Source organism: Lepidochelys olivacea (genome assembly GCF_965140295.1).
Source record: "Lepidochelys olivacea isolate rLepOli2 genome assembly, chromosome: 1".
Lineage (NCBI taxonomy): Eukaryota > Metazoa > Chordata > Testudines > Cheloniidae > Lepidochelys > Lepidochelys olivacea.
This window is the reverse complement of record NC_140411.1, coordinates 182,221,243-182,365,421: the sequence shown is the minus strand read 5'-3', so window position 1 is coordinate 182,365,421 and position 144,179 is coordinate 182,221,243.

Sequence of the window (144,179 nt, the reverse complement as noted above, 5' to 3'; positions counted from 1 at the left end):
ACTGACAGAAAGAAAAGGCATTTTCTTTTTCAAGAAAACTCAATAAAAACAAATTGTTTTCTTTAGAAAATGCCACTGTGTTTTTACAATCTCACCTCCAACGAGAATTATTTTTTGAAAAGTTTTGTTAAATTTATTTCAAAATGTATTTTTAATATCAACATAAAATATCTGTAGCAATGTGCACCCATGTAACCAAACAGATTATGTGATACTCCTTTCTCTCTTCTAGATCAATTCTTCTTCTTTATTCCTTCTTATTAGATGCTTTAAGCCATACTTACTCTATTGAAAAAGATAATTTTCAAAAGGTCATCTTATTTGGCCCCATTTCTGTTACGGGATTTCAATCAATATGTACAATTCCTTGGGTACCAATAGCATCTAGAGTTATAAATGGGATCTGATGCTCTATAAGACCCAGAGGGACATAAAGTGTCTTCTTTTTCTACATTGGACTCTGACTAGGGAGAAAGTAGTCCATGTTGAAAAAGTCTTTGTAGATATTATCTACAATACTACTAACTTCATGCCATGTCGCTACTGAGTAGTCCCGCAAAAGCAACAAGGGTGATGCTGTGTGGGTGTGTGCTATAGACCACCGGATCAGAAGGATGAGGTAGATGAGGCTTTCTTCAGACAACTAACTGAAGTTTCCAGATCACAGGCCCTGATTCTAATGAGGGACTAAAATCACCCCTGACATTTGCTGGGAGAGCAATACAGCAATGCACAGACAATCCAGGAAGTTTTTGGAGAGTGTTGGGGACAACTTCCTGGTACAAGTACTGGAGGAACCGACTAGAGGCCATGCTCCTCTTGACCTGCTGCTTACAAACAGGGAAGAATTGGTAGAGGAAGTAGAAGTGGTGGCAACCTGGGCAGCAGTGATCATGAGATGGTTGAGTTTAGGATCCTGACAAAAGGAAGAAAGGAGAGTAGCAAAATACATACTCTGGACTTCAGAAAGCAGACTTAGACTCCCTTAGGTAACTCATGGGCAGGATCCCCTGGGAGGCTAATATGAGGGGGCAAGCAGTCCAGGAGAGCTGGCTGTATTTTAAAGAAGCCTTATGAGAGTGCAGGAACAAACCATCCCAATGTGCAGAAAGAATAGCAAATATGGCAGGTGACCAGCTTGGCTTAACAGTGAAATCTTCGGTGAGCTTAAACTCAAAGGAAGCTCACAAGAAGTGGAAATTTGGACAGATGACTAGGGAGAAGTATAAAAATATTGCTAGAGCATGCAGGGGTGTAATCAGGAAGGCCAAGGCACAATTGGAGTTGCAGCTAGCAAGGGATGTGAAGGGTAACAAGAAGGGTTTCTACAAGTATGTTAGCAACAAGAAGAAGGTCAGGGAAAGTGTGGGATCCTTACTGAATGGTGGAGGCAACATAGTGACAGATGATGTGGAAAAAGCTGAAGTACTCAATGGTTTTTTTGCCTCTGTCTTCACAGACAAGGTCAGCTTCCAGACTGCTACACTGGGCAACACAGTCTGGGGAGGAGGTGAGCAGCCCTCAGTGGTGAAAGAACAGGTTAAGAAATATTTAGAAAAGCTGGACAAGCAGAAGTCCATGGGTCGAGATCTAATGCATCCAAGGGTGCAGAGGGAGTTGGCAGATGTGGTTGCAGAGCCATTGGCCACGATCTTTGAAAATTCGTGGCGAGCGGGGGAGGTCCCAGACGATTGGAAAAAGGCAAATATAGGGCCCATATTTTAAAAAAGAGAAGAAAGAGAACCTGGAGACCTACAGACTCACTTCAGTCCCTGGCATAATCATGGAGCAGGTCCTCAAGGAGTCCATTTTGAAGCACTTGGAGGAGAGGAAGGTGATCAGGAACAGTCAACCTGATTGCCTTCTATACTGAGATAACTGGCTCTGTGGATATGGGGAAAGCGATGGATGTGATATACTGTGACTTTAGTAAAGCTTTTGATATGGTCTCTCACAGTATTCTTGCCAGCAAGTTAAAAAAGTATGGATTGGATGAATGGACTATAAGGTGGATCAAATTCTGACTAGATTGTCTAGTTCAATGGGTAGTGATCTACGGATCGATGTCTGGTTGGCAGCCAGTGTCAAGTGGAGTGCCCCAGGGGTTGGTCCTGGGGCCAGTTTTGTTCAACATCTTTATTAATGATCTGGATGAGGGGATTAATTGCACTCTCAGCAAGTTCACAGATGACACTAAGCTGGGGAAAGAGGTAGATACGCTGGAGGGTAGGGATAGGGTCCAGACTGCCCTAGACAAATTGGAGGATTGGGCCAAAAGGAATCTGATGTGGTTCAACAAGGAGAAGTGCAGAGTCCTGAGCTTAAGAAGGAAGAATCCCACGCACCTTTACTGGCTGGGGACTTACTGGCTAAGCAGCAGTTCTTCAGAAAAGGACCTGGAGATTACAGTGGACGAGAAGCTGGATATGTGTTGACAGTGTGCCCTTGTGGCCAAGAAGACCAACAGCATACGGGGCTGTATTAGTAGGAGCATTGCCAACAGATCGAGGGAAGTGATTATTCCCCTCTATTCAGCACTGGTGAAGCCACACCTGGAATATTGTGTCTGGTTTTGGTCCCCCCACTACAGAAGGGATATGGACAAATTGGAGAGAGTCCAGCGGAGGGCAATGAAAATGACTAGGGGGCTGGGGCACATGACTTACGAGGAGAGGTTGAGGGAACTGAGCTTATTTAGTCTGTAGAAGAGAAGAGTTAGGGGGGATTTGATAGCACCCTTCAACTACCTGAAGGGGGGTTCCAAAGAGGATGGAGCTAGGCTGTTCTCAGTGGTGGCAGATGACAGAACAAGAAGCAATGGTCTCAATTTGCAGTGGGGGAGGTCTAGGTGGACTATCAGGAAACACTATTTCATTAGGAGGGAGGTGAAGCACTGGAATGGGTTACATAGGGAGATGGTGGAATCTCCATCCTTAGAGGTTTTTAAGTCCCAACTTGACAAAGCCCTAGCTGGGATGATTTAGTTGGTGTTGGTCCTGCTTTGAGCAGGGGATTGGACTAGATGACCTCCTGAGGTCTCTTCCAACTTTAATATTCTATGATTAGGTCCTGGGATGTGGCTAAACATCATGAGGAACAGGTTGGAGGAAGGGTTCACAAAGATGTCTTAAACCTCCTCTGTGCATTCTTTGATCCTGGGGGCCACTGTGTGCAGAGCTGTTCTTTAAGTGTAACACTAATACACATCAACCCAAAGAACCAAAAACCACCACCAGAATCAGAGCAGCTTAGGGGCACCCCATCCACAACCTCTAAATGTTGGCAGCAGCAAAGCATATGGCGGAGGAGGCTAACAACTAAGTCTACATCACCAGAGCACAATGGTGATCTTACTGGGCCTGGACATGCCAATATTAGGGCCAAATTCTGCCAACATTGGGGAGCAAAGTGGTCACACCACATCGGAGAATCTTGCAAACTGATTTCACTTGAACAAGGCAGAACACTTGATCCATTAGTAACACAGCACTTGAGGGCTTGATCAAAAGCCTACATTTATTTCATGGACTTTAGTGAGTTTTGGATTAAACCCTAGCTCCTGTCATTAGCAAACATTAATGCTGCACTTGTGCAAAACTCAATTTATAGACGTTTTAAAACTCAGTGAGGGTTTGCTCAGTAGTTTCTTCTTCTTCTTTTGTGGGATCTCCATTACTAGAGATTTGCAAACGCGGTAGATAATTCTGTACAATCCTCTGCTAAGTATTTTGTTATTTGAAAATAAAAATCTAATGCCCACTGAGATCAAGCCCACATGGACATTTCAAATTGGACAGCTCACCATATCCACAAAAAATTACTTTAAATTTTTCTTTAAATGGGGGGGAGGAGAGTATATATTTTTACCTTTCAGTAGTTCAAAAATGGCTTGGACAACCTGTTCAAACTTTACATAAAGGTTAACCTCTGGGAGGGATAATGGAAAATTTGTCAAAGTTAGGAAAATCTGAAAACAAGTTTCATGGGGAAAGTCCTGGGGTAACAGTAACGGTAATTTTCATTTTCACAAAAACGATAATGTCAGTTATTTTTGTACAATATGAGAGCCTTGTTTGGGGGTACAGCTTCTTGGTGATTTTTTCCCTTGCTAAATAGATTTAGATCAGTTGTCTCTGACCAAGATCACCTGGCAGTATTTCAGTTATAGTGCATCACAAGGAAATTAGTTTCCAGATAGCTGAATCCTCCCTATAATGTATAACTCTAAAAAAATTTGCTCAGTTTTAAATCCTGTATCTTTGATGTAATCCCCATTTACACATTTTGAATCACGCAATATGAAAAAAAAACATTTTGGGCTATTTTAAAAAGGAGATGGGGGATTATGTGATACTAGTTTCCGAAGCATTTGAAGCAGCACAATATGTCACATTTATTTTTATCAAAGGCAAGATTTATGAGCCCATGGACAACACTGGGCAGGAAACACCTTTGACCATTGCCACAGGATCTAATGTTTAGAGATCTTGAAGTTTATTTGGTAATTTGGAAACATTTTGATCTTGTCTGTTTTCTGTGCTGTCTTATTTGTATGTTACACTCCAAGACATAACTGAAATGCTCTTAGAAGTTTCACCATATCCGTCACTGATATAAACCCCAGGATCCACTTTTTTTGCATTTTTGTTTTCTCATATGTGAAAAATGAAATCCATGAATGATAATATACAGTGAGTTAATTCAGTATAATACTACAAAGCGGTATGCCAGTAACAACTATGAATGAGTATAAAGCATCTTTTTGTATCTGCTTATAGAAATACATATAAAACTCACTAGGGTCTGCCTTCTCATTAAGTATAAAGGTCTGTTTTGGGAAAAGCTACTCTGTTAAGATAATAGCAATATATAGGTTTCTAAAAGGCTTGTCAGCAATACTTCAAGTCTGTTTAGCTAAAGTAATTATTTAATGACATATTTAAATGTTTAAGTAAGGCTAAAACCTAAATCAATTTCAATAGATGCGTAGTAATTATCATTACGTCCACATCAGCAGTGCTAAAATGAACACTTATTATTCTGTGCAGCTACACAACTTCTCCCTTTGTCCAACACATTTTATTAAATCCTTGATTCAACCTTCTGATCTTTAGTGCTATAAATCTTGGAGCAAGCTATGAAAGAAACTGAGCTAGAAACTTAATTAGTTCAGACATTTAAAGCATTGAATATACTAGTGCAGTTTGGAATTTGTAATAGTCTTGAACTTCAAAGGTGGAGTTCAGCAAAAATTGGCCCTTTGTTTTCAGTTGCTTTTTACAAAAACCTAGCGAGGCTTTTATTCATTTAGAACATGGCACAATTGCAATGTTAACATAACAACAACATCGCAAGATTAAATAAAATAGTCAGCTGTAACAAGGAAGAATGAAACACAGATTCAGGTGAAAAGGAATCCAGGCCAATTTATAAATAAAGTTAAAGAAATGTTACAGTAACACCACAAAAGAAAAAAAAAGGCAGCAAATGAGCCCAAGGAACTATTTTTTACAGTGTCTCTTCAGAGAATCTTGTCTACTCTTATTCATGCTATCAGTACCATTTGTTTCTCAATACTCAACGGGTTTGTGAAAAACTGGGGCCAAATCCCAGCCACCTAAAACACAGGCCTCTTACTCTTACATATGAAGGCTCTGTGCCAGCCAAACTGATCATAAGGAAGGATCAGGCTGATGTAATAAAAGCTATAGATCTGGCTCCTGAGCCATTCAGCAGCCCAGAACTGTGGTGCCTCACAAGATGGTAGAGGTGTACAAGCTCTCTATGACCCTTGTGTCCATTGTGTATGGGCTGCAGTATCCCTCAGTGCTTTGTGACACTGAGGGATACTGCAAAGGCAGACAGAGCTCAGACCACTAACATAACAGTATTTGCAGTTGAGGGATTTGGAGGATAGTGAGGGAGGCATTGCTTCCTGCTCTGTCAACTTCAAGTGCCATGGGATAGGAGGCTCCTGACCCACTGGGCACTGACTCTGGTTGAAAGCTCCATCTTGGAGCCAATGTAATATGAAATATAATCTTCTTGGGTGGGCAGGGGGTCATCATCTGCACACTACTATATCATGAAGAGACCAGATCTTGTTTTATTTTGGCCCACTGAATAGCTCCTTGAGAAATTAAAAGACCTCTTAAAATGTAAATGCAAGCCTAAATAAAAACAAAACACTTTACACACAAATACCAGACTGTATTCAGATCTCCAATAGGAGTTGTCTCTATTACTGGATGTTATTCTTTCCCTTGCTACTCTACCTAAAAGTCCACTGTGCCAGAGTAATATATATGGTGTGAAAGACAATGTCCATGATTGAAATAGCAGCTTCTTAGCAACAGCGATGCTCTAAAAACATGTTTCTTCCTCCCACCCCCTTCCCACTGAAATATGTAATAACTATCACAACAATTATAACACATTCTCTGATGATTCACACAGTTTTTATAAAATTATTTACAAGACTGCTCAATAAAATGAAAGTGCTAATTGACCACAGCAGCCAAGAGCCACACTTGGTTTACAGACAACCACTGGAAGTCATCAAAGTTAAATACAATTACATTAGTCCTAGGGTCACAAATTTCTGTTTCAACAAACACATATACTTATTGTTATTTATTATTGGTATCACTGTAGTGCCCAGAGGCCCCAACCAAGATTTGCTTCCTGAATAGGCAGTATATATGCACATATTAATAAACTGTGTGTGACCTATAAAGCTCAAGATTCAAACAGACAAGACTGGCAAAGGTTTGGAGAAAAGAAGTATTACCATCCCCGGTTTATAGGTCGGGAACCAAAGAACAAAGAGATTAAGTGATCTGCTCAAAGTCAGGCAGGAAATTTGTGGCAGAGCTGGGAACTGAATACAGATCTCCCAAGTCCTAGTGCAGTGCTCAAACCGCAAAGCCAACCTCCCCCATATTGTTGTTTCAGTATGTAACAGAGTGCCTGATATTGGACAAGCTTCTGTTTCTTTTTTTGCTAAAATATTCCCACAAGTGGAGAGGGTCAAAGTGCAATGGACCTGGGCAAGGGAGATAAGAGGAGAACAAGTGCAGAAGGGGGAAGTGTTGAGTCCACAGTGTGCTTGCTTTCACACTTTCCACTGAGAAGCACATCTGTGGGTGTTTTGTGAGCAGGGAACGTTGGATTAAGGTGACAATTTTTCTCCATGTGACTGTCTTCCTCCACTACCACCAGACATACACACACTCTCTACCCCACAAGGATTTCCCCAGCAAGTTAATGCTGCAAAGTGAACAAATTCCATATAGACTAACAGTATCTACATCTCTCATGAAGTTCTAATGGAGTTTTGGATGCTCTGCACTTTCAAAAAACAGCCCCCGTTCCCCCAATGTTGCTAGCACTGATGGAGCTGCGCTGATGTTAGAGAACCATTTAGGAAATGTCCCTAGTATTGATAGAGACATTCTGGATCACGCATTCTTACCTCTAGTGCTCAGTGTTTTTCATTGCAGTTCCAACTATTAGGTAAATCCTCAGTTTGAATGCTTAAATTTGAAATCCTTTATGCTGCCTGACTGGAGATGGGCCTACATAGATTAAACGTTCTGTTATTTCAAAACAGTTATCTGAGTCACAACTAAAAATCATATTTCCACACTAACAGTGCCTCCCATTGAGATCCTGGCCACACTGAAGTCAATAACAAAACTCTCTCAGACTTCAATGAGACCTGTATTTCACCCTCTGCATTTAAGTTGCTCAGTAGGCTGAGTTGGTGGTTTACCTACTTTACCACAGGTGAAGAGGCATACATAAATAACAGGTTGCTCTAATTCTGACTCATATTGTGTGTATACTTCCCTTTGACATGAGTGGGAGAGCCAACATTTGCAATAGCTGTTGAATACCCTTTTTTTAAATAAAGAGACCCAAAATGATTTACAGTATGATGGGATATTTAGGCACTTCTCTACTCCTGCTAACTCTCACTGTTGCTTTTTAACTGCTAGGGCAATATTAAAACTTCTGGGGCAAATAAAGCATGCTTTCCAATAGTCCCAAAGATATATGGGTTGTGGGAAGGGGAGGAATTATACTGATAATCTCATAAAGGAAGTTTCAGGGTAACTGCACCTTTATCTTCCCCCTCTTTGGTCCACTCCAGGAGTTCCCAGTCATGTCTCCAGCCATCACTTGTGTCTGGGCAGGAATCCTTGTCCCACTCCCTTTTGGCCAAGGGTTTTAAGCCTGCACAGCTTCCTGCCTTACACTACAGTATCTCCAGCAAGTCAATCTGCCTAATGGCCAACACCTTTGCATTGCTGTCTCTCCAAGAGCTATGACTAGTGTATTGCCAGCACAATCCCTGGCCCATAGTGATCCATAAACTTAATACAGTATGTTTCCCCAAAGATACTGCATATGGTTGCAGTATCTGTCACAGAAGTCACAATAACTTTCATAAGGGTCTAGTAGAGTATTTCGGTGGTGTGGTCACCAACACAGAAAAATAAAATCCTCTACTAAGTAATAACTATAAAGCGGTGTATTACTACCACAGGACTGTGAAATGTCCAGTAAAATCCAGAAGATTAATCTGTACACAGATCAGCTACTGGTAGGATGTCTTGTTATCACATCAATAGGGTAGGACCTTCTTACTGTGAAAAGGAATTGTTCCTGTTGCAATGTTTGTATTTGTAGTCATAGTGAATCTCCAGGATGAAACTGACATAAGGACTTCTTACTCTCTGCCTGCAGGTTATTTGCTTTTATTGGAACATAAAACAATCTCCACTCTCTGTGATAAGACAAAAACTTCGAACTGTGTCCCTGCCTAAACTTTATTTACCTAAGAAAAAATCTTAGTTGATTCCTCAAATTCCAACAATTTTTTTTTTTTTTGCCATTGCCTGCCTTCCAAACATTTCTTCTATGATTGGATCCTGAAGCAGTTTATTATTGCATTATAGTTGCTCTCTACTCTTTTGCCTGCCAAAATGGCCCTGGGCCCTGATCTCCCAGGTAGCTGTAATATCCTTTTGTAAAACCTTCCTTGAATGATTATGGTAAATTTTGCTTGCAGCAGTTTTTGTTCCCTCTAGCATTTTTTTCACCAACCTGTCTGTGCTTTTCTTTGTTTTTCTGATTTTCAATCCGTTATTTTATTCTATACCCTACAGCCTAACAGGCTGTGGTAATATACTTTGTTCCCCTGCTGTCTATTCCTCTATGTATTGTCAGAGGGAGAGTATAATTTTCAAACCTGCCAGCACAAGTAATTTTGTGCTAAAATGTCAGTGCTAAGCAGCCACAAAAATCAAAACAAATAAATAAATGTAACCATTTCAGAGACAGCTTGGATGACGATATTCACAAGATTTATATTTTTAAATGTAAGCAATAATCCTCCTCTCATAAAATTCACATAACAAGGCAAGCTTTTCAGATCCTGAAGTAAAATCAAATTACAAGTTAATGTGAAAAATTCAAGCTTAAAAACGCATATTAAATAAGCACCTAAAGAACCTACTGAGGTAGTTATTTTTATTTTATTTTAATTTATTTAATTAAATGTACAGGGACAGATTCTCAGCTGGTGTAAATTAGCACAGCTACATTGAGTCCAGTGGAGCTATGCTGATTTATACCTGTGGAGGATCTGGTTCACAATGTTTGCTTTCTTAAGAACAAATGTAGAGATTCAAAAAAATTGTTTGTTTGGGGAACTATATGGCCCAGGTAATTTCTAAAGGTACAGGATTTACAGGGTATACATTGTTAACAACTATGTATACGCTGGAGCCTTCAGTCCACTTATGGACAGTGTGAAAGGATCATCTTTCTTCCTCCAAAGCCATGGTGGGCAAGAGAGCTGGCCCCAAAGCCCACCTCTACTTTCTGCTGTCAGAAGTCTTCAGACTGAAGGAAGAAGTACCATTTGAGAAGGAACTGCAGAGGCTGCACTTGTTGCTGTTATTGCAAAGACACAGCAGGGCATAAGCTTGAGCTCAGGGCTGGGGAGCAGTCTGCCTGCATGGCGACTCTGAGCTTGCACAACAGGCCAGAATCAGCCAGAGCCCAAAAGGAGCACCTGATTGGTGACTGGGGGACGATGCCTAAGGGACACTTGGACTGTTTGTTATTGATAAAGGTGCTGGGTGATATCTGGGTGAATTTCTGCCTCCCCAAAGTCTACCGGGGTAGAAGTTTGGAAATAGCTACCAGAGATGGGAGCTCCCAATCCACTACTATCTGACAGTACTTTGGCAGTCTTTGTGGAGCACATTAGTGGGCTGAACAAAGTTATGAGCGCACCACAAAACCACCATCACAAGTAAGAAAACTATTATTTGTATTGGAGTAGTATCTAAAAGCCCTGAACTATGTTTACACTACCACTTATGTCAGTATAATTTATGTCACCCGGGGGGTTGAATAAGTCATCCCCCTGAGCGACATAAGTTATACCGACCTAAGCACCAGTTTGGACAGCAGTGTGTCAGCAGCAGTTTCTCTAGTTGACATAGCTGCTGCCACTCATTGGGGGTGGATTAATGAAGTCAATGGGAGAGCTCTCTCCCATCGGATTAGAGCGGCTACACTAGAGAGATTACAGTGGCACAGCTGTAAAATCTCTAGCATAGTCATAGCCCTTGTCAGAATAAAAGGCTCTTTGTGCTAATCATTGTACAGATACTCATGTCAATGGACCCTCTTCCAAATTGCTTACAATCTAATTTGAAACAAGCCCCAAGCATGACCAAAAAAAAGTAAGGAAAGGAGGGAAAAGAATTGGGTAAATGAAAGAAATGCCATGCAATTACCTATGTAATCATTGCAGAACTTGAGAGTTAGGAATGGTTGTTTTGTTCTTTAAATACACACACCAAGAAAATCTGTTCTCTCAAACTGCTGCATAACTTAACTATCATTGCCTGGCTGATTTCTTGTAGACATCATAACGGAAGTGTCTTCACAAAACGCACAGTCAACATGTGGAACCCTTTACCAGAGTATGTTGTGAAGGCCAAGACTATAACAGGGATCAAAAAAGAATTAGATAAATACATGAAGGATAGGTCCATCAATGGCTATTAGCCAGAATATGCAGGGATGGTGTCCCTAGCCTCTGTTTTCCCAAAGCTGGGAATGAGTGACAGGGAATGGATCACTTGATGATTACCTGTTCTGTTCATTCCCTCTGGGGCAAATGGCACTGGGCATTGTCGGAAGACAGGATACTGGGCTAGATGGACCTTTGGTCTGACCCAGTATGGCTGTTCTTATGTTCTTAAGTGGATCTTGAAGACAGACTTGAAGGAGGAGAGAGTAGTGGCCATTTGGATCAGACAGCATTCCACATGCAGCAAAAAGGACAGAAGAAAATATCCACAGGGATTTGTGAAAAGCTTACAAACGGGCATTCAACACTGATACCGCTGATAGAGTGAATGGAATTGAGGGTGATTCCTACGTAGGAAAGGGAAGAGTTGTGAACAGCCACGAAGACCTTCCTGTTTACCATCTGATCAGTGGACCAATGGATTGAATGAACATGAAGAAGCCCCTCTATTTTGAGTCCTGGAAAATCACCGGTGGAATCATTTCAGGAAATTTGAAGTGCAATTACTCATATTCTGTGGATAAATAGAGGACTTTGGTCCAGTGCTGTCACTTCAGTCATTAACTGGTGATTGATTGATTTAGTGACATCCCACAAGCCTCAAAATACTTTAATTACAAACTGTAGGAATCACTTCACTTGGTCACAAGTGAAAGGCAACCATCTCTGCAGTGGAACGTGGCAGCTGTTTAACAACACAGCAAAGCTCCAGAAATGTTTTAGAAGAGGAGGTGAAAATTACCTTAACCAATAAAAACTGCAAGGGGAATTTAAATAGGGAGTAACTACAAGTTAGCCAGGATTTAACCCCACATTTTATGAAAAGTGTAATTGCAAAACAGACACACTAGCACCATTTTCAAGCACTAGAAGAGACATTTTAAAAGGCGTTGGTTACTAACTGCATATTTCTAAGCTCCACAACAGTAGCCATCATATCTCTTTGGGTGCCTACAGACCAGACATCAGGATTTCTGCAAAATAAAAGCAATGACATCTCGAACCTGAATGATCAATAGGTGGCTATATACTTCGGTCTTTTCTCCCCACAAAACCTCATTATGCCTAATGCACTTTCATAGGCCAAGATTTGTCAGGCCTGATCTTGAACTTCTTCCTCCGGTATAATTCCACTCATTTCACAAGGACCTGTCTCTGTAATAGGCAGTGCTGTGGCATCTCCACTCACACAGTAAAGCTGAGCAGTTAGAGAAATCCACTAGATTACCACATCATTTGGTTCAATCTCACACAGTTTGGGGATGGTATAAGGCCACCGCTTCATCCCCTTCATTCTAAACACCCACCTTCGCTTTCTCCAGCAAAAAGAAAATGTTGAGAGGGAGTCTCCATTCTAGTGTATTGCCTACACCAGACTAGGAATAGAAAAGGTCTGGTGAGAGGTCATAAGGTCACAACATCTCACCAAAGTTCCCCATCCCTGTGGTTTGATCCTACAAGTCAAAAACGGCTTTGGCTTTCAAGCCTTGTGCAGGCAAGGGGATACAAAAAGAAAATACATTTTTTTTAAATGCAAAGAGGTTTTGAAATGGGGAATTTCACAGATCTCTGCTGTGGATTTTCCCTAGCTGCCCCTTTGCTTTTCCTGCATTTTATTTTTGTCAGACTTACAATCACAATCTGCTGCTGTTCCTATCCTCCCCCAGGGTGATGTGCATGGTTTTGTTATTCATTTATTTATTTGCAAAGTGGCAAGCATTTCTCCTGGCTAAAAGACTCTTTTCACTCACACATTGACAAAACAGCATTAGGAAAAGGCTTTGTTGCTTGTTTTTGGCTTTATTGCAAGACCACTGAAAAGTTTTATAATGGTTTATTATCAAACCATTAGACACCACTGTAGCATGCCACTCTCTGTGACTAACTCTTGAGCATTAGCTGTAGTGTCCAAAGACCACACACTGTCCTCAGATAATCAGGCATGACTTCTATTGAATTCAATGTGAGATTCATGTTCATATCCAATGGAAGGATTTGACCCTAAATGTTTAGGGTGAAATTCAAGCCTGTCACGGGAAACTCTGCAACAGGTGAAGAGAATGAAGTCCAGACTCCGGGCTATACACAGGGCACAAACTAGTAAACCTCAACTCCTTTGTAGAAATTATGCATAAGTGGGAATTCACCAGTCCTAACCATGCCATCCTATTGGAGGCCATCATGAACAATCCTTCCACAACACACAGAAGATTCAGTGGCTTTCTTGAGTACCCAACTTTGCTCTCTCTCTCTCTCACACACCCACCCCCACCCCCACCCCCACCCCCACCCCACCCCAAAATAAAAAATGTAACATGTTTTGTACAACGGACAATGTGTATAAACAGTATTTTGGAAAGATGCAAGTATCAGCCAACCCCCAGCAAATAAATGAAAATGTAATGCCAGTGTATTATATACTAGCAATCACATGTACTATTTACCAGAAATAGAAAAAGCACAGAGCACTACAACCACTACCCCGGTTAATTTCTCTGTTACCCTTGGCCAGGATTCGCATGATCTCACTGATCACTTATTGTCAAAAACCAACGTGACTCAGTTTTTATAACAAACACACACAAAAAATAGGAAAGTGTGTCATTCAAATAGTACATGCAAATAAAGACATGCTAAAAAATTGCTAGGTCTAAAAAAAACCTAACTGCCTATCACTGGTACAATGTTTTTACAGGCTGGTCCCAGACTTCTAAAGGCATATTGTCTATTATATTTTACCCATTACTAGCTGTGTTAATATTGTCCTGTGTTTGCTTGCTAGAAATGTGTTGTATGTGCTGTTGGACAAAAAAATTTTTGTTAAATTACAACCACAATCTCAAATTGCCTCTTAGTATATTGCTATTAAACGGTTGTATAAAATATGACCCACTCAAGAATTGTTCCACTCAAGGGGAACATGAGGTAGTAGGATTTGATGTTTGTGTTTTATGTAATTTAGAATGAAGGATAAAGAATAATAGTGTAACATGTATAAAATGTTTTGGTGTATGATTTTATCATATCCTGCCAGTCACTCTTTTTTGAAGAGAGGAAAGGAATTGCCTAATTGGCCATTGGTAAAGATGCATCAGTCAGAATCTCTGTCTGAGCTAATTTCAAGGCAGTAACAGACCTTTTAGGGTCACCACTTTGTTGTAGGTTTAGCATTTTAAAATAAGTAAAAGAATTCAATGATTGTTTTTCTCTTGCATTTCAATTTGATGTTCTTGTTCAAATGTTCTGTGTAAAACAATTCTGTTTTGTGTGTGAATGAGGAATATGTGTGTTAGAAGATGAGTGTGAAGGCCATCACTGAACCAGATGTTCTAGGAAGGAACCAAGGACAGACGAAAGGGCGCCAGAAGATTACAATACGCCCCTATTAAAATGTCAGAAGAGGGCAGATTGATGACTCTAAAGATGAGACAGGCACCTATGAATGGGAACAAGATAGCTGTTATCAAAACCAGCTGGGGTAACTCCTGGAGAGACTTAATGAAAAAACAAGATAAAGAATGAGAAGAACAATTGAAAAAAACAAGCACTCGTCAAAGAACAATTAATTACAGCATGACGGTGCAAAACTCATTGGTCCCAATGAAGGAAAATCACTATATAAACAGGGTGCCTTGCCATAAAACTTTGGGTTTGTCCTGCCAAGACTTCCCTGGAGCATCGTGTCGCAACTGACAGAACCCGGCTCCTCCCTGCCCATGATCAACTCAGCTGGCCACTAGATTGATCCGGACTCTGGACTGGTAACTATAACATCGACTGTAGAACAGTGTGTGTGTGTGTGTGTGTGTATGATTGAATGTGTATGTTAATTGTTGTATTTCCAATAAATGCAGCATATTGCCTTTTCCCCTGAAAAAGAGCCTGTATGCTTCTTGTAAGCATAACACACACATACCCCTCTCTCACCATGGAGGGGTAATGCAGGGTTTATTGTCCTGCTGTTGCACCTTGTGGGCAGAATCCTCTGCTCATGCATGGCCCCACAATGAGAGTGGAACAATGCAGCTCTGTGCAAGTGCAGGGGTCTGTCTTCTTCATGGCCTAAACTAAGTACCCAAACCCAGTAAAGAAACAACTGATGGGAGATGAGTTTTAAAAATAGAAGACAGCACTACACTCTTATCAGACTAAGGATAATTTGTTCTTTTTCAGCTGAATTCAGTAAATACAGATTTTATTCTCCTAGGGACAGTCTACCATTGTCTTCAATATGGTTTATATTATCACTTCTATTTGGACATCACTAATAAGAACTGATTTTAGTTACATTACTCTTTTCTTAGATGGGGGAAACTATTTGTACAGTCTGATTGTATATTTCACTAGATTAAGACACAGCAAGGTGGCAATGTGCCAACTGGAGCTTTATAAGTCTCATTTTTATTTTTAATTTCCATTGTCTGGGAGACTGTATACTTTATTAAATCTAGCTTATTAGTTAGTGATTCTGTCAAATTTCTCTCATTCATTCAGATATCAGTCGCTGGATGTCTTTTATAAAATAGCAATTTTAGTTTGCTAAACGTTAGTTGTTTAGTTGCATATTGGATTCAGAATTTTCATTTGTAAAGGCAGAAGGGAAAGCACAAATTTCTGGGACAAAGACTACAGTACACTACAGAGTTGTCAACTTAAGTTTTGTTGACAATCATAAGCTGCTTTAGTTACATTGGTTGTGCACATCCACACAACACTCATTGTGTCGGTGGAGCACATCCATAGTTGGTGCTCTTGTATCGACAGAGAGTGTTGCATCATGGGTAGCTAACCTACTGTGCAACTCACCACCCTCTGCCACCCTCTGTCACTGGGAGCACTGGGAACGGATCACAGTGGCTCATGGGGGTGTGCTCACCGTCCCATCATTCCATGGCTTCCAAGTTAATTTCACATCATTTTTGAACAGCCCTTGTAAACAATGTGCCTGCCATCTCTGCCTGAAAGCATGGATCCTGAACTGCTGACCAGTCTGGTCATAGCATTATGAACACAATGCAAATGGTCTTGCAGTATTTCATGAATTGCAAAACAGAAAGTTAATCAGTGGTGCCGGTCCTGCTATGTGCCATGGAAAGAAATAATTCAAGACAGCTGCTGGCATTCATGGAGCAGTTGCACACAGTGGACCCATCAGTATTGGGGCTCAGGAAACAAGCACTGAGTGGTGGGATTGCATCGTGATGAATGGATGGGATGACAAGGAGTGGCAGCAGAATTTTCAGATCTGCAATCCACCTTCCTGGAACAGTGTGCAGAGCTTGTCCCAGCACTGAGGTACATAGACACCAGAATGAGAGTTGCCCTTACTGTGGAAAAGTGAGTGGTGATCACTGTGTGGAAGCTGGCAACTCCAGACTACTACCAATCATTCGAGAATCATTTTGGAGTTGGAAAGTCCACCATGGGGGTTTCAATGGTGCAAGGTGTGCGGGGCCATTAACTGCCTCCTGCTACAAAGGACTGTGACTCCTGGTAATGTTCAGGAAATAGTTGATGTTTCTGAGGCAATAGGATTCCCTAATTGTGGTGGGATGATAGATGGATCGCATATCCCAATTTTGGTCGCAGACCATCTTGTGATGGAGAACATCAACCAAAAGAGCTACTTTTCCATGGTCATGCAGGCACTGGTGCATCACCAGGGCATTTCACTGACATCATTCGGGATGGTCAAGGAAGGAGCATGATGCTCGCTGGGAACACTGGTCTGTATAGAAAGCTGCACGTGGGGACTTTCTTTCCAGACCAGAAGATTCTAATGGGGGATGTGGAAATGCCCATAGTGATCCTGGGAGACTCTGCCTACCCCTTGCTTCCTGGCTCATGAAGCCTTACACCAGGAACATAGACAGCAGCAAGGAGCGCTTCAACAACAGGCTCAGCAGGTGCCGAATGATCACTGAATGTGTCTTTGGCTGATTAAAAGATTGCTGGTATTACCTTTTTGGTAAATTAGACATCAATGAGGAAAATGTTCTGATGGTCATTGCGGCCTGCTGTGCTATGCATAACATTTGCGAAGCGAAGGGAGTAGTTTGCCCAGTGGTGAAGCTCTGAGGTTGATCGGCTGGCTGCTGATTTTGAGCAGCCAGATTCTAGGGCAATTTGAGCAGCACAGCAGGGTGCTATTCAAATCAGGGAGGCTTTGAAGGAGCACTTTGACAATGTTTCCTACTTGTGTCTTTATGTAATACATTCTGGAAGGCAATGTTTACTTGCTGCCTTGAATTACCCCTGTAGCGCTTGCTTTCTAACCGTTAATTGTGCTGAGCAAATATTCCTACCTATAGCCACCATGTTTGAATGTTAGCACCAACTACTGTGTGTTATGACACAAATAAAGACTCTTTTTATTTCAGAGTAAAGTTTAATAACAGGACAAAACACAAATTTTAGGTCAAACGGGACATGGCAATGAGGAACAGTCTTTTGGTTATGGCTCTCACAGGTGTGTGTAACTGCAGCTTTCATTGTGAAACCAGTCCCTATGGATGGAGTTCAAGGGGTACTGCAAGGGACTGGGAACATACATGGAATGTGGTGGGGAGTTTGGGGAGGGCATAGAATGGAGTTCTGTATGCATGTGCTCAGACTGCAGTGTAATGAGGGACTTAAGCATCTCTATCTAGCCCTCCACCAGGTTTATCATCCACTCCTGCTCCTGTCTCCTTTCCAGGCTATCCATGCTGAGTTTTGTGTTAATTTTCTCTCTCCACACGCTTGCTTCGCTATCTACTGTATCTGCTCACTGCAGCACTTCGCAAACCTATCCTCCTTACTCCTCCTGATTTGCCGCCTTATCTGATAGAGATGCTCTGCTGGTGTGGAGGAGTGGGTCCTTAAGGGCACATTTGCAGATGCCAGAGAAACAATGAACAGAAATAATATTGTGAGTGCACTCACAATTGTGAATCACAAAAGTTACACACACCTCTTTCTCACTAGACCACTTGGCATGGTGAGTTTGCATGGAGTGGGGGCAGTGGACAAAAAGGGACAACGGGTATGGGTGGTTTGTGAAGGGGATTCCTACAAGAGCCTAATGACACTATTCTGAATATTGGTACCCTTTTCCACTGGCTGGGGTACTCAAACCCAATATCTCACTCCTGAAGGTAACCCAGGATACAAGGGTAAATCTTATGCATGTGCGTGGCTTCAGACTGGCTCCATATGCATCTTGCTTGTTTGTCTCTTTGGTCCCTGCAGAAATAATTGCCGATTGGCACAGCCAAGTTTCCTACAGTTGGCAGAGAAACAAGGCAGCTCTGCCAAGGAACCTTCAGCAGAGGATTGCAGAATATCTACAGGAAAGTTTCCTAGAGATCTCTATGGAGGATTCCCAGGACTTCCTGGTGTACACTAGCAAACTTTTTCACTGGGTCCCCACTGTGTAGCTGCATAGGCTCTGTTGTTAATTTCTGTCCCTTATCCCTCCTCTACCACATAACAAAGTACATGAGAGCACAATCTTCTCTGACCATGCAGTAGCAAAGCAAAATGTGTGCTTACCAGAGCTCCCATCCCGGCTTAATGCACACCATAGCCGGAATGCTGGGACTGGCTAGATCCCTCTGGAGTCAAAAAGAGATCCTGACTCACCGCACCGCCGGAGAGTCATGTGTTCCACATCCTCCTCCAATTCCACTTCCTCATCTACCACATCATCCTTGGGATTGACTCCGCTGGCTGCTGCCATGAAGTATCTGCGGGACTCTTAGTGCTGGAGGTGCGGTCACTGCTGAGGATGGCGTGCAGCTCCTTGTTGAAGTAGCAGGTCTTTGGTGCCACACTAGAGCAACAGTTGGCCTCCCTTGCCTTCTGGTACACCTGCCTCTGCTCCTTGATCTTAGCAGGGCACTGCTGCATGTTCCTTTCTTACTCCTTCTTCTGGATGCCACTAGCAATCAGCAGATAAATATCAAAGTTCCTATGGCTAAAGCGAAGCTGTGACTGCACAGCCTCCTCTCCCTAGAGACCCATCAGATCCAACTGCTCCATTGTACTCCACATGGGAGTGTGTCTGCTGTGAAAAGCTGGCATAGTCAGTTGGGAAGATGCTGTGTGAACTGTTCATGCCGAGCAAACAAGAATAGGAATTTCAAAAATTCTTGAGATTTTAAATGGGGCAGGGGCGCATGCCTATATACCTTCCGGGCAGTGGAGCTCAAATTTCTGACCAGAGCAGTCATGATGGACATTGTGGGACACCTCCTGGAGGCCAGTTAGGATGACATAAACAAGTGCAGTGTCTACACTGATGCTGTGTCACTCTATGTCACAGAAAGCTCTATGCCTCTCATCCAGGTGGCTTTATTATGTCTTAAGTAGGAAGGAGGAACATTTCAGTGTGTACAGCTCCACTGTTTTGTCAATGAAAGCTGACTTTTGTCAACAAAATAGTGTAGGGTAGTCAAGGCCTTAATTTAGCACTTTTTCTGTGAAACTCCTGTTAACTACTTAAGTCATAGGTGTTGGAATTCTGTTGAAATGCCATATTGAAAATTATATCAGTATCCTGAACAGAGCTACATCCTGCACTCCAATCTCTTTTAATACCAAATTGGATAGGATATAGTCCCCCCCCCCCGCACACTTGGAGTGAAGCCTGGCAATTTCAACTGTGCATTCCATGGGACAGGCCATTCACCACAGGGTACATTGATGCAGTAATTAAGGAAGTGCCCCATATGGCTAGGTTGCCATAGCCAGAAAAGCAGGTGAAAGGTCAAAAGGGTTGTTGCACTGTCAAAACAGAACAGTGCCCATTCCTGACAAGTGCTAGGAAACTTCAATTGCAAATGAAGAAAGTGGGAATGGAGGGGGCTAAGCACCTGGCAGGAAGCACTCAGCTCTTTATATAGTCAAGCTTTTGGGGCCCAATCCTGTTTCTTTTAATCTTTTAGGATGAGATTTTCAAATGGGCCTGAGGAGTTAAGCAAAGTTGGGTGGCTAACTCCCTTAGGCCCCTTTGAAAATCACAGCCTTAAAAGCCAATGGGAATCTAGTTATTTACTTCAATAGGATCTTGAGACTCTTATGAGCAATTTGCAAAGATGAAGGGATGGGATGGGAAATAAAGCCGGCCTATGATTTTCTGGGGATGTATGTGGACAAATGGAATTAGTAGAAAAAGTGAGTGGGATGGGCTTTGATCTCCTCCCTCTGGCATCCTTTTAGTTTTTAAAATATTTACAATATGGTGCAGTTTGGTGAACTTGTACAGCAAGAGTCCTTACTCCTTCAAGTATGTTTATGAAAAAAGTTATTTCCTCACTAAAAATCCCATTCTCACTCCCTCCTGAACAATCTACCACTACTCCCACAATTCCATCTCAGAGAAAATGTACTCCTTCTCCCCCTTCAAAAATGCATTTTTCTATCCTAGCTGCTCAAAATTCCATCTTTACCAACCCAATTCCATCCCTTATCTTTACATCTTCTTACCTGTCAACTCTCCATACCCTCCCTATATACATCGGCTCCTCAGCTCCCAGTTCCACCTTTCCCCCTTCCATCAGCTGATCCACTAACTCCATATTTGCCACGCCATGTTATCATTCCTCTTTTCTTAATCACCACCCTCAATCCCTAATCTGATATGTGAATTAACTAACTCCACTGCTCAACCCCAATTCCCAACTTCCTCCAATTCTGCATTAGCCTTTGTGCTTTGCATCTCTCACCTTCTGACTGCTCACCATGGAATGACCTACCTGACCTGGGACAGCTGCCACCCTTGGTTGCTGGTTAGTCCTGAGGAACGAAGTGGAGAGGCCCCACACTGTCTTGGATCTTTCATTTGGTTCTTTCCAGATGGAAAGCTGGGCTGGGACAGGAGCAAATTTGAGGCACCATGAGGTCTGCAGCAGCTGCTCCTGCCGCCTGAGGGCTCTGGGCTGAAATGCATAGTAGCTAGCAGCAGATTGCTCTATTGTGCTCTATGTCTCAGAGTAGCTGCCCACTAGCTTCCTCTCAGGCATCCTTCCAGGCAATACTGTACAGATCATCTGTGCACATAGGCCAAGGTTGTTTGGGGAGCCTGATTGGCCAGCAACCTATCGTGTAGTGGTGGGTTGCAGATCATGTCATGGGCCTGTGGGTTTCCTGTCAGCTGTTTTTCCTCACTTTCTTTTATCTTTTCCTTAAGTCTGTTATGTTTTGCAATAAACCACCCAACATATTCATCCAGAAATAAGTTAGTACCAGCAATACACAATTTATGTTAACCAGAATGGAAAGGGTGAGATCCTGCAACCCTTAATAATTGAACTCTGTGAGAGTATTCAGGTTATTAAGGACTATTTGCATCAGCAAGGGTTGAAAATCTGGGTGTAGACAACTGTAAAGGCATCATTTGAAAATACATAGCCAAATAATCTACATCTTCTCTACTCAAACTATCCATAAATATTGGCATCTTGTAGATATATGATACAATGCCTAAATGAATTGGCATACATGCATTTCTCCCTGCCAGTGATAAGCCATCTTCTGCACCTTCATGCCTCTGTGAGTTTCCCCTTTAACCATTTTCCTAGATATTCTCCAGTTTCTGCAAAATATTTTAGCAATTGCCAATAGAAGATGCAATCATTTCGAAAGAGCCTTGGTAATTTGTAGCTTTTCTCAACAATTCCCAGTAACACACTTTTCAAATTGGCCTCCCTCAGGGTGTCCAACACTTGTGAAATTATTTCCAGCATACCAGATCAGTATGTATAATGAAGTTCCTTGTTCTAGTTGGCTGTTCTTACATAGAGGATTTATTATGAATAAAGTTTAACATTCTTGTATGTTAAATTATTGTTGTATATAATCCATGCTGCTATTCCGGCCAGGAAAGCTGTCTTATTCATATTTTATTGCCAACCAGTTACAGATTTTTAAATAAGGGGGGCCAATTTCAGCCCTGGTATAAGAATTGACCACTCCTTCTGCTGGAAAACCTCCTTAATTAGTTGGCTGAGAGTCCTTTTTCTCTGTCCCCATCACCATTTTCCCTTCATGAATGCCTTCAGAGTATTCCTTCTCCCTATTGGCCATGTTATTCTACCTCCCACCCCCACCCCCACCCTCAGATACCAACATATTAGTCTCTGAAAAGCACCTTCTCCTTTTCTGCAGGCCCTCAGTTACCAATTTAGGCATGCATCACTGGTTTAGACTATGTTTTCTGGCCCCCTCCCTACTATACCCCTACGATATCCCACTCCACCCAACCATGACTCCCCCGCACACACTTCATACAGCTCCTTTTATCTTACTGCCTCCACTCTGGTTATACTAGTCCTCATGTAATGAACCATGGATGATTGGCTATCTTTCGCTCACTGTGATATGTGAGAGTATCCACCAGTGATCCATTATAGATTGCTATCTGGAGCCAAAGCAGGAGGAGTGAAGCTGGTCACTACACTCCTCATAGCCCATTAGTTCCCAGTTCTCCCTACATATCCCCAGTCTGACCACTCCACGCATCCTGTTAGGTTTCTATATAAAACAGGACAGGATATTGGTTCAGTAGATGTTCTCTGAAACATTTCACCTTTATGTTTCAGCAAATAACAGTAGTATCACTTCAAAAACACTTAAACTTAATTCATGGTATTAATGGACAATGAAGTACTATTCTATACTATACTCTGAAAAGATCATCTTTTTTCCTGTACGCATTCCAGGGCTTCATGATTTGTTTATAGGTGGCTGATTATTAGAGTGGAAAAGAACACCTATTGTAAGTAGAGATAGTAAACAAAATGGAGGGGGATCATAAAAGTTAAATCAAAATTGTTTTTGTTGTTTATTGAATTTTAAAATGTTAACAAAAATTTTAATCAATTAGAAAATTTCCACATGCTGTAATTCCATAATATTTTCAATTATGATTTGATTCTCTCAGATTACATTGTATTTAAAAGGACCCACAGAATGAGATGGACATTTATTGTAGTTTTACAAGTTAAAATAAATACATATTTACTAAAAAAGAACAAGTAACATGCTTTAATTATTTTTGTAAAATTTGCACCGTAAGCAAAATGAAATAGAGCAAACTTGCCTTCACAGAGAATATATTTTTACTCCCATGAAAATATTGAAACTGATTGAACAATCTGCTTCTGAGAATTCAGATTATATTTTGTTGTTTGTGTGATTTGCGATTTTCTTTGGTTTAGTATATTTTGTTGTTGTTCAGATTGTGCATCAATTTCAGTTTAGTCTAATGTTTTCAGCCTGTTTTGCCACTGTGAAGAGTTAAGCTCTTTTTGATTTTGAATTCAGTGATTATGTTTATAAATCCACATAGCACTTGTGCAATTAGAAGAATTATTTGCAATGCAGCTATTTTTGTGGCTTTGTGAAGAGCAGTATAAAACATCACTTATTTTGTTGAGTTATAAGTACAGTTGAGTATAATTATCTCTATAATCCTCCCATAATACTTATCAATCAATACTGCATATTCTGCAGTTATGCCAATAAGTGACTAACAACTGTAACCTTTGCATTCATATCAGAACAGGATATATTAATTGACTCATAGCACACCCTGGAAGCAATTTAAAATTGATGCTCATCAAATTTCTACTGTCATTGATGAAAAAAAAATTGTGTGATAAATGTGCATTGAAAAGTTTACATTAAACAAAGATAAAATGGCATATGCTGCAGCTTACAATGAAATGCTATTTCATTCTTATAACACAGTCTTATTCAATGGAGCTGATTTTTTTTCAAATACTGGTTCCAATTCTCTCTCTCTCTTACATCAGTTTTTCAACAGTGTAACTACAGTGACTTCAATGGAGATGTTCCTAATTTGCACTTGGAGAGGTCAGCGGTGAACCATGGTTAGTTTTTAGTTTCAATTGGGGGTTAATGTCTTTACACTACTTAATCTTTATAAAAGCAAAGACGTGTAGGAATCACTGCAGTTTGGACAATGGTTGTGGTGTGTACATTGTGAGTCTCAGAAATTGCAGCGTTCAACTTTATATGAAGAGGAGATCCAGGAGAATGAGGCCCATGTGACTTTTATTTTTACTTCATTCCCTTGGCCAACATAGATCCCCATTCTACACAAGCTTGCTACATCCTATTGTGCTAGAGATGAAAGGGAGCAGGGGCAAGGCAGTCTGGGTGGGGATGACTGGGCTGGAAGATCTGCTCATTACACATCCTCCCATTATCCCCTTCCTCGAAGTGGTTGTGTGTGGGTTACTGCTACTATTATCTTGGAACAAGACGTTCTATTATACGTAGCAATGGCTGAAAAATGGGAATGGAAAGTCAGGAATGTTTAATTTAATTAAAAATGCAATTTGTAAAATATTTAGGCACTTGTAATCATCTGTTACACCCGTGAGTGGATTTTTAATTAAACCAGTGTTATTGTACCTTTAATAGCTGTAGCTACTCCAACCCTTGGACTAAGGGCCTCCACAGAGGGTCTCTGTAGCAGCTCTAGAGCCTGAAAGAGGAGAATTCCTCCCTTGCCTTTTGAACATATCCTCAGTGCCTGTTCCATTAACTCAGACAGGATGCTGTGCCAAACCTTTGTTCCTTAGTACTGTTTCAAGCCGGGAATTCAAGCCACCATAAAAATTGTTGAAACATAATAGCTAGGTTGCTCTGACATCAACATCTCACAGCGTCTATTTATTCATTTTTCATTGTTGGTTTTTTTATTTCTCGAATCACTGCCATTATTCCTTCTCACTTTTTGAAGCTGCTTATGGATCCCCTGGGCACAATGTGGCATATAGTATGTTGTAATGTAATTATTAAGAAGCTGCTACAGTTATACAGCTAGAACATGTTGCCCTTTATATTCCAAATGTGGTGCAGTATAGCAGCTTCTGACTAGACCCAAAACCTTAACAAGATTTGACAATTCTTTATAAGGAATTTTTTTGCTCAGCAACTCTTTTCACATTGGAAAAAATGGGGACAACTTAAATAAATTAGATAACGATATTCCTTTCTCCCCTTGTTATTCCTATAACCGAAGTTTCAACTATACTCATTAAATTAAATCCACTAAAAATAGAATTAAAATAGATGGAAGCTGCTCAACACATTTCTAGAATTGGCTGTATGAAATTTAGATTCAGCCTGCCTTGGAGTTGAAAACTCCCCTACACTCAGTGATTTTGAGGTTCAAGAATATCAAATGTTCCAGTAGTAGTATTTTTCTGGTAATTGCTTGTAGGGAAATGGGGCATTTTGAAGTTGACCTTTATCAGCACTGTGAAGGACAACATTCCTCCTTAATAAATCCCAAAGGTGGGCATCATCATTTTATGAAGTCCATCTAGGGTAAGATAAAGGCCTGAGGTTATAACAAAGGCACCTTAATAGATGTAGATGTGAAGCACACAGCCCACTTGATGTGGTCATAAAGGCATAGTTGAAAGACATATTGCTATCATAATCCTTTTTCAAATGATCATAAAAATGGTTATAAATGTATAGTTAGTTTTCTTAATCAGATAAAAAAGGATAAACATTTTAGCTGAAATACTTTTCTACCCTGCTCAGTCATGTACCTAGCTATGATTCAGTATCAATCATAGTCATCAATAATAAACTGAGAATCTGAATATTATGTTGCATGTTAAATTAAGTACAATAGCAACAAATCCACTAGGACGTTTATGAATCAAAGGTTAAGATACTGATTACATCAACGCATAAGAAGCAAGCTTAATATTTCTGTTTATTTTTATAAAGAAGCCATTCAATAGCCTGTTGAAATCTGACAGATCTTCATATTGTTTATTTCTTAAACTGTGGATGTGTTACTGTGTATGATTTATATGGGTAATCATGTGAAGGCTCACAGTGACCTAAGAAAGATGGTATGCACTTCTTCCTCCTGATGATATGACAACTGTCCTAACCTTTTGTGCCATAGGGTATTTCAAAGTATATCTATTGATACTCAAAGAATTAGTCAGTCATGCATGATTAATTCAGGTTTTATTGATGGGATTTTTATTATACAGTTGTCCACAGTTTGGGAGTATCAACATCAAATAAAGGAGACAATTTGCTGCTTTAACATGGTGTGATGCTTCCCAAGAACATTCCACAGTGTATGCTTTTGTCATCTGAGTACCCTTTTCATTTTTATGAAAGAAAAGATATCCTAAACCTGTTAATGTTTTTTCCCCCTTTAATGTAATTATTTTGTTTCTCACTTGTTTTTCTTGGAACACATCAGGTATACTGTGTTAGTGAATGCGCCAAAAGAGCATAGCACAAATGATAAATCTAATCTTTTGTGTCGTAGGCTATCAGTACATCGTGTTACATCCTCACAATATGTTCATGGAAAGAAGAATGAGTAGTAAGCATTTTGAAAGTTAAATTACATCTAAAGAAGCCTACTGGAGGGGGGGAAAAAGCCTACACGTGGGGGAGGGGAGGAAGTCTCTTACATAAGGAAGGACTGTCAAGGTAAGATAGAATAAAGAGTCAAAAAACGAGCCTCGCTTATATGCTATGCCCCATATAAAAATTCTCAGTCAGATGCCAGGCTGGTGTAAATTGCTGTAGCTCTATTGAAGTCAGGGGAGCTATGTCAATTTACATCAGCTGAAGATCTCATACGTCTTATAACTACAAATTAGAGACCAGAAAACAAATCTCTTTTCAAACGTGAGCAATAGTGATTTTCATACTTATAAGGCTGGCACCTATCAGGTTGTTTGCCTCTTCCTGTTCCCATACAGATCCATAGGAGGTTCCCCTCAGGACAAGATAGTATCACAAGCCCTTTACCCATCTGAATGAGTCCCCACGCATATACTCATTTGTGATCGACCAACTCTGAGATCAGTGTCCATTGACAGTGCTGTGGGGGTTGTAAAAGTGATCACCTTCCATAATGTATTCACATGTTTCTGAATGGTTTGTTTTGTAAAGTGGGACCTTAAGACTTGGAATGTCCAGTCTAACTTTTTTTTTTAAAGACAACTACATTCTCTTAAAATAGATTATTTCATCCTTAACTGTAGTTTAAATATTTTTTTCCCAAGAATACTTCTGTATCACATTGGGTCAACACATTCACCTGTAAATCCACACAGCACCTTTGACTTAGGTGGAGTGATGATGATTTACACAAGCTGAAGATCTGGCTCAATGAGTAGCATCTTACTCCAAGAGTAGTCCTACTAAGTTCAAAGGGGCTGCTCAAGGAATATAGAATTATACAATGTGAGCAAGGATGGCAGAATCAAGCCTTATGTAAACAAATGTGCTGTTTACATTGTTCAACGAAGTAAACTAATCTTATAGGCTAGGAACATCATTTGTATTAACAATTGTTTTCACAAAGAACACATTAGAAAGTTAAAATTTAGACTTGCAGATATATAAGATTTTTCCTGGGGTTAATAACCATTGTACATTGAGAGCAGGCTGAGTTCTAAATTAAGATCTTTAAATTTCCTTCTAATTACATAGCTGACTTTTTTGACCTGTGTTGTAGGTCTGTAGAGAGAATAATAATTAAAACAACAAAAAGAGCTACTGATGGCAGTCTGAGCTTATCCACTAAATAATGAATGACAATTTTTAATTTATCGTTAATGAACTAATCTCTCCCCATCTACCTATTAAAATTTAATGTACATTTTAAAAGAATTTAGGAATACACTGAGCAGAACATAAAATTATATGGTTAACTAGTTATATCGAAACTGAGTATTTTGTGTATTCCCAAATCAAGACAACAAATGTGCATTATATATAAATAAAATGTTGACATTTTAAGCATGAATTTATTTGCTGTTTTGGAACTAATTTAATTTCAAATATAAAAAGGCTTTTCTCCAACATCACACAAACGGTGGAGAAACCAACTTCCCCAAGCTTCTAGTAATACTATTGCATAGCATTTTCTCTAAAAGGAGGCAATGTAGGAGAAGGAGGCAGCATGCTATAGTGTTGAAACATGGTTCTGAGACTCAAAAGGCCTAGGTTCCATTCCCCTCTATTCGACAGACTTGCTGCGTGAGTAGGGGCCACTAACATCCGCATTTGCATAAATGTGTACATGCAAAACTGATGCATACCCCAGCTGGGTCTCCATGCACGCAGCCGTGTAGGTCTGTCTGCACATAAAAGGCAGGGCACATCCAAGGCACATTTAATGGACTAAGGTACACCTCACACATTTTCAAAAGTGCTCAGATGCCCCCCACTCACTCAGCCAAATGCTACTTAATCATGTTGGGGTGGGACTAGTCAAGGAGACACAGGTGAAGCTACTCAAGCATTAACCACCCATTATCTGCTCTGCACATCACACATACCGGGGCACACCAACCAGATGAATAGTACCCAAACCACAGAGATTACTGAGAATAAGACATATATACATAGTACTAAAGGGCAAGAGACTAGGATACATGCAGTAGACAGGATGGGGTGGAGGGTGAGGGGAACGTGAAGGATGGTGAGTTTTTTCCATTTCTGAATGGGGACTGAACCATGCAACAAAAAGAGCTATCACTGGCAGCAGCACAACAGCTGACTGTGCCAAGGAGGTATACCTTAAGGCAAGTCAGGAGAAGGAGGATGGTGGGGGCAAAGTTGATCCTAACTCAGAGGGTTGACATGCTCTATTCATTTCAAATGGGATGTTATGAACCAATGGAAACCTTCCAACTGACTTCATAGTGGCACAAGAAATCTAGAGGGGTATGACTAGTCCAAGAAGCCACCTGATGTGGGTTCCTTTTCTGTAGCATTTCTCCTGCATCTTGGCTTTTAGGCATAACATAAGAGATGTGATGATGAATTCTGCACACTCATCTAAGCAGTCCTTGTCTTTCTGACACCTGGTATATTACCCAAGACCATGTTGGGTTCTTCTGACAGACCTTGTGTTGCTTCCTGTCTGGGCTGCGGAGCAACATGTGGGCACAGCAGTAACTGCATACCATTGTCTATTGCAACAGCACTCCTGGTTGTCTGAGCATGCAGTTAGATTCAGAATATCCAGGTGGTGCAAATATCCAAAGCAGGTGCTGAATTTTCAGAACTCCTTCACTGCCTACCCTCTACTTTGAATATTAACCTAAAATTTGGGCACCTAAAAACAACATACTTCCTGCATGCTGATTTCCCCACCTAATAATAACTCAATACTAAGCCAAAGGGGGGGGGGGGGAAGAACAGCTTTGTTTATCCATCTGTCTCTTTAATAACTCCTACAGTTAATGAGTTGGATTTTCACTTTTGTTTGTGCTAATGAACTCAGTCTTTCCAAATTGTTTGCTATTTTCCCTGTAAACATGGACAACCTTTTCTCCACCCAACTGAACTAATATGCTTTCAGAGCTGAGCAATCCTATTACATTGCCAAGTTAAGTTTGTGTCTGATTTTCTCTAATCACCTTTGATGTTGGTCTGTGACCTGTATATTTTCCTCAACCACACTGGTTGTTATAAAGGTGGCAAACTAGTCTGAAATTAAACAAAACCTATTCATTTGAGTTAATAGAAACAATGTTTAGATATCAATATTACCCACTGTGCCAAACCAACTACACAAAGAAGGGACAAAGCAGTTAAATAATAATGGCACTAGTTCTCCAGTTCCATTGACAGTTTTACCAAAAGAAAATTTGGTCCTGTATTTAAAATACCTTATTTGGGAAAACGTCAATATGATGAAATTAAGCAGAAGAGAGTCATTTTGTCCACCTGATGATGGGTATTAAAACAGGAAGATCAGAGCTGCAATCAGAGACAGAGCAAAGAGTTGGACATATCTACCTCTTTTTAGGTAAGATCTTTACTTTTTTGGAGAGCATTTGTAAGTACAACATGGATGTTAAAGAACACCAGGGTAGAAAATCCTGCTATTCCTTGCTTCTGGCTTCAGTTGTGATCTTTCTGTCTTTGTACACATCTATCAAGCTGCATCTCTTCTTGGAATCACTATTAAAATAGAAGCCGCGATGGATTACATAGAAGCACAATTCATACTACTGAGGAATTTGTAATAGTTACAGGTATTTTAAAATACTGCTTTGAGATTTCACTGTTTACATTGTATGTTCATATTCAGTGATCTTGTCCAGAGATATCCAAGGGTCCCAGACTGACCACACTACTGAGTGTAGCACTTATTGCGATGATTAGGCCCAGCCTTGTTCCGGACTGCCATATAAGTGTGCCAAGGGATATTCCTGTGTACTGTGCAGTAGTGGGACATAGTTTTAGTTTCTGTGTCAGAGATCATTCCCACATTCACAGAATTCAGAGATCATTCCCACCATGTAGCTCCAGGATCACAACAAACTTCAAATTCATAGTGGGCTCCAGATCCCTTACACACTAGCCAATGGAGCTGACTAAGGAGTAGGATGCCCTGTTTCTTCAAAGGCGAAGCTATGGGAATTTCTGCCTGCTTGAATTCCTGGAGCAATTCCTGGGGCAACTCAGCTCTGCACTACCCTCCCTGCCCCCACCCTGGGGAGCTTAAAGACACAAATGAATCCAAAGAGACAAGTGTATGCAGCATTGAGGCCCCAGGGAATACTAAAATTCACAGCAATTTTCTTCTAATGTAACTGAACTCCTTCAAGTGCTCCCATATATCATTTCATTACAATATACAGAAACATGACCTAAGATGTGCTCAGTCTAAAACATCAGCCTGTTGCTTCTATCATGGTCAGGAAGAAAAATACTATTCACCTCCAGACATTTGTCAAAATTAGCTATCTTTTAGGAGAATATTTAAAAAAAAAACCCTAATCAAAGCAGTGAAAAATACCAGCTTGGTTTGTCTCCTGTAAATCTGGCAGAACATTGCATGACCTGAACTACAAGCAGAATGCTAGGACTTTAGGCAACCTTGTGTAGGTGAAAGGTTCCAGCTGTATTGCCGGGGCTGAAGAATTGGTTTGCTACACCTAGACTCCCCAGAAAAAACTGTTCCTGCGGCTCCTGTGCAGCCCTCTGCACCACTCTTGATGATGGTGTAGCATGTTCCGCAGTTCATGCCCGACTAGCTCCGATTTGATTTGGGGGTAGAACAGAACCTCTTCCCTGCTTGAAGACCCATAAGAGGCTACTCAGAATCCTGCCTGATGTGTGTATGTAACTTTTCTTGGCATTAACAGGATTTATGTGAAAGCATATGAAGAGAACTGTTTTTAGTGTCCTCCACAGGATAGAGACCACTTTCTATTATGCTGTCCATGGCTTCCTCATACTGATACTTCCCTTTCATTTCACACAACTGGCCATGTACTATTCCTCTTTATTACTATATATCTGGCCTTGGTTCTCCCCTCATTGATAATACTCCTACCTGTAAGCACTCTTTCTTTGTCTTCCACATTGACTGCCTGTTAGGCTACTTTATCATGTTTGTGTCTTTGGCCCATAAAGTCATAATTCTAAACTCCTGGGCTTTCTTCTTGGAAATTCAAATGTCCCATACTTTTTAATTTTGATTGTGGTGACTGCTCTATTCTGTGCTCCAGGCGTTTAATTTTGCTACTTTCATTTTCTTTTCTCTGTCAGCTTCTTGCTGCCTGGCCAGATCATTTCACCAAACATACACAAACACCATTGAACATATACTACCACATTTCTGTGGCTATATACCTCTGTTTTGAATATTTCAATGGACTCTCTCTAGAGCAGTGGTGGGCAAACTGTGACCCACGGGCCGCAGGCAGCTGGTCAGGATAATCCACTGGCAGGCCGTGAGACAGTTTGTTTACATTTGCATGGCCCCCTGCAGCTGCCAGTGGCCATGGTTTGCCGTTCCCAGCCAATGGGAGCCGCGGGAAGCAGCAGCCAGCACATCCCTGAGGCCCACACCACTTCCCACAGCTCCCATTGGCTGGGAATGGTGAACCGTGGGCACTGGGATCTGCAGGAAGCCATGCAAATGTAAACAAACTGTCTGGCGGTCCACCAGCGGATCATCCTGATGGGGCGCAGGTTGCCCACCAGTGCTCTACAGTATTTCTATTACCATGTCAAATGTCTATTACCCATCTTAAACATAGCAGCACCTGGCACTTCTTACCTTGTTCACCTCTATGAGTGTCTTCTTTTAGGCAAGAAAATTATTTTAAAGTACACCCTTACCTCATACATCTTGCTTCTTTGCTCTAGTTTCCATTTCACACCTTAAGGCCATTCATTGCGGTAATTTTCTACCTCAAGTTTTCCTTTGCATCTCCCATTGCTAAACTCATCAAGTCTGCATATTTTCACTACTTAAACAAGGTTTACATCCACTACTATCCTGAGCACTCCTTTAGTTGAGTCACTCTGTAATGTAATTGACAATTCATGCTCAGTTTTTGCAATTCCCTCCACAATTGCTTACCAGAAGTACTCAAATCCAAGATGAAGCCTATTGTAATGCAACAGTGTGCTTTCACAGCCAGAAGAAAATCACCCCATTTCTGAAGACCTTCAATGAAACTTCATTTGTTGGGGAAATCATCATGTTTTTTGTAAAGGGAGATGATGCCTCACCAATCTACTAGAAATCTTTGAGGAGGGGCAACAAGCAAGTGGACAAGGATTATTCAGTCAATATCGTGTACTTAGATTTTCAGAAAGTCTTTAACAAGGTCCCTCAACAAAGGCTCTTAAGCAAAGTAAGCTGTCATGGGATAAGAGGGAAGGTCCTCTCATGGATTAGTAACTGGTTAAAGTATAGGAAACAAAGGGTAGGAGTAAATGGTCAGTTTTCAGAATGGAGAGAGGTACATAGTGGTGTCCGCCAGGTATCTGTAATAGGACCAGTACTGTTCAACATATTCATAAATGATCTGGAAAAGGGGATAAACAGTGAGGTGGCAAAACTACTCAAGAAGTTAAGACCAAAGCAGATGGTGAAGAATTACAAAGGGATCTCACAAAACTGGGTGACTGGGCAACAAATTGGCAGATTAAATTCAATGTTGATAAATGCAAAGTAATACACATTGGAAAACATAATCACAACTATACTATACATGTAAAATGATGAGGTCTAAATTAGTTGTTACCACTAAAGAAAGAGATCTTGGAGTCATTGTGGTTAGTTCTCTGAAAACATCTACTCAAAATGCAGCAGCAGTCAAAAAAGCTAACAGAATGTTGGGAACCATTAGGAAAGGGATAGATAACAAGACAGAAAATAGCATGCTGCCTCTGTATAAATTAATGGTACACCCACATCTTGAATATGGTGTGCAGATCTGGTTGCCTTATCTCAAAAAAAATATATTGGAATGGAAAAGTTACGGAAAAGGGCAACACAAATTATTAGGGGTATGGAATAGCTTCCATATGAGAAGAGATTAATAAAACTGGGACTTTTCAGCTTGGAAAAGAGACGACTAAGGGGGGATATGATAGAAGTCTATAAAATCATGAGTGGTATGGAGAAAGTAAATAAGGAAGTGTTATTTACTTCTTCATAACACAAGAAATAGGGGATCACCAAATGAAATTAGTAGAAGCAGGTTCAAAACAAACAAAAGGAAGCACTTCTTCACACAACACATAGTCAATCTGTGGAACTCTTTGACAGAGGATGTTATGAAGGCCAAGACTATTACAGGGTTCAAAAAATAACTAGATAAGTTCATAGAAGATAAGTCCATCGATGGCTATTAGCTAGGATGGGTAGGGATGCAACACCATGCTCTGAAGTATTCCTAGCCTCTGTTTGTCAGAAGCTGGGAATGGGCAACATGGGATGGATCACTTGATGATTACTTGTTCTGTTCAGTCCCTCTGAAGCACCTGGGATTAGCCACTGTCGGGCTAGATGGACCATTGGTCTGACCCCATATGACTGTTCTTATGTTCATCCCCTTCTAAATCTAATACAAGAATTATATACTTTTCTGTCTCTTTGACCTCATCTTTTTCTACACCCCCCATTCATCATTGTCCTCATCTTGGCCCCAACACCTTCATCTCTATTAATGACTATCTGGTTATCTGGAAGGGTCCACTTGGCTCACTATGCCTCCCTGACCATCCATTCTGTTTTTAAACTCAGATCAAAACCCACTGGCATTCTATTACGCACAACAGTTAAAGAATTGACTTGTTCCATTCACTGGTACAAACTATTGCTCCCAATTTCACATCTCTCCTAGAGCCAGAGTCTCCCACCTTTCCTCTTGTAAAACTTTACTCCACTTATTTCAAGGCAGAGTAAGGTGCTATTGAATATGAGTACAAATGGTGGAATCTAGCCCTTAGACAACGTTCCCCATTGACTCTAAATTCTAAGCATAACATTTTAAAATATTATTAATTCCTGTAACTGCTGTGAGCTGTGAGATATTTGTGTTAATGACCCATTATGAAGTTAAATTATCCTGAGCACATTTGCATGCATGCTCAGAATGACAGCTTTCATACGTTGCTTCCAGTTATGTGAAAAATCTCAGTTTGGTGTGGCATAAGTAAGAAAGGACACAAAAACATGGACGTCAACTTTTTCTGTAGTATTGCACAAAACTCTATAAATAAAAGGAAGCCCATAAGAAATACATTGTTATGTTATGTGCAAACTTTTCATTTGTATTTGTTCACAAAGAAACTAAGACCATGATTGATGGATGCAGGAAAACAATATTCCCTTTACCTATCTTGCCCTTCAGCAATCTTGCTGTAGTTTCAGCCTATTTCAAATAGTTACAAACTCTATGTCTAATGAAAGCGTTTATGGCTGTCATGAACTAAATGACATATATCAATTTCCACCCAATGCAAATTTGCATCATAATAGAGGCAACCTCAGTAATTTATAGACATGCAGCTTTCCAGAGAGTCATAGCTATTCCTCACCCAGAGTTATGTGGTGATTGTCTCTGATAATTTTTGCCTCAGTTCTGAGCAGTGAAAAGAAAATGAATCTGAAAAAGCCCTAATTAAGAAGAAAGGTTTTTTACTATTCCAGAGAAAACTGAGTTTGATGGGAGTTATGACCCTTTGAAAACTGTGACTTTTGTGCATTTTGTACACATTTATGTATAATGGCCTGATTCTGAACACACATGATGAGATTGACTCATATTGTTCAAGCCAATGGGACTGCTTATGAGTAAAATTACTCACATTCATAAGAGTTTACAGCATCCAAAAACTAAACTAGTCAGAAATGTCAGAAAATGAGATTTTGTCAAAATCTTCTGTGGGAAAATGTCAGTTTCCACAAAACATTTCAATTTTCTTAAACATTTAAAAACCAAAATCTTTTCATTCAAAATTTCAATTCAAATAGAAACATCTCTTTTTGATTGAAAAAGTCATAATATTTTGTTTTGACTTTTCCAAGATGAAATTTTTCAGATTACTTCATTCCAGACATTTTTTGATATTTTGATTTTTCAGCCTGATTTGGGCAAAAAAATCAATGTACATAATATTTTCCTTGGGATGGACATACCATTTTTATACCAGCTCTAGTGATAAGGTGGGCAGCTAAGGAAGGCTATCCAAGGCCCTCATCCTCCAAGCACTTATGCATGTACCTATCTTTACTCATGTTCACAGTCTCATTGGTTTCAATATAATTAGTCACAAGGTCAAAAAACACACATGCTCAGGTCTTTGCAGGATCAGAGTCTAAATTAGCTGTCCAGAGAGAAGTGTACTGAAGGTGTGCTGCTGTTTGGGCAAGGACTTGTATGCAGAAGCTCTGGGCTCAGCTCTGAAATGGAATCCCATTCTGCTTCACCTTACGCTAATGAGAGCTCATAAGTTTTGCAAGTGAGGAGGCCTTTGATGTGGAGTTCTTCACACACTTGGGACAATTTATTCTGCGGGTTATCCAGCCAAATAGTTTCAGATCATGCAGTGGGTTATTGCAAGCCAGCAGAGCTTCAACCTTCTAGAAAGTGAAGTTGTTTTTATTAATTATTAATCAATAATCATCATAATAAATGGGTTTGATTCACCAATGACCTTCATAGTCATTTGCCCCCATGGAAAGTACTGCACAAAGTGCCAATTTTACAACCTCTCTGGACTCAGTTTGCACAAGATGTGAATACAACACATCACAGGGGGAAATTGGGCCGTATGTTGCCCCTCCCTCTTTTCTCATGTGCAATAGTGTACCATCTTTATTTACATAATCATGGATTGTTCAGTAATGTATTGTAATATCATACTTTTTCTATAACCTTATATGCAACTCTGTGGCATGTTGTATCATATTACATATGGAGTATGCCAGCCAAACTCCATGGAAGTCATTTGCAGTATATGAAAAAATGTACTGTAAATAGAACTTATACAACATGCTACATAAAACATTATACAACACAGTACAGTAGAACCTCTATTTTACAAACTAACTGGGGATTGAGGAGTTAATAAAATCAAAAAGTTTATAAAATTGAACATTTCAAAATTACTGTAGGTACAGTGCAGATATTGCAGTATGGTGCACTGGATCACTTTCTTCTTGTCCTTCAAATCACTACAAAGCAATTTCCCTTGCACTGAAGGCATCAGAATGTGAAGGCATATCTACTTATTCTTCAATGGTATCCCTGTTGGTATGTTATTATTTTTTTCCCCAGTCAGGAAAAGTAATTCACATAACTGGTCATTTGTTAGACTAGTGTTTGTAAAATTGAGGTTCTACTGTAATAGTGAAAAGTCTTGGCGATAAATTAGCTTTGTAATTGACAGCCTAATCCCCTGAATTGCACCCAAGATATGAGTAGTTGTGCATACATATGGTGCTAGACAAGGCATCCAGACAGGGGGAGCATGACCATTCCTTCTATTTGCAACTGTTTTCTGTTGAATTCTCTGGATAAAGAAATAGAACGATTGTTAAGGTTTTATGCATTTCTGTGACAGCAGCAGTTAATGCCTTCTATGTGCCACAGAGCATTCTGGATTATGGGATCTTCACTCTGACAAGAAGATAAACTAGACTAGGAAAAAAGTAATGAAGCTCCATTTTTAGCAGGTTGCCATTAGCTTACATTTTGTCTTAGTATTGGATAAAGTCAAGCAAGAAGCAACCAGGGTGTATCTGTTTATAAATGTTGGACAAGTATCTGAAGGAAAAAAATTGCAGGGTCTAATTTGGACATGAAGAAGCTAATTTGAGTTGCCTTTGGTGCCTAAAATGTTCTATTCCACTGTCATGTGTAGAACTTTAAAACTGTTTGTTTTAACTCACTTATTAGGAAGCATATTGTTTATAGAGAAAGGACACGTTTAAAAAAATGTGTACAAAGAACTAAACAAAAATAGCCTGAAGGGCAAAAATGCACAAACAGATGGAGAGAGGCCAAACAGATCTGCAATACTGACTACTTTGTATTTCACCTTGGTTGAGGTAATGGTTTCCCAGTAAATTGATCCAAAGTTGTCTTCCCTAATAGAATTAGGAAGAAAAACCTAAAATACAAAGTCAATAAGTAAATAAAATTCCTATAAATTCCTATAAATTAAATAATGGAGTACTTTATCCTCCTAACATTATTTGTTAAAATACCAACTGCCTCAGATGGATTGTATGTATTATACTCTAGCTCTATTAGATTCTGTTTCTGACCATAATAACAGACTCTCAAGGACGCTGCTGTGGAGAATTTAAAGGGACTACATTCTTTCACTCATTCTATTGCCACACAGTTTGTGGGGCGGGGGAAGGGGAAGGAGGAGAGAATGTATTTCTTCTTGCAATATGGCAAGGTTCACCTACTTAGGAGGCAATTTTGCAATAATGAATTATTAACTGATTATATGACCTTGAAGTGCTTTAAGTTTAAAATCAGTTTTTATCCATTAGTTGACAAAAGCATCATATTTATCTCCTGAGAGCAGTGAAAAGGCAAGGTGTAAATATTCCACTGCAGTAATCAGTGAAGGGTCCTAAATGGATTTTATTCTCACTAGGATCAAGATGACAAAATGACTTCAGGGGATCTGGTCACAGTATTAGGCATTTCTTGGACCCATGGACAGGCTGGGAACACAACTCTCACAATACACATGTGAAATAGGTAAAAATTTTTTATCCCTCATTGACTTCAATGAGAATATGCAGTTCTTACTGCCATAAGTAGTCTCAGTAACTTCAGGGTCTACTCATGGCAGTAAATACTGAGCTCAGTAGTGTTTTCAGAATAAGGCCTTATGTTTGCAAATAGATTTTAAGAGTGAACTACAATAAATGTTAAGTGTTTTATTGCAAATGAAGGGCCTGATTCACCATTACTCCAAGCTGATACTGGTATAACTCCATGGAGTTACCCTAGTGGAAAAACTAGAAATATTCCAGGGAGTTATACCAGCATAAGCCCTGGACTGAGGAAGTGGTGAATAAAACCCAATGTGTATCGCATGAGTCGTGTTTGTTACAACATAACATTTGCAGATGTGATGTTCAGTTTTTTTCTTCTTTTTCACTCTTTTGATGAGCAGCATTTGAATGGATTTAATTTGATCATGAAACATCTGAACCAAATATTTTTGAGCAAGTCTTTGGGTTAAGTTGCCTACTGGAGTGAGTCATATTTCATAATGAAAGTGAGTAGAAACAGATGGAGAATGTTTTTATATCCAAACATCATTACCTCAGATAAGATTGACATTCATTGACATTTTAGACTCATGACTCAAATGTTTTAATGAGAAAATATTTATGGAAGGTAATTAATAGGGGTTACAGTGAGAACTAAAGAATGGCTTGCAAATCAGTCATTAATATTTTGTCTGGTCAGGGCAGGAACAAAACCTGTTTAGGTAGAATTCCTTTACCTATTGTAGTGGAACATTTTTGCTCTTCAGCTACTGTGTGGAGATGAATATTATACATTTAGCAACTAATCAGTATATACTAATAAATCAGTGGGATTTCTAATGGTAGTGTAACCCTTCTGACCGTCAGAGTTGGCAGCAACAAGGGCCGGGTTCAATACCTAGGGGTTCCATTCCAATAACACAATGCAAACCGGCTCGAGCCCCCACCCAGTGACCTGGGACAAATATATACCACCCCCGCTGGGCGCCTCCAAGAGGTAATACTTCCCCTCTCGCAAGCACATAGTCTGAGTGTAGCAAAAGCCTTTTAATAACACAGAGAAACAATGTGGCATTATGTTGGGGAAACACCACCAACAGGATTCATAACACAACCCATGAGCAAAAAAAAAACCCACCCCAGGCAAATTGGGGCATGCCCTTTTCCCTTTGGTTCTTGAGTCCAGCAACACCAAATCACCCAAAGTCCCAAAAGTCCAATGCCCCAAAAGTCTCTGTCCCTGGTCAGGGCAGCCCCAGAGTTCGAAAGTTTATCTGCGGAGCTTTACCTCCCAACCTGGGTGGAAATGGGACGGGGGAAGAGGCACCTTACGTGATCTGAAGCTGACTGCCCCATAGCTCCGTAGCGGCGCTCTGCTCCGCCAGCCGCCCCACAAACTCCTTCACTCAGCTGCACTCTGCTCCGCCAGCCGCCCCACGAACTCCTTCGCTCCGCTCCGCCAGCCGCCCCACGAACTCCTTCGCTCAGCTGCGCTCCGCTCCACCAGCCGCCCCACGAACTCCTTCGCTCAGCTCCACGGCCCACAAGCAGCTCCTGCCATCCACACACTGCTCCGCGTCGAACTGTTTCACCAGCCGTCCCGCAAACTGCTCCACAATATATCTTCAGGCTCCCCCACTACTTAACACAACACTCAGTGATTTCAGCTCTTAGGTGAATTCAGCTTATAGTAGGGGAGCCCCAGTGCTGGTGCACTGTCAGCCCAAAGTGAGCTCAGCAGCCTATAACTAGACTTCTAATGAAATCAAAATTAGCTCTGATATTCCACAGTGGAGAGAGGGGGAAGTGCAATTAGCATGTAAGGCCCTCACCAAGGGGCCCATGCCACCAAGTATTAATACTTGTCCCCAGCCTCTCTCTATTCACACAGTTTTGGAACCCATGACCCTTGCCTAGCGAGTGCTACTTAGTTGATGGTGAATCCCTCCATCATAACAAAAGGCCACGTACAGTTCCAAGCACAGTTCCCATAATCAGGGTAATAATTTATTCTTCCTGCCCCAATAACAGAGACACTGGGGATCTCACAGCAGCCAAAGTGACCATTTGGGCAGCTATGGTCTCATTCTAGGTGTGGTGGGTGTGCCTATGCAAATGAGATTGGCCCCTGAAGTTCTTTTCCACAACTTGCCACACCTCACCACCAGATGTCAGGGTGGAGCTCATCCTGACACTGCTTACAGTAGTAAGCACTACACTTGGTAATTAGTGTTGGCAAGATTGGACCCATAATCCTCATCTCCCGTGTGAAGTAGGTAAATAGTACAATCCTAATATTACGGGATGGGGGGGACACAAAAGTCAGAAGTGAAATCAGTGTTTGGGATTTCCTGGCTGCCAAACACCACTAGACCATGTTGCTTTGTCTTTCATTATAGTATCTTTTGTACAAAGTATCACAAACACCTCATGAGAGTCAGTCAGACAAGATGATGAAAAGAAAGGCTTTAGTTAGACATAAAAGAAGCAGTGTTTCAGATGTAAAGCTGAAGGGAAGAGATAGCTATTAAACAGTGTCACAAAAGTGAAAGCATGACTCCAAATATGGAGAATGATAAGAACTGAAGTCAACGGGCATTTGTCAGGTCCATAATAGTACAGATGAAACAAGGCTGGGGATGGGGGAGGGGAAGACACTCAGAGAGGAAGAAAGGCCTGATTCTAGTCTTATTTTGACCAGGGCAAATCAAGAGTACACTGGGTGAACTTTATGTCCTCTCTCACACACTCTGTGTAGTGAGTGTGAGTGTACTGGGTGTGGAGAGAGGAAAAATAATAGTGTGGGCAGGACTTTACCAACTGGTGCTCCACTTTGGCCTCCATTAGCCTCAGGGCTCGGAAAACAGAAGAATGCCTTAGAACCATTTCCTTTCTGAAGCATGCCAAGCTTGAACACCTAATCCTTGATGTTCACAGTAGGTGAGTAAAGGATCAAGAAAATAAACATCAGGGGCCTGAGTCTTATCTCAAAATAGTTTTGCACCACTGGTACTTCTTTGACTTCAGTAAAATTAATTCTAATTTACAGTGGTATAAATAAGAACAGAATCAGGCAGAAATAACTAATTTAAACTATCATCATCATCATCATCTAGGTCATCTATTGCAGCTGCCTACTGCAACATGTGATAAGGATTGTTTATGCAACAGCTGTAATCAAAAGCATAAAGTGGTCAATTTTGAAATCCTTGTGTGATGATTTTTTAAAATACAAAGTTAGCAAGACACCACTGAAAATTTTCTAATATGGCGAACTTGTCCTCAGAAAGTATTTCTGGCATTGCTCTACACCCAGAGTTACTGGTATTGTGTAATGGTTGGTAATCATGGAATAACTAGAAATTGCTTCCAGACAAAAAACAAACTAAGTACAGATACAATAATAAAAGAAGGAAGTAACCCTAATCAGAAATTCATGGTCGAAGAAAAGTAAGACTTTTTCTGGATTTGAATCCTAATCCTGCAAACTGCTGAACACTCATGAGCCTCTGGGTGCTCTCAGCTTCTGAGACTACTGATGAGAGGGTGATCAGCACCTTTAAGAATCAAATGACAGAGCAGAATGCATCCCGATTATATAAATCAAGATATAGTTACTTGAAAAGCAGATTGAAACATGACAAAGATAGTTCAATTGATACAGTTGATGAAAACTGACTGGAGAAGAAAAAGATTTCAGACGCTTTTGTTTTTTTGGAGCTGTGTATATTATTAAAAATAAGGAATTCATTAAAGCACAAAAGATTCAGGAGCATGACATCAAGTCTGATTCATGAGGATTAGAAACAAAAGTGCTTATGTTTTACATTGATGTAGAAATGCCAGAGGCCAATTTGTCTTTGTATGGGAAGAAAATTGTTACAGCCTATTACCGATTTTTCTTTTTTTAACTGAAACTTTTTTCATATTTTTATTAAAGGAAAAATCTATACAATATTAATTAATTCTGAATATCCTAGATGATACGAGTGGCAAAAAGTAATAGTTTTCAGAAATACAGTAGGTCAAATACAGTAAAGACTTCAATGGAGCTGTGTCTATTAAGGATCTGTCCCTAGGTCTACATATAGAAATACATAGCTAATGCAAATGAATATTTTCAAAGAAGTGCATAAAAAAGCTGCATAAATGACATTAACAAATAATGGTATTTGGAAGTATTTTTTCTATACAAAACTTTGAAAATATACCTCTCAAGGACGAATGGATGACAAAGGCAATTTAATGCAGATAAATGAAGAATTATGACAACTTTAATTAGACTTTATTACAAGACTTCACACACCATGCTGCATGAGACATGAGAAGAAAAATGAACAAACTGAAACTAGTGTGAGTGTGTGGGAGGTGAGGGGGATGAATCCATAGATGTCATCAGTGTATGATTACTAAAAGAACGACAAAAGGCAAATGTCTCTACTTAACAAGACAATTTTGACAGGCCATTCATAGACAAGTCTAGGCCTGAAATAATATATAGTGAATAAAAAGGAGCAAAACAATAGTAAAAACATCATAAATTGAGAAAATTAGTCCTTCCAGAATGAAATGTAGGAATCAAAGTCAGCTAGGTGAAACATGAGGAATGTACACCGTATAAATATATTGATGGGAAGAGACTTCTATCAATTACGCTAGAAGACACCTGCAAAGAGAAAATTATTGGACTAGCCATATCAATTCTATTAGAAGTCTGTAAACAAAATTTTGGCTAAAGCTGATAGCCTAGTTTCTCAGTTGGTGTAATTCAACATAACTTCGTTGACTTTGATGGGAGGACTACTGATTTGCATCAGCTGCAAATAGGCCTGATAGCTTTAAACTACTATTTAAACTTTTCCCTTTAGAGGAAGAGGCCTAAAAAAAAAAAGAACAAGGCTCAACATCTGTGTACTGTACTTTGACATAAGAAAGTTCACTCACAATATAAAAACCTTAGGACTTATAAACAGATCCCGCACAGCACCAAGGGCTGAGCACCCCAGCTCCCTTGTCAGTATCTCCCAGGAGGCAGTCAGCACCTCACATTCTTGCTCAGGTTCAAAATGCTGCTGCTCCTCTGTGTGCTTTAGAAACCATTCAAATGAACAAGGGCCCAATTCAACTTGAAGTCTGTGGGAATCTTTCTATTTGTATTCAATGAGAGTTGGATCTAGCCATAAATGCCTACTGTCTTTGTGCAACATAAATGGTCTAATGCAGTGGTTCCCAAACTAGGGGCACCGCTTATTCAGGGAAAGCTGCTGGCGGGCCGGGCTGGTTTGTTTACCTGCCAAATCTGCAGGTTTGGCCAATCGCAGCTCCGTGGTTCACCATTCTCGGCCAATGGGGGCTGTGGGAAGCGGCACAGGCCGAGAGACGTGCTGGCCGCCCTTCCCCGAGACCCCATTGGCCTGGAGTGGTGAACCACAGCCAGTGGGAGCCACGATCTACCAAACCTGCAGACACGGCAGGTAAGCAAACCGGCCTGGCCTGCCAGGGCCTTTCCCTGAACAAGCAGCGCCCCTAATTTGGGAACCATTGTTGTAGGGCAACAATTAACATTGTCATTTTGCTTATTTTTATGTATGATAACTATGTGACAACTTTTTTCTTCATGAATATTAATTTGAGATGGATTTTATACATATGAGCATGTCACATTACCTCAGTAGACCAAAAACTGATAACAATAGCTTTTAAGTTCTTTTACTGTATTCTGTACAGTATTGTATTCCACTAGGCCCAAAACAATTTCATTTTTCTGAACACAATTTCACAGTCACAATCTTAATATGGGTTTCAGAGTAACAGCCGTGTTAGTCTGTATTCGCAAAAAGAAAAGGAGTACTTGTGGCACCTTAGAGACTAACCAATTTCTTTGAGCATGAGCTTTCGTGAGCTACAGCTCACTTGCATCCGATGAAGTGAGCTGTAGCTCACGAAAGCTCATGCTCAAATAAATTGATTAGTCTCTAAGGTGCCACAAGTACTCCTTTTCTTTTTAATCTTAATATGGGATAAACAGCTTTAGATATTCACCATTAAAAAAAAGTTAAATGTACAGTGTACATTTATTCACAGTCTAAACAGGATTTTTTTAAAAAACAGCATACAGGTGGAATTCATATCATCATGACTAAATTAAACGGGAATTTGAGCATGGGGAAGAAACAGACTCCTTTCATCAAATCAGCTGGGTCCATATCTTATACCGCACTGAAGTCAATGGGACGATCTCCATTGATTCCAGTAGACTTTAGATCAGACTCCTCGTCCACCACACCAACTATACGACCTTGATATGAACTGTGAATCTTCTCTGTACACTAATGCAGATAGAGCCAGCCACCTTGGAACCCTTCTTCTGTGAATGGCAATCCACAGTCCTATTCTTCACATAACCCTATTGTATTCATTGGGATGACTCGTATAAAGTTACTGATGTTTGTGTTTGCAGGCATGGGGCAAAGTTACAGAACTGCAGGAACTAAATGCCCTGGTTTCACAATCTCATTATTTCTTTATACTGTACATCTTTATAACTATGAGACATCCACACCTCGCTATATAATTACACATATTTATACTAATTACATACCATGATTTGAACAGGTGCTTATAATGTAAGGATTTTAATTACATAGTATAAATATAATATAGAACCCAGACATTCTTCACATGTTACAAATTTTGCATATATTTTTTCATAAATTTGTTGATACCTAGGTTCACCTCTTTCACTTTCAGTGGAGGAATCCTAATCAACCACAGGTGTAAATTGGTACCCAATATGGTCATTGTTGTAGTACTTAGATGCAAAATGAGCAGAGCTGAAATATAGCTGTGTATCAAAGAACTTTTTATTTAGTGATAACTTGACCTAATTCATCTATAGTAGTAACGTCTCCTGATTCTTTAATAGTGCTCACACAAAGGAAGAAGAACTAAGAACTGATTACATGAGGAAGGCTTGAGGCATTTAATGCCTTTTTTGCTTCAGTCTTTACTAAAAGTGTTAATGGTGACCAGATACTCAACATAATTAATATTATCAACAAGAGGGAAGGAACCAAAAATAAGAAAGAGCAGGCTAAAGAATATTCTGGTAAGTTAGATGTATTCAAGTTGGCAGGGCCTGACGAAATTCATCCTAGGGTACTTAAAGAACTAGCTGAAGCAATTTTGGAAGAGTTAGCAGTTGTCTTTGAGACCCTATGAGGGATGGGTGAGGTTCCAGAGGACTGGAGAGTGGTAAACAATAACTATCTTCAATAAGGGGAACAAAGAGGACCCAGGGAATTGTAGACTAGTTAGCCTAACTTTGATACCTGGAAAGATACTGGAACAAATTATTAAACAATTGATTTGTAAGCACCTAAAGGATAACAGGGTTATAAGGAATAGCCTGCATGGATTTGTCAAGCACAAATCATGCCAAACCAACCTTAGTTCCTCCTTTAACAGGGTTACCAGCCTAGTGAATAGTGGGGAAGCACTAGACATGATATATATTTATTTTAGTCAGGCTTTTGACAAAGTCTCACATGACGTTCTCATAAGCAAACTAGGGAAATGAAGTTAAGATAAAATTACTATAACTTGTTGAATGACCATAACTTGTACATAACTTGTACATAACTTGTTGAATGACCATACTCAAAGTAGAGATTGGAACCAATTTTTGTATTACTGGCACTATGAACTCAGCGATGGGCTATGGGCTCAGAGATCAGGTTTTATTCTCTCTCTTACAAACTTCTATGGAGAAATCGGGGGGGGGGGGGAAGGAAAGGAAAAGGTCAATATAAAAACCAATTAGGTAGGTATATAACCTGATCTAACTCCCACTGAAGGTGATCAAAATCTCTCCATTGACTTCAATGTGAGTTAGACTACGCCCTAGATAATTTTCTTAATGATTGTGAATTTTCACTCCCTGAACTACAATATTTTTACATGAACCCTATTATGAAATAAAAACAGCAGGGAAGCTCAATTGTCTTAAATAACTCAAGTCAGGACTGTTTTGAAGTGCTACTTTGAAATAAGATCAATCTCAATATCAACCTCAATGAAGTTAAAAGTGAGCCTAACAAATTGAGACTTTTTTTTAAATTAAACTCTGCAAATATCAGTGTTTAGAGACTCAAAATACTATTTTGAATTAAAATAAATAGCACACCTCCTTTTAAAAATGTGCTTGAGGAGATCTACTTGTTCTGTAAATCAGATCTCAACAGAAATTTTTTAAAGAATAAACTGCCTGCATGGGTCATTATGCCTCAAGCTCAAAGTAAACTGAACACAGTGATCATTTTACTAAAGCTGCCTTGTGTCACTACAGTCTAGCACTTGCTTTTGATAACTCTTAAGTACTGAGGTGTGGTTTTGATTATGTACAGGATTTAAAGATCTTGCCTGACAGGAAGTGGGGTAGAGGGAAGAATGTTTTACCATAGCAAAAAAAGGAGATTTTCACTTATTCCTTAGTCCTGGGAAAAGACACTTAAAAACATGAGAAAAAAATCTGCTTCTCTTTGTTAGGCAAAATATCCCAGCCCTATTAAATATTTTACAGCTACTTTATTAGTACACATTTTGTAAATATGGGCAATGTAAGTTCTTAATATTTAATATCCTGGAGCGAAATGTTTCCCTTAGACAATTGCCTTGATCTCATTTACTGTGTAACTGTAGTGTTTTGAGTGACAATATGTAACTTAGGCTCGGTAGGATTCCTTAAAACTAAAGTTAGGGCCTGTTCCAAAGTCATTTGAAGTAAAGTGTCAGTCTTCTCTTTGATTTCAATTAGCTTTGGATCAGGCTCTAAAACCCTTATTCTGCAACTGACTCTACACAAGTACATAGGTATAAGTGAGCACAGAATCTAACTCACTGAAGACAGCTAAGGAATTAAAAACAAAACAAAACAATAATACCCTGAAAGCCTAGAGACAGGGCTTGTACAGTTTGGAGAACAAGAACATATTTAATGTATTATGAATCAGTGGGTCCTGTACTTCGTATTTATTTCTATTTGTATTTACAAGTGTAGTTCCTCATATTCATAGTTTGGATTGTAGTCATTTGCTAATTTTTTATCAAGAAGTTGAAATGCTGTATGTGATGTCATTTTATTACAGCTTTTTAAAGATAGTAACCAATTACCAATGATATTTTCTGAGTTTTCAGTCTGCCATAGGAACTAGAGAAGCATCCAATCAATCCTATATTTGAGCAGATGTTCAGAAAAACGGAAGTCCAATTCCATAATCTGACATCCAAGTTCTTTTCAAATACTCATCACTAAACTTCATATGTTTTCATTCTTTCTGTGTTAATCTGACCTTCTCTTGGATTCAAATTATAGTATCCACTAGTTTTCCAGCTATGATGTTATATTTCACTACTTTCTATTCCTTTGGGGTTCTTTCTTTACTAATTAATACACTAAGCAGAACTGGCTTTCTTTCTCGCAGTTTGATCACTTTTTTTATGCATGATACCATCTGCCTAATAGGCTTTCTTATCTGAGACTGCTATTGTAGATTCTGCTGTACATCCCCAGAGATCCTAATCCACGTTTTCTCATCATTAAAGAAATCCCTTCTCATTTAGAGCTGATTTCAGCAACAAGTGCTTCTAACAAAATTTACATATACTACAGCATACTCACCTACTAAGCTTTGTTGCACTAACATATAGCAATATACATTGAAGGGTATATTCTTCTTGGTTCACAATAGTTCTCAATAGCAATAATGGGAGTCAGCATATACCTTGTACCCTGAATCCTGGAACATGAACTTGAAAGAAATGGGCTAGATCTTCCTTTGATGCATTTCGGCATAGCTCCATTTACTTCAATAAAGCTATGCAGATTTACACTAGTTGAGGACTGGCCTAATACGTTCATTGTGATTGTTTCTGTTAGACATACAGATAATTAGTATTGGAGATGTACCAAAACCAATTAACTGTTCAACTTCCTGTGAGTGGTATATATGCTATCTATATGCGTGGGGTACATTGACTGAACATAGATAAGCTTGTGTTATTTTGTACTGCACCTAGAGCCCTTCCAAATCCCTTGCACCCCATAAAGGTTGTGGCAAGAAAATCACCCTTTGATGTATTTAGGAAGAAATACATTGATTAATCATTTCTTTATATTATTGAAAATAAATTGATGAAATGTTTATCTTAAGAAAACAGCTAATGCACAAACAGAACTGCTATCTGGGGCATTTTGACCAGCTATAAGAAAGACATCTTTGAAAAACTTACCAGATGACATTTATAGGACAGATCTCATTGGGAACTTAGACTGTTGTTTTGCTTCCATAGGGGATTTCTGTATCTCAACTTGGAAAGCAAGTCTAAGGGGGAAAAGAGTTCAAGAGAGCAGGCACTTTTTTAAAGAGACATTATTAAGGGCACAAAAGCAAACTATTTCGCTGCGTAGGAAAAATAGGAAGTATGGCAAGAGACCACCGTGTCTTAACCAGGAGATCTTCATTGATCTGAAACTCAAAAGAGTCCTACAAAAAGTGGAAACTAGGTCAACTTACAAAGGATGAATTTAAAAAAATAACACAAGTATGTAGGGTCAAAATTAGAAAGGTCAAAGCACAAAACGAGATTAAACTAGAAAGATACATAAAGACATAAAAACATTCTATAAATACATTAGAAGAAAGAGGAAGAGCAAGGATAGGATAAGCCTATTACTCAGTGAGAGGGGAAGAACAATAACAGAAAATGTGGAAATGGCAGAAGTGCTAAATAACGTTTTTGTTTCAGTTTTCACTAAAAAGGTTAGTAGTGATGGATGTCTAACAGTGAATGACTGTGGAAATGAGATAGGATCAGAGGCTAAAATAGGGAAAGAACAAGTTAAAATGACTTAGACAACTTACATGTCTTCAAGTCAGCAGGGCTCAATGAAATACATCCTAGAGTACTCTAGGAGCTGACTGAGGACCTATCTGAGCCATTAGTGATTATCTTCGAAAAGTCATGGAAGATGAGAGAGATTCCAGAGGACTGGAAAAAGGCAAATATAGTGTCAGTCTATAAAGAGTGAAATAAGGACAACCCAGGGAATTACAGACCAGTCATCTTAACTTCAGTATCCAGAAAGCTAATAATTAAGCAATCGATTTAAATATCTAGACGATAATAAGGTGATAAGTAATAGTCAGCATGTATTTGTCACGTCAAACCAACCTAACAGCTTTCTACGACAGGGTAACAAGCCTTCTGGATAGGTGGGATGGGGTAGATGTGGTATATCTTGACTTTAGTAAGGCTTTTGATACTGTCTTGCATTATCATCTCATAAACAAACCAGGGAAATGCAACCTAGATAGAGCTGCTATAACAACTGGTTGGAAAACTGTTCCTAGAGAGTAGTATAAATGGTTCACAATCAAGATGGAAGGGAATATTGAGTGGGGTCCCTTAGGGATCAGTTCTGGGTCTAGTTCTATTCAATATCTTCATCAATTATTTAGATAATGACATTGAGAGTACACTTAGAAAGTCTGTGGACGATACCAAGCTGGGAGGGATTGCACGTGCGTTGCGGGATAGGATTAAAATTCAAAATGATCTGGACAAACTGGAGAAATGATCTGAAATAAATAGGATGGAATTCAATACGGACAAATGCAAAGTGCTCCACTTAGGAAAGAACAATCAGTTGCACACACACAAAATGGGAAATAACTGAGTAGTAAGGTGGTGTGGCCTCCCTCCAAGCCAGAGCGGGAAGGGACCACTCTCTTCACCGAGCGGGGCGGAGTCCGGCTGGGCCCGGCCCTCCCACCAGAAGTTGAGAAGCGGGGCAGGAAGTACAAAAGGCAGAGCCCCTAGCACAGTGGAGGCCAAGCCAGGGAAGGAAACGGATGTATCCTGCTTGCTGCTGCCCACTGACCCTGCTGACAAGCCAGGTGGTGGCCAGGAACTGGAGAGGCTAGAGGCAGAGGAGGAGCTGGAGCTGATAGAACTGCCAGCAGCCGAATACCCTGAGGAACCTGAGGAACCAGAGACCATGGAGCCGGATCTGGAACTCATGTAGGAAGTAGCCCAGAAGGTTAGTTTGATGGTGTTGCGGCTTAACAGACGGTCAGCGTGTTGCAGGAGGATCCCTGATGACCCGGCGGTGGGACACCTTGGCACTGTTGGGCCCTGGGCTGGAATGCAGCGGAGTCAGGCTGGCCTGCATTCCCCTCCGCTGCCACCGCACCCCTGGGGTGGCAGCCTCCCCACCATGGGCAATGTGGCCAGTGCTTGCCAGTGTTCCCCTACCTAAGGGTTAATGCTATAGACTGCTTTCCGGCTCTACCCTACCTAGGGCCTCTTGATAATTGGGAATTAACCCGTTACAAAAGCCAGGATGCTGCACCCACTCTGCTAATTCCCCTGACAGTAGGCCGTGATCCTGGTGACGTACTGAGGCGGGGGGCCTTCCTCTGAGCCAGAGGGATAGGGATGACTGCGCCCCTACTATAGACTGCCCATGAAGGAGTACTGCAGAAAGGGATCTGAGGGTCATAGTGGATCACAAACTGAATGTGAGTCAACTGTGTAACACTGGCAAAAAAAGTGAACATCATTCTGGGATGTATTAGCAGAACTGTTGTAAGCAAGACACGAGAAGTAATTCTTCCACTCTAGTCCACGCTGATTAGGCTTAAACTGGAGTATTGTGTCCAATTCTGGGCGCCACATTTCAGGAAAGATGTGGACAAATTGGAGAAAGTCCAGAAAAGAGCAATACAATGATTAAAGTTCTAGAAAAAATGACCTATGAGGGAAGATTGAAAAAATTGGTTTGTTTAGTCTGGAGATAAGAAGACTGAGAGGGTCATAATAACAGTTTTCAAGTACATAAAATGTTGTTACAAGGAGAAGGGAGAAAAATTGTTCTCCTTAACCTCTGAGGATAGGACAAGAAGCACTGGGCTTAAGCTGCAGCAAGGTTGGTTTAGGTTGGAGATTAGGAAAAGCTTTCTGTCACAGTGGTTAAGCACTGGAATAAATTGCCCAGTAAGGTTGTGGAATCTCCATCATTAGAGATTTTTAAGAGCAGGTTAGACAAACACTGTCAGGGATGGCCTAGATAACATTTATCCTGCCATGAGTGCAGAGGCCTGGACTAGATGACCTCTCGAGGTCCCTTCCAATCCTGTGTTTCTATGATTCTGTGCTATTCACCGTAAGTGTTTTAGAATCTAGCCCTGGTAGATTTCTCCAAATTGTAATAAAACTGAAAAAGAAATTGTGTCATAAAACTTACTATATATAAAATTACTTTAGAAAGCCCAGTTTCAACTCATTCTTGAAACATAGTTCTGAAATGCAGATGAAACATTCATAGACATTTTAAAATATTTTTGTTTAGGGGAATTTGTAGCATTCATAAAAACTTACTCATAGCTTTAGCTAGGGTGTTGTTATGCTTGCCCAGGAACAGCTCAGGAGGGAAGATTGTGACTCAGGAAGTCACAGTGTATCTCTTCGGTCCCCTGCTGCTCAAGGGAGAAAGTACACTGTGATAGGTATATGTATGTTCCCTGACAGTATGTTAGTCAATGCATTGGAGGAAGAGCCAAAGTTCTGCCTAGTTCTCCCCATATGTCCCCAGCTCATCCCCAACAACCCCCAGCGCTCGGAAGTACTGGCTCTACCAAACCTGCTTCTTTACCCAGACTGCTACTTGTGATACAGGTAACCTATGCAGGAGCCCCCTTTTGTACCCCCTTATGCATCTGTGCCATCATGCTAGCTGGGCCACAGTTTGGACTTATTTAATTATGGCTGCTTAAGTGCTTTGCTAAACAGAGATGGACTTAACAACATGCTTAAAGTTAAGCAAATGTTTTGCCCAATAGTGCTGTTAATCATTCTCGGTCATTCACAAACTAAAATTCAGAAAATAAAAAGAAAAAATATCCAGTAAGAATTCATATTGTGGCAACCTTCACTGTCTCCTATCCTGAGGTTAAGAGTGACATAATGCAACATTACAAAAACTGATCCAGAATTCCACACAGCATGCACTGAAGATCAGAGGCCCTTAGGTCAAAACAATTAACCAATCCTTCCCCACAATTATACAGTAAACCTTAAATAACCACCATTAGAATGATGTAATTTCTTATCTAGAACCTGTGAACAGAGCTTTGCCACTCAATGTTTTATATTTTTAAAAGAGAACAAGATTACACCACTGCTCACACATTATATATTGTATCACTATACCTAGAAGGCCTTGCCTATTTGCTACTTGCCACTTCCACTCTAATGCTCTGTTAGTACTAACACAATAAAACCGCATTGTCAAAAGAGTGGGCTAAAATCATCCCTGGTGAAGCTCCACTGACTTCAGCAGAGTTTACACCAGTGATCAATTTGGCCAAGCTCATGAAAGAGCATATCAACATACGTAGCTAAGGATATGGTACCACTTTCAGAACTACCAATTTATCACATCAATGAACAAGCAGCAAGGGAGATTTATGTAAGCCTTCTCAGCAAACCTGATGTGTGAGATAAGGCATCTACAACTGTACAAACTTCAATGTGACACATGTCTAGCAAGAACTTACTTTTCTGACAATCATAGTTCCAGTTAAGGTTGGTTAAGATTAATTCCTTCCCTTTGTCCAGTGGGCAGGCAAATAATCATCTTTTCTTGTCTAGGTGGATACTTCCATGTTCAAGCATACCCACTTATTACAGTACATACAGATCATCTTTATTGGAAATACTACTGCAATCAAGCTACCAACCAGATAGCATGGGACTCTGAGTCCTCTTTTGAGCTGAAATATTCCCCACTGCACTTCAAAATTCTGCTGCTTTCTTCATAATATCAGTCCAACTCAAATACAATGAATTTTGATAAGCTCACTAGTACTTAATGATAATGGTAATTTTAAAAAAGATCAATTTTGTTACAGTAATTTCTACTTTACTAATATGAACAGAATATAAAGCAAGCCAATAAATCTTAATTAATTTATTATTTCTACATATTAAGATTTCCAACTATCTCCATTGTCATTATCATCACTTCATTTGATATTTATATGCCTACCATATATAGTCTCATAAGAATTCCATTATACTTTAACTGGAGGATTATGGTATTCACCCCTATGTTTTTATCGGGGTAATGTCTGACTGAACTATATTTCACGGGTTGAATATCTATTACTTATAGGTTAGCTTAGGCACCTGTGAGAGACATTGCTTCACTTAGCCCGCAATGAGAGGAGACTGTCAATCTTTTAAAAAGTTGTACTGTGGGGAAGGACAACCAGAAAGTTATAACACAGGCATTTTCTGGTTTGGGAAGGCTGGTAGTTTGAATGTGTATTAAATTCCAGGTCAGGCCAACACCTGTCTTGAAACTTACTCATCACTATGCAAATCCCATTCATTGAGCAAGGGCTTCCCAAGGTGCTATGTCAGGAAGCAAGAGTTTGCCTTGAAAAATCCAGGCTAGTAAATGTGAGGTAGATCAAAACAGGGAGAGGTCGCATGATGAAAACTGAAAAGGAAGACTATGGGGAGGAGAGGTCTGGGAACGAAGATGAGTGACTGTGACTGAAAGCACCCTGCCTTCACACCCTACACATATTGTAATAATTTCTGTGCAAAATATGCCCTGTGAGGTATCATTTCAAAACTAGCAATACACTGATCATTAATAACCTTGTGTAATATATGTACAAAATGCATATTAAGAGATATTAACATAAATTGAATTTTTTTTACCAGACAAGTCTGGGGAGGTGATAAACAGGTTTCTCAAACACAAAGGGCAAGCTGATGCTTCTAGCCAGGTATCATCACAGTTGATGGGCAATCACCAATCAAGTGGTCATTCTCTGAAAATGAAAGGGGCCAGAAACAGCTTGATCTACATTTTAGCAACAACAGCATGGAACCTCCTTTACCATGAGACTCCATGTCTCTGTCCTCACAGCCGGAATGAAATTTATCTAGGGGTAATCCACAGAAAAATGCATTTGAAAGGGTGAATGGACTATAAAAGTGAGGGGCAAAAAATCCCAATCTTTCTCTCTCTCTCTTACACCTAAGACAACAAAAGAACCAGCTCTTTGACTTTGGGGGAGTTCCTGACCTGAGAATTAGGTCAACCATGTTGCTGGGATACTGAGGTAAGGATTTTACCTTGAACCAATTCTAGCATGTTAATTTTAGCTACTAGTAAGCATTTTATCTTTATATCTCTTGTAACCATTTCTGACTTTAATACCTTATACTTGCACTCATTTAAAATTTCTCCCTTTATAGTTAAATAAACTTGTTTTTATTTTAATATAAACTAAACCAGAGTCATGTTTACACAGAGTCATGTAACTCCAGTTAAAGTATTAAACTGTTGGATATGGACCCTTTACAGGGGCAATGGACCTCTCATATCTGAACTGCCCAGAATAGGGCTGGACAGTGCATAACACACATTTTTGGGGAAATTTGGGACTGGGGTTTTGTTGGGGTCATCCAGCAAATAGTAACCAATGATGGTAGAAGCCAATGTGTGACTAGAGCAGGGATCAGCAATCTTTGGCACACGACCCACCAGAATAAGCCCCCTGGCGGGGCAGGCAGGTTTATTTACCTGCCACATCCATAGGTTCAGCCGATTGCAGCTCCCACTGGCCACAGTTTGCCACTCCAGACCAATGGAGGTTGCGGGAAGCAGCGTGGGCCAAGGGATACACTGGTCGCCGCTTCCCACAGCCCCCATTGGCCTGGCGCAGCAAACTGTGGACAATGGGAGCTGTGATCAGCCAAACCTGTGGATGCAGCAGGTAAACAAACTGGCCCGGCCCGCCAGGGGACTTACCCTGGAAGGCCGCATGCCAAAGGTTGCCAATCCCTGGACTAGAGTGCTGCTGACAGGCTCTGAGGTCAGAGCTGCTAGGCCAGGGCTGTAGCTATACACAGACTCTCAGGGTGCAACCAGCATTATGTTAGGCTCTTTGAGAGTGGCCCAGGTTGGGAGCTACAACAGCAAAGCTCTGTGTGGCACCCAGAGCTACAGGACAAGTGGTGACACAACCTCTCATTGGTCTGGATTGCACCCCAGAGTGTGATATGACTAGGAAAGGGAAGTAAAGAATAAAGGCTAAGGGAGAACGAATAAGGACTAGCTCCTCAGATGTTGTAAATGAGCATAGTTTAATTTTCTTTAAATGTAGGTGGGGAAAAAGGATTAAAAGAGAGAATGGGGTCTAGGCATAGAATAAGGTGGAATAATGCAAACAGTGAGTGAAAGAATTTCTAATGTCTAGTGATAGGGAAGAATATAATGTGAAAACAAAAATCAAAGATACTGTATCTCCAGGACTACCATATCATTCATTCAGAACTAAAATAGATCTCATTACATTTTGCCATGTTTCATTGTCATTGGGACACATTAAAATCTGGGTGTTTTTTTCCAAAAAATATCATAATTATTATTTATTTTACATTGCTTTTATACTTAGGGAAAGTCCATAAAGATATAGTCCCTGTCCTGAAGAACAAGTTATATTATTATGTAATTTCCATGGCTGTAGATATAATGAAACATACTTTTATATTTCACCTATTTATTTGGGGCCAAAATGTGGCCTTTAGACATTGGCCTGAGTTAGGAGCAACATGGAGCTGCACTAGTCCAGGGGTGACTCTGAAGGGGGCTGTACTCCAGGGAGACTCAATCTCTCCATGAATGATTTGATGAAAAAGGGGGACTGCACTGCACCATCTCTTAGGAAGTTGGGCCCTGTTCTTCCTATATCTCCAAGCATCTCCACAGGCTAGGGCCATGGATATGCCTCAACTTTAGGTCACAGTGCACCCTCATGGGTGCATGGAGGAAGCAGGCCCTGCACTATACCAAAAGGACTGCAATGATAGTGGCCTTGTTCCTTAGCGGTGCACACAGAAGCCACCTGGCCTCTAGTGTTTTCCATGAGCATGATCAGAGCACACCCCAGTTCTTTCACCTGTTGATCCATTCACAGGCTTTAAATTTAATGAATGTTTAGCCAGTCAGAGCTATGGAAAGGGGCCTGAGGGATTGGAGTTCTAAGCCTTTGTCAAAATAGGTAAAGGTCCCAAAATATCTTCATTTGCAGCGTACCCTAAGACTGTTCAGTGGTTAATGTCTTTCCTAGATCTTTATCATCCCAACAAAACCTTATTCTTTATACTATAGTACAATGATACATCTCATTTTTAATTCAGAAGGATAATCAAGGACTTTACATGTTCTGGGAAACATCTGTGGCCCACTCCTCCCCATGTACCTGCAACCATGGATACAGTGCACTTTAGCTGCATAGGGGTGATCAGGGTTCCTTGGGTGCATAGGGTGAGCACACTTTCTCTAACAGGTTAAATGAACACTTTTTGTTGGAGCTCTTTGCACACCAGGAATTGGGGACTACATGGGGCTGGCTGAGGAGGAACCAGGAGAGCCATCATTGTGGTAGAGGCATTCTCTATCCTGGAAGTGGATGCTTTCCCCCCATTCCATACATATATCCTGCAACTAAGGCTGGGCAGTGGAATGATAATTTAGATTTTTATTCATAGATTTCATGCACCCTAACTTGAAATGCAGTCAGCTTTGATGTGAAACATGGCAGCCATTCTACACTGGCAGCTTCTCCCAATAGGAGAGGAAGTGACACATTTTAGAAAAAGTAAAATGACTAGAGTTAGAATTTGGCCAGATTAATATTGCCTTCTCCTGTGAGATCATTAATGGCCAGGAGTGGTCAAGGTCTAGTTTTGTGATAGATGGCACTGCCGGTGCTCAGTGCCCCCAACACTGCACAGAGGGATTGCTTTCCTAGCAGCTCAGGAAGAAGAGTGACAGCTACTGATTTACCAGCACCATTTCCTGCAGTAGCTGAGTTTTCTCTGGAATTCTCCCATCAAAGTAGACCCAAACACCTTATGAGAGCTAATGCGCTAACAATCTAAAGTGGCTTAGCTGTAGAAAGACCAATATACTGTACTGTATTGGTAAAATCTTACTAGTCCATTTAACCTTATCTTTTGAGAGAAGGAAAAGGTTTAGCTCTCACTATGTTATTATTAAGGAGCAAAAAAGCATGTGAATAGCTTAGGAAACTGGTAATGCAAAACAGAGCTTTTTCACTTCTCAAATCTTCCCCAAGCAAGTAATGGCCAAATTCATTAGTAACGGACAGATATTTAGTAAGTCCAGTTTCTAGAATACAGTATCCATATCATTGAAAAGACTCTAATTTATGACCCTTCTTAGCACCCTCACAGAATAAGGAGACTGAGCTACATTCTTACCCCTAATATTTTTGCATCTAGGTCAGGGTTGAGGTTGGAAAAATTATTTGTAGTGTTAGGATTACAATTGTGGATAAAAGCCACCAAAAATGACCAGGACCCCATTGTGCTTCTGGCTGTACAGGAACATACTGAGAGCTTACAATCAAACTGTACTTTTGCCAGCATAGCTTATTCTAGCTCCTCCAAGCAAAATAACCTATGTCAGCAAAAGCATAGTTTTGCCACTATAACTGACTCTACACTAGGGGCTTTTGCTGGCACAGCTATGTCAATCATACATCTCTCCTCATCAAATCCCCTTGAGCAATAAGTTATATCAGAAATAGTGTAGGCCTGGACCTAGTATGTTCCCCACTTTCTCAGAGAAACTTGTTTATCTCACAGTATCCTGCCTCCTTCCCATTTGTCCCCTTTCCCCTCCCACCACAAGTGTCTGGACCCAGTTACCATAGTGCCCAATAGCCTTTTCATACGGTGACCCTGTAACAATCTCCCTTCTGCCCCAGAGTGTTTTTTCCCAGTCAGCTAGCCAAGCCACATAGTATAATACCCCTGAGATGGTTGTTCCATTGCTCAGCACTTAGACCCACTCAGCCTCAGTGGCTTGCAATCACTGGTCTTGTGACTAAGTACCCATGGAGAAAAGTTTCAAACTGTCTGACCTCCATGACACTCCAACACACCATCTCAGAAATCCTGTACATAAATAACACTTTGGGATACAGACCAATATTCATTATTGAGCACCCCCACATTTATCACACCTGCACTAGGTATGAGGCAAAGCTAGGAACTGAAACCACATCTTGTTGGTCCTAGTCTTATCCATAATATCATCCTTCCCCATAAAGATGGAAAACTTGCATTATCATAATAATGCAGTAACATTAATCTTCAGTAAAGACTTTACTGGTGCACGCAGTAGATTACTTCAATTTCTAGTGCTATCATTTGGGTAATTTTAAATAATATAGTTAATGTTCATGAAAGTATAATCCTTTATAAATTTTCAATCTGTAGGATTTGCCTTATTCAAGTAACGAGTGTAGAAACACAAGAGCAAATCCTCTTCCTCCAAGATTTGAACTTGGCTGGGGATGCCAGTACTTACACGTGGTTGTTTAGTTTCTCTGAAGTATTATGTTTACTTTGATCCAATGAGGGGGCTTGCTTGCCAAAAGGTGTGTTGTGCTTCATCAAGCTAAAATGGTACATATGCAGTGTTACCATAGAAATGGAAAGGCACCACAGTGAGAGTCAGATGATCATGTGTGTAGTTAAAATAGAGTCACACATAACTATGCATGAGAAACTCGCATGCTGGGATTGATTTTAAAATTGCTATCAGTGATGTCTGGCAGTGTTTACAGTGACTGGGTCGAAAGCAGAGTACAAAGAGGAAACAAACAAAAAAACCTTCACAAAGAGTCAAGATAGAATGTGAGTGAGGGTCAGAGAGACAAAAATGTGTATGTAAGTATGAAAAACAACTAGAGTGGATGAAGAAGAGACAACAAATTAGGAGAATGAGGAACTAAGATGATTTAACAGATCATGTCAAAAGAAGAATAAGAGCAAGAGCAAGAGGAGATTGGGAGAAGAGGAACTCAAAGACGAAAATGATAGAGGAGAAAACAGACTAGATGGGGAAGCAGAGGAAATTCGAGGTAATAAAGAAAACTGAACAAAGGGAGGGAACAAAGAGTTGAGAAGAGCAAAAAACTCTTAGGAAGGAGAAAATAAGGCTTTGAGAAAAGAGGAAAAACTGAGGAGAAAGTGCTGAGAGTTAAAAAAGAGCTACACTGGAGATTGAGCTACTATAGATGTTCCGTACCTCATTCTTCAAAGGGATAAAGAATAGATACATTTACATTTTTGAATGTTCATGAAAAATGGCAATATTATTTTTAAACCATAGTATTATTTTTCCTTGTTGATTTTAAAACTGAGTTTGTGAGAATTATCACAACTTTGGAAAGTTGGCATAAAGGCATACATTTTTGCCACAGTAGTCTGTGGCTTTTAATTCTAGTACATGTGCATGTAGAAGTTGGGTCAAAGTTTTCAAAAATAGAAGCCTAAAGTTACACTCCTAAATCAGTACTAATAATTGGCCTGTCTTTCAACAGTGCTAGGACCCTGATGTGGCATTGGACCATCTAACATCAGTGGGAACAGCTAGTTGAATGGCTTTAAAAAAAGAAAAAAATCAGGCTACTTATATAGATTCCTAATTATGGATTTCAGACCCTAACATTTTTGGGGGGGCGGGAGGAGTCTAGTCTTAAATCTCCAATGCAGAAGGGCAGAAGGATTAGGATTAAAGGTCATAGGCCACTCTTACAGAAACAAAAAACACCTAGCATGCATATTTTATAACTCTTGGCTTTAACATCTTAGGAACTTATATCTGGAGGGCTCCCAGATATCTACATCCTTGGAAAATGACATGATATTAAGTAATGAGGGTTATAGGAAACTGATAGATTCTTTAATGTTCTTTTCCAAATTTTCTATAATTTGTGATGTTTTTTGTTTTGTTTTTGAAGTTTTGTAAAGAGAGTGGGATAGTTTTTTGAAGGGTAGCTAGATTCCACAGAAACACACTTTGTTTTCTTATGATTTTTTGTTAGAGAATATGTATTAAAATTAAAACAAAGGGACCAGGAATCTTATATTTTCTTTCTTTCTATATTACTTTCTTTCTTTTCTTTCTTGATCCTCTGACTACCTCAGCACATATTTGAATATTTCAGAACTGGTTCACTTATCTCCAGGATGAAGTATGTGTGATGAAGAAATAGTTATATACTATATTATATCTTGAAAGGAACAAACCCAAATACGTATCCTATAAAGAGTAAGTTCAATAATACAACAGAAGGTGGGAAATAGCAAACAGATATTTCTCTCAAGTGATTTTTATTTCTCAAGTTTATCTGCTCAGGAAAGAAGATTAAATATTTAAAAGACTAAAATTAAATATCCGTAACCTCCTCTGCTCAAATCTAGAAAATGAGGGACTGATTCTCCACGGCTTTGCATTAATTTTACACTAGTGAATTTTCACTGAAAGCTATGGATTTACCCCAGTTTTGCACTGGCGTAACACCATGGGCAATTGAGTCCTGATTATATGATATGGTGTAAAATATGGAACTGAAACAATACATTTGAAGGCCTGACAAATGATAAATGAAAAAGGGAACCAATTTGCTAACTTCTCCTGTGTTATACCCAGGGACAAACCCTTTGAAGGCATTTCCACTGCTGTTAAAGTTTCATTAAGGCACAGCATCCTTCCTATTGTTCTTCCAGTGCCATTTTGATGGATGTGCACTCAACAGTATGTTCCAGGCTCTGAAGGGGGTTACAATCCCTACCAGGCGGCTGTCAGGTGTTTGTGATTTGAGAAGTTAAACAATAGAGGACATGGAAATGCAGAATAAAAACACAGGCTTCACAAGTGCATACATATTATGAAAAGAAAAATAACACCTAAGTCTATACCATTAAGGCTGCTGCAGGGAGTAATTCATTTTCTACTCCCATTATTTTAAAATTAAAAAAAAAAAGTCTGACTTTTTCAAACCTTCAATTTTGAGGAAATTGAATTCATTTGCAATACAGTCTTAATAATCAAAAAGTATGAACTGATTTTGTCCTGTTGATTTATCTTCTTATACTCTTGTAATGAAAATAAAAGTGTATATAAGAAAGTGAAGATGAAGCTTCAGACGTATGTGCTAACTCATCTTCAAGATGGTGTGTGTTACGAAAACAAAACCTGTCAGAAAAAAAATTAAGCATATAAAAATATAGATATCTGTTGGTAATGTTAATTACTTTAGCTTTAACAACTTCCACAGCTCTCCTCAAATTTCCGAGGAGAATGTAGTGATAATGAAGGTCATTTTTAAAGGTTTACCTTCTTTTTGCATAACTAAATGTGCAAAAACAATGTTCTTTTTCTTTCATTCCTATTATTTTTGAATGATTATAATTGAAAACATATGTTTGTCTAGACAACATTTTAGAGGATGTGGCTACATTAATAAATGTTAAATAAAGGCTCCTCTAAAAAACTATGCAGCAGTAATGCGGAGATCATTGCAATTCCCTGTGAATAAAATTCATTACAATCCACAAGTTAATTTGTAACCATCATAATCAACAACATTCCTATGCAATCACAAATGAACTTCGTGGAATTAACAACTTCAGAACATCATGTAATTATGTTCACAGCCTTGTTAGTCACATAAAAATGTCAGTGAAAATAAATGATGTTAATATTTACACTATGTAGCAAATAAATAAAAAAACTAGTGATCTTAAATTTAGCCATAAAGAGGTGATCAGAAGCCAATGTGATAGCAGTGTTTATTTGTAACTTAGGCTCCTGAGATAAGGAATACTGCATATATCATACCGCATATATAGTCTCACCTTTAAAATTACAATAGAATTAAAGAAAGAAAAAGTCTCTTTAGAGGGCCACATTGGTAGTACTTTTTAAAAAGTCTCTATAACATATGGCTTTTCTGAGTTGTATTTATTCAACAAATATGTTTTATTTAATTACTATTTATGTTAGTGTTTACAGCCACAACATTCAGATCTAAATTTTGAACATGCTTAAAATTTTGGAGGGTTAATTCAAGAGATTTTTTTGGACCAGATCGACATCTAATATAAACTGTGGCCACTCAACTGAACTCAGTGGAGCTAAAATTAATTACCAGCTGAGGATCTAGCTCTTTGTTTATATATTCTTTCCATATAAACAATGAGTAGCTATATATTCACTAGACATGATAAATGGGATCGAATGAGCTTGATACTAATCCACTGAAGTCAAGTGTTACACTGGTGTAAATCTGATGTGAGACCAATATGACGGCAGAGGTGTAATTTAAGGCAGAATTTAACACCATATTTTTTTAATTATATACCCGTTACTCAAGTTCTTGGCTGACAAAAGCAGATGCATTATTAGTTTCCTTATAAGTTACACAATATTCACTTCAGTTGTTTAGTTTTACCTCAGAATCCTTTCTACAGACATGTAAATCCTACAAAAAATACACAGGGCCCTAAGACCCCCAGTTCAATAAAGCACTTAAAAGCATATGCTCAAGTGTTTTCCTGAATAAGGATGTTTTCCTCAACCAGGATCTAAGAGACCCAAACTGACAGAAAAGAGAATGAATGAAGGATACTACCCCCCTGTCCCCTATGCTCTTTTATGTTGCTGTCATGAATAGAGAAGAGGGAAGTCAAGAAATGTATATGGATTGATCCTGTTTTGCCTGACTGTGAGAAAATTTAGCATGACTTTATGAAAACAAAACATGACTAAGGCAAATCTTTTCTAGTATATGCTTCTCTCTAGGAAGAAGAAAACAGAAATGTGTAAAGACAGAAGACTCAAGTAGCTGATGGCAGCAATAAAGCTCAGGAGAATACTATCATTAGTGGCGATCTCTGCCATATAGTTAACAGTGTGTATGTCAGGTTGACCAGTTCCCAACCAATCTATTTGAACTGTTTGCATCCAGATGCAATGGACTCTTCCCATACACCACAGTTCAACAAAGCATTTAAACAGGTACTTAAGATTATCCATATCCAGTAAAGCACTTAAGTCAAAGGGACTTAAGCACATGCTTACGGTTAAGCATGCACTTAAGTTTATTTGTTGACTAGGGATGGTCTCAAAATGTGTGTTGGGATCCCAAAGTGTGTTGCAACCCCATTTTCATGGGATCACCAGGGCTGACATTAGACTTGGTGGGGTCCGGGGCTGAAGCCGAAGCCCGAGCCCCACCCCCACAGGCAGAAGCCAAAGCCCGAGGGCTTCAGCCCTCGGTGGTGGGGATCAGGTTACCGGTCCCCCCACCTAGGTTGGCAGAGCTTGGGCTGCCACCACCACCACCCAGGGTGGCAGGGCTCAGGCAGGTTCAGGCTTTGGTCCCCCCTCCTGGGATCATGCAGTAATTTTTGTTGTCAGAAGGTGGTCACAGTGCAATGGAGTTTGAGAATCCTTGGTCTACTGCATTGAGGCTATAATGGGAAATGTGCCTTTTATGGATAGGTTAATCTTCCTCTTTTGACTTAATCATTTTAACAGAATATATATGCAATACATTTATAGCCACTGATAACCATTTCAACAAATTCAACAACTGACAAAAATGAAGAGTAATTATAGTATTAGTTACAGTAGTGTAAAGCTGGTACCAATGCTTGTAGTGAAGGTTGCCTAAGTACTGGAGAAGTGAATTTTGCTATCTATATGAAAATCCACCCAAATGTGGCTCAGTAATAAATCTCTGAAAACCACCTTTTCCACATGCTCAGTAGAAGCTTGTTAGAGGCTGGTAGTAAAATTCTCCACACATTCCACTGCACAAGCTCCTACTCCATCCTCTCATAGCTCATTGAGCATGCTCCAGCCTGTATCTGAGAAGTGCTTTTCCTGCAATTGCTCTTTCTGGCTATTAGGACCCAGAACTGAGGGCAGGGAGAGGGCACCAGGGGCACCTACAGGGCACCAGAACTGAGAGCAGGGAGAGATCATCTCTCTTGTGACCTCAGTGCCCCCCAAGAAACACTCAGGAGGAGAAAACAGCCTGACTTGAATGCAGAGGGATGAAGAGCAGATGGAGAATAGTTCAGGCTGTAGGGGAGAATACAGAAATATCAGCATCTATCACAAAACCCTCCCCTCCAGAACCAGAAATAGAACACAGGATTCTTGAGCATCAACATTCCTCTGCTATCCAGCAAAATAGCTATGAAACCTCTTGGAAAAATGTGTACCTCATTTTCCTATAGCATCTGGCCCATAAAGAGGATAACAACCTACCAGTTCTACCGATTTCTCCAGTAGGGGAAGTGGTAGAGATCTGTGCTGTGGGCCTAAAGGTCCAAAACTTCATGAAGATTCATGTGGTGTCAGAATGAGTCCACATAATGGAATTGCTGGGGTTTTTAGTTTTTACTTTGCTTTTATAAAAATCTAGAAAATTACATTAAAACCTGTTAAAAGCATGATATAGCTGCAAAATCAAGCATTCAAATTAGGAAATGCCTTATGCAACCTTAATGCAGCCCTCTTGTACATATGCATTACGGTACAGTCTAATTGCATGATCATATTTTACTTTTTCAACAGGACCTCACCTCATTCAGTGCACCAAATGGATGGTGTTCTGGCGATGAATCGGGCCATTGTTTAAGATCCCTGCCTCATTTGTTGCAAAATTTGGAAGATTTGTAGTGAATGAGGTGGGGAACTACAGGAAGAGAAAGGATAGTCTCAGTGTTAAGGCAGTTTAATGCCATCCTGGATAGGTTGAGTCTATCCCTGTCTCTGTCGCAGAGTTTCTATGTGATGTGGGTGAGTCATTTAAACCAAACTTTTTACAAGTTGTCACTGTGTGTCTTTTATTTTCTAAGGACTCAGCTTGAGACATCTCAGGCCTGATTTGGGTTAGTAGAGTTAAAATAGATATTAGTGTTAGAAGAATGTGTTTCGACTTTATGGAATGCTTGTAGGATGCTGCATGTACTAATCCTACTTATAATATCTGTAGGGCCCTACCAAATTCACAGTCCATTTTGGTCAATTTCACGGTCATAGAACTTTAAAAATCGTAAATTTAAATCTGAAATTTCATGGTGTTGTAATTGTAGGGGTCCTGACCCAAAAAGAGGGGTGGGGGAGTCACAAGGTTATTGTAGGGGGGGTGCAGTACTACTACCCTTACTTCTGTGCTGCGCTGCTGCCTTCAAAGCTGGGCAGCTGCAGAGCAGCGGCTGCTAGCCGGGAGCCCAGCTCTGAAGGCAGAGCCACCACCAGCAGCAATGCAGAAGTAAGGCTGGCATGGTATGGTATTGCCACCCTTATTTCTGTGCCGCTACCTGCAGAGCTGGGCCCTCAGTTAGCAGTCACCCCTCTCCAGCCGCCCAGCTGTGAAGGCAGCAATGCAGAAGTAAAGGTGGCATGGTATTGCATTGCCACCCTTACTTCTGTGCTGCTGTTGGTGGGATGCTGTCTTACGAGCTGGGAACCTGGCCAACAGTTGCCGCTCTCTGGCCGCCCAGCTCTGAAGTCAGCACAGAAGTAAGGGTAGCAATACCACAACCCACCCCCACCTCCCAATAACTCTGTGACCCCTGCTCCTGCAACTCCCTTTTGGGACCCCCAGTTTGAGAAAGGCTGGTCTCCCACTTGAAATCAGTATTGTATAGGCTAAAAGCACATAAAATACCATATTTCATGGAGCAGGTCGGGGGAGAGCAGTTTTCATGGTCCATGATGCATTTTTCATGGCCGTGAATTTGGTAGGGTCCTTAATATCTGTACCCCGTCTGGCTTCCCTCCCCACTCTGAACTTTAGGGTACAGATGTGGGGACCTGCATGAAAGACCCCCTAAGCTTATTTCTATCAGCTTAGGGTAAAACTTCCCCAAGGCACAAACTCTTTGCCCTTGGAGGGTATGGTGCCACCACCAAGTGATTTAACAAAGAAACAGGAAAAGGACCACTTGAAGTTCCTATTATGCAAAATACCCCCCAAGCCCTTACACCCCCTTTCCTGGGGAGGCTTGAGAATAATATCTTAATCAATTGGTTACAACGTGATCACAGACCCAAACCCCTGGGTCTTAGGACCATAGGGAAATCAGTCAGGCTCTTAAGAGAAACAGAAAAAAGGTAAAAGAAGCACCTCTGTAAAATTAGAAGGGAAGCTAATCTCACAGGGCAATCAGATTTAAAACACGGAGGATTTCCCTCTGGGCAAAAACTTTAAAGTTACAAAAAGAAAACCAGGAATACACCTTCCTCTCAGCACAGAGAAAATCAGAAGCCAAAACAAAAGTAAACAAACACATTTCCTTGCTAGTACGTACTAATTCTAATGGAGTTGGATTGCTTGCTTTCTTGATCTCTCTCCGGCAAGCACACAGAACAAAAGCCTTCCCCCCAACTAGATTTGAAAGTATCTTGTCCCCTCATTGGTCCTTTTGGTCAGGTGCCAGCCAGGTTATCTGAGCTTCTTAACCCTTTACAGGTAAAAGGATATCGTGCCTCTGGCCAGCCAGGATTTTATAGTACTGTATACAGGAAGGTTGTTACCCTTCCCTTTATATTTATGACAACCCCCTAGTATAAAGTTATATTGCGTGTTTGCATTGTAAACCTTTACCTGTGTAACTCACACAAGATGGCCCACTGACAGGAAATGAGGCGTTTCATAGCATCAAAGGACAGAGACCTTATTGATGGCATTCTTCACTCCCTCCGGGAAGGGGAGACCTGCATATGAATGCATCCAATCAGCTTGGATTCTGGGGTGAAGGGGATTAAAAATCCCTGACAAGGAGAAACTGGGATCTTTATGCTGTCTGGACTCTGAGAGGCAAAGATTCCTAAACATAAGCAGGACATCCCCTGCTGCTTGGTATGGATCAGCCTTAAAGAACATTTAGAGCTGCTTTTTTAATCTAGGGCTGTAACTTATTTTTGTGTGTGTGTTTCTATTTTAACTAAGAAAAGAGATGAGCTATTTACAAGGTAAACAAATCTTTGGTTAGTTTATTACAAGACTGGCTACAGACATCATCTTTGGTGTGAGATCTGAGTACAAATCACATGGGATAAATTACCGGTCCTTTGGGATTAGGAATAACCTGTATATTGTTGTAAAGTGACCATCTATCACATAGTCCAGCTTGCCTGAATGGCACTGTACAGGGGAGTGCCCAAGGAGACTGTGATTCCAGGGTAAGACTGTTATAGTGCCTTAGGAGTCTGCACTTGATACTGGGCTGGTGAAATCTAATCATAGAACATACAACCAGTTTGGGGGTTTTGCCCAGCTTCTTCACTGTCTGCCCTTAAATTGGCACTCACAGTTGTGAGCCACTCCAGACCACATGGCACTATGTACTCTTAAAGATCAGGCCCTCTGAGTTTCAAATAGTCAATACTTTTTACAATTTCGACCTTAATCTCTTTGCTGTATTGCCCCATCTGTAAAAGGTGGGTGATGTAAAGATAGATTCATTAATGTTCGTGAAGCACTCAGCTACTGTAGTGATGAGAGTCATAAAAAAGCCCACAAGGAAATACAGAATTCTGTACTGAGTACAATATTTGGATGGTGTGCAATAAATAAAGGACTAGGCCCATACCTTGAATAATAAGATTAAGAAGAAATATTAAATAGTTCCCATTCCCTGGACGTCATCCACCCTGCACTAAAAGAGGCAGATGTCCTGTGGAAAAAACAGTATGTGATTGTATAATTTGACTGTATCATGATGGCGGGTGGGAGGAGAATTAAGGGTGCATGGTGACTTAAACTTTTGAATGCTTGATTTTGCAATACTAAAATTCTTTAGCATGGTTTTTGTGTGCAATTTAATGAGTAATTAATTTATAAATAATACTACTGGGTTTCTTTATAAACATTAATGCAAGCCATATGAAGTATTTAAGTAGTACTAGTCCCAGTTTACATATGGAGAAAGAGGGGCTCATAGAGGTTAAGTGACTTGCCTGTGGTCACAATCAGTGTCCGTAGCAGAGTTGGAGACAGACTCCAGATCTCCTGAGTCCTGCTCCAAAACTCAATGACTTCAAACAGCCTTTGGACCAGACTCCTGAATTCTATTCCTTAACTATGAGTCCATTCTGCTTTTCTGCATTTCTATTAATTTCTTGGCAACATCTGACATCTATTTTTAATATCATTCTCTTGGTGAGATACAAGACTTCATTCCCATTATCTAATAGGCTTCTGCTCTCATATTACCTGTGTAAATATATGAGCAGGTATTATCTGCTGTCTTTCTCTGATTAGCAAAAAACAGATTTGTCCTACTATATGACAGCTCACTCCTATGGTTACATATGATTTGCTGGTCTCCAAGAGATGCAAATGCAAATTTTTTCCAAAACTTATATAAGGGAGCTGTTGGTGGTCCAAATGAAGAGTGTGGAATGGCTGTTCTAGCCATCAAGCATTTCATCTGCATAAGCCCAGTTACCCAAGCTATGTGTGTCCAGGGCATATTTAACCCTTCATGAATATTCACATACAAAAATGATCATTTCTCCCTCATGAAAAATGAGTAGCAAGAAAAAAAAATACATATTCTTCTTCCATGTGAACTTACAAAATCTGATTTTTCACAAGTGATGTTTTGGCTTTGCTGTAGCTACTCAATTACCTGCAATATTAACTCTACATCTACAGCCAGAGATTTTAGTTGTGTGCTTAGAAGTCTATTTTGCCATCCCCCCAATCCCTCCCTTCATGGAAATATAAATTTATCCATAGCTCTAAAATTCCCCAGGCAAGGAGATTTGGCTACCTTCTCATTTGCCTGTAGACAAATGGATGCCCTATTTCTCATCTTATTGTGAAGGCTTACAGTTCATCTGTTATTTTCCCTGAGAGGAGGATGCTTAATGGCACTAAAATTAAAATTATGCATATCTATTTATTTTAATGATTAGTTACCACTGGAACTGGTTGTAAGCTGAATGGGAATTGGCTCCCATCTCCCCCACACCAACATAAATGTAAGCATAACAATTTCCATTTGTAATAGAGAGCTGTGACATTTGTTCATGCCTGTCTTACTGTTTATTTCCTAGCCCATTTCCTTCTAATGTAATATAATAGAATTAAATAGAGTAAAAGCCTGCTTGCAGTATTCTGAATAAATAACCTGTGTGATATGAAATATTTTACAGCTCAGCAAGAGATAAAGAGTAAAACTGATTAGATAGCTATGAACTCTTGAAATAATTGTTCAAATCTCTAATGCTATTATGGCCTAACTTGGTGTTATTTAGCAAACTGATGTTGTTGAGTTTTAAAAGAGGTTTTTTTGTTTGTTTGTTTTTAATATGGGCAGTAAGGTTTATCTAATTTATGTCAGCAGATTTTTCTGCCTTCTTAACCAGTGACTAAAGTTTGAATTTAAGCCCTGACTCACGAATGCTGAACATACCACACTGTAAGTTGAGTCTACTACAAGCCCTAAATCATGCTATAAATGGGATCAGTTTCACTGGTTATAAAGAAAAATTGCATTCTGAAACGATAAGGAAAAAAAAACACTTGGAGAATTAGTTTTTTTCTGATCTCAGAAGCCATCACTAGAGGCTTGGATAAGAACTTGCAGCTCAGTCCTTGGCAATTTCCAGTTCTACAAACACACTTGTTCTACACTGTGCAGAGCTTTGATTGTAAATCTTCTCAACAGTACAAGAGATTATTTTTTTAAAAAATAAGAAAAGATGCACAATAAAGTCATAAATATCCCACCAAAATATCTAGAATATTATGGCAAATTCAATTATTTTAAAGGTTCCAAAATTAGTAGGAAAAGAGAGGAATACAAAAAAAAAAAAGAGAGCATTAATTCTTCAGTGTATGCAGTGCTCCAGGTTGAGGAGATGAGCCTATTGAAACCAGGGGTCAGATCCTCAGCTGGTGTTAATCAGCTTAGCTCCATTAACTTTATTGGAGATATCCTGCCTTTATACAGCAGAGGATCTGGCCCACATTTCATTGTGTTTTCTCTTTCTTGTTTCATTCTTTAGTTTTTTTGTTTTTATACCTTTAACAAATGTACTCCTATATTTTTCATCAATGTATTTTTATAATGGTTTGGCTGTCTATCTCCTTTCACATCATTTGTTCTTGTGGCTTTAGAAGATATGTTTTTAAAGGTGCTAGACAGCAACATAGGATTTGAAGGGGAATGATTTGGCATCACACAAGAGTGAATGCAATTGGAAGATTGTTTACTTGCCTCTGAAATGTTTGTGAGAGAGGATAGAGGTTAGAAAATTCATATTCCAAGCTGCATGGTTCTAAATGAAGCTTTGTTTCAGCTATTGAGCAGAACTAGAATTTGATCTAGAGGCAGGACTCCTTCAAAAGCTGCAACAAATACTTTCAATAATTGCAGTTTTAGTATTAACTCCCTTCGGACCAAAGGCTGGAATTTTCTGCTCATAGGCATCAGTGTAAAACCAACATTCATATTTAATGGGAGGACAAATGTATTAATGGAGTTACTCTGGATTTACCATGGTGTAAGTGATTACAGAATGTGGCTCAGAATCAGAAGGCCTCAGGCCCCAGCACCAAAAGGAAAGCAGGAAGTAGAATACAAATTAACAATTATATGCATTACATCTTCTACGGCTGTAACACATTTTTCATGTCATCTTTAATACCAATTGACAGGACATTCCAACTGCTTCTTTCAGTGGTATCACGGTTAACATATACACACAAAGTACACATTACAGGGGTATTGTGCTGATAATGGACTAAGTCCCACTGAAACCAATGAGGCTTTATGCATTATTAGAATAGCCTCCTAATGGGCCTGAACATACTCACACTGAAGTAAACAGCAAAATGGCTGGCTCAGGGACCATGAGGAGGCAAGTCGGAGGCTATCTAACGGCAGCTAAGAGCCAGTTTGACTCCTGGCACAGGCTGGGACATCCCTAAATTGACCACACCAAATCTGAAGGGTGGGGAGCAGATGCTGTCCGGGCTTGCCAAAGGAAGATAACAATGCTTTACTGGGGCAGGGGAAGGTCAGAAGTTGCTGCAAAAGGGTGGAGGAGTCAGCATGGGCGATGCTGACTCATCCCCTGGGAACATAGGTGTGGAAGGGCTAAAAGGGGCAGGTTGGGGCGTTAAAAGCCTTTTCTCCATGGAGCAGGCAAGGCAGCTCCCACCCTCCCTTCCCTTGAGGTGGTGAATATCAGATTACTTAGGACTGCTGTGGGCATTGCAATAGTCACTGCTTTTTAGCGGGGCTGGGAATGAGTTTTTCCCCTCACCATCAGATTGGCTTCGGTGGAGTGGGGATTTTTCACCTTCCCCAGAGCAGGTTCCAGAGTGGCGACTTATTGTGGTGAGGAGGAAAGAGGGTAGTCTATATGTTGCAACTCATTTTGTAAGTGTGTGATGGATGTCAGTACAAGTACTCCATAGGGAAGACATCCAGTGACCAGGTAAATGGCCTGGTAAAAGGCTTTAAAAGGAGGTGTTGGTTAAAGGAACAGAGCAGGGGATGGGGTGGGGCTCAGGGCTCCTATGACTGGTATGGCAGGCAGACAACTCCCCTTTCTTATGGCCCACCTTTACCGTCCTGCAAGGGGTGGTAAGGTCCCCGCCATCAGTTAGCTGGGGGACCTGGATGGAAAAGGAAGGGAGGCTGATGGAAGCCCCAGGCAGTTATTTGAATGAACATGGAGTTGCCTGCACTGTACATTTTCATCTTCCAGGTCCCAGACATCTAATAATAAGGTTGCGGCTTGATTAAATCCGTATGAAGTGTCTCCTATCCTTCTTTTGGTATAGGCGGACAATGTGCCTGTTGCAACAGCCCCCAACTCTCACTTCCTGTATTTTTCCTTTATTGTTAACTTCAGTTACAACCAACAAATCTTAGGCTGAGCTTCCTCCAGAGTGTAGCTTTTCCTAAGGTTTCTCCCTGTAGGACCACTTTCTCCAACCCTCACTTTCTCTTCTCAGAGACACACAAACTTATATAATTCTAGGTCTGAGCTATCCACCTGGTCTGGCTGTCAGGGTGCATCAGTGGAATTGCAGGGTGCTAGTATGTGACCTTCTGTTAGTGACCAACCTTGCAACATGGATAATGATGAGTAAAATAATTGAAGCCAACAGTGCACAAACACCCCCTGGGCTGAAAAATGATTTATCAGAACTATTTGGTGAATACTCACCAACAATGAATCCACCTGATGAAAATGTTGATCAGTTCATGAATAATTCACTAACCAAAGTCATAAATTAGTAAGCAATAATTATAAGAAAAGGAATACTGTTCAAAAGCCCTTTAAACCTGACAGAGTAATAATGGCAACAGTATAAAAGTCGTATGTAAGATTAAATGAAAATCCAGAGCTAAGCATAACTATAAAGAATAGTGCTGATATAGTAAATGAACATAACCTCAGAAATTTCATCCATATGCTTGTTTGCAGAAAAATGGCTGTTTTAGATCATGTTCTTCATTAGTTTCAGAAAATTAAAGGATAAAATGTTCCATAGACAGGAAATGTGAACATAAAAGGGACAGTAGTCCATGAGCTACAGGAAGCGACAGTAGGCGGCTGAGACAGCTGATGATTTTCAAGAGAACAAAGAGGATGTGAGGGACTTTTAATAAGTCTTTCTAGAGAGCTGGACCCTCAGCCATATAGTGCTTGGTCTGCAAATACCAGGTTTAAAATTCAATCCTCTGCTTCACAGGAAGCCAATGTACTTTTGTCAAAATTAGAGCAACAGGAGCATGAATCTTGGAGCCAGTTAACCATCAGACTGCTTGTCCTTTTTTATTTTGCTCCTTCTTCCCTCCTTGCCATAACTGCTGGAGAGTGCAGCTATATGCATCTTCAGCAACCCAAAGGTTAACACATGTTCAGCAGTATATCTGTACTACATGAACACACTTTAGGGTCAGAGATAGAAGAGTCATGAATTACAATATTCCATGCAAGGCAGAACATAAGTGCATACCATTTAAGAACTGAAACGGAAGCTTAGAGAAAGCAAAAAGCAACCATAATACTGCCGATAAAATATTACAATGTAGAAAACAGATGAGAGAGGATGATACCGTTTTATTTGAGGCAGAGGGAAAAAGAATACTAATGTTTATGAATTCATAAAATTGACAGTGTTTAGCATGTGCCATTCAATGCAAATATCACAAAGCACAATTGTCCTATTAAACCTTTCCCTGCAATGTCTGCAGTTGATTTATTCTCTTTTAAGCATGTTTAACCAAAAAAGGGGTAACATGAGAAATTATTCCAAATATTCTAAATGTTCTTTTTAAAATATTTCAAATGTTTCATTTTGAGGTGAGGGGGTAGGATATGGACTCACTGTTTTCTTAAAGCTGTCACTATTAAGCATTTATCAGGAAAGTATAAATATCAGGAAGTAGACAATAACGAGAAACAATTTGACCATAACATTTAACTTGTTTTCCCTAATACCAGTTAAAATCACCTTTGATTTAATTCTGTGAATAGTGTTGGTTCTCAAGAATAGGAAGACATGGACATTGCAGAGACCAACACAGGATTCACCCATAATAGCAAAATCAAGCTTTTCTTTGAATATATCCCAATGCAAAAGCACTATAGCATAGCCCAACAGATTAAAGGACCTTATTCAAATGAGAAGTCCTGACCATTTCAGTGGGATTACTCATGTGAGAAAGGGTTACCAGAGCAGGCCCTGTGTTTTCAGTTCTGGTCTTGGATGCTTGTATTCAACTCCCATTCACTCCGGTGGAGTTGCTAGTTTGTATCTTAGAGCAGGATTTGGCCCAAACTATTTAGCAAATCAATCTGATGTCAATGCCATGCCATGCACAATATCTAATTCCTGTGTTGTTTAAAAGAGACACATGCAAGTAAGTATTCTGACAGCAAAGAACTCACATTTGGGACTGAACCAGGTGGCAGGATACTCCTTTTGCCTCTCCCATTAGCAGGTCTTGAAACTCTGCAGGGAGCTGCAGTTAATTATTGCTGACTCATTGGAGCAGACTATATTGTGAACATTATGTCACCTGAAGGAAAGAGGCAAGACCGCCATTGTCTAAAAGTGACATACATTTTAATGCAGAAATGAGCTTTCCTTGAGCTGGCCCTACCCACCACAAGAACAATTCCCATTCTGCCTCCCTACTACATCTCCCTCTCAACCCACAACCACCACCACCGTGGCTGAAGAGCATGGGAAGGTGCAGCTTACAATACTATATGAGTCCATCGTGAATGACTATGAGAGCATGTTTACACCGGAACTGGAGGTGTAACTTCCAGGTTGGTAAACATACCCTCTCAAGCTCTGATCGAGCTAGCACGCCAAACAGAAAAGTGTAGCAGTGGAAGTGCAAGAGGCAGAACAGGCTACCTACCCCAAGCACATAACTAACGTCTTGAACGGGACTGTGCTAGGGGCAGCTAGCCTATCTTGTCGCTCACACTGTCTCAGCTGCACTTCTCTTTTTAGTACAGTAGCTCCACCAGAGCTATCTGGGTATGTGTATAGGGGCTTGGAATACCCTAGGGACCTACGCTAGGAAACCTTGCATAACTCCCTTAAGTTGGACTCTGGGTCAGCCAAGTGTTGAGACACCTTAGAAGCAGGCTAAAGATCAGTCAAAACAGTGAACAGAGCTTTAGGAACAACCAGGGCTGGTAATTTTTTTTTCTTTTTAATAATAGTACAAAATCCAAGACTGGGTGACCTTTTTGACTGTTTTCAATGTGTGTGTGTGTGTGTGTGTGTTTTGAGTGTAGTTGGTGGAATGGGGTGAGGACTTTGATGGTTTACATGGACATTTTCATTTATTGGAGGGGGAGAGCCTAAACAGTGAACAAGTTCCACATGTATCATCCCTTAAATGTACATAACAAAGATTTTTATTTTATGCTGACCACAGGCAGTTTTCACTTGCAAACCAGTTATGGACTTCTCATACACTCAGATTAATCTCTTGTTTACACTCATAACAAATAGTAAAATAAAATGTATAGTGTATTGTAGAAACTGAAATAAAGGAAGCCTTATATTTCTTAAAAAAATTATGCAATCTACCTTAGAAAAAGGTATAGTATTCCTTTCTCAAGGTTTTGCCTGAGGTGAGTTTGGGTCATGTCATTTTATTCTTTTCAGGGGAATATTAATTTATTTAAAAGACATTTATCATGTCACATGAGCCCTAGGATTCCATAACAAGGTGTATCTTTTTAATTAAAAGTAAATCATAAAAAAGCATTTCACTCATGTTGTACACAAAGGGAAGGAGCTTTAATACATAGGAAAGGCAATAAACAAGACAGCAAGAACTGTGATTATGACAGATATTGTCATAGAATATTAATGTAAAAGTGATATAAATACATAATTAAGGATTAGAGATATGGATCTATCAAAACAAGCTAAGTTAATTATTTCATTTGAGAGTTATAAAATATTGAATACCTATCTAGACCCATGTTTTTTATCCTTATTTACATTTTTACAGCCGTGTAACATTTTAACTATACTGAGACAATGGCTATCTGCATTTTTTTCCTTTACAGTCTTTCTCTGCAATGCTAATCAAGTCATGACATCTGACTAAGAGTTTTTAAGTAATTCAGCACTTTAACCTAATTAACTTGCATTTTAATCCACTTCATGCATTTAGGGGAGGCACAGGGGACAAGTAATGAGATATGGAGCTTTACACACATCCAGGTTGACCATTCAAATCAAGCCCAGAGCAGCAAGCCCAGTCCTCAGTCTTTACTCAGTAAATCTCCCATTGAAATCAAGGGAAGTATTGGCTGGGTGAGTATTATGGGATAAGAACTTTTATTGCTCGACTGAAGTGAAGTGGTGAGCTCACTACAGTTCATTGTGTTCAGGTGTCTGCATGAAAAATACCACCAATCATTCTTAACTGATGGTCTCAAGAGGTCAACGATCGAATGGGAATGGAAGAACAAACTCCATTCTCACACCTTCAGTGGTTCCAGTACAGAGTGAGTGCATTCAGGAGAAGCAGTAAGAGGAAGTTTGCATTGCCATTGCTGGTGCTGTACCTGAGGAGTCAGTTTCCATTTACATCATGTCAACACTAAATTCATTTGGGCTAAATCATACTGCCAAGATCTACCAGCAGATCTCTCCTTTCCCTGATCCCATAGAGGGCTCTTTATGGGTTTGGGAATCTGTGAACCTGGGGCAGAGCCAGAAGGTGAGCTGCATCATCCACTTGCTCACAATAAAGCTCTGGGAGCAAAGGTATTACTGATAGGCTGTATCCTCTTCTAAGGATGGCTGCACTTTCAGGAAGAGGTTTGCAGGTGGCTGGGGTGATGGAGACTATCAGCCATCATGGCCTGGAGCCTCTGAGCAAATTGTCTTGGTCTCATGCACATTCCAAAGGAGCTGTAGATTTGTGGACGGGAGCAATGGCTTCTTCCATGGGTCAAAAACCTGCCCTTTGATAAAGCAATAGGCAAAAAAATCCATAAGAAAAGCCACATAGATTCTCTCTCCCAGGACTCCCCTTCCATTTATTTTTCCATTTTTATTATAAAGATTGGGCCCTTTAGTGTTTCTAAGGCAAACTGGCCTGAACCCAAAGGGAATTTTTCTGTGGAAGATCTAAGTATGGCCCACTTCATTTTTGTGTTAAAACTTTAGAAATCAATGCCAAGAAGAAGACAGGAAGGATTTGTCTTTAACAAGCTACTACTTTATCTTGTGGATTTTGGTTTGGTTTGTTTAGATTTTGTTATTTCTGTAGTAACAATACTTAATATAACATTTTTCCCCTTTCAAATGCAAAACTTAAGAGTGCACTCAAATATTTTCAAGCTTTTCTACTCAGTCATGAAGGCTAGTTTTATTAATTATTATTATTGTATTTTTAAATGTAAGTCAAGATTGCCAGGAATTTCTTGATTTCATCAGTTGGCACTTTTAAAACTAATCAAATATGGTAAGAGTCAGAGTTAGAAACACTGAATGCACTTCTCCCTCGGTAGCAGGTTTTAGATTGAAACTGGTGAAAAGTGACAATGAAATTAAGAGTAATCTTAGGTATGATGATGTCTGCAGCTTGCTTTAAATGACACCAGGAATTTCTATACAATGGCTCTGGCTGTGTTTAAATCCAATAATCCTTGAACGCAATATGGTTTTACCTCATTCTTTTAAATACCATACATTTTCCTTCTTTGGTTTTCAAACATTTTGGAACATAGATTATAATTGGCTTGGTGGAATAATGCCCAAGAAAATCTTTTGCATTATGCTTTGATTGCTAAGCAGGACACTAATAACCTAAAACAATTCCATAAGATACAAAGATGGTTCCTTGTATCAGGGATGAGTCTCTTTTCAGCTTTGAAAAGAGAACCTGTTGTGTATTTTATTATCTCTTTTCCTAGTTTTTCTTCCAAAAATTGAATGTGCAGTTACATCACATCTGTGGTTTACTTTTTATGGGAAGACATACTGTTTCTTTACATTGGTCTTTCATAACTAAGTTTTGGTGCAAGTTTACTGTTAAATATTCTCCAATACTTTAAAAAAAACACAGATCCACAAAAATAAATATGAGTAAATACAACAATAGCACATTGTCTACATAAATTTAAATATTGGTACACATCATTTAATAAATCAACAATGCCTTGTAGTTCTCTTATTATAAATTCAATCATTGAGCTTTCAGCAGAACTATAACCTCCCGAGATCAGTACAAACAGCTACAGGGCTTCTGATAAGAGCATTTAAATGGACTATTCATTAAACACTAGCTCAAATAAGTAATCTAACAGAAATTATAATCAAAGTGCCCTCCAGGGCAAGTTACTTGCAAAATGTATCTAAACTGATTTTTATTTATATCATTAATTATTAATTATTATTATTATTTATTATTAACCTCAGTTTTCCTGGACCATTCCTAGAATTCTGGAGTCTGTCTCATCCCCACAAATATTTTATCATTAACACTAGTTCCATAGCAGAACAGGATTTGCACCTCTCCAAAATTGCTTGAAGGCTTTTAAAAATAACATTTTAATGATCATACAGCAACATATTCATAAAACGTTTATTAAAGAAAAACTGGTAAATGCAGCTGGCCTGATTACATATACAAGGTTCTACAATATATTTTTCCTGATCTATCTTAGTTTTGTGTTACAGATACAGAGAGTCATTCCAGTTTAAATATGAAAAAATAGGGCTCAATTTAATTCATAAAACAAATGCTTATTATGCATGGTTACGACATGAATTTACAAAGTGACAATATTACTGATATTTATAATAGGATAGTGGGGGGTTGAAATGCATTGCATTATATCTTGTCTACTCAAAATACAGAGGAAAATTGGTTTTCATAATATTCATAACTCTCCATTTGCAGAACAAAATATTGTAATTTATAATGATGAAACTGTGACCTTAGATTACACTTATATTTAAGTTCACATTAAATGTCAAGTTTAGAAGAGTCATTCAGATTATTATTCCTGCTCTGAGACATACAATACAACAGATAATACATTTACCATGCAAGAGGAAGTATTTCATTAAGTCTTTATAGATTAATGATGTGGCAAGCCATTGTTTGTTTCTGTTTCACAAGAGAGCTCATGAAACCATCAGAGGTCCAGCTCCAGCTATTAATCACCATTCAGTGCCATCCGCACTCCAGAGGAATTGAATGAGACACATTGCCATATCATCCATATTAATCAGTGTAGTTTCACATAGAAAATGTAACAAAAAAGTCATAATGAAAAAAGTCACAGTGGGGGGTCTGTACATTAGCCTTTAAAAGTGGTTTCTTCATGCTAAAGGAAAACACTGCAACCCTAGCACTGCATGTTGGTAATTTTAAAACTCGTCACAGCTAAATAATAGCATGGCCACAGCAGGATAGCCTGATATCAAAGGTAAAAGCTCTCCTGAGAGGCAAAGAGAAGCAGTCATTTTGCCAAAACACTCACTGGAAGAAAAAAATAGTTTATCAAATTTTTTAAAAGTGACTCAAAGCAGAAGGAGCCAGTTTCATTACAATTTTTTTTTACTATTATTAACCTTTCTTATGTGTATCTTGAAAGCATGTAACTCTGCTATACCTATTGTAAAGACTTACCACTGAATAGACCTGTGGTAAGTGTCTTACATGGTTCCAGTCCTGTTCTTATTGAAATAAGTAGGCGTTCTGCCTTTCATCCAACTTGAGGTCCATTTTGAATGAAGGAAGTAGGAGTGAACAATGGTAGCCTGCAGAATAAACCAACCAGATGGGAAGCCACAGCAGAAAAGGGGTGCCTATAAAGGCATTCAGATATGACAGTGGTGAGGGCCATGTAGTTAGATTAGAGAGACAGAATAGATAGATTACATAAACAGAGATCAAGGTGCCCACCCACTTTGTCTTCTTTATTCCACAGAAACATGTAAAGATGATGCCAAATGCGAGACAGAGATTTTGAAATTGGATAAAACCAAAATTAAGGAGAACTTGTAGTTGACTGGACAGTTGTAGTTGAAGCCATTCAGCATGACACTGGATAAGATTAGATTAAATCAGGATATGTTTACACTAGAGCTGGAAGGTGTAAATTCCAGCTTGAGGAGTCATACCCATGCTAGCTCTAATCACATTACTGAGCTAAAAATAGAAGTGTAGCCATGATGGCACCAGCAGTGGGCCAGACTAGCCACCCTAAACACTATCCTATCCAAGAGCATAGGTATGTACTCTGGGCAGCTAGCTCCTCCCACTACTAATGCTGCTGCAGCTACACTATTTTCAGTGTGCTAGCTCAATCAGAGCTACTGTGGGTATGACTCCTCAAGCTGGAAATTTATACCTTCCCCATCAGTGTAGACATACCTTCAGGCAGTTTCCTTGTGTTTCAGAATTCCCTCCTTTAACAGGCATGCACTGTGGGTGGCAAAATGACCATTTACACATTCAGATCCCTCTTCAAAACCTGCTCCAGTGACAAACACCTTGCAGCATAGCACCTCATCTGTCACACGTTGCACTTGCTGATTAATAAAACAAAGCAATCACAGTCTAAAGCTGATTGCATCAATATTCATAGTCTTGATCCTCAGCTAATGTATCCGATTGGTCAGATCATCAGCGACTGTCATTCACCAGCTCAAGATCTGACCCTGTATATCTGTATAAGAATATGTTTGGAGTCTGCTTTTATACAAGTCATACTGAAATCAGTCCCATGTGAATGTACACATTCAAAATCTGGTCCTCAGTATTTATCTTATAGCATGATCCTAAGCACCACTGATTACACATAGCTCTAGGGGTTTTGCCACTCATGAAAATTCTTATTTATAAGACTCGAGGTGTAGGTAGCACATTTCCTGTGTTCTGAACAGTGCCAACCATACAGCTCCCCCTCAGCATATAATAAATAATAATTTTGTGTGTAACAGGGTGGTCTGCTCCCTTATGGGCTATGGGGCCTGGGCAAGCTAACCTTGTTCGTTTCTTAGACTCAGCTGGGAGGGTCAAGTGATCTCCATAAAGGGCTGAGAACTCAAGCTAGAGAGAAATGCAAAAAGGAGGTTGGCTCCTGTGTTGGCCCTAGTGCAGAGAAAAAGGCCCCTTCAGCCTGTGTTGGTCAGGAGGATAGCTTTGTTGTGTCTTACTTTGTTTGGGTTTGTCTGTCTGCTTGAATTAATAGACTATGCTCTGACAGAAGGGCCTGAAAGATCTGGAGATGGTGTTTCTCTTTCCTGGGCTGAGGGAGGTGAGCTAGCAGCCCTGCACTCCACTTTTCATGTATTTGTTTGATAACTAAGATTTTTATTTTTTTGTGATATTCTGCATTTAGGGAAAAAAGCAGATGTGGGTAAAAGTTTGCATCTCTGCTACAATATGGATCTTTTCAATTAAAAAGTCAGATAAAACTGGACAGTTTTACCTAAGTTTCATTTTGAATTTCAGTGCTCACTTAGGACCTGATCCAAAGTTTTTAAACTCAATGGGTATCTTTCCATTGACCTCAATTGTTATTAGATGCTTTTAGGGCCAGATTCTGACATTGTTACTGAATGAACAGTACCTCACTCCATGAGAAGGCTCCAGTTTCAATCAACCACCTTGTTCTTTTCAACCGAAAGTATTTTAAAAAGTAGGGGCCAGATGTGTTCCCATTGTTCACACTGATTTGAATGAGCCTATTCAAATAATAAATCCTACTCAGTGTGATTAAAGTGTCAGAATCTGACCTGAGGCAAGTGTCATTATCCCCATTTTACAGATGGGGAACTGGAAGGAGAGAGAAAGGAAGTGACGTGACCCAAGGTCACCCAGCTGGCTAGTGCCAGAGCTGGGAGTAGCACCCAGGTCTCTTGACTCAGTCCAGTACGAGTGTCCAAATCTGGCCCTTAGGGCCTACTGCAAAGTCCACTGATGTCAATAGGAATCTTTCAATTGACTTTTGATCAGGCCCTTAAACCCATAACTGTCCAAAATTCAGTGGATGCTAGGGGAAGGAAGCAGAGGTCTTTATGAACCAAAACTGGCAAGTTTCACTATGAAATTTTTGGCTTCCCATAATTATGAGACTTTACTGGATGAGCGTGGTGCTTCTCCAGCTCAGCATTCATAAGAGAATCCAAAAAGTAGAAAGAAGACAGACCAGTCTAACACAACGTTGTTTCTCATTGTTTTCCATGTAGTGTGACCTCCAGATTGGATTCTGGAATGTAATAGAAAATGGCTGAAAGTAAAATCTAGCCACACTGGCCTGGACCAATATAATCTGAGGAACATTTCTGAGAGTCCCATAAAGCCGAAGATGAAAGTGAAATGTCTGTTTTCCTGCCACCAGTTTTCAATATCCTCATACAGCAACGACTGATTATGAAATCTTGCGGCATCTCATACCAGATTGATTTTTGTGCCAAACACAGGAATGAAAAGGCAGCTTTCAGAAGAGGAGAGGGACATCAGCCAGCGATCAGCAAAAATAAATCTTTACAATGCTTTTTCTTTCAAAATTGAAACTCTTCTTACCACAGTGCAACAAGGGCCTCTGCCATTTGACCTCCACCCCAACTGTCAATACTAAAACATTTATAACTTTGCAGGCTTCTGCCCCACTTCCATTTGACATGGCAGGGCTACTCACTACCATTTACTACTGTACTCTATGTAATTCCCCCTCCCCCTTTTTTTTTTTTTTAATTCCTTGTTTGTTTCCTCTCTCAGGTGTCAGTTCTCTCTCATATTCAGTTGGAAGAGCAAGAAAAGCAATGCCTCACAATGAAACAATACCATACAGTTTCCCTATTAAAATCAATACAACTTCAGTATTTCCAGGCCAGGATTTTTCAACAAGGTAGGATTGTAACCCGTCTTTACAATAATGAACAGGGGAGGGAAGGAGTGCAAGGCACCCGGTTAATATTTTGTGTGGGCTAGTCACATTGCACATCACATTTGGGGTGGGAGAGTAGTGTAACCTTTGCTATCTAAAGAGTTTTATACTTTCATGCATCACTGTATGTCTACAGAGCCCACAGAAGGAAGTCTCCCAGCCAAGGTTGACAGACTTGGGCTAGTGAGGCTTGGGCTAGCATTCTAAAAATTGCTTCCTGGACAGTACATTGAAGGTGCATCTTGACCTGGAGCTCAGGCTCTGAAGCCTAAGGAGGGGGATGACATCCAGCCCAAGCTGCAATTTCAAAGTGCCATGTACACAGCTATTTTTAGAGCATCAGCATGAGCGCAGATAACTCTTGCCCCGGGCTAGGAGGCTCACTTTAGCCAGCCGTGTAGACATACCCATAGCGTCCGAGCACGTTCCATGTAAAAAAACTCAATGGTCGTAGTGAAGTCTCTAGTGCCTTTTATGGAGTCTTTAGCTCTCTTCCCTTTAAGGTAGAAAATATAACCCAAGTGGAGTTTTATTTATTTTGATTGACTGGTTAATTTGTTCTAGGCTTTCATTTTTGTGGGGGGACATTTGGGTAAGTGGAGTGACCACATCGTGTCATTCTTTCTAGGGTGGAAAGCTCATTTTCTAAGAAGCAGGTTCTGCAGGCTTTCCTAAAGGCCCTGCAGGGTTTACACTCCCATTCACACCCAAGTGAGCAAGGGGGAGAATGGGGAGAGATTCCTAGCACACCAAGCAACACAGCTGAAACACTATGAACCAGTATAGACTAATAACAGATTACTTCTCCCTGGAACAAGGTGAGAACTAGGGAAGAACTGTGACTCACAATTCCTAACCCTGAACTGTACCTGGGGCAGTGAAGCTACATACATTTACAATTGAGCCCATATTAAAAAAACCACAATCCTGAGTCAATATGTTTTTTATACTTTGAAGATGCAAGTTCACCTGCTTCCCAGTGCCTTTGTCACATAGCTTACTGGAGTCCTTCTCCTCTAGGAGTCACATGGCAGTGAGGATAAAACCCAAAATTTAAAATGTGTTAATTGCTTTAACGAGAATAGCCATAAAGAGGTGCTATGAAAAGTTCTCTTAAAAAGCATGTGAATAAAACTTGGGCAGATCAATAGTTTCAGCAAAAGGTGAAAAACATTACTCCATGCTGGGGCAATTTACTTTATAATTTTGGTGGGGAGAAGGGGCAATGTTTTTCAAAAGCACATATCAGAGTTAGGTACCTCACTCCTCAGGTACATTTGAAAAATCCTGTCTTACCAATATGTTCACGTGAGTGTTTTTGGGGTAGGTTTTTTAACATTATTAGTGTAAGAAGGCTGCTATGCCATGGCTGCTGTGACTCAGGGGACTGAAATCAAGGGAAACATGGAGCTTACATAGCCTGTTCAGGAGGAATTTGCTAATATATAAACTGCAGTGCTGCCCATTTGCTATATCCAAATTAAAAACAGCAGCAGAGGTGTTAAGCCATTAAATCAAGAGCTTATAGGAGTGTAGGCCTTGCTGCAGTTCTAGGCATAACTAACAATACAAAACAAAGGCTGTGAACCTAAGTCGGCCTGGCATTGGTAAAATAGCAACACACTAGGCATTAGCTAACACCAAGTAAGCACATTCCTGATCTGAGAGGATGGTACAAAACCACACAGATCTCTCAAGTAAATGCATTCCTAAGGGATGGTACAAGAAAACACCAACCCCTCATAAAGACGAGGTGGGGATGAGAAGATAATGGATAAGAATATTTTGTTCAAACTAGCAAGTACAAGGATAAGGGTGAGTAACAGGTAACTTGTTTGTATCAATGTATAAAAGGAGAAATGACAGGAGGGGCATTTTTTGTGCTGGTCTAGGGGACAGCATCCTGGTGTGCTGACTGAACTGGTGGTACCTTGTTGCAGGCATGCATGTTAGTGTACCTGTTGTTCCTGTGGGGCACTAGGACCATGCTTTGTCAACAATAAAGCTGGCTGAGCGCCTTCACCACTGAACCGAGCCTGTGGTCTTCCTTATGAGTAACGTGGAGATCTGGGGAATTAACATGCTACACTGTCTGCTAGCACAGCTGACATAGGCTATCCAAATCAGTGACACTAGCAGCATTAACAATGCTGCAGCATTAGCCACACTCCTCAGAACTAGCAACAAGGGGAAACTGTTTTTCAGCTTTCATGTCATGTCCATTGAGGTGCTTACCATGCAGTTCATCAAAGGTAAGCAGTCAAAGTCTGAAATTTACCTAGTCATTGTATTACATCTAATGAGTGGCAAAAATCAGCAGGCCAAATTATCGGCAACTGCTAACCTTCACACTGCTCATGTCTGGGGTATGGGTGTGTGCAAATGTGGTTTATATTTTTGGTGCCTTGTTCCTGTTGCTGATCCCCTGCACGGAATATGAGAAGCCTGAAAGTGAACAGATTAAGTTATATTTAGGATGGATTATTTTTACTTTGCAAATATGATGGATTTTCATTAACTTTTACAATTTTGCCATAAAATTATCACATTACATTGCAAAGCAAAATGCACCTCTATCACTGTACATAACTAATGCAGGGCCACATTCTTCTCTTTAATTAGCATCAATGTAGTTAAGCTAGTGATGAATTCACACTATTATGTTATATATATTAAATATACATAGTTCTATGCCTGGGAGCACTTTCAGCATTTATCTAGAAAAATTGTCAGTTTAACAAGGAACTCCAGGTCCAGCCAAAAAAATTACATATACTTTCTAGTGGACTTCTTTTTGAATGGATGCTTTCCTACATTTCCACATGAAGTTCAGTGGACAGAAGATACCAAGTAGTAAATATGATTCTGCAATATTGGCATTTAAATAATAGCTGTGCATCTATATAAGTGATTAAACTTCATATGTAACCACTAATCTGATTTTTTTTTCTTAAACTGGAATTTTAATCCTAAAAGGAGGCTTGCACAATAATAAGCACATCACCACCAAAACTATTAGCCTTGGAATTCTCTCGATCTGAAACCTAGAAAATCCCATAGATAATCCTTTAAAATGGATCACAGTTACACAACCCGTAATAGTGGACAGTGCTACAATCAAGCATTAGAGAGATAACGGTTGTGTTAGAGTGAGATAACAAATGCCTCTGGGGTACTGCCCCACAAATCCTAATGCTTTGAATAATCCAAAGGAATGTATACTCACAGTTATACCCAAAAGTATCATAATAGTATTAAACGCAAGGTCCTCAAAAGAAAAAATCTATATAATAAAGTAGTTGAAAAAGAACACACTAACAGCAATTACCTTGTCTCCACAAAAGAAAAATAAATGCCATGTTTATTGATGTAATCACAACATGCATGATGAAAAGAGTAAGAAAAGTGCTTTATTCATTTTAAGTCAGAACTGCCTCACATTATTTTACTTTTATGGCTGGCTGTTTAAATCTATATTTTCTTCTGTTTATGGTACAGCACTGTAGTTAAAAATAGCCATATTGCCTGCCACAGCAGTGCATCATGGGCCATCCTTCTGAAGTAAATGAATTCAGTGAGAAAAAGATCTGGCCCCTGGTTCATAGATGAAATGCTTTTTCAGCTGATTGACTACCATCTACATTTTAGTAATTTGAATTATTGAGTGCCATTTGAAACATTTAGCACATCACTACAAGCAAAAATCCTGCAAATCAATGCTAATTACCCTGTCACGATACCATATCCAGAAACCACATCCTGAAACAAATATTGAGCCAACTACTGATGTCCCTACTCACTTTATCTAAATAAATGCTTTGTAAGAACTCCTATTGGAATCAGTGAGAGGTTGTCTGAATGTAGACTAAGTAAAAACAGAGAACTACATCAGATCCCCCCTCATCCTCCTTTCCATGCGTAGAGGAAATGTTCCATCCTAAACATTTGGATCGGCCTTTATTTTGGCACAGGAATCTGCTTATGTTATGGGACAGGAGTATTCAACATATGTCCCAGAATCACTCATACAAGAATTCACTGAAAAGTTAATACACATTGGAGATCCTACTGATCCACTTTCCCCTGCTCTAAAGTGAGCCCTGCTATTTCTTCCCCATTGTCCTTCCTAGTCATTTTGTGTCTGTGGATACTGATATGGCCATGCTTGGCACTTTCTCACTGTGTGTGTTACTACATTGCTTATGATCACAGTGTTGAATGTAGCAAAAAGTATTAAAGCACACTCTTACTGCTTCACTGTATGCAATACATGCACATGGAGCAATCGTAAAAGCATTATTGCAGTTAAACAAATATGACCATTTCAGCCAATGGCTTTTGGGAAAACAATGTATTATGATGAATAATAAAGAGATTTTCATAACAGCTTTATATACTGCTGTGTATTTTACAGTTAGCAAGAGGTCACCATTATCAGTTATAAAAACTGTCATCCTTTATGTAGAGTTTGTAGACAGTACATTCATTGGACAGCACTGGTCAAATTTTGCTCCCCTTAAACCAATCATCCCCTTTCTTATAAATAGCTGAGATTGCCAGGGACATATAAATGGCAGTCGGAAATGTAAATACTAAAGATATATGAAAACTAGGTGAAGAGGCAGCCTGTATGTACTGAATAGAAAGACATTTAGGTCCTGATCCACAGCCCACTATAGTCAATGGAAAGACTCCCATTGATTTCAGTGAGCATTTGTTCAGCCCACTAATGATGACCGCTATTACAAGAACATAGCAATTGCTATACAGTAATTCTTCGTTTAACATTGTAGTTATGTTCCTGAAAAATGCTACTTTAAGCAAAACAATATTAAGCAAATCCAATTTCCCCATAAAAATTCATGTAAATGGGAGGGTAGGTTCCAGGGAAAATTTTTTCGCCTGACAAAAGACTATATTTTTATATACCTGTGTGTGTGTGTATATATTATACACACACACACAGTATAACTGTTAAACAAACAATTTAATACTGTATGCAGCAATGATGATTGTAAAGCTTGGTTGAGGTGGTGAAGTCAGAGGGTGGAAGAGGGTGGGCTATTTCCCAGGGAATGCCTTACTGCTAAAGGATGATCTAGCACTCGGCTGAGCCCTCAAGGGTTAACATGTTGTTGTTAAGGTAGCCTCACTCTACAAGGTAGCAGGAATGGAGGGAGGGGAGACCGCATGGCAGAGAGAGACAGAGACACACCCTGTGTGTGAGAGTGACGCGCATTGCCGCTTTAAGTACGCTGACCCCACTCTAAGGGCTTGTCTGCACTACCACGTGAGGTCGATCTAAGATACGCAACTTCGGCTACGTGAATAGCGTAGCTGAAGTCAACGTACTTATATGTACTTACCACAGAGTCTTCACTGCAGTAAGTCAACAGTTGATGCTCTCCCGTTGACTCTGCTTACGCTTCTCGTTCTGGTGGAATACTGGAGTTGATGGGAAAGCTCTCAGCGGTTGATTTATCGCATCTATACTAGATGCGATAAATCGACCCCCGCTGTAGATCAGCAAGTTGAGACAGCAGCTGCTGCCAGCAAGCTCTCTCCGTCCTGAGCCCTGTCATCTCCCCCTGGCTCTGTGGAGATGGGTAAAGAAGCAGGGGGGGAGGGGAACACTCTGACATTAGCACACCTCTTCCCTCCGCCACCGCACAGTAAGCAGAAGGCTCCGGGGAGCAGCTCCAAGGCAGAGGGCAGGAGCAGCACATGGCAGTGGGGGGAGGGACAGCTGAACTGCCTGGCAATTAATAGTTTGCTGGGCAGCTACCGCACAGGGAACTTAGGGGAGCTGATGGGAAGCTGCTGGTCCACCTTGGTTCCAAACCCCCACCACCTGGCTCCAATCGACTGCTGTTTCTGCAAGCAGTGGACAAAGCAGGTGGCTGCCAAACAACATTATAAGAGAGGACTGTGCAACTTTAAAAAAGAGCATGTTCTCTAATTGATCAGCAACGTAACAAAAAAGCGTTAACCGGGACGACTTTAAGTGAGGAGTTACTGTACTAGGTCAGAGCAATGATCCATCTAGCCGAGTATCATATCTTCTGACAGTAGCCAGTGCCGGATGCTTCAGAGGAAATGAACAGAACAGGGCAATTATTGAGAGATCTATCTCCTGTTGTCCAGTCCCAGCTTCTGGTAGTCAGAGATTTAGGGACACCCAGAGCATGGGGTTGCATCCCTTGGCTAGTAATCATTGATGAACATATCCTCCCTGAATTTCTCTAATTCATTTTTAACCCAGTTATACCATTCGCCTTCAACAACATCCGTTGGCAAGGTCTTCCACAAATGGACCATATATTGTGTGAAGTACATCTTTGTGTTTGTTTTAAATCTGCTGCCTATTAATTTCATTGCATGACCTCTGGTTCTTGGGTTATGTGAAGCAGTAAATAAATACTTCTCTATTCACTTTCTACACATCATTTATGATTTTATAGACCTCTATCATACCCTCCCTTAGATGTCCCTTTTCTATACTGAACAGCCCCAGTCTTTTTAATCTCTCCTCATGTGGAAGTTGTTCCATACAGCTAATCATTTTTCCTACCATTCTCTCTATTTTCCCAATTCCAATATATATATATATATTTGAGATGGGGTGACCAGAATTGCACACAATATTCAGGATGTGGGCATACCATTTATTTATATAGTGGACTTATGATATTTTTGGCCTCATTATTTATCTCTTTTCTAATGGTTCCTAACATTCTGTTAGCTTTTTTGACTGCTGTTGCACATTGAGCAAATGTTTTCAGAGAACAATCTACGATGATGCCAACAGCTCTTTCATGAGCAGGAACAGCTAGTTTAGACCCCACCATTTTGTATGTATAGTTGGAATTATGTTTTCTAATATTGAATCACTCTGTATTCCTCAACAGTGAATTTCATCTATCATTTTGTTGCTTAATCACCCAGTTTTGAGGGATAACATTGCAACTCTTCACAGTCAGCTTGGACTTCACTATCTTGAGTAATTCAATATTGTATGCAAACTTTGCCACCTCACTTTTTGCCCCTTTTTCCAGATCATTTATGAATATGTTGAACAGCACTGGTCCCAGTACACATCCTTGGTGGACCCCCATTATTTACCAATTTCCATTGTAGAAACTGACCATTTATTCCCATCCTTTGTTTCCGATCTTTTAGCCATGCCATTTATTACCTCAGCATCCTTGACAAGAGGAGCTCCTGGCAGGGATTATATCTGACCTTCCCAAACAAACATCTTGAAAGAAGCCTGGTGGTGGTTCAACCAACTCTCCTCTAGCAGAATTTTTCCTCTATCTACTGCAAGGACATTTGTTGAGTTGGGAAGTTTGAATTAAACCTCGCTGCCCTAGTTTCAGTTAAACCTAGAGCCCTGAATTCCTTTAAACGTCTCAGACATACTAACCAATACCTTGACGTTTTATGGATGTTCTGATAAGTTAACAATGAGAAAATCTAGTTTAATTCTTCTTTCTTTCTTGCACTCCACAGGATATATTTCTGTGATGATGCCTAATTCAAATAACTGTTTATATGAGATCAAACTAGAAAGTACATTGAATTAATAAATGCTCTATATCTCCAGAGGTGTTTAAGTGCTAGTCATTATTTTTTTAAATGTACAAAAGTATTCTGGTAGAGTTTGATAGATATTGTCAACAGCAACCAGGATGAAAACATCTCTTCCACAAAATCATTATTGGCTTCTGATACTGCAAACACTCAATACTTTACACACGAGTCAAGTTAATCACGAGTATAAGTATTTGCAGGCTTGGGGCTGTCATCTGAGTCTCAGATCTTAACATGTCCAGGGATGGAGAGAGCTATTATAGAGTGTGTTCTTTATAATTTTATGAAAATTATGGCAAATCCCAGTAGCATCTCACACTGTAGCAATAGTAAAACAGTAATGTTGGAGGAATTGCAATATGTAGATTTTAAATTACAGTACAGTAAAGTACAATGTGCAAATTAAGGGCTCAGTCATGCAACCTTTAAGTGGAGCCCATGTATGATCTTGCATTCCTTACACTCTCAAAATTCCCACTGACTTCAAAGGGAGAACTGGGAAAGCTTGGAAAGCAAGGTCAGGCTTGTGATGTTGGTTGAGGTTTTAGCCAGTAGAGTTTTTGTACTGATTGGAAGCACAAAACTCTAATTTGTAGAATATGATTCACTGATTACCCAATGTCATAACACATAACAAATTATAGCCCTGCATTTGCAGAGATATATATCTTGGCCATAAAATCGTGGCAGGCTAAGATTTGTCATACAAGGTCTTGGCATGGAAGCATTTTTTTTTTTTATAATCTAAATTTTTACTGTGCATAGAGCACATTCTTCAGTAAGCAGAGCAGAATTACTCACATTGAGCAATTTTTAAGAGACAAACAATGGCCTTTTTAATATAAAATTTCTAAATTATGTATTATAGCTCTGTGCTGAGGGGCATATGATGTATTTTAAAAAATAAATCTGTAGTAAGTAATTAATATTTTAACTTCATTAAAGTTTGTGTCCCTTTAAGAAAGGGATACAAAACAAAAGTTATGATTAAGCAAAATTAACGTTGTGACGCAAACTGATAAAAGCCAGGAAAATGAAAGCTAAAGTTGACACTTTATTTATAGCACTCACAGTTTTGCCTTTTTCCCTTGACATGAGTTAAGGACGGAGTTCCAGATTTAATTTTCAATGCCCTGCCTTTTGTCCACTTGTGTCACAACCTCCATATTGTTTAAATGTGTTTCTTGTGTATCTAATTGTGTATCACCCTTTTTTATGCTGATTCGCATTTTACAAATCAGGCTCTTTTTAAAACAGTTATGAAATATAACTGTATGTGATTTAAGTTACCTGAGTACCATATCTGGCCTCTACTATAAGGTTTTCACTCAAGGAAAATAAAAGATTAGTTGAAAGCCCAAATGTGCTTGTAATTGAATAATAAAAATCATCATTTTCTACTGTTAAAGGCACTTCATTTTTAAGGCTAATCAGAACCTGATTAATGGAACAAATTTGTAGAGAAGATTAGCAAAACGAGGGTATTAACTTTCTTTGATTGCAATTATTATTTACTGCATATGTACCTGCCCATCTCTCATTAATAATTTTATTTTGTGGAGCAGGTAATAAGACTATAGTAACTATATCCATGACATACATTATACGAGCATTGGATTACTCTAATAATTAAGATGCTAATTTTGAAGAAAATAATAGTGTTACTGTTGTACTATTTTAAAGGGAAAGGATAATATACATGACAATGTATGAAGGGTGCTTATAAACAACATTCACTGTTTTAAAGCTCTGTAAATAACACAAGAACATTTACAACATATCCCATCCTCTTCACAAAAGGATAAACAAGGCAAAATTTCATTTCTGACAAACAAGTATTTTACAAGCTTAATTTAATTATTATACTATTCCAAAAGCTACTTGTCTTGAATCTTCTTGTAGATATTAGGTTAAAACCCAGAGAAGATGATAATGTAAAAGAAAGGATATAGTTTTATTGTACCATTCTATAGATTACATTTAAAATTGGATGGAATGGGTATAAAGATAGTAATAAAGACCTCGAGACAGCTCCTAGTTCAGTTTATGGAGAGGGCAGCATCTTCATTTAATGGCAAAGCATTTCACAATGTTAAACGTAGTGTCAGGTATTAACATCACATATATTATGGAGATAAACCACTATAATGAGATTCTTTATTTCTAATGCAATAGTTAGGAAACAACATCTTAGCCAGAGAGCCACTTCTGCAAGCCAATAGCATTGCAAATAAGAAACTAGCATTAGTCCTTTGCAAATATGGGTTTAAAGGCCAAATTATATTCTTGGTGCAATTCCAGTAAATTCACTGAAGTTACCTCCAGGATTAATTTGACCTAATAGGCCAGATCCACTGCTGGCATAAATCTCCTTCACTTCAACTGAGGATCTGACACAATATGCCCTAAGGGTAAAGACTGTCTCCTGAGAAGAACAACTAAAAATGTAAAGTTGAATAGTTTTTTTTTTAAAAAAAAGAAAGAAAAAAAGCAGACATGGTTTGATAACGCTAGATATTTTTCCTAGCATTCATTTTTTTCTATTATCTCCACTTTTCTCTCTCCAGAGCTCCAAACATTTTAAAAATTATAGTATTTTCAAAATACCAAACAGATGATAGGATAATATACGTCTTAAGAAAAGAGACCTTCCCAGCCCCAAAGCAAACTCACTCCCATCGAGCCCCTGCCAAACCCAATCAATGCACTCAACAATTGATTGTGAAAGCAGGTGTGTCACACACTGTGAACTAAAGATCCAAGCTCTGGTGAACCAAGGGTAGAAGTATATTCTGGAGTCAATGACTACTCTCTCTGAGCATCCCAATTTGACCATACTCTGCCAGCCAACCTTTCTGAAAGCAGAAAAGAATGGCCTAGTGTGCCATTGGTAGAGATGCATCAGCCAGAATTTTGCATCTGAAACTGACTGCAAGGCAGTAACAGATCTTTTAGGTTCACCACTTTGTTGTAGGTTTAGCATTTTAAAATTAGGAAAAGAATTCAATGATTGTTTTCTCTTGCATTGCAATTTGATGTTACTGTTCAATTGCTCTGTGTAAATCAATCCTGTTTTGTGTGTGAATGAGAAATGTGTGTGTTAGAAGATAAGTGTGAAGGCCATCACCAGACCAGATGTTCTAGGGAGGAATTGAGGTTGGACATAAAGGCGCCAGGATATTGCAACACGCCCCTATTGAGATGTCAGAGGAGGGCAGATTGATGACTCTAAAAATGAGACAAGCACCTATCAATGGGGACAAGATAGCTGTGATCAAAACCAACATGGGATAACTCCCTGAAAGATTAATGAAAGAAAGAACAATTTAAGAAAACAGACACTTGTCAAATGATGATTGATTACAGCATGAGACTGCAAAACTCACTGGTCCCAGTGAAGGAAAATCACTATTTAAACAGGGTGCTTCGCCATGAAACTTTGGGTTCATCCTGCCAAGACTTCCCCGGACAATCGCATCACAACCTACAGAACCCAACTCCTCTCTACCCATGATCAACCTAGCTGGCCACTAGATTGATCCAGATTCTGGACTGTTAACTATAACATCGACTGGCAGTACAGTGTGCGTGTCTGTGTGTGATTGAATGCATATGCTAATTGTTGTATCTCTAATAAATGCAACGTATTGCCTTTTCCCCTGAAAAAGATCCTGTGTGCTTTTTATAAACATAACAATATGCATCTAAGATTTTTTTGGCAATACTTTATACACTTCCTTCTCCTCCACAGCTTTTTATGAACTCCATCTGGCCAGAGTAAAGGCTTCTACGTTGAACAGTATATCCAATCCCCATGCGACATATTCCTAAACCCATGATTTGTCATAACTTTTTAATGAAATATGATTTTAACAAGGAAATTGAGGTCTCAGCAATATATGGATAATTAACAAAGCAGATGTTTTGTCAATCTTGACTTGAATAGCATTTTGGTCTGAAAAAGCTAACAAAAATGGCACACTTTTTAAAAATAGCTTGACCCTGGTAATGGCCTGTTCCTGGGTTTGGATAAAAAAAAATGCATTTAGACTCAAAATGTATCAATATTTTCCATGATTTATTGTGTACTTTAATAAAAGAGGCAAGACAGTAACCTCAGGTAAACCACAGGTAGTGAGGAAGTATTAGAGTCTTTTGACTGCCTCCTACTAATGGTAGGGAATTCTGGCACACTCTCTCTCTTGGCTAGGATACCTCTGCTATCTGGTACATCTGTTTAGCATCTAATTGCAAAGGGGATATACTGCCAAAACAATGCTAAACTTGGATTGTCTATTTCCTTAGATTATTGCTCCCAAAGTATTTTATCATCTGACTAGCAAAAAAATTAAACTAATATTTTAGTTTTGTACAATGTCCGTGAACTTCTACAAAATAATAATAATAATAATAATAAGTACAACCTTAGTAATCTCAAAAACAAAAATCGACTCCAGAAATAATTAATTTTGTTATTTTTGTATGGAAAAAAATCTACATTTCATTGTTCTCACCATGTCTACAAGGCAAGCATTTTATAGGGAATTATTAATCTAGGACATCTATATTAAGTTAATTTTAAAAGGGTTAGGTTTAAAGAGGCTAAGATTTTATATAACTTTGGGTGTTTTTTGTAACAGTTTTATAAGCCCTTGGTAATTTCACCAGCAATTTTTCTACAATAAAAGGTTCATGATACATTAGATTCAATGTCCTCTGGCATCTGCTTCTATTGTTTATTTATTTTTCGCTTGTGCAGTTCTATAAAAAAAGAACCTCTCAGGCAGTCTCTGGGTACAGATACAAAAAATTAACAACAATGCCAATAATCTGCTGACAAGTTTCAACCCAAATTGATTCCCACTTCAACATAAAGCTCAGTATTTCCCATGGCCTAAATACATAGATAAGCCTGAAAGTAGAAGAGAAAGAAAGAAAAAGACCTAAGAATCTGTTAAGCCAATGGGAAAGTGAATTCCAAAACAGAGTTCTCCAGTGAAACCACTCTGCATCCAGTCTCTCTGACATTCATCTACAGAGAACGTTAGCAGAAGGACCCCAGTTATTCTCAACAGATGCAGTGGCACATAAGGAGAGAAGAGATGTCTGGTAGCCAGGACTTACATAACATAGGTCCATAAATTAATAAATATCTTGAATTTCATCTGGAGAGTGTTCCCTCATTACCTCCAGAACATCAATGAATAAAAACATTGGAAGTGCAACGAGGGTGGGCACTTCACTTATGCATTCCTGATAAAGATCCACATCCAAACAACTGATCTGGTGAAAAAAATTAGATCGGAAATTCCCTGCAGTGAGAATTGTTTGACCTTAGTCAAACCCAAGCTAGTTTTAATCTAGCTAATATTGGTAACAGTGAAGCTGCAGCAGCATGGGCTTCCGTGCAGGTAGGAATGCAGGACTCAGGAGCCATGTAAGCAGGAAGGTTCCATAATAGCAGCCAATCAGGGAGTCTTCTAGCTTCCCGTGTTACTTCCTGGTTTATATACAGCTCCTCAGCTAATTGGAGTTGCTGGATGTTTCCCCCAAATGGGACTGGGAGCTTCAGAGGTGAGGCCCTCTGTGAGCTCGCATTTCACTGGTTCCTTTTTTGGGTTACTCAAATGAGCTGCTGGGTGGCAGTCGTGACCCAAGCACTGGCTTGGGGCCCACATTGAAGATCTGTGATCCCTTAAACTGTGGTGAAGGTAGGTTTGGACAGATTGTTAAGCAGAAGGAGTAACACCTGTGAGAGGTGATCGCTGGTAATGAAGTAGGCAATTAGGGGTTAGATTGTTATCCATTAAAATTTTGAAGTGGAGAATTAAGGATAGCAGGCAGTATGGTGTGTTACAAATTGTCATAATGAGCCATAAAACCAGCGTTACTATTGAGCCCATGGTTTTTAGTGTCCAGCAGAGTTATGAATTTAAGTTCCCAGGTGTTGTTGATATTTCCTTGGAGGATAAGTATTGAAAGATCAGTCATGGAGTGATCATTTGTGGAAAGAGTTCATCCATGAGTGTTATGGGGCATATCATGCATTGTGCCATTTTAACTCATAATGGAGCTTTATCATTATTGCAGTGGAAATATGTCTGCAGGCTGTGCATCTGCTGCTCTCACAGGATCTGGTGCCACTTTGAGTTGGTTTGTCCTGGTCTGAGGGGAATCTTGCTCCTGATGATGAAAAGTCTGGCAAAGTTGGGTGGGTGGTTGTTTGAAGGCTAGAAGAGAAGTTTTGGAAAAGATTTCTTTCAGACTATGGTCTCTATCAAATATGAGGTGTAACTAACTGTCTGATGAAACCCCATATGGGTTCCAGCGTGGGGTGGTAATTGACAACTAGACGTGTGTGGTCAGTGGGAATTTGGCCAGGACTGTGTTGAGCACTCCATCTCTTATGAAAGTTGCAGGGGATCCTTAAATGACACAAATGGCCCAAGACTTTAGGTCTACACCTCATCTGAAAACCACAGCTTAAGCAACCCAGAAGTTTTCACAGAGGTCCAGTCTGAGGGTGAGAAGCTGCCCTTTAGTACTTATAAAATAGTAACACAAGCTTCTTCTTAGGTATAGGCAGGATTCCCAAACTTTAGTTTTTTGGGTTGGGGCATTTTAGGTCCATCCTTTCCTGCCCGAAAGTGACTTAATTTTGTGTCTCAATTATATTTTAACTTAGATAATTTATTGATGCAGTTACCCTAAGATACCTTAGCCAATGGGCATGTTATAGATATGCAAATATCAAACTGTATATTACATTTTTAACTTTCCCCTGCCAAGCATACATTTCTGCTGTATGTCACAGTAGATGGTGTAGCTAAAATATCTCAAAAATTAGTGTTTGCTTCTTACTATTGTACTATTTTACATTAGAGTATAAAGAAGAAATTGTTACAATACATTCCACACCAACGTGAGCCTCATTTCTGGCATTAACTCAGTGAAGGGAGCATCATATTCTTATATGCTAATGTTGTATCTTTGGCAAAAGCAGTTTCTGTCATAAATTTTCATGCAGACTCCATAGCTATCTCCTCAATGACTCATTTTATCTTTGTGCAGCAAAAACTCTTCCCTTTTCAGTAAGTAATGGCTATTTTCCCTCTCTATTAGTAAGACTAGCTTGTGATCTCACACAGCATATTACTTACATTCATGTGGCATTTATTAGCAATTCAAGAGACTTTTTTGTCCTTTATTCATCTCTGCTACATACCAGATCACAATTTCTATATTATTCTTTATCCTGTTTTTTTTAAAATAATCTGAAGCAATTCCCATACCTTTGCCTATAAAAAACTGTTTTACCATTTACTTGTTTATATACATGGGACAATTTCTTCTTATTCTGTATTGCTGTCCTTAATGCCTACTAAGGGGACATCTACACTACAGGTGGGAGCTTGTGTCCCAGCACAGGTGCTAGCATGTGCTAGCTCTATTGAGCTGGCATGCAAAAAATAGCAGTGTAGCCAGAGGTAGCATGGGCCATGCAGCAGCAAAGGCTAGCCCAAACTGCTGTCCATGCCACCCCTGGCTACACTGCTTCTTTTTAGCATGCTAGCTCAAGTGGAGCTAGTGTGTGCCTGTCTACACGTTCTCGGAAACATGCTCCCATCTGCAATGTGGAGATATCCTCAGTGTCTCACAACAATCTCTTTGCTATTTCAGTACATGTTGATCTTTGCCTACAGTGCAATGCTACTCAGTTGAGTTCCTTGGCTCACTCTCTCTCTACCATTTCCAACTCCACATCAGGCTTCCCTAGAAACTTGTTTCTCACAAATATTTTTCTTGCCTCATTGACAGTGAACCTCTTGCAATGCATCATACTTCCTCCATAGACAGCATCATCAAATGATACTTGCACAGAAGAAGTTTTTGTTTGGCATCAAAAGCACCATCTTTGAGTCCTAGCTTGTTTGTTAATTGTTGCATAGGTTTGCTGGAACACTTTTCACTGGTCTGGGGCTTGGCTCAGGGGATACTTTCTTTATTAGACCAAATGCTAAAGCAGTGCTCTGCTGCCAAATTTGCAACCATTAGTAGAGCTGGTCAGAAAAATTTTGATGAAACATTTTTTTCCATCTGAATTTGCTGATCTGTCAAAGTTGAAATGTTTCATGGAGACACTTCAATTTCTAGAAAATTCTGCCAGAAACCAGGAAGCATTCCAATAGAACTCTGCTGGGCCACTGGATACCTGCCAGCTCTCCAGGTGGGCACAGTAAGCCAAGAGCCTGGAAGAACTGGGTGTCCTGGCCCCCAAGCTCTAAGGCTCATTGCTCCTCAGTAGTCCAGGCTCCCTTGTAAGGCAAACTGCCCTAAAGCCGGAGTCCCCAATACAGCTGGGCAGAGAACAGTAATTTCCTTTTGTGAAGAATTTTGAATTTTTTTGGTTTTGTCTCAAAACAGAATGAAACCAAGTTGCAAAAAAATCTTGAAATGCTCTGCAAAACAGAAATACCATTCTCATCCCAGTTCTAACCATTCATTTGATGCTTGTGTAGATATAGATCAACATATTACTGAGGCCTCAAATCCAAATTAGATTCAGGGATCCTGAGTGGCCCCTCATTCACCTCAGCTCTCCAAGCAACCTCTAGCTTCTGGCTCCTGCTCCCTAACCCTAGAGAGGCTTTAACACCATTTGCTTAGAAGACCCTTTACAGGGGTCAGACCTGAGACACCCCAAAAAACTGGGACAGAGCTCGTCTCATTATCTGTGACTATCCATCCATGCAGCCCCACAAACCTTTTCTCCCCACTCAACCGTATGTACACAGATTGCTAAAACTGTACATTGTAATCTTCATTATGGTGATCCAATGCCCACCAAAGTCAATGGGAGCCGTAATGGGGTTATTTTCAATATCACTGATAGACCATAACTGCTAATTTTGATTAATGAAAAAAAAACTACTACTAAGAAGATTAAAAAGAAAAGATATTTCCTTAGGAACTAAAATATTCCTCTTAAGTTTTGATCTTTTTACAGGAAACATTATTTTGCTGATATTTATATCTGTGACCTTGCATCAATCAAAAATATGAATAGCAATCTTCAGCAACACCTTCAACGTATAATACATCCCTGTATGTCTACATACTATGTACATGGCATAAACCCTGAATATGGATACTTAGGTGCTGTATAAATACACACAGAGGGAGATGCATATATTTATATTATAACAGCTTTAGAAATTCAACTTGCCTACTTGCTAGGAATAAAATATTTTTAAGGGGGGTTTTCCCCCATTGGTATTAATCATCAAGGTAAAGAGCAGGCAAGTAGATATTTTTGCCAGGGCTGGTAAATTTTCATGACAATTTTGCCAGGCTGTATTATATGGTAATATTGGAACAATTTGCAGTAAATCAATTTTCTGCTATTCTCATTAGATTACAGCAGGGTGGAACTAAATATTTTTATGCTATGCATTTATTGAAGTGTCAGATCTCTGGGTTCTTTTTTACAGCCACAGACTTTGCTATTGTTATACATTAATAGTTGTGTGACAGAAAGGGAATTTGCTCTGAATAAAATCCATGTGTTAGTGCTTAGGGGAGCAGAAGTGACAAGGGAGCAGATAATAACAAACCATGCAAGGGTAAGAATGAAAAACAATACTATGTTTCTTGGTCAGAGCACTGAAATTGGTTAACTCCTTGGGCATTTCTGCTCTTGTAAATATTAGCAAGGTTTTTATGCTAGTGCTGTTGCTGTGGGTTCATCAAGTATTCATGATGTTCTCTGATGTAGTGTACTGACATTGTGTTAAGGGACTGGGTAAAAATCCTTGTGTGCAGCTAACAACACAGGCAGATGACTTTTTCCTCCACATTTAATTTCTGTTCCTACAAGCTTTTCCAAACACAATTGACATTTCTACAGTAGAGAGACTTCCTCAAGAAATGCTGTTTTAATTAGTTTCACTATTTGATAAATGATAACATGGTCTATAGTCACATATGAGAAAGCTTATACGCTGTACCAATACTGAAAAAAAATGCAGATTTATACAAGGATGTAGAGTATCAAACAATATATCATGAAAATGTATCCTTTGAATGACATTTGGAGTCTGGGACTCAAGCCAGGAAGTAAAAGCATTTAGGTTATGTAGTTTCAAGATCAAAAGATCAAATCTTTTTCATAATCTATCATGCAAAAGTCATTTGATTTATAGTAAGTTTTCTTTCCTACTTTCAGCCTTCCAGAGAAAGAATGTGAGCTAGGAAGACAATGAAATTACTGTAAAAGCTGTGTTATCTGTCACTTTACCAACTGGAATCTCTAGAAAACAGGATTCTGGGAGCGGGTGAAGGCTCTGGGAGTTGGGGAGCAGGAAGGATTTGGGGTGTCAGATCCAGGCAGCACTCACCTCAGTCGGCTCCCCCAAGTGGTTACATGTCCCTGTTGCTCCTAGGCAGAGGAATGACAATGGGGGCTCCATGCGCTGCCCTCACCCTGCCCCAAGCGCTGGCTCCACAGCTTCCATTGGCCGGGGACCCCAGGCAATGGGAGCTGCAGAGGTGGTGCCTGCAGGCAGAGGCAGCACGCAGAGCCGCCTGGCTGCAGGACTCTGAGGAGGGAAGGGGGAAGGTGCAGAGTGCTTGTTATGACTCCCTGAATCTCTGGGCCAGTCTGCACCTGCCCCGCAAAACGTGCATGTGCTAACTGGGGGTTGTTGGAGTGTGCAGGTCTTCAGCCTCACCCTTCCTCCACCCACACTGCCCTTGACACACATTCCCAACCGTGGTTGGGAACAGGATAGAACCAACTCTGGAGCAGTTCACAGCTGCCCCATGTTGATAGAATTATTAGCTGGCTAGATCCAGCTGCTTTCCAACACCTGGGACTCACCAGAATGGCACAAAGGGGCTGGAAGACAAGAAAAAATCTGGCCCTAAAACTTCAAACTTGGTGTGTTGTTAGTACTCAGAGGAGGAGGAGGAGTTCAACTTTCCCCTGCAATTCAGGAAAGCTTTTAGTTACTTTAAAGGTATAAGGGTAAGATTATGAGTGAGTACCTTCCCAATGTGTAGCTGTTCTGAGCTTGTTTAGCATTGTAATGGCCCATGAGCCATAGTCTCTAGCTGGCCAATGTGATTTTAGTCACAAACAGGACTGCAAATGAATCAGTCAGGAAAAATTTCAACTTGAAGCTGGGAATTGGTGAGGGAGAAATAGCTGTAAATCGTTACCAAACCATAACAGTAGCATTTTACATTCACTATGCACAAATATAAATGATTACCCAAGGTGCAAGGGGATTCTCACTGCCGTGTACAGAAATATACCCTTGTGCAAAGTGGGCATAATATGGCAATACTCTTGTTAGGCAGTATTTTACATCTACTTGACACACGTGTAAATTTTGACACACAATGCATGACAGTGGAGAATCAGACCCAATGTGTTTAACTTTAAAACAAAAATGAACAAGCAGGGATGTAGGTAGCAGGGCCATGTGTCCATCATTCCTAAGGTGACCAGACAGCAAGTGTGAAAAATCAAGACGAGGGTGCGGGGGTAACAGGAGCCTATGTAAGACAGAGACCCAAAAACCAGGAAAGTCCCTATAAAATCAGAACATCTGATCACCCTAATCATTCCCCAAATCACTCCTCTTGTACAGTACAGCCCTTTCCCCCACCCTCTTTCTGTGTGGTTTGAGATTCTCTCTACCCAAATGGGTGTACACTGCGTCTTCCATGTTTGATGTGCTAGGCCAGTGGTTCTCAAACTAGGGCCGCCGCGTGTTCAGGGAATTCCTGCAGCCCCTATTCCAAGCCAATGGGGGCTGCAGGAAGGGCAGCCAGCACATCCCTCGGCCTGCACCGCTTCCTGCAGCCCCCATTGGCCTGGAGCGGTGAACCGCAGCCAGTGGGAGCCATGATCGGCCGAACCTGCAGACACCGCAGGTAAACAAACTGGCCCGGCCCACCAGGGGCTTTCCCTGAACAAACGGTGGCCCTCGTTTGAGAACCATTGTGCTAGGCAATAATAATAATCTGTACTTTTCCACTTCTTTTTCTCTCTTTATATAAGTAATTTTAAAAAAAAAGAAATACATATCAGAGATTGATTTGAAACTTGAGTTCACATTGCAGTAGTGGTGATGATCATTGGCTTTTCAAGCTTTATCCCTACAGTATGCTCAAAAGTGTATCTGGAATACAGTAGCACAATATTATCTTAATCTGGATTGTGGATACAACCATGTTCTAATTTCTCATATACTGTTGTTCTGTTTCTCACTGAACTCTCCTCCTGCCTCTTTCTTGTTTTAGAGGTCTACACTGGAACAGAGCTCAAAAGGTAAGAAACAAAAACATCAAAGTGTCTCTACACATAGCCTAGTGACAAATCAACCCATTCTGTCATCTTGAGCCAAAACTAAAATGATGCCTCCAGCCCATCCTACCAAAGGGCATGAGGTACAAATGTTGCCCCCACCAAACACAGGCTGTCAAGGGTACTGGTGTTAAACTATGTTTTGTCTATCTGAGAATGCGACAGACACATTGTCTAAGTGATCAGTGGGCCATAATACAACATGGGACTGAATCAAATAAAATCTATAAAGATTTTGTAGAAAATTATCTACGTATCCATTTTCTCACCCTCTTTTGATCACTGTCTGTAAGTAAAGCACCATGCAGAGGCAAATTTGTGTCCCCATCCAATCCGCAAACATGGTCCATGGATATCTACAGATTTGCAGGGCTCTAGATATAAAATTTGAATCAATCCATGATACAGATGCTGATATCCACAGATATAAAGCAGATACCAAAGATTTGCAGGGCTCTAGCTGTAACCCTTTTATTTGGTGTTGCCCTCATCCGTGGCTTATTTGGACCACAGGAAAATACAACCCTGCAATAGCCACTTTACGGGTCCTAGTGTTTCTAACTCTGTGATTGTGTCACATGTCTTTCAATATTTCGTTTATTCTTTAAGCCCCAGCTCCAGGAGTCATGAGAATCTGTTATATCAATTTTCATTTAAATAAAAAAAAAGTAATGTTTCTAGCCCTTATGGTTGCATTAACAAAAAAAAGCTTAAAAACAGGACCAAGTATACTCTAAGATTTGAAAACCGGAAGGTTAGTAAAAAATAAACCCTAAGCATTATTAAAAACAAAAACAACCCTCATGATTTCTAAATCAATTGCAGGATTGGAGGGTGAGGCTGACAAATGATTTTTGAACACTTGGGGTTCACAGAACTAGCATCTACCCATCATCACATGAGCTGAAAGACCTACCAAAACCAATGGAGACATACTGCGGCTATCAGCAGCAGCAGCAGCTGAAACTGTTCTCAGCGTCCCTGGAGTGAAAGGATTCTTCATGAAAATAATATAGTATTGGTTATGTACAGCTTTAGGGAATCTGAAAGTGAAAGGAAGTGAAAAACAGTCAGTGTCTGAAAGAGACAGAGCAGGATTAAAACTGCTCTGACTTCCCTCTCCACCCTCCAATCTTCCTTTCCTCTCTATACAATAAACACAGATGATCCCACAACAAACTAGCATCTGGTGGATAAACATCATTTACAAAATATGTACCACCACTTGTACTGCTATAATAGAGGCCAGTTGATTTACTTAAGGTAGGATGGGAGGAGCAGAGGATAGTTTAAGGAGAACGTCCACAAACATCACATCTTTCTTCTTTCCATCTTGTTTTTTCATGTTACAGTTTAAACTCTTGTGTTATATGAAACTGGGGTTCTCAGTCGAAGAGACACTGAAATCACACAAGTCATTTCAGATCTCATTTAGGTTTCAAACAGGCACTGTGAGGGGCAAAATTCTGCTGGTGGATCTCTTACCCATGTGGATCTCTGATATATATTTTGCACTCCTTCACTCTGCTATTCTTCCATTGGCATCAATGGAAGATCTACATTCAGCACAATTTCACATAAAATGCAATAATAATCCACATTGTGGATAAAAATAACCACGTCTTGAAACAGAAGATAATTCTGCTCTGTGTTCATGTAAGTGATCTGAGCATCACATAGGCTTCCAAAGCCTATAAAAACAGTAGCCATGTGACTCAAAGCAGCTATTCATTCTGTTTGCTATGTACTGTACCTTTAAGGATTTGTCTACACAGCAGCCAGGAGCGTGGTTCTCAGTGTGGATAGACATACACCAGTGGTTCTCAAACTTTTGTACTAGTGACCCCTTTCACACAACAAGCCCCTGAGTGCAACACCTCCACCCCAATTAAAAACACTTTAAAAATATTTAACACTGTTATAAATGCTGGAGGCGAAGCGAGGTTGAGTGGGAGGCTGACAGCCCACGTAATAACCTCGCTATCCCCTGAGGGGTCACAAACCCCAGTTTGAGAACCCCGACATACCCATTCTAACTCTGTTTGAGCTACCCCATTCAAAATAGCAGTGTAACCGGGGTATCTTGAGCTAGTACCCAGAGTATAATCCCATCCAACTCGTTGGGCATATACTTGGACAGGTAGCCCAAGCTGCCATAGCCACACAGCTATTTTTAAAACATACTAGCTCAAGCAGAGCTAGTGGATGTCGGTCCATCCAAGTGGGGAATTAACCTCCCAGCTGCTGTGCAGACATACCCTAAATGTAGAGAACTCTTCCAGCTGCATAGACAGCTGCCATTTTGTATTGCCTTTTAGCTGCAGAATGTTGAAGAGTAAGTCACTATGTGTTCTCTCTCACGGAAACTCGGATTTGTTCTCTCTTTGCTAGATATTTTCCTTATTATGAAATAAGAGTGCTCTAGACTAAAAATACAAAACACCTCACCCCAAACTAGCAGGAATTTCAAATTTGGCATTAAAAAACAAACCACCATCACTCAAGCTCCTCCCCATTCCTCTAAAATCAGTTCACTGTCAAAATGCTAATTTTGTGATGGTTATGGTTAGCTGGTAAATGTTTTTCAAACATATCAGCAACCAGGAGGTATATTGAACCTCTGAACTCTCATTTTATTTTGGGCCATCCAAAATATGAACAATATTAATGTTCACTGTCCCCATGTTCCCCCTTGTAGTGTTTTTTCTTTAAATTTATTGATGCTTATACATAAGGCTACAATTATTTCACAGAAAGTTATTAACAAATGGGATGTGTCCTAGAAAAAGGGCATGGGGGCACCTGGGGCAGGGGGAAGGGGAGGCTTGGAGGCTCATGCTACCTTGCTAAAAATAGCTGTATAGAGGTTGCAATTCAGGCTAGAACTCAGGGGCTGAAGTCTAGGGAGGGCTGAGCTTCAGAGCATGAGTTCCAGCCCAACCCATAGCTTGAAAGCACTGTCCATACAGATATTTTTTAACATGGCAGCATGAGCCACCGAGCCTGTCGACCTGCACTTGAAGTCTCACTGCCTGGGGCTGCTGCAGGCTGTGTCGACATCCCTTTAGGGGCTCAGCACAGAACCTCACCCTAGAAGTGTAGACGTTTGTTTATACAGGGCTAGGATCAGGCACTTAGGCCACAGTTTTCAGAATTAGGTGGCTAAAGGTAGGCCTCTAAATTCTGATTTAGGTACCTAATTAAGTGGCCCCGATTTTCAAAACATGGACTTAAAATGGGAATGGGTGTATACTCAATATCATAGCCCCAGAGACTTCAATGGGTGCTGATGTTGGGGTTAATTTTGTGTCAGTGCACATATACATTGGATATCCAAGATTTTGCTTCTTTTTCCATTATTCTTAGGGTCTACCATCTGTCCCTGAAGCATTCACCAAAGGTAAAAGAGAATATGCAAACAGAGATTCTAAAATATAGGGAAATCAAATGTGATCACAGAAGTCGCTCCTTTCCCGGTCACACAAAGATCAAGTCATAATCAGCAAGTGAAATTTTTCATGCATTTGTAATATGTGAAGTATATTAGAAATACGCTCTCCACTGCTTTATGCAGAAGAACCAACAGTGCAAAGAAGAAAGTAACTTAGAAATGTTCTTCCTTCCTCATTTCTTTTTACAGTTTTACTTTAAATGAACAAAAAAAAAACCCTATTTCAAAATGAAGAAAAGAGCAAAATTGTTTATAACACACTAAAGCATTGGCCTTCCAGGGCTCTTAATTAAAAGACCAAACATATAAAAAAGGTCAGAATAATGTGGTACTCAGAGCTTTATTTTTCCTGTAGAAAGAATTGGATGTTCAAGGTCCAAATATTTTAATCTGCAGAAGCTTTGGTGAGGAACAGGAACAACCTGTTCTCTCATACATTTTCTATGACCCTGAAAATACTAGTACATTTCAATAAACTACTGTTTACAAGCAAGCAATAAAATACTCCAAAAACAATGCTAATAACTGTCCAAATATCAGGTTCTGTATTAAATCTCCCGTTATTATACCTTACTGTGGAAACACAACAGTTTAAGTGCTCCGTATTAAACACTTTGCAGTGGACTATAAATTTCAGATGCATGTATGCTATATCATACTGTGCAAATCATAGTCTGGAAGTCAGTTTCATTTGTGAAATGTATGCTGTAATAGAACAAAAGCAATTCAAGCATGCTTGGTTTCCATTTCTTTCAGGGCTCAAGGATTATTCAAGTTGAAGGAACAGAAGCTTCTAAAGGAATTTGAAATATAGCATCACAAGCAAGCGCTAAATAGCAAAGCAATCTATAAAACTCCTGATTTCTAAGCAACATGGATGATTTCATCTTAATTTCTTTAGTTTTCTGTTTATTTAAGACCTTAAACAAATTACAGCATAAACTAGAATGGCACATGCACAGTGCATAAAGCCACCTAAATGGTTCTTTATTAAGAGATTAGTTTTCAGTCACATCTCAACCTTAATTAATTCTATTCACTATTACATTAGCAGCAGAATAGCCTGTTCCCCTTAGCCACAAGGCTCCCATTCTAAGGTTGTCTAGGAAGCAAAAACCCAGTAATAACCAGGAAAGAGTATAGTAGGGAATGGGGGGGGGCATCTACTTCATTGTATGTTCTGTCCTTCTCTGGAACTCCCTCTGCAGGCAAATCACAGGTGGAGATCTCAACAAGTTAGAAGGCAGTGAATCCCAGGGACGGCTGGTTTCCTCAGTATGCACCAAGCAGACTTTCTAATGGAAATCTGTTTGGTAGTTAATGCTGATACAAGCAGTACACCATTCAGTTGGGGAAAAGGATTCAGGCAGGTCAGGCAGTTCAGTCATGCTGCCTGTTGAGGGGCAGGGAAGAGTGGGCAGGAGCCTGCTCCCTATGTGGATGTTTCTGCATGTGCAGAGATGGAGCCTGTTTTCCCTGCATATCTAAGGTCTCCCTTCTGTTTTTTCAACAACGCCAAACACCATTCTACCTACGTGGAAATGGCAGAAATGCTAAATGACTTTTTTGTTTCAGTTTTCACCAAAAAGTTAGTAGCAGTGGGACATCTAACATGATGAATGCCAATGAGGTAGGATCTGAGGCTAAAATAGGGAAAGAACAAGTTAAAAATGACTTCGACAACTTACATGTCTTCAAGTCACCAAGGCCTAATGAAATACATCCTAGAATACTCAAGGAGCTGACTGAGGAGATATCTGAACCATTAGCAATTATCTTCAAAAAGTCATGGAAAACAACAGAAATTCCAGAGGACTGGGAAAGGGCAAATATACTGTCAAATATTAAAAGGGAAATAAGGACAACCTGGGGAATTACAACTTAACTTCAGTACCAGGGGAAGTTAAGGGAGGAAATAATTAAGTAATCAATTTGTAAACACCCAGATAAGAACAAATCATGTCAAACCAACCTAATAGCTTTCTTTAACAGGGTAACAAGCCTTGTGGATTTGGGGGTGGGAGAGTAGCGGTTGATGTGGTATGTCTTGACGTTAGTAAGACTTTTGATACTGTCTCACAGTCAAGCTGGAAAGGCATATTGAGTAGGGTTTCACAGAGATCGGTCCTAGATCCAGTTCTGTTCACTATCTTCATCAATGATTTAGATAATGCCATAGAGAGTACACTTATAAAGTTTGTGGACGATACCAAGCTGGGAGGGGTTGCAAGTGGTTTGGAGGATAGGGTTAAGATTCAAAATGATCTGGACAAACTAGAGAAATGGTCTGAAGTAAATAGGATGAAATTTAATAAGGATAAATGCAAAATACTCCACTTAGGAAGGAACAATCAACTGCACACACACAAAATGGGAAATGAGTGCCTAGGAAGGAGCACTGTGGAAAGGTTTCTGGGGGCTATAGTGGATCACAAGCTAAATATGAGTCAACAGCATAACACTGTTATAAAAAAAGCAAACATCGTTCCAGGATGTATTAGCAGAAGTGTTGTAAGCAAGACACGAGAAGTAATTCTTCCACTCTACTCCAGACTGATATAGTCACAACTGGAGTATAGTATCCAGTTCTGTGTACCACATTTCACAAAAGATCTGGACAAACTTGAGAAACTCCAGAGGAGAACAAAAATTATTGAAGATTTAGAAAATGATCTCTGAGGGAAGATTGAAAAAAATTGAGTTTGTTTAATCTGGAGAAGAGAAGACTGAGGGAGGGCAAGATAGCAGATTTCCAGTACGTAAAAGGTTATTACAAGGAGGGAGAAAAATTGTTTTTGTTAAACTCTGAGGTCAGGACAAGAAGCAATGGGATTAAATTGTAGCAAGGAAGGTTTAGGTTGGATATTAGGAAAAACTTCCTGACAGGATGGTTAAGTACTGGAATAAATTCTGCAGGGAGGTTGTGGAATATCCATCATTTGAGATTTTTGAGAGCAGGGTAGGCAGTCACCTGTCATGGATGGTCTAGATAATACTTAGTCCTGCCTTGAGTGCAGAGTACTGGACTAGATGACCTCTCGAGGTCCCTTCAATTCTTACAATTCTATGATTCTATGGGGGAAAAAAAACAGTATATGGAGAACTTCTTGCTATTTTCCTTTCCATTTTCCTCTCTTGGGTTTTTCAGTGACAGGGACCAATCTGACCTTACTTTCCTCCTATTTCTGTTGTTGAAAATTTTTTTACCATGTAAGAAAGCCTGTCAAGAAATGTTTTCTCTAGGGATGTGAGATGTAAATTATACCAATGAGCTCAAGAAAAAAAGTACCTTTGAATATATTATTGTTAATAACTTAAACACTTCTTCCTGCATGTTACTGACTCCTTACCATTATTAATGTACATTTTGAATAACTCTAGTAAAACGATTTGTGGCAAAATGTTCTTCAGTTCTTTATTTAAAGACAAATGTTCACTGTTTTTATACAGTACACCTTTTTTCATCGTTGGAAGACAATTCAAAACATACAATCTTATTGTTACAGGAGTATAAACACCTTTACACAAAAGTACCTATCTTGTATCTTTATGTTGGGCAAAGCTCTCTAGTATCACCTGATGCAGGAGTTAAATAATCTGGCCAGATGTTTCGAAAGTGTATGTCTAAATATGGAGTTAGGAGGCACACTTTAGCCACTAATTTTTGAAAATTTTAGCCTTTCTTCACAGGACAGAGGAATACAATCATCACTAAGCCTTTGGAGCTTCAAGTTGGATAAAACAAATGTTTCAGTGATTTGTTTTTAATCCAATAGTAAATACATGAGCTGGACCCGGAGTTGCTCTGTAATAATTTATGAATACCATATGTTAGTTTGATTATTGTAAAGAAGTTTTCTGTCTAAATACATGGGGTTAATTCAAGAAGAGATTGACTGCATATAGGCAGGAAACAGCATGACAGCTGCCCATCATTAAGAGGGAATATAAGAACCATTTGCTTTAATATTCCACCTATGACCCCTACTGAGCTCACCAATCCAGTCTGTCAAACATTGGGGATATGGGGGAAGAGTCCAGGAAACTCAGAGGACTTCTGGACAGTTAAAAGGCATCTCTCTTTTTAGGAGGGAAAGCAGTTGCTTCACAGAAGCTGTGCTCACAATCAGAGACCCTGGCTGCAGGGCCTGAAGAACACAGGTTTCCCTAGTCTCCTGTTACAGCGGGGTAGAGCTTAGGTAAGAGAGATTCATGTAGACCTTTTGGTTGTGTTAAAATCATTTTCTCTTATGCTTTATTCTTACTGTTAAGATTAAACAATAATTTGGTTTGATCTGGTCACTATATTTGCCATTGATCTCCTCAAGGGAAGAACCGCAGCTGCCAAATCTAGTCAGGCCTGTTAGGTAGCCATGGTGGATCCAGTGGGTACTATTGTCCATGACCCATTCTAAGAGTAGAATTCCACCCCAAGAGGGGCAAGGGTACAGGGCCTGACAACTGAGGGCATGCATTCAGAGAGACCCTCTGTAGCCCTATACCATGGGAATAGTAAATGTTTTATGATTTTACATACAATTTCTTTCATAAAAAGGGTGTGAATAGACAGACAGATTCCAGTCCCTAAAGTTAGTTCAATCTTCTTTAGTGAAAAAGTATTTTCTTTTCTACCTTTCAGTAGATAAAATATAATTCTAGCATGCAAAAATATTTGATCATAAACTGTAATCCTGCTTTGTCCGGATTAAATTCTCCACTGTTGTCCCTCATATTTGACAATACCTTTGTCATCTAAGGGAGACATGTTCACAGGCAAGGCAATTTTAGCCATGGAGGCTTAATTCTGAGACTCTTTATGAGCTTGTCACTGGTTCTTTCACTCTGACCCTGAAAACTAGACAGAAAATCCAGCATCTGTCTTTTTCACACATGAAAAAATGCTGTACTCTTGATAGGTATGTGTGCTAGTAGGAAAATATGCTAACAGCAGTCTCAAGAAGTTAGAATGATACATTCGTGTATGAATCAGCTCCCAGATCTCATGTAAACTTCACCATTTTAGGCAATGGTAGCAAATATAACAAGTACTCGAGGAGTCCAGTTCCACTTGCATCCGTTGTTTCACCCATTCTCTTAATCTGATTTGTATGGTTCTCTTGCCAGTCAGATATTATGAATTCACATAGGGTTCCTGCAAATTTTGTAGGTATTAGCATGGGTGCAAACCTAACATGGTTGTCACTAACACTCTCTCTCAAGAAAATATGGAAAACCAAATTAAGAGAAGGGATGAAGCAACAAATTGGAGTAAAACCAGGATCCCTGGGTGCATGTTTCCCATTTTCACCATTAACGACTGTGAAAAAGCCACATGTCCCTGTCTCCTCTCCTACACCGTGCTGCTCTCTCACATGTTAGCAGGCACCTTTTTATTTTATTTTTCAGTTTTCAGAATGGAGAGAGATAAATAGGGGTGTCCCCCAGGGGTCTGTATAGGGGCATATGCTATTCAACATATTCATAAATTATCTGGAAAAAAGGGGTAAACGATGAAGTGGCAAAATTTGCAGATGATACAAAACTACTTAAGATCGTTAAGTCCAAAGCAGACTATGAAGAGTTACAAAGGGACCTCACAAGACTGGGTGACTGGGCAAAAAAACAGCAGATGAAATTCAGCGTTGATAAATATGAAGTAATGCACATTGGAAAACATCATCCCAACTATACATATAAAATGATGGGGTCTAAATTAGCTGTTGCCACTCAAGAAAGATCTTGAAGTCATTGTGGATAGTTCTCTGAAAACATCCACTCAATGTGCAGCGGCAGTCAAAAAAGCGAACAGAAAGTTGGAAATTATCAGGAAAAGGAAAGATAATAAGACAGAAAATATCATATTGCCTCTATATAAATCCATGGTACACCAACATCTTGAATACTGCATGCAGAAGTGGTTGCCCCATCTCAAAAAAAAATATATTGGAATTGGAAAAGGTAGAGAAAGGACAACAAAAATTATTAAGAATATGTTACAGCTTCCATATGAGGAGAAATTAATAAGACTGGTACTTTTTAGCTTGGAAAAGAGATGACTAAGGGGGGATATGATAGAGATCTATAAAATCATGGTGTGGAGAAAGTAAATAAGGAAGTGTTATACACTCCTCACAACACAAGAAGTAGGGGGTTATGAAAAGAGGTGAATAGTCAATAGGTTTAAAACAAACAAAAGGAAGTATTTCTTAACACAAGAACATTCAACCCGTGGAACTCTCTGCCAGAGGATGTTGTGAAGGCCAAGACTAGAACAGGGTTCAAAAAAGAATTAGATAAATTCCATGGAAGATAGGTCCATCAATGGCTATTAGCGAGGATGGGCAGGAATGGTGTCCCTAGCCTCTGTTTGCCAGAAGCTGGGAATGGATGACAGGGGGTGGATGACTTAATGAGTACCTGTTCTGTTAATTATCTTTGAAGCACCTGGCATTGGCCACTGTCAGGATGGGATAGATACCCATCCAGAGATTTTGGGTTTAAAGGGGTAGGCCAAACTGCAAAAAAATCTCCTTACAATCAGAATGCAAGAAAGACAGACAGTCAGAAATGCTTTCTGTCTCTCCTGTCATCCCAAGGCAAATCTGATCTCCAGAGATATCCACACTCGAGAGTGTTAGGATATAGATATTCAGGCCTGTCTGTAAAGGCCTATACTCTAAGAATTTAGGTGTATTATCACTTAGCTAGTTATAGAGGTATAAAAGAAAGAATCAAAATCACTGTCTGCCGGCGTAAGGGCCTTCTCTTACCATGACAGTCTGAGGTCCTGTTCTTAGGCTAAGGCCTTTGGCTAAGCAGTAGAGGAAGCCATAAGCTGGGAAGCGAACAGTCACATCCTCACATTCCAAACTAGTCACATTGAAATAAGGTGCTATTGGGCTGTTAGGAATACAATCCTCTCATGATAATGCCTATCACCTCCAGAGAAAGGGAAGTGCCTAGAAGATGTAAAAGGAAACTTAGTTTGATAGCATCCTGTCTGGCAAGAACTCACTTATCAATAGCTGGGATGTGAAATCCTCATTTCTGTGTTTGTTCTATCACTGTAGTCCCCATTTCCCTATTGTTTGTCTGCATAATCTCTGTCTGGTTTTGTGATTGTTTCTGTCTGCTGTATAATTAACTTTGCTGTGTGTAAACTAATTAAGGTGGTGGGATATAATTGGTTAAATAATCATGTTATAATATGTTAGGATTGGTTAAACTAGTTAAATTTCAATAAAATGATTGGTTAAGGTATAGCTAAGCAGAACTCAAGTTTTACTATATAGTCTGCAGTCAATCAGAAATTGTGCGTGTGGGGGGAAATGGGAACAGGGAATGGGGATGGGGAAATTGGAATCATGTTTTGCTAAGGGTGGGGGGAATGGGAACAGGGGCACAGGTGTAAGGCTCTGTGGTGTCAGAGCTGGGAAGGGGGACACTAAGGAAGGAAACTGGAATCATGCTTGCTGGAAGTTCACCCCAATAAACATCAAATTGTTTGCACCTTTGGACTTCGGGTATTGTTGCTCTCTGTTCATGTGAGAAGGACCAGGGAAGTAAGTGGGTGAAGGAATAAGCCCCCTAACAGAGAGAATCCCAAAATCTCTCTTTTTAGGCCTATCCAAAGCCCATTGAAACCAGTGGAAAGGTTCCCTTTGACTTCAGTGGGCTTTGATTCAGGGTTCTCCTGTGCAGTTTGCTCCCCCTAAGGCCAGGGATGGATTAACTTTCCTGTGTTCCCGGGGCTATTAGATTTTGTGAGCGCCCTATATACAAGTATTTTTCCTGGGAGGGAGTTTGGTGCAGGAGGGAGCTGAGACAGGGAATTGGGGTGCGGGGTCTGGGAGGGAGTTTGGGTACAGGAGGGTGATTCTGATCTGAGGCTGGGCGGGGAGGTTGAGGTGCAGGCTCTGACCGGGAGGCGCTTACCACAGGCAGCTCCCGGCTAGAGGCGCAGCAGGGCTCAGGCTGCCTGCCTGCCATAGCACCATGCTGCTCCTGGAAGCAGCTGGCTGCTAGCACGTATTTGCAGTCACTAGGGGGAGGGGAATAGCATGTCTCTGTGCGCTGCCCATGCCCGCAAGGATCACCCCCCTAGCTCCCATCTGGGGGCAGGGGCAGTGCGCAGTGCCGCCTACACCCACCCCCCACCAGGGGTCGCAGAGACGTGCTAGCAGCTTGCCGATTCCAGGAGCGATGTGCGACCATGGCATGCAGGCAGCCTGCCTGAGCGCCCCACTGCGTGGCGGGACTTTGAGGCCCAGAGTTGGAAATCACTGCCTGTGATTTATTTTTGCAGGGTGCCCCTTGAGCCAGGGCTCTGAGATTTAGCCCCCAAACCTCCGGTCTTAATCCAGCCCTGCCTAAAACCAAACACATTTCGTTTCCCTCCACTTTTTTAAAAGGCCGGGAACAATAGGAACAGACACCTATAGTAAATACTCTGCTCACAGACAGCTAACCCTCCTTCTCCTTACCAACCAACCATTAGAGAGAAACTAACAGTCTGACAAATTGTTTAGCTTATAATTAGAAATATGGCTTTGTATCATTATTGCACTCCCTTCGTCAGAATTTTCTGCACTGCAATATACCTGCAGAAGCATGTGTTGAATAGCATTATGATACAATAGCAACATATTGCAAAAGCATAGGAACTTCTATATTATGTGACTTAAAGTTACCCCTGCTCTTATTTCTTTTTCTGGGTCAGCTGGACATTTATTTGTAGATGCTGGCTCTTTCTCATTTTTTTTTTTACTTCCAAACAAATTTCACTAATATCATCAAGAGGTTAACAAGAGGCTTAACTTTCTAGAATATGCAAAGATATCAAGAGAAATCCTCCAAGTATGAATTACACTCTGATTTACCAGCTTCCTGCTCTTAGTTCCAAATATGCTTTGTTTAGACAGTGTCTATGCACAGTTTTGGTACTGATTTAACTGTGACAGTTAAGGGTGTGATTTTATACTAATATAGTTATACCAGTACAACTCCTAGTGTGGATACAGTTATACTGGCGTAAAGCTGACTTTATACAAGTATCACTTATTGTTTTATTTATGGGAATAAGCTATACTGGTATATATACTTTCTGGTAGAATTGTATCTACACTAGGGGTTGTACTATTTAACTATAATATGAACCAATATAGTTAAAAGGGTATGAAAACGGTCTTTTGACAAGCTCTTATGCAAGACAAGATTCAAGCTGTCCCTGTTGCAGATGTACAGAAAGGAAGGGAGAGCAAGGAGTCTCCTCCCCTTCTCATGCTCTGCAAAATGCCTAGGCAAAACGGCAGTCCTTGCACTCAGAGGAGTGCAGCAAATGAGACCTAATTACTCTCACTGGGGGGGACACAGCATAACCAAAGTCGGCAAAGATTTTTGCTCAGGTACAGTCCTGATTCGCCCTCACCTCTACACCAGCTAGGACAGGTGGGCAGGGACACAAAACAGTTAGGCTGCACCCTTCAAAGAGGCATAATAGTGTCTGTCTGACCTCCATACACAGAAACGGTCCAGGAGGCACTCTGAGCCACATTCAACACCATGTTATCACTCCTTTTGATTATGGGCTACCCAAGCATTTGAGAGTAGAGCTGGGTATTTTTTTCGGTTAGTTGACAGTTCAGTTTGTATATATATTATATATAATCAGTTTGGCTCAAACCAAACATTAAGAAAAGTTTCAGCAAATTGAAAAAAAAATCTATTTGAGCTTGAACAAAATTTGTCTTCATTAGACCTGAAATGTTTTCTTTCAGGCGTTTTTAAAGGGCTAGGTACACAAAATGTCCAAGGGAGAATGAGGAGTACTATTATGAGTAACCGAATTGCCCTATTAATGACAATGAATAGTCATTAGGCCAAGGAAAGAGAGAGCATGGCTTTATAGACTACTGGTGAAAGCATTCACCACGAATGTGGAAGACCCAAAACAAGTCCTTGCTCTAATGACTAATTATTTCTACAAAGTGGAACAGCTTCAACAAGAGAGATTGAGAGGGCAATGACCCAGACTTGTCCAGTGGTTTGGGCATGCTCATCAGAGATAGGAAAACCAAGTTCAAATCCCTTCTCTACATCAGAAAGAGTGGGAAATTGTTCCCCCCCCCATTTTGTGACTGACATTCTCCCCCACCTCCCCAAATTCACTGAATCTATTTGGTAAATTTGTATCAAGTTCACAAACAGTTTAAGGTCAACAGAAGCTGTATTTTATTTGAGTAAACTATTTGTTCACAAATTTTCACCTAGCTTTCACAAGCATGCACACCTATCTACCCTCACACCTGCCACTGTATGATACGAGCAATCAAAGTATGTGACAAATGGCTGAAACAGGAAACACCAGGGTTTTGTTGTGTACCCCATAATTGACAGCTTATAATGTTGTTTAACTACAACACTGTTTTTTATGGATGTTTCCAGACATAGTGAATCAAATAAACCAGTTTTGTAAAAAATAAAGACCCCTCTCCCCCCATTAGTATGGCTCATTGCTGCCACGTGGTTACTCCTTTGTTTGTTACTCTCCCACTTTGTTCTACTCAACCTGCTTTGCTACCACCTTCTCTTTCCCCCCTTCTCTTTGCTTTACTCCTCCCAGAAGCTGTCCTCTCCTCTGCCTCCGCATCCCCCCATTACCGTGGCATCTGACAGCCTCTTACATGCAGTAGGAAACTTGGAAAAACCTATCTCGGTGTCAGCAGGAACAACTGGGGGTGAGAGAAGCAGGAGAAGGTAACAGCTCCTCTCCTCTTCTGAGCTTTGGACAGATGGAGACGACTGGTAGTAGCAATAGCTCCATGTGGCTGGAAGTAGCCTTCAACATGAGCATGTGAAGAGCGTAGTTGGACCAGAAATGAGGTAGTAGCCCCCTTTTCAGGCATAGGGGAAGCTCCCCTCCATTGGAAAAGGTGGCTGATAGAGATGGATGCCCCTCATGTGGCTCTGTTGAAGCCTCACCAACAAAACATGATAGTAGCAGAGAGCTCCTCTCTGCCTGGTTTGCCTCAGATGCATGAGTGTGGCCTGTGAGCGACAACATCTTTCTCCCTTATTCAGTCACCTGACCCACTGTTGATTGTAGCCATCCCAAGGCTTCAGTAAATGCAGAGCCTAACCATGTAGGAATGCAGCAGAGAGAGCCAGAATCCATTCTAGTGCCTGCAGTACCATGAAACATAGTATAGTCGAGAGATACATGAGCATGGTCCCGCCTCCAATTATTGTCTGTTGAGCAAGCAAGCAACTCAGGGTCTGATGATGGCCTCACAGAAGTCAGTTGGAGTTTTTCCATTGACTACAAAGGGAGCCCCTAGGGTACAAAACACAGAGAGTGATTCCACGGCTATCTAATTATCCCACTCATTAGTGATGTTGGAAGACACCTTTGCATGGATTCAGGTGTTATTTAAAAAGGGAGTACTCATATACTAGCAGGAAGGGATGTTTCTTCTCAACACCTGTAATTAATAATGTGCTTAGATTCAAAACAAGAAGAGGTTCCACTGCTACAGTCTGGGATATAGTATTTATTTGATTATTTCATCTGTAGCTTTGACAGAAGATTTTCCCCCAGCCTGAGTCCAGGAATGTTAAAGTTCTACCTAAGGTGCAGGGGATTTTCTGTGCTGCAGACTGAATTTGCAGATAACATTTGAGTTCAGACACAATCTCCTAAATGTCTCCGGATCATCCATATTAAAAATAGAGCTTAGGTGTTTGGCAGATCTCTTGTAGTGAATCCCAATGGTTTTCATAGCGTTAGGGTTAACAACTGACTAAACACAGACCCCAATTGCTGACAGATGGTAGGTAGTAATTGTTCAAGCAAAGCTCATTCCCTTTTGAACCCTTCACATTGCTGTAGTGAGTGTCCACACTGAAGGACTACGGTGGCACACTATAGCGTTTGAAGTGTAGACATAGCCTTAGAGTATAAAGTGCAGTGTCTGATTTCCTTGACTGACAGGTCTGGTATCTGAATAGGTAAAGGACTGTGAAAATTCTTCACTTCATAAGCATTTTGAAAGTGATTTCTGACATATAAACTTTTGGCAGCAATTTTCAAGGGGGTCCTCTAAAATGACTGATAGAGCAGTTAGTGTGATGCAGGCGTAGCACATTTACCAGTCACTGAGCTCTGAATGTGGCAAAGTATGATCCTAATTGCAGCACTGCAAGCTGGGAGAACAGGAGATACTGATGGAGCTTGACACATACTTTATCACTATGACAAAAGAAAAGAAACTTCAGCTGGTGAAATCAGGACATAGAGCAATACCTCTGTGTGGGCATATTTTATGGGTAAGGTACTGGCACTCTCAGACATGACCAAAACTAGAGTAAAAATCCCAATTCATATATTACTCATCAGCACTAAAGGTTATGTATCTTATGATCAAATAACACAGTATTTGCACTATGTTGCAGTTTATGTCGTCAGCATGGTATACGCATGAGAGACAGACCTAATCTGCAAAAGCTAAAAACTAGATTCTGACCCCCACTCCAGCTCAGACAAAATCTAAGTCCATTATGTGTTGCTCTATTATGGGGGTGATGACAGCTTAACGCCTCCTGAGGATCCAGGGGTTTTGTTCTGGCCACCTCACATTCATATTTGAACTAAGAAAGTTAGAGGTTGGGGTATTTGTGTAAATAGTTATGCAATGCCAGAAAGGCTAATTGGCTAGCACCATGAAATTCAGCATGGAAATCTCTCTTTCCAGAAGGGGTACTTCTAAAAATGAACTCATGTCACATTCTGTATGGATGACAGGGATGAATTCAAAACACCTCTGAATGCAGGTTTTTGCAGCTACCAATGAATGCCCTTGGAGTAAAACAGTAGATAGAAGATATTTCAATTCTGACTCTTTTTCCTTATTTAAAATGATTATCTGGTGAGATTTCCATAACATTTCTGCAAACACAGGGTACACATTCTGACCGATGATCAGGGTAAAGAAAAGAGTCACAATCAGTTGGAACAGGATTTTTTTTTAATCAAACTATCTTTGTTGAAACCTCCTAGACTCATTTCAGAGTAACAGCCGTGTTAGTCTGTATTCGCAAAAAGAAAAGGAGTACTTGTGGCACCGTAGAGACTAACCAATTTATTTGAGCATGAGCTTTCGTGAACTACAGCTCACTTCATCGGATGCATACCGTGGAAACTGCAGCAGACTTTATATATATACACAGAGAATATGAAACAATACCTCCTCCCACCCCACTGTCCTGCTGGTAATAGCTTATCTAAAGTGATCATCAGGTTGGGCCATTTCCAGCACAAATCCAGGTTTTCTCACCCTCCACCCCCCCACACAAATTCACTCTCCTGCTGGTGATAGCCCATCCAAAGTGACAACTCTTTACACAATGTGCATGATAATCAAGTTGGGCCATTTCCTGCACAAATCCAGGTTTTCTCACATCCCCCCACCCCCATACACACACAAACTCACTCTCCTGCTGGTAATAGCTCATCCAAACTGACCACTCTCCAAGTTTAAATCCAAGTTAAACCAGAACATCTGGGGGGGGGGGTAGGAAAAAACAAGAGGAAATAGGCTACCTTGCATAATGACTTAGCCACTCCCAGTCTCTATTTAAGCCTAAATTAATAGTATCCAATTTGCAAATGAATTCCAATTCAGCAGTTTCTCACTGGAGTCTGGATTTGAAGTTTTTTTGTTTTAAGATAGCGACCTTCATGTCTGTGATTGCGTGACCAGAGAGATTGAAGTGTTCTCCGACTGGTTTATGAATGTTATAATTCTTGACATCTGATTTGTGTCCATTTATTCTTTTACGTAGGGACTGTCCAGTTTGACCAATGTACATGGCAGAGGGGCATTGCTGGCACATGATGGCATATATCACATTGGTGGATGTGCAGGTGAACGAGCCTCTGATCGCGTGGCTGATGTTATTAGGCCCTGTGATGGTGTCCCCTGAATAGATATGTGGGCACAATTGGCAACGGGCTTTGTTGCAAGGATAAGTTCCTGGCTTAGTCGTTCTGTTGTGTGGTATGTGGTTGTTGGTGAGTATTTTATCTTTTCTTTTGCATTCAGGAAAGAACAACTGTTCAATTTCCTAGACATATGCATCACTCTGAGAATCACTGGAGCTTTAATGCTGGGTGGCTACAGACCCGATGCTAACAGCACCTGTACCCAAACAGCACATAGCCCTATCATTCTCTTTTATCTTGATTCTGTAATAACTTTATTTTGTGACTCAAGTAAATCTTCCTCCTTTTCAATTTTTTGCTCATATTTTTCACCTGCCCTTGCCCTGCTGTTATTACACACCAGGATATCAGACTGTTTTACTGACTTAAAATTGAGGGGCTAATTCCTGTTCATATGGAAAGGGTGGGAGGAATACTACCTCCACTCAACCAACCAATTCACTTGAGGCCAACGCTCAGAAGTCCCTATGTTTTTTGCAGTCCCCTTTGAGCCTTATTCACAGAGGATCAGTGAGGCAGTGGCAGGGTTAGGTAAGGATCCTACACTGTCATTGTGTGGCCCACATATAGACAAAGTGAAGTTGCAGTCCTTGCTTTCAGGAGAGCTGACAAGCTGTTCCTTAACCACTCCCCAGTGAGCTTTGGAGAACAGGCTCAACAAAGGCTCCCCTCTCCGTACATGCCAGTCAACAGAACTGACAAGTCACACAAAGGAAATAAGTTGCACCTCTTAACAGGGTGATTTCGACTGGGCATCCATGATCTATGGGAGGCATTGGGAGGCCTCTGCGCCAGCGCAGTTTCATACAGCCCCTACTGTAGAGCTGTGCCTGAATACAAATGAATTATGAAACTTTTCTTCTGTAAGATTATGTAAAAAGTTTAATTGTACAATGCTGATTAATGTTTAAATTTAATCTTTGTCTATAAAATTAGACTGATGACTAGAACTGGGTGTGGCTTCACAGCTCCTAGACCGGTGGGACCCTGATTTTGACTGGAATATTTGAAAAATATAAATAACAATGAGGTTGTATTATTGAATGTATACTGTGTATTTATTATTCTTTATTTGTACTGCGGTAGTGCCTAGAACCCCCAGTCATGGAGCAAGATCCCCTTAGGCCAGAAACTGTATAACACAGAACAAAAGAAAAGGAGTACTTGTGGCACCTTAGAGACTAACCAATTTATTTGAGCATGAGCTTTCGTGAGCTACAGCGGAAATTGGTTAGTCTCTAAGGTGCCACAAGTACTCCTTTTCTTTTTGCGAATACAGACTAACACGGCTGTTACTCTGAAACAGAACACAAAATCATAGAAATGGAGTGCTGGAAGAGAGCTCGAGAAGTCATCAAGTCCAGCCCTTTGCACTGAGAGAGGACCTAGTAAACCCTGACAGGTATTTTTCCAGCCTGTTCTTAAAAACCTCCAGTGATGGGGATTCCATAAAAGCCTATTATGTACCTTAACAACCCTTATAGTTAGAAAGTTTTTTCCTAAAATCTAACCTAACTCTCCCTTGCTACATATTAACATGATTACCTCTTGTCTCACCATTAGTGGAGATGTAGAACAATTGGTCACCCATCATCTTTATAACAGCCCTTAACATATTTGAAGACTTATAGGTTCCCTCTCAATCTTCTTTTCTTAAGACTAGATATGCCCAGTTTTTTAACCTTTCCCCATAGGTCACATTTTTTAAACATTTTATAATTTGTGTAGCACTCCTCAGGACTCTCTCCAATTTGCCCATGTCTTTCTTAAAGTGTGGTGCCCAGAACTGGACACAGTACTCCAGATGAAGCCTCCCCAGTGTCCATTGCGGTGGGATAATTACCTCCTGTGTCTTACATACAACACTCCTGTTAATACATCCCTGAATGACAATAGCCTTTTTCTCAATCACGTTATATTGTTAACTCATATTCAGCTTGTGATCCACTATAACGCCCAGATCCTTTTCTGTAGTGCTACTGACCAGCCAATTATTCCTCATTTTGTAGTTGTGCATTTGATTTTTTTTCCTATGTGCAGTACTTTGCACTTGTCTTTGCTGATTTTCATCTTGTTGATTTCAGATCAATTCTACGACTTCTCAAGGTCATTTTGAATTATAATCCTCCAAAGTGCTAGCAACCCATCCCAGCTTGCTGGCATCCACAAATTTTATAAGCATACTGTCACGGTTCCTCCCCCACTCTGAACTCTAGGGTACAGATGTGGGGACCTGCATGAAAAACCTCCTAAGCTTATCTTTACCAGCTTAGGTCAAAACTTCCCCAAGGTACAAAATATTACACCTTGGACTGGCCGCTACCACCACCAAACTAATACTGGTTACCGGGGAAGAGCTGTTTGGACGCGTCCTTCCCCCCAAAATACTTCCCAAAACCTTGCACCCCACTTCCTGGACAAGGTTTGGTAAAAAGCCTCACCAATTTGCCTAGGTGACTACAGACCCAGACCCTTGGATCTTAAGAATAATGAACAATCCTCCCAACACTTGCACCCCCCCTTTCCTGGGAAATGTTGGATAAAAAGCCTCACCAATTTGCATAGGTGACCACAGACCCAAACCCTTGGATCTGAGAACAATGAAAAAGCATTCAGTGTTTTACAAGAAGACTTTTAATAAAAAATAGAAGTAAATAGAAATAAAGAAATCCCCCCTGTAAAATCAGGATGGTAGATATCTTACAGGGTAATTAGATTCAAAAACATAGAGAACCCCTCTAGGCAAAACCTTAAGTTACAAAAAAGATACACAGACAGAAGTAGTTATTCTATTCAGCACAATTCTTTTCTCAGCCATTTAAAGAAATCATAATCTAACACATACCTAGCTAGATTACTTACTAAAAGTTCTAGGACTCCATTCCTGGTCTATCCCCGGCCAAGACGACTACAGACAGACACAGACCCTTTGTTTCTCTCCCTCCTCCCAGCTTTTGAAAGTATCTTGTCTCCTCATTGGTCATTTTGGTCAGGTGCCAGCGAGGTTACCTTTAGCTTCTTAACCCTTTACAGGTGAGAGGAGCTTTCCCCTGGCCAGGAGGGATTTCAAAGGGGTTTACCCTTCCCTTTATTATTTATGACACGCCCCCCAAATCTCAGCTAGGGTGAAACACTGGCTGGGATTTCTTCCTGGAGCTCTAGGAAAACAGAGTTAATAAGACACATGCATCTCTAAATATACTACCAAGTACATAAAGACTAACAAGATTTTCCACATCTCAAGGACGATTTTAACCAGTTGATTCTGGGAAACTTTCACGGGAGAGTGCATTAGCCACTTTGTTAGAAGCTCCTGAGATGTGTTGGATGTCGAAATCAAAATCTTGGAGAGCTAAACTCCACCGAAGAAGTTTTTTGTTAGTTTCTTTGACGGTGTGAAGCCACTTTAGTGCAGCATGGTCGGTTTGCAGGTGGAAACGCCGTCCCCAAACATATGGGCGTAGCTTTTCCAGAGCGTAGACAATGGCATAACATTCTTTTTCAGTGACTGACCAGTTGCTTTCCCTCTCAGACAGTTTTTTGCTGAGAAACACTACAGGGTGGAATTCTTGATCAGGTCCTTTCTGCATTAAAACTGCTCCCACACCATGCTCGGATGCATCTGTGGTTACTAGGAACGGTTTGTCAAAGTCTGGGGCCCTTAGTACAGGGTCAGACATGAGTGTCGCTTTAAGCTTGTTAAAGGCCTTCTGACACTTTCCGGTCCACTGAACAGCATTTGGCTGTTTCTTTTTGGTTAGGTCTGTCAGTGGGGCAGCGATTTGGCTGTTGTGCGGTACAAATCGTCTGTAATAACCGGCCAAGCCTAAGAAGGATTGAACCTGTTTCTTTGACTTTGGGACAGGCCACTTTTGGATAGCATCCACTTTGGCCTGTAGGGGGCTGATAGTTCCTTGACCCACCTGGTGTCCAAGGTAAGTCACTCTGTTTAGGCCTATTTGACACTTCTTAGCCTTAACTGTTAGTCCTGCCTCCCTTATGCGCTCAAGGACTTTTTGTAGATGTTCCAGGTGGTCTGCCCAGGAATCCGAAAATATGGCCACATCGTCAAGGTAGGCGACTGCATATTCTCCTAATCCCGCTAGGAGACCATCTACAAGTCTTTGGAAAGTGGCGGGTGCATTTCGCAGCCCGAAAGGGAGTACATTAAATTCATACAGCCCGAGATGTGTGATGAAGGCGGACCTTTCCTTGGCAGATTCATCTAGCGGTACCTGCCAGTACCCCTTGGTTAAGTCCAAGGTAGAGATGAACTGGACCCGTCCCAGTTTCTCTAATAGTTCATCAGTGCGTGGCATTGGATAGTTGTCTGGGCGAGTTACAGCATTTAGCTTACGGTAGTCCACGCAAAAACTTATTTCCCCATCTGGTTTGGGAACTAGAACCACTGGAGATGCCCATGCACTTTCAGAGGGGCGGATTACACCCATCTGTAACATATCCTGGATCTCCCGTTCTATAGCAGTTTTAGCTTGAGGAGACACCCGGTAAGGGTGGACCCTAATTGGGTGAGCATTACCTGTGTCAATGGAGTGGTATGCCCGTTCAGTCAGTCCTGGGGTGGCTGAGAACGTTGGCGCGTAGCTAGTGCACAGCTCCTGGATCTGCTGTCGCTGCATACGCCCAAGGGTCATGGAGAGGTTCACCTCTTCCACACCACCAGCACATTTCCCTTCGTAATAGACACCTTCAGGCCACTCAGCGTCGTCTCCTCCCTGGGCTGTAAACTGACAAACCTTTAATTCTCTGGAATAAAAGGGCTTTAGAGAATTAATATGATACACCTTAGGCTTTCGGTTGGAGGTGGGGAATGCTATGAGATAATTAACAGCTCCCAGGCGCTCCTGGACCATGAATGGCCCTTCCCACGATGCTTCCATTTTATGGGCCTGGAGCGCCTTTAAGACCATGACCTGGTCTCCTACTTTGAAGGAACGCTCTCTGGCATGTTTATCATACCAGGCTTTTTGCTCTTTTTGAGCATCCTGTAAGTTTTCTCTAGCAAGGGCTAAAGAGGTTCGGAGGGTGTTTTGTAGGTTGGTTACAAAGTCCAGAATGTTAGTTCCTGGAGAAGGTGTAAATCCCTCCCATTGCTGCTTCACCAACTGCAATGGCCCCTTAATCTCACGGCCATATACAAGTTCAAATGGGGAAAACCCTAAACTGGGATGTGGTACAGCTCTGTAGGCAAAGAGCAACTGCTGCAATACTAGGTCCCAATCATTGGAGTGCTCATTTACGAATTTACGTATCATGGCCCCCAAAGTTCCATTAAACTTCTCCACCATGCCATTTTTTTGATGGTGGTAAGGAGTGGCAACCAAGTGATTTACCCCATGAGCTTCCCAAAGGTTTTTCATAGTTCCTGACAGGAAATTAGTCCCTGCATCTGTGAGGATGTCGGAGGGCCAACCTACCCTGGCAAAAATGTCTGCTAGTGCCTGACACACACTTTTAGCCCTGGTGTTGCTTAGAGCTACTGCTTCCGGCCATCGGGTGGCAAAATCCATGAAAGTCAGTATGTACTGCTTTCCTCTGGGTGTCTTTTTCGGAAAAGGACCCAGAATATCCACAGCTACTCGCTGAAATGGAACTTCAATGATGGGGAGTGGCTGGAGAGGGGCTTTGACCTGGTCTTGGGGTTTTCCCACTCTTTGGCACACCTCACAAGACTGGACATAGGTAGAAACATCCTTGCCCATTCCCTCCCAGTGGAATGACCCCCCCAAATGGTCTTTGGTCCTGTTCACCCCAGCATGGCCACTAGGGTGATCGTGGGCTAAGCTCAAGAGCTTGGCCCGGTATTTAGTTGGAACTACCAACTGTCTCTGAGGATGCCAGTCTTCCTGGTGTCCACCAGAAAGAGTTTCCTTGTATAAAAGTCCTCTTTCTACAACAAACCTGGATCGGTTAGAAGAGCTGAGAGGCGGTGGGTTGCTCCGTGCCACCGTCCAAGCTCTCTGGAGGCTTTCATCTGCTTCCTGTTCAGTCTGGAACTGTTCCCTTGATGCTGGAGACATCAGTTCCTCATTGGATTGTGGACCTAGGCTTGGTCCCTCTGGAAGCGATATAGAGGATGGAGCTGCTTCTGTTGACTGTGAACCGCTCTCCGCTGGTGCACTATGTTGGGATTCAGGCTCCGGCTGAGCCTCTTGGGTAGGGTTATCGGCTGCTGCCAGTTCAGGTTCAGTGGGGCCCTCTGGTGTTGAGGTTGCAAGTACTGGATTCAGTGCTGGCACGGGGTCTGGTGTTGGTTGTTTGGCTGGTTCCGGTTCTGGGACTGGTTCCGTCTGGGTCTCTGGGACTGGATCCACTACTGCTGTTGCAGACATTGGCCTGGGGTCCGGGTCCATCACCTCTGACCGGGCCCTGATAGAAGTTTCCGGAACAGAGCTAGGCCCCACGGCTTGTTTAGCCTGGCTGCAGGTGACCGTTCCCACACTCTTGGCCTGCTTCACGTGATTGGCCAAGTCTTCCCCCAACAGCATGGGGATGGGATAATCATCATAGACTGCAAAAGTCCACATTCCTGACCAGCCCTTGTACTGGACAGGCAACTTGGCTGTAGGCAAATTGAAAGAGTTGGACTTGAAGGGTTGAATCGTCACTTGGATCTCTGGGTTGATTAAATTGGGGTCCACTAAGGAAGCATGGATAGCTGACACTTGTGCTCCGGTGTCCCTCCACGCGGTGACCTTCTTCCCGCCCACACTCACAGTTTCCCTCCGCTCCAAGGGTATCTGGGAGGTATCTGGGCCTGTGGACCTCTGGTGTGATTCCGGTGCAATGAACTGTAATCTGTTGGGGTTCTTGGGGCAGTTGGCCTTTACATGCCCCAGCTCGTTACATTTAAAACATCGTCCAGCTGACGGGTCACCGGGGCGAGGTGGGTTGCTGGAGAACGGGGTGGTGGGACGATAAGGGGTCTGGAGGGTTCTTTGGGAGGTAGGTGGGGCTTTGGGCGGCCCCCGGTAATAGGGTGTGGTCTGGGGTGGTCCCTTCTGGTCTCCGCTCCAACTGCGACCAGTTTTCTTCTTCTCTGCCACCTCCACCCATCTGGCTCCAATCTCTCCTGCCTCGATTACAGTTTTGGGTTTCCCATCTAGGATGTATCTTTCTATTTCCTCAGGAACACCCTCTAAGAATTGTTCCATTTGCATTAGGAAGGGCAAATTTTCTGGAGATTCAACACTTGCTCCTGATATCCAGGCATCCCAATGTTTCACAATGTGGTAGGCATGTCGGGTAAATGACATGTCTGGTTTCCACCTTAGGGCTCGGAACCTCCGACGAGACTGCTCGGGTGTTATCCCCATTCTGACTCTTGCCTTGGATTTAAACAGTTCATACTTGTTCATATGTTCTTTAGGCATTTCAGCTGCCACCTCAGCTAAGGGTCCACTGAGCTGCGGCCTCAGCTCTACCATGTATTGGTCAGTAGAGATGTTGTACCCAAGGCAGGCCCTTTCGAAGTTTTCTAAGAAGGCCTCAGTATCATCACCTGCCTTGTAGGTGGGGAACTTTCTGGGATGGGAAGTGGTACCTGGAGAAGGATTGCTAGGGTTTGTTGGTATATTCTGCTGGGCCTTTATCCTCTCCATCTCCTCCACATGCTTCCTTGCCTCCATTTCCCTCTTGTGGGCAGCCTCCTGTACCTCCTTCTCCAGCCGCATGAGTTCTATCTGTCTTTCATGTTCCCTTTGTTTTTCCTCAGCCTGAAATTTGGCTAATTCCAGCTGTAGTCGAGCCGAGGATTTGGCCATTCTAACCTCTCTGTTTTTAACTAACTTTACACCCGAGGTTTAGAAATAAACAAACAAAACTTGGCTGTAAAATTTTGCTGTGCTGGAATAGAATACCTATTCTCTGATAGTGATTGTCAGCCTACAGAAAAAGACAATTCCCTTGTCTCTGCTCTGGGCCCAAATTAAAGTAAAAAACCTCCACTACTTGGAAACCTGCTTACCCAGCCCAAAGAAAAAAAAATTTCTTTTCAAACCTGTGCTCCTTGTAAAACAAAAAAAAATCAAAATCCTAAAAAAAACCCTGCCACTTTTGTCTCCAGGCAAATGGGTAGAGCACACACCCCCTATTTACTTTTAGGAAGAAAAGAAAAAAAAAACCTCTGGGTTGGAAGACTGTGAATTTCCCTGCAGGAGTTAAGTACCCTGCCTCCAGGCAAAGAAAACCTGCAATTCACAAGATAATCCCCTTTTGTCTCTGCTTGGCCACAAAGCAGAGAAAAAACAATCTGCTTTCAGTTTCAACTGCTTCCTTTCCAAAGGAAAAAAAAATTCTTTTTTAAAATCTGTATTTCTAGTTCAAAAAATCTCAACTGGATCTCAAAATGATTTCAGGTTAATCCCACCACTGTGCCACCATGTCACGGTTCCTCCCCCACTCTGAACTCTAGGGTACAGATGTGGGGACCTGCATGAAAAACCTCCTAAGCTTATCTTTACCAGCTTAGGTCAAAACTTCCCCAAGGTACAAAATATTACACCTTGGACTGGCCGCTACCACCACCAAACTAATACTGGTTACTGGGGAAGAGCTGTTTGGACGCGTCCTTCCCCCCAAAATACTTCCCAAAACCTTGCACCCCACTTCCTGGACAAGGTTTGGTAAAAAGCCTCACCAATTTGCCTAGGTGACTACAGACCCAGACCCTTGGATCTTAAGAATAATGAACAATCCTCCCAACACTTGCACCCCCTCTTTCCTGGGAAATGTTGGATAAAAAGCCTCACCAATTTGCATAGGTGACCACAGACCCAAACCCTTGGATCTGAGAACAATGAAAAAGCATTCAGTGTTTTACAAGAAGACTTTTAATAAAAAATAGAAGTAAATAGAAATAAAGAAATCCCCCCTGTAAAATCAGGATGGTAGATATCTTACAGGGTAATTAGATTCAAAAACATAGAGAACCCCTCTAGGCAAAACCTTAAGTTACAAAAAAGATACACAGACAGAAGTAGTTATTCTATTCAGCACAATTCTTTTCTCAGCCATTTAAAGAAATCATAATCTAACACATACCTAGCTAGATTACTTACTAAAAGTTCTAAGACTCCATTCCTGGTCTATCCCCGGCCAAGACGACTACAGACAGACACAGACCCTTTGTTTCTCTCCCTCCTCCCAGCTTTTGAAAGTATCTTGTCTCCTCATTGGTCATTTTGGTCAGGTGCCAGCGAGGTTACCTTTAGCTTCTTAACCCTTTACAGGTGAGAGGAGCTTTCCCCTGGCCAGGAGGGATTTCAAAGGGGTTTACCCTTCCCTTTATTATTTATGACACATACTCTCCACTCCATTATCCAAGACATTAATGAAAACATTGAATAATACCAGACCCAGGACTGACCCTTGTGAAATCCAACTTGATACATGCTCCCAGCTTCACAATGAACCATTGATAAATACTCTTTGAGTATGGTCTTTCAACCAGTTTTGTATCCACCTTATAGTAATTTCATCTATACCAGATTTTCCTAGTTTGCTTATGGGGAAGCTCATGTGGAACTGTGTCCAAAGTCTTACTAAAATCAAGATATATCACATCTACTGCTTCCCCATGTCTACTAGGCCAATAGCCCTGTTAGAGAAGGAAAATAATTTGGTTTGGTGTGATATGTTCTTGACTAATCCATGCTGACTGTTTCTTATAACCTTATCTTCTGGGTTCTTACAAATGGATTGTTTAATAATTTGCTCCAGTATCTTTCCAGATATCACAGTTAGCCTAACTAACAAAGTTAGGCTGGTCTATGATTTCCTGGGTCATCTTGGTTCCTCTCTTTAATGGTAGGTATTAATATGTTTGCCTTTCTCAAGTCCTCTGAAACCTCACCCGTCCTCCAGGAGTGATCAAAGATAATTGCTACTGGTTCCAAAATTGCTTCAGCTATTTCCTTAACTACCCTAGGATGAATTTCTTCAGGCCCTGCCTACTTGAATACATCTAACTTATCAAAATATTCTTGAACCTGTTATTTCCCTATTTTGGCTTGCATTCCTTCCCCTCCTTGTTGTTAATATTAATAGTGTTGAGTATCTCATCACCATTAACCATTTTATTGCAGACTGAACCAAAACAGGCATTAAACACCTTAGTCTTCTTGATGTCATCAATTAGCTCTTCTTCCCCAATAAGTAGAAGACCTACACTTTCCTTCATCTTTCTCTTCCTCTTAATGTATGTCAAGAACCTCTTCTTATTTCCTTTTGAGCCCTTTCTAGGCATAACTCTTTTTGTGTCTTGGGTTATGTCTACACTAGAGAGGTCACAGTGGCACAGCTGCACTGCTCGAAAAGCTCTTGTGTCGCCATTGTATGCAATGGGAGAGAGATGTCCTGTCGACATAATTAATCCACCCGCAATGGTCAGTGGTAGCTGTGTCAGCAGGAGAAGCTCTCCCACCGACTTAGCACACTACCACTTATGCTGGCAAAACTTATGTTGCTTAGGGGCGTGGAATATTCACACACCGGAGTGATATAAATTTTGCCAACATAAGTGGTAGTGTAGACATAGCCTTAGTCCTTCTTTGCTCCAAAGAGTTTATAATGTAAGTAGTACATGTAATGGAAGACTGTTGGAAGGCATATATGCATGGGAGTACAAGCTTAAATCTGAATACCCAAGCTTGAGTAATTGATAGCTCAAACTTATGTTTCTTTTTGTTTTTTACATATAATAATGATCTGCTAATGACATGGATATTGCCAGAGAAAGTAATTGTCTCACTTTTAATGCAGATAGATTTGTTTTTTAAGGATAAGATGATTTATTAAGTGGATCCTGTGTTTTAGTGTCATGATACACCCCATCTATCTGAAACATTCGGGAGACATGTGAAACATGAAGGCGAACAGGGATTCAGGTAACCCAGGAGCACTTTTTATAAGTGATTGAGGATGGAGGATGTAACTGAGATTGAAATAAAACAGTTAAACAGAGGCTGAGTGGGTAGGATTTTACCACATGTGCATTTGAAAGGCTCACAAGAAAGATAAACTATTTTAGGATTGATTTACTATAAAGACACTATCTTAACATGCTGAGTGATTTCCCTCATTTTCAGCTCACCTAATTTCTCCTTCCATTAAAGGTGGAAATTTGTCATTCTAAAGAAAGAGGCAAAATGTATATGAATGCATTGTCGTGGACTGACAGATGTGTGAAGACAAGGTTACATTTAAATTAGGGGAAATGATGAACATTTAAAGCAGTGATTAGGAAATCCAGTGGTCAGGTTAAAGGTCTATTGTTAACCATTCGCATCTAGGTGTTGCCACTTACGTGAACTAACACACTATTTAGAGTTCCCTGCCATATCTAGCTAGACTAGAACAGTACAAGGGCTCAGTTTCAATCATAACTCTGGGTTGTTTCACTTTTTCAAGTTTTAGTCATAACTGTATTGTGGTATTATGTGTGTGTAATAATACAAACATCTGCAGCTTCAGTTCTGTGAGGTCAATCAGTTCTGGAGAATGAAGAACATTAGTTATGATTATTGCACAGAGCTAAAAAAACCTCCATAAATAGCAGTTACAAGGGCTGATCCTATCAGCACTCCCATGGACATGGATCTGTGATCTCTAAGTGACTATCAGAAGCATATGCAGGGGGTTTACAGGATTATGTTGACAGAGAGATCTACATAAAAATCTTACAAAAGAGAGAGAAAAAACCACAGCTATGAAATTGCAAACACAACTACAATTACAGTACCATAAACCAATAAAACTGAAGCCTATGGGAACAACTATAGTCCTCTCTCTACCTCCCCATCCCTCTCACACACACACACACGCCTCAAGCATACTGTTTATAATTGTATAATGATATTTCAATAAAAAAAGACATGAACATTTCCCATTCTGGTTTACTATTAGGTTTGTTTACATTGTAACTATGTTCTGAAAGGTAATCTGTTTGCTGCTGCGCTTTGTCTTAATCTCGTGCCTTCCGAGTCCAGAAAAGTGGTATAATTAGAAACTGAATGCTAGTCTCTTGTGGGATATGGAATTAATAACATAGTTACGTATTAAACCATTTCCCATAATTTCCAGAAGAATTTTTCCAATTTTGTTTCACAACACAGAGGAGAAAGAAATGTGTAGATCAGACTTTTCCAGATTCTGAGAGCAAGAGCTTTGCTGAAAGAGTGATAGAATTAAAAATGTACATAAGAGATACAGTGTTTTTTTAAAGAATACATTTCTAATGCAGATTGCGTTAGTCAACTAAACGCTTCATTTCAGACATTTGATAGCTACCCGGACATTTATTCAAAAGCATTTTCAATATTTCAGATTAATAAGGATTTGAACATTGATCTGTATTTTAAAAGGCAAGTGAATAATCAATAGATCCAGCCAATATGTGTAATTCTACTTACACATATTGTTTTGTATACTTTAGCCAATAACATTCACTGGTAATAACAATTTTATTTTTTCACCCCAAAATCCTCTTTCCTTTGCATATCTTACCGCAGAAAGAGCTTTCAAAAAGGCCACAAGAGTATGTTGGTGAGTAACCTCACACATGTAAGTACTTGTGATGTTGTTGCTTTTCACAAACATTCATGTCAATAAAACCTCACTCACCCAATATTTGCAAATACATGAATGAAAACGAGTAACAAAAACCAGCAAAGTGAATGGACAATATTTACAAGAACATTCACAAATATTCATTTCCTGTATTTGTCCAGTTCCAGTCTCAATGAAAAGCATAAAGACCAGTGGTTCTCAACCTATTTATCTTTGTGGGCCACATATGCAACTCTCTGCGTGTTACAATACATATACATACAATACATATACTACCTGTATGGCCATGATGGACTATAAGGTGGATAGAAAGCTGGCTAGACTGTCGGGCTCAACGGGTAGTGATCAATGGATCCATGTCTAGTTGGCAGCCGGTATCAAGCGGAGTGCCCCAGGGGTTGGTCCTGGGGCCGGTTTTTTCAATATCTTCATGAATGATCTGGAGGATGGCGTGGACTGCGCCCTCAGCAAGTTTGCAGATGACACTGAACTGGGAGGAGTGGTAGATACGCTGGAGGCTCAGGGTAGGATACAGAGGTACCTAGACAAATTAGAGGACTGGGCCAAAAGAAAGGTTAGTGAAAAACACCAAACCAACAAACAAACACAAAGAGAGAGAGAGTTTTCCTCCTGACATTGATTTTACAAGTTAATGTGGATATATTTACAAGGTCACTCGTAATGAAATTAAAAGTAGAAAAAAGTAAATCAGATATTAAGCTTCATGTTTGCAAGTCTTAAAAAGCCATTGGCAAAATGTTTACATGCAAGAAACATCCTGTGCAAAATCTTATAGACAAGTGGCTGTATGTATGGATAAGTGAAGTCAGAATTTGTCCCCCTGCCTATAAAGATTTTGCTATTCTTTCCCTTCTGAACATCATTGGAGCTCATCGTGTGTTAGGGGTCTTCAATTAAGTATTTCTTTTTGAAAGCAGAATTTCTCAAATTACATTTTAGCACTGGGAACTGAACTAGACAATATATGCTAATGTTTTGGAGGATTGGATATTTTGTCCCCTTTGACTATGTCTTTGACTAATCTTTGACTATGATGAGCCTACTTAGTACCAGTGGTGCATAGGAGCACTGAAGCCAGCATAGATGGCCATGAAAGGATCACTCCAGTGGTGTAGGGCTGGTGTAATTACTCCTATGCTACTTTTCTTGTGCAACAGAGTATAGGAGGAAGGGCCGGGGAGGAGAGTAGGGATGTTCACGTGTTCCCTGCCAAACCCCACTCACTCTCTGGCTGCAATAACAGTCCTTTGGAGCCTTTACAGCTGGTGTAACTGATTGCAGCTGTTCTGGCTTCTTTAACTTATACTGGAGGACCAGACAAGCAGATAGTCAACTCAAGAGTCAGTTAATATAAAGGTGACCTGCCTCCTGAGTTGTGCTGTGTGTTCCATGGCTGCATGGAGGGACTGGGCCCTTCTAGTCTGATCTCCAATATTTATCAGTGTTTTATTTACTTTATACCCACAATCTTTCCTTTTTCTTTCTTTGTTTTTTTTTTTTTAATTTGGCTTCTTTCTCTTCTCTGACTTATAATCATAGCATGTTTTTTTCTGACTGAGTTTCTGAATGGCTGCAAGGCACATACATGTCTAATGTCAAGCACTAGTGAAGTTCAGAGCAGACATCTGAGAGCAAAATCAATGACCAGTGCTAGAATGCAGCCTTTGCTCACATGAGCCTCAAGGCCACTACTCACTCATTTCTGAACTTAGAAGATTCCACTTATTGCAGTACTACCCCCTCCTTTCTTTTCAAAGCAGCATATTGATTGTAGCTCTACCTAAATCCAAGTTGCTAAACAACAGGTAGCAAAACAATTAAAAAGGTCTCGCCCTCGTTGGGGTCTTTGCAGCGGGAGATGATCGATGCAGATAGATTTTTTAGAAAGTATATATTAAGAGTAATATGGCAAGTTTATCATTACATTTCAAGGCATTTTATATAGGATTTCCTTAAAAGACCAGCAACAGAACAAATGATGTCCATGAAAAGGGAATGTAAGAGAGAATTTTTTATTTAGGAATTTTTCTTGAAAAAAAATTCTACTGAGACAGATAAAGAAAGAAATCCCTACCCAGTGTGCAAACAGTAGTTTGATATATATAAACAGTAGGGGTGAAATCTTGGCCTTACTGGGGTCAGTGGCAAATCTCCCATTGACTTCAGAAGGGTCAGGTTTCAGCCTACATACACTAAACATTTCTTGCATGACATATACAAGAGTCAATGTTCAGATATAGCAAGGGTTGTGAATAGTTTCGTGTTTGAGTTTTTTCATTCTTTTTATGTTTGTAAGTGTTTTTATTCTATATCTCAGGGATGACTGAATGATTCATGGCACTGGAAATAGGATTGCGACAGAAGTGAAAGAGACAGGAAAGGGTTACAGGCTGCCTGCCTGCCAAATGACTTAGCAGAATATTAAAGATAGGGGCATTTCCTCTTTCCAGAGCTGAGAGAGGCCTCAGTTTCATTTACTGCCTGCTGGAGGCATATCATAACATTCCTTGTTTCTAAAACTAAACTGGCTCTTTATTAAGGCAACTATTTACAGAGATGCTGTAATTGCAGTTAGCTTTCCAGCCATGTGCACACAGACTAAGTTCCTTGTACCTCCTCCAAACTCTTCCTTCCTGCAATTTGCATTCCTCCTTCTAAGTTCCATGCAGATTGCTACAGCTTCTGGCTTCTGCAGCCTGCTTTGGCCAGATGAATCACTTTGTTTTGTGCTACTTCATAAGTTTGTTTGGTTAAATAATAAATTGTGCCCTGAGGCACAAGGCTGAAACAGACTTGGGCCAGGCATTGTTTCTTTCATGGGCTGGTAAAATTAGGGTGACCAGATGTCCCAATTTTATAGGGACAGTCCCAATTTTGGGGTCTTTTTCTTATAAAGGCTCCTATTACCCTCCACCCCAGTCCCGATTTTTCACATTTGCTGTCTGGTCACCCTAGGTAAAATAGCTCACCAGTTCACAAGAAATAGAATTGTTTTCCTCTACTGACCCCTTCAGTCTCTCTGAGATCAGAATACAGTGACAAAATCATTAGTATCTCATGGCTGCAACTTATATGAAATGAGTTAGTAGTCTTAGAAGAGTTCTTAATGGACAGGTGTCCACAATACTAGTCCATTAAGAACTTTACTAAGACTACTAACTCATCTCAAGTAAATTGTAATCATGAGATGTTAACAATTTTCAGTCACTTTAATCTGATCTCAACAAGACTGAAACACCACAAAACACCATGACAGTTCACACTTTCTCAGCTTCTGAAGATGCTCCTTCCAGCACAGGTTTGAGACACAGTGATGGCTTACAGCTGCAACCTGTGATTTACGTTTTCTGTTTTGGTAGGGACTTCAGTCTTCAGGGCTGTGTACTGGTACATTCATGAGTATTCAATTCATCTTTAAATGTTTGTATAAATTAGAGCTAATTGGAAAAATAGACAAAAATAAAATTGATGAAAACAGAAACAATTTTTAAAACTACCCAAAATTTTATCCCATGTTCCAACCAGCTCTAATGTCAATTCTGTCTTCACGGGCATCATTAGCATGTAAAAGTCTCACCCTCTAGTGGCTAAGTCACAAAAATAAGACTACTGAAAGTCAGGGAAGATTCCTTTTTAGTTCACTAAGTACAGCTGCTTCAATTGGATCTGAAAGACCACAGCTCAAATTTTAAGACAAACACATTGAGAACCTGGATTTATGCAGGAAATAGCCCAGCTTGATTGTCATGCACATTGTGTAAAGAGTTGTCACTTTGGATGGGCTATCACCAGCAGGAGAGTGAATTTGTGGGGGGGGTGGAGGGTGAGAAAACCTGGATTTGTGCTGGAAATCACTTTAGATAAGCTATTACCAGCAGGACAGTGGGGTGGGAATAGGTATTGTTTCATATTCTCTGTGTATATATAAAGCCTGCTGCAGTTTCCACGATATGCATCCGATGAAGTGAGCTGTAGCTCACGAAAGCTTATGCTCTAATAAATTGGTTAGTCTCTAAGGTGCCACAAGTACTCCTTTTCTTTTTGCGAATACAGACTAACACGGCTGCTACTCTGAAACATTCATCACAGTAGCACAGTGGTTTGAATCGCTGTTTGATGAGTTTGCCCTAACTGACCTCTGGTGCAGTCATCTAATACAGCTGCTGGAACAAATTCAGGGTTGAATCTTTTGTAAAAAGGGACATATGTAATAGTCCCCCACATAGAGGGTGGAGGCCAAAATGAACATTGATATACTACAACTAGAGTAGTGGAACTATTATACTACTAGCTACTTGAAATTTCTTTAGTTCAAGTGGCATAGATGTTCTGCATTTGGATCAGAAGGTTCAAATTGCAACACCAATAATTGCAATTAATTACAGGTGACAATACATAATCACAGCAAAGTAAATATTTTTTCTCAGGAGCCTCCAGAAGCTAAGAAATTCAGTTACCAATAGACCAGTGGTTCTCAATCTGTGGGTCGGGACCCCAAAGTGGGTTGCAACCCCATTTTAATGGGGTCACCAGAGTCAAAGCCTGAGCCAACTACCTGGGGTCGAAGCCTGGGGGCTTCAGCTCTGGTTGGTGGGGCTCAGGTTATAGGCCCCCCCATCTGAGGCTGAAGCCCTAGGGCTTGAGCTTGGGCTTGGGCCCCTCCGCCCAGGGCAGTGGGGCTCAGGTAGGCTCAGGCCCGTCCTGGGGTCATGTAGTAATTTTTGTTGTCAGAAGGGGGTCGCGGTGCAATGAAGTTTGAGAACCCCTGCATTAGATGATATCTGAAATGTTTAAAATATCGTTGCATTATCTCAATATGTAATTTGCAATCAATGTTAGATTTGACCAAAAAAGTAGAGCCATATACAGGGGGTTCCCACTGGGGACCTGCCTACACTACTCTGCATAAGATTTCTATAGTGTAAGTAGGACATTCCCTGATGTCTCCTTGTCTTCCCAGCAGTATAATGATCATCATCAAAGTCTTTACCTTTTTGCCTTTGATGAGTTTATGCTACCATGCTATTTCCTATACTTTATTTATTCCCTATTTTATGTACAGGAAATTTTGTAAAAATCATAGGAATGTTAACTATCTGCAAGCAGCAACTCCCAAGATTATAATGGTGTATATCATTGCAATGTTGTTCACTCTTGTGTTCCATTGCATCACTTTTTGATATCTAGAAAAATCACAAAATAAAGTGTTGGGAGAAAAAATGATGAAGAAAATAAGCTCAGAAGTCCTTCCCTTTTACCTAACTAGTTTGAGCTGGTGGATGTTTACTCACGTGTACCTGGAGCATCATTAATCATATGAGAAACGATTTATCTTGTTGATCTGTGAACTCACGTTCAGTCTGTAGTTCTGAAAACACAGTCTGAAGAGAAATATTCTTTCTATAGTACCTATGTTACCATTAAAGACCCACATGCTTGAGAAGCTCATAAGGAGAAAATGAGATATTCTTCGATAACATCTCTGTTAATTTAGTTATATTAACATACTCTCAGTAGCAAGCTTCTGTGTATAAGTGGATATGTAGTTTACAGTATATTTTGCCTTCATATTTATGTATTGCATGAAAGACAGCAAAAGGATTCCAATGTCTCCTTCCTCTGGAGCACACAAACAGATTGAGAAGCATATCTTCTGCATGTGTTCCTGCAGAAGCTTCCCCTTTGTTGTCAAACTAGGCTTGGATGCGTTCCAGAAAATCCAAATCCAAACCTAATTTCTGGCAGGGCCTGTAGGATCAAATATGTCTCCTTGGCATTGATTTGCTATATGAAAGCCTCAAAGGGCAATGAATGACAGCCAAACTGATTATCAGTTTCAGTGAGTGAAGGTCAGTGAGTATATAACATCTGCCTTGCTGGTGCTTGCCTACATATCCATACACAACTTTCTGCTCATCACTAAAACCTTCAGAAAGAATGGAGTTTCCACTGGCACTCTCTGCTTCTATAGATATTAAGGTGGATTTTTCTTCCTATCTGGTCAGTAAGAAATTTTGTAAATTTGACTCATTGATTGAAGTAGCTACACAGGTTACAAATCACCTTTAGGATGGTTTTAATTTGATTATGCACAAATCACACAAGAGCAGGAAATTGGCCTGCATAGTAGGCAAATATTTCTTCTGTCTTTGATGGCACATGCTAATTCATCAAGATAAGAAAAAGGAGTACAGTTTGCAGAGTGCCTTTCCCGTCAAAAAACAGCTTGAAACATTTTACCTTATTATAGAATAAAGATGCCAGATCCTCAGCTGGTGGAAATCCACCTAGCTCCAGGGCCAATTTACACTATATCCCCTAATATGTTTATAAAATACAAATCTTAAAAAGTTAATTATAAGCAATACAATTAAGTAAGTAATTGCTGCTACAAGTCTCAAATACTGTTGAAAACATATTGTATGTTCTGTCATTTAATGGAAAATGATCTCTGACTGCTATACAAATTTTTAAAAAAATAATATTTTGGTATCCAATGAAAGGAACATGACTGATGAGCTGTAAGTATTACATTGTTCACCGTTTAAATGTGATCTACACACTCCAAATGCAGTTTTTAGAAAGATCATTTTTTTTTAGTTCATACAGGCCTCTCACATAGACCATATACAATGCTTGCAGAATACACTTTAGAGAGATGAAAGCCTTTCCCCTTAGGAATTTGGCACTATATGCAATAGCCATGAAATCATTCAAAAAAAAAAAAAGTGAAACTATGCATAGACACACAGCAGGATTTTTCTACATCAGACACCATGGTAGTTTTATTTCATGTTTAGCTTATTGTAGTTTCAGGTACAGGATTTTTGTGGTTTTCAGCATTATCTCTCCAATTTTCTAAAGAATGTTCTATTTACATTATTGTATAGAAATTGTTCCATGCGTCTGTCTCTAAGCAACTAGTTTAAAATAGATACTGTGAATCAATAGGCTACAATCGAAGATGGCCATAGCTATAACTGAGATGGCTTAATGATATCTTACTGCATAAGCATTTCGTTTACATGCTTCTTTTTTAGTTATCTCTACAGCCACTCACACCTTACTTTTTTTCCTCTTTGTACTTTTTCCACTAGAGAAGTGAACCAATAAAATTAGTGCAAAATTCTATTAATTAATTTGGGAAATAGCAAAATATTTTAGGCTCTCAGCCTGCTATCTAGATTGTGCCCACAATTTCTGAATAAACCAACATTTGTGACCAAAACTGCGTCTGCAATCGTTAGATAATTTTCACATGTATATCTGAGTTTTTATGCATGCAGAAATAAGGTCACAGAAAGTTGCAGCAATTTTAGTGCATGCTATTTGTATTCCCTTTAACTTTCAGATGGAATAGCTTAAAAAAAAAAACTGCGATTTTGGTTGAAAGGAAAGTGTTGTATATGTATATTGAAAATAGCTGCTTGGAAACTCACAAATTTGGCTCAGATGGGTCTGATTTCACTTAGGAAACTTTGTTGACAAAAAACCCTGAAAATCTCTCATTAAAAATTAAGTTTGAAGTAAAATAAATATTTTCTAAAAAAGAAAGTCACTTTTTTCAAAAACAGATTTTTAACCAAAATATTTTTCCTGGACCAAAAATGTTGAAAATCAAAGCTTGATTCAACAAAAGTCACAACAAATCTCAACGAAAATGGAAAAAATGGATTTTTAATGTCCCTGAAAAATAATTAGTATTTTTGACCAGCTTTAGGCTTCACCTTTGAAAAAATTGATAATATTTTAGCTATTTTCACTTGCATCTTTTACTTTTCAGCTGTTTGCAGAAAGGTGAAAGAATGCAAGATCCATTCTTGAGTATATTTCAGATCCCTTTAGTGCATTTGTCTTACCAGTTGACAAGTTATTCAGAAATTGTGGGCACAATCCATATGCCAGGTTGAGACCCTAAAATATTTTGCTATTTCCTGAATTAATTAATAGAATTTTGCATTAATTTTGTTGGTTCACTCCTCTAGTGGAAAAGGTACAAAAAGTAAGGTGTGAGTGGCTGTTAGATATCTAACATCACTGAAGTTACCTGAGAGATGGAAACAACAAATATCAACCAATGCATTTAGCATTCTGCGAGCAGTAATTCATTTGCAATAATTTTTCAAAAAGGGGGGGGGTATTAAGGTAGTAACAGACTGTCAGTAAACCATTGCATTATAAACCAACTACAAGAGTTAACACTATGATCACATATTAGAATGTTTGCTAGAAAAGATAACCAGTCACATGGTTTTAGACTAAGATATGCAAGAAAACAATCTCTCGAGGACTAAAAAGATACCTAGATCAGTTATCTGAAAATTTACAATAAACCCAATTTTCAAACATGGGCACTTTAATAAAATATACAGATTCTACATTTTTGACATTTTTAAGCACCTACAACTTTTGTCTCAGTAGTGAACACAGTATCATGACATAGTTTAGAGCAATATTTTTGCTCCAGTCCAGCAAAACACTTGAACACATGCTTAACTTTGAGCATGTCAGAAGTGCAATTCAGGGTGTTCCATATATACTTAAAGTATGACAGTCTTATAAGCAAGCTATGAAAATGTTGTCTAGATGAAATTACTATAAAGACGGTGCAAAACTGGTTGAAAGATCCTGCTCAAAGAGTAGATATCAATGGTTTGCTGACAAACTGGAGGGACACATGTTGTGGAGTTCTGCATGGATCTGTTGTTATTCAATATTTTCATTTTAATGACTTCGATAATAGATTGGAGTGTATGCTTATAAAATCTGTGAATGACGACACCAAGCAGGGAGGGATTACTAGAACTTCAGAGGACAGGATTAGAATGCAAAGTAATCTTGAGAAATTGTAGAATTAGTCTGAAATCAACAAGATGAAATTCAGTAAAGAAAGTCCAAAGTACTTCACTTAGGAAGACAAAAATCAAATGTACAAGTATAAAATGGGGAATAACTGGCTAGTCAATAGTACTGCAGAAAAGGATCAGGGGGCTAGAGTGAATCACAAATTGAATATGAGTTAACAATATGGTGCAATTGCAAAAAAGGCTATCATCATTCTGGACGTATTAACAGGATGCAGGAGGTACCTGTCCAGCTCTACTCAGCACTGGTGAGGCCTCAGCTGAAGTACTGTATCCAGTTCTGGGCACCACATTTTAAGAAAGATGTGGATAAACTGGAGAGAATCTAGAGGAGAGCAACAAAAATTATAAACATTTTAGAATACCTGACCTATGAGGATAAATTAAAAAAAGCTGACCATGTTTAATCCTGAGGAAAGATGTCTGAGATGGGAGTCCTGATAACAGTCTTCAAATATGTTAAGGACTGTGAGAAGAAGAAGATGATCAATTGTTCTCCATGTCTATTGAAGGTAGAATAAGAAGCAGTGGGTTCATCTTCAGCAAGGGAAATTTAGGTTAGCTAATAGGAACAAACATTTTAACTGTAAGGATAGTTAAGCACTGGAACTTGTTCCAAGTGTGGTTGCGGTATCCCTGTCATTGGAAGTTTTAAAGAACAGGTTGGACAAACATGTCAGGGATGGTTCTGCCTCAGCACAAGAAGCTGGACTAGATGACCTCTCTAGATCCCTTGCAGCCCTACAGTACTGTGATTCTATGTGCTCAAGTGCTTTGCTGGATCAGGTCCAATGAGAGGAAGGATGGCAGTTACTAGCCCTGAGTAAGGCACATAGAATCATAGAAGGTTGGGGTTGGAAGGGACCTCAGGAGGTCATCTAGTCCAACCCCCTACTTGAAGCAGGACCAATCCCGAATTTTTGCCCCAGATCCCTAAATGGCCCCTTCAAGGATTGAACTCACAAGCCTGGGTTTAGCAGGCCAATGCTCAAACCACTGAGCTATCCCTCCCCCCATATATACTAGAACATGGCTATAAAATGCCCAGAGTTTGATTTTCAGATCTTTTAATTTCACCAGATATTTCCAGAACCATAATCTAACTTTGATTGTTAATTTCACACATAGAAGAGAACATATTCTGATGCTTTCAGCTAAATAACACATAAGAAAAAAAGTTTCTCTGCAAAACATCCCCATTAAATCTTATTTCTTTAGTTTAGTTATGTATATTCAGTTAATGAGGTCAAATAATTTTTTCATAGTTAATTACAACTTTTGAAGGAAACTAAAAGGCCTTTATATGTACTGCCTGATAATAATGACAAGTAATGTAATTAAATTCCTGTTTAATGCTTATCTAAATTAGCTCATTAGCAAGTCTGGATGTTTCAAAACCTCCAAAGACTGAAAAATATTCAACTTTCATTATATTCCTGATACTGATCTAACAGACAGTGGCTACCGTATTCATTACACTCTGTGTACATAGTACTGTAATGTATATCACTTGTTTCAAACCAATTATTATGCAAATCCCAATAAGTTCCTGCTTGACGCTCTCTAGTCACAGTGAAATCTTGTTTGGCTTAAATAATCATTTGGGAGCTATTTAAACTGTACATGAATAGTACAAATTTTGCGTAGTAAGGGACTATAGTATTTTATTTCCTTAAATCACAGTGTTACTGAGAAAAGAAAATATCAAATTGTCAGAAGAGTGGTAACCCAGAGAAACTTTTCAGTTTCCTTGTCACTAAATAGTATTTCCTTGGTACATTATTTGCAACATTAAGAACAAGGAATATGATAACCTTAGGTAGGTCCTGATCATACAAAGATTTACATATATTATCAAAGACAAAATTAGAAGGCTTTTCAGTTAATTGTGGGCCAGTTTCTGTCACCCTTATTCATGTTGAGAAGTAACTTGCTAGCACTGATTTTAGTTAGATTAATCATAGAGTAAGGTGCATATGGGTGGGAATATATAGCCCTGTGTTGGAAAAAATATAAACATAGAAAAAGGACAAAGAGAAGAAAAATATTGGATCAGTAAGTATCATTATATTTTAAATTGAAGAAAATTAGAAAAGAAGAAATAAGCATATTTTATGTATACCTATATATAAATAAAATTAAAAATACTATAGTTACATAAAATGTTTTCTTCTCTACATTTCTCATATTTTAAATGCCATGATACATATGCAAATTAATGTTAATGTAAAGCCAAATATATTAATTTAAGGATAAAATCCTGGCTTCATTGGAATCAATGGGAGTTTAGCTGTTGACTTCAATGGAGTAGGAATTTCACCCTAAGCATTTAAAAGTCAGAAAGTACACATGTAACTTTAACTCTTCCTTATGCACAGGCATTGAAAATAGTCTAGCTTTATGATCATTACTGTTTCTCACGTAACATAATGATGTTATATATTTTTCTACAACCCTAAATACACATGTATAGCAATTTGTAGTGCTCTGTATTCCAAACAAAAAGAGTCCATGAAAGACACCACACAACATGTATACAATAAAAGATACCTAGACAGATTACTGACGATGAAGTAGAATAACAAATTAATAGTGAAAAGTATTATGTACTGGAAGTTTCAGAACAGGGGCTAACAATTTATAATACAACATTAACTTTATCAGTGGTGCTTCATTAATATGTCTAGA